This window comes from Patagioenas fasciata, chromosome 3 (assembly GCF_037038585.1).
Source record: "Patagioenas fasciata isolate bPatFas1 chromosome 3, bPatFas1.hap1, whole genome shotgun sequence".
Classification (NCBI taxonomy): Eukaryota; Metazoa; Chordata; class Aves; order Columbiformes; family Columbidae; genus Patagioenas; species Patagioenas fasciata.
In genome coordinates this window covers 68,441,818-68,585,996 of record NC_092522.1, presented here as the reverse complement: position 1 = coordinate 68,585,996, position 144,179 = coordinate 68,441,818, and the positions used below count along the sequence as shown (strand labels likewise).

Below are 144,179 nucleotides of genomic sequence, written 5' to 3'. Positions count from 1 at the left end.
TTGATGCTTTATCTGCTCTAGATATAGATTTGTACTGCAATAAAAGTGATGAGACAGGAATGAAGTCAAAATCACAGAGTTGAAGGATGGCTGTGAGCCGATGACCTCTTGCACTTTAATTGAGTGAATTCCTAGTCTCTCTTGGAGTGGCAAACTTCCTATTCGTGTCAAAGGCCCAGGATTTTTCTCGTTGCACCCAGAATATTCTTAGTCTTAGGGATGTAGTGATGTATTAGGTGTAGCATGTTTTGTTCAGTGAAGAAATGCATGTAACATGAAAATGAAAACCCTTTGAAAAATGTCCAGTTGTATCACATTCTACTTCATTCTTTTTATTTGACCTTTCCACTGAAATCTGAATGTATTTTTTAAAATTTCACAATACTTTTTATTTTCAAACTATTTTTTTTTCCTTTCTAAATCCTGAGGTATTTCAAAACAAAAAAACCCCACAAGTTAAAAATTCCAGGGTCATTTATTATATGTCAAAACAACTTAAACAATCTCAGGAAATCACTGGTGTCATCAAATATAGGATTTTATTAGACACTTTCAAGAATTATAAATGGAACCACATGTCATATTTTGAAATTCTTTTTATAATATGTACTTTGCAGTACTTACTACCAGCACTATAGTATAAAGTGTCCTTTAAATTTTATTTTTAGGAAGAGAACATTGAAGAACACTCTGTAAGAATGAAAGAAACAGCTCCTTCAAGCCCCGCAGTAGCTAATTCTCTAAATACTATCCACTGACATACAACACTAAACAAACTCAATTCCCTTTACCTTGGTTTCAGCAGTTTTGACCTTGAGAGCCATGGACACATGACGAGTGAAAGGAAATGCTGTTGCTATATTCTGGACACCAACATCAGCAGGAAGAAGCAGCTGTTTTTCACCCAAAAAAGAATTCCTATAGGTAAGTATAAGACGGAGTGAGGCAAGTTGATTGGATTAAACTGAATTGAGACAGAAGCCATCTGCGAATGAACCATAAGCCGCTGAAGAGCAGAGAGAAATCCTACTAGCTCATTTAATGTTCGTACTTTCGTAGCTGCAATCAGCCAAAGCATATCTATACTATAACTTGGATATTTAGGGACAACATTATTAATAATACTTTCTACCTTCTATTTGCTTTTTTTCAGCTTTCATTTGATCACAGTTCCTAGGGGTTATTATACCTTCCTACTTTTAATTAGTTTTAACATTTCTAAGATTAATTCTATTGACTATAGACGTGGAGTAGTACATTCTTCACAAAGCTCTTTGCTAACATTTTTCTTTTGACTATCACTTTATTACACTAAGTATAACTCACATGAAATTAGGTATAATTAGGTTAAGAAATGCCAGACTTGTGTTATGACTAGTCTCCTTTTCCTGAACCATATTTTGTTCCTTTGGCAGAATGAAATTTCTTGTGCTTTAGCGCAGATCCAACTTCTACTGAGCAGCTCCTTAATGGAATCAGATTTGACTTTTTACAGACACATCATGATTCAATATGCTGTGTTATTTGGGAAAAGGAGATCATACAAGAGAATACTTCTGAAATTGAATTAAGACGAACATTTTTTCTTTTTTGGTTTTTAACGTCTTTTTAATCATACAAAATAAATGTTACCTGCTTTAAAATATAGTCTGCACGCAGCAAACAAGAGCTTTTGCTCATGGATTTGATAGCTCTAGATTTCAGGGAAATTACTGGTAGTATTATGTGAAATTTCCTCCTGTGCAAAATGCTAGCACAAAAATCTGTACATCAGTTACATCGTATTTTGAGGACTGAAGTGATGTCAAAGGAGTAGGCTGAAACAATATTAAAAAAAAAAAAATAAAAAGAATTAATTTGCTTAAACAGTTGCAATGGTCACAAGTAGCAAATTAATGAGGAAACACTGGCTGTAGCAATTAAAAAATATTTGAAAAGAGACAAAAGGTTTCATTTAAAGAGCATTCTATCTATCCCAAAGTATCAGCAGAAAACAGCCGTGACCTAACATTAATTTGCATAAACTTTTGCAGTAAGTCAAAGTAGCAAGATAATTGAAAGAGCAATGGATGGCATTAATCTAAGATCATTATTAAACATAATAAGAGTTTACATTCACTGACTTACTTCTCCACAAAGAGTCAATTTAACCAAAGACTGAAGATAGGACCAAAGTCCTATCTTTGAATTGAATGAAATTTAATGGAAGCTATAGGCACGGATTTGTTGGGAAGACTAAGAGACTCCTCCAGTTCCTATTGCACAGTTGAAAACTTCGAACTCTCTAAGAGAAAGGATAATATTTCTGTTGCATTCTTGCTTCAAGGTTGGAAGCACCAGAATTGTGGTAACCCAGTAACAGGAGCAAATAAAAATTGGGAATGACAGAAACTGTGTGTGACCCAAAATACTGACTAAATCACTCAATAGTGAATATTAAAGGAAGAGATGTTGTGTTGCTGTTAGCAAAATGCTGAGATAACAAACCAGTGCATTTTTCTAAATGATTTCTTCAAATTCTTCTTCACTGGATCAGCTATAGGAAATATGGCAACTATTCAGCAGAGGGAGACAGAAGACAAGTTTTAATAGAGGTTAAAGCAGATGTTCTATTTTGGTTTCTACAAGCCCTACTTTTAAATACAGGTTATTTTCTGAAGCATTATGTTACAGGTTTTTATTAAGGCTATGAGGAAAAATAGTACTCCACTACTTCCGAATGCCTGGAGTTTGTGCTGGTTTGCCTTACTGAAACACCCAGGAAACAGTTACTTTGGTAGGATACTGATACTTTACCCTCACGTGTTTGAGAATAATTAATAAATACTGTTATTTGGTATTTGGCTGTATCCATGCACTTTGTTGTGACAAGTAATAGACAAGATTTAAGAGACGTTGACAAAAGCTTAAGTGCAGACAATTGAAAAATGGAGGATAATTAAAGACACCTTTTGAAAATGAAATTAAGAATACTTTTACAGGGCTGTATCTCTTTTAAGAAACTGATAATGGCACTTAATGCTACCGAGGTAATACTTGGTTCCTATCTGCTGCCTAGGCCAAAACAAAAAGTCAATTTTTAATAATGAACCTTGAGAAAATTTCTATAAAAGCTTTCCGCTAAGTTTGCTGCCTCCACTTATTACTTACAGGCTTTTTCTAGAATGTTCCACTTTAAGCCTACAATTTATGATGGTGTTGAATAGCATTGCAAAAATAATTCAAAGCAATTTGAAGAATTGTATCATAAAGCAATATTACATGAATATCTTTCATGAAAGTTAACAGGTGATTTGTGTTGCTTTTATGGTCTGCAGCACATTCTGACTAAGATGTAGGTTTAGACCCAAATCACATTTCTTATATAATTTCAAAACAACAACAACAAAGTCTTCAAATGAGGGAAATTACTAAACTCCAAGGTATGTTGATCCATTACCCTGGAATCTTTAAGAAAATGTGAAGATCAACCAAACGGATGCTATCTAGGTTGTGTGGTAAGAAATTCTTAATTAACTGAAGGGTGATGACATCAAAACGTGTGTACTCTGTCTCCATCTGCTGATAGGGAGGAACTGTACTTAAATTGTGTACAAAGATCGAAGAGCTTGGAAAAATAAACAGTGGCCACTATTTTTGTTCTTTCACTGCAGTGACTGGAAGACTCTGTCAATGCATTGAAGTGAATCTGATGAAAACGCATTTTTAAAATAAAAAAGCACTAAAACTTATTGACTTACAAGGTGTTATAACTTTAGCAAATAAAGCTTAATTGTATCCTATGAAAGACAGCACATGCAGTTTGGTGTTGATTGTGTATGTCTTGTACAGCATTACAACAGCTTGGCTCCCATATGGAAGGCACTAGAACTGTGTGAGGTCTAGGCTCTACCTCCACGAGGATTAAAGCAATTAGGTTCTTTTCTTCTTTAACCTCAGTTGCAAATAGATAAATTTTGAGAGATGCGAAATCTGAGAATTAAGTGGAAGCAGGAAAGTACTTTAAATGTATCTGTCTCTTATTGGTTCCAAGATTTGTTGGATTGCTTTTAACAATGCACTCATTCCTGATAATATCATGTGAAAGAGCTTTCAATATAATTGATTCAATAAGATGTGAATTTTAGGGACTTTGATCTCCTGAAAAGTTGTCTCCTTGAATTTCAGTGTAAAAGCTCATGAACTCTAAAATGTTCGTAGTACTAGAAGAATTCAACTCAAAAATTGGTATTTTTTTTTCTGATTTGTAAACTGCAGATCAACTGATTCTTTTAGGGATAATTAACCTCAGTGAGCTACTTGTATCTAAGGAGTTGGTTTAATTAATAGCAAAAATAGTAAACAACATCTTTTGTTTTGTTAACTGACGCTGTTGACTTTGTGAACAAGTTCAATATAAAGCTTGAAAGAATTGGCAAAGGAACCAATTTAGTAGGCTTTATTTATTCAAACTAGAAATTAATTTTATTGTTTGTGAGTGGTGTGGGATTGATAGAACTGAAAATTAAGTCTTCTGTTTATCCAGAGAGAAGCTATAACACAATTGCAGCAATGTAAACTTTCTACGCTGGTTCCACTGTATGTCTTGGAACCGAGTTTAATTGTACGTATTTTAAAAAAATCAATATTTGGCCTTTCTGCTGAAAAGCTTAACGTGCTGATTACCACAAACCTACATTTTGAAGATATTCTGGCATCTCCACTAGTGTTAGTGGGAATTTTTGATGAGTACAATGAAATCCTGAAAAAATCTCCTTACAACTAGGCCCACAAAACTGAGGAGTGGGCTGCAAAATTACCACTACTGTTAGAGGAAAATATTTCCTGCTAGATCAAGCAGTCTGACAGAGGCAAGGCTGCTGCAGCTCCATGCCCCCAGGTCCAGCCAGCAGCAAGGCTGAAATGTATTCCCAGTAAGCACACACATGAAGACCATACATATCACATATATGCATATATATACACCTGTATGCTACACAGATCACACACAGGCACACAGAGTACTCATACCAACACAGACATCCTGCTCCCCTGTCTGGCTGAGTATGTTCGAGGCCCACTAGTGAGAAGATATATTTACACACATGTACAAGGTAGGTCCCTCAAGTTGCTGGGTCAGACACTCACTCTGCCCAGTAGCAGGCCCCTGGATCCCAGTCTGCTCAGTTGCTGAGACCTGAGCATATGAGCCCCTGAGGATGCAGCTCCACTTCAGCTACTGGCCCAGACTCTCACACACAAATGCTGTTGTCCACACTTGTTCCTTTCCATATCACCTAAATCCCTCCTTTTCCAGCCTTTGGTTCCTACTCTAAACATCTCTTAATAAATACTGGGCAATGCCAAAAATGCTCTTCCCCTGCATACCATAATGCATCTCACCCCCTTAGCCTGAAAGGTGACCCAGAGAGCTGCTCCCAGTGACTCATCTTGATAGGTTTCACACCTGGGCAATGGGGCTGAGGATCTCCTGGTAAAAACCTGGAGGGAGACCTCACAAGGTGTTTGCTCCTCAGGAGGCTGTAATTAGGGTTGGTGCCTGCTACTGTGTGCCTGTGCTCCTCTGGGCTTGGGGAGATGGACCAATGGCTCTCCTTGGTGGGCCTGGGAGCAGCCCATCATGGTGATAGTTGGGTTCCACCTCCAACATTGTCTCTCTGCACTCTTTCAGGGGTGTGCAGATGGGCCACTACTACATAACCTAACAGCTACTAAGCCTAGTTTTCCAACATTTGAAAAAGAAGAAAATCTACCTGACAGGATATAATGGGTGATTTTATAATGGTTTAATATTTTATGGGATTATCTATTTTATAATTTATTTGAATATAAATTTTATATGTTAGGTGAAAGCTTAACAAAGCAACAATAAACTCTGTGTATGCCAGCACCATAGAACTGCCAGGAAAACTGCACTGGGCAGGGTGGCTGCTCACCAGGTGTCTGGGAGCCATGGCCCAGGCCTGCACCAGCCTCGCCGGTTGTGGTTGCCATCATAGGCAAGAACTTTTTCAGTCACCATTTAATTTAATGTGTGATCCTACTCCTGTGCACAAGAATGTTCCCAGTCACTGTTTGAATTTACTGGGGTAGATGTAACTGTAGCTTCTCTATGAAATGACCTAATGGTCTCATTTTTGTTCATTGCAGGCAGGTGTCCCCAGTACAGTAATACATGGGACTAATTAACTGTCCCTTTCTGGTGCTCTGAGGAGAGATACCAGGATTGATTTGGCATGGAAACTGAACTCCTTTTTCATTTGCAGAAGTGTACCTTCTGATTGAAGGGCCAATTTGAACACTGGCAAGGTAGTAGAAAGAAATTTGCACTGCCAATAGCTATCATAAATGTGTTAATATACAGCAGGAGGACTGCTGGGGGAGGACTATTGGGACACTTACACGTTCACACATTTCCCTTTGCTCTCTGAAGAGGGAGTTCAAATAAACCTGGCTCAGTGCTTTTATATTGGGTTCTTAGGATTATGCAGTAAATTATTCCACATGCCTTTTGTCCTGTTCATGGAGTATGCTTCTGCTGTTTATTGGTATTTGAGGAAAGTGATTGTTTTAAAAACAGCAAGCTTGTGAGCAAGAGATGTCTGTATAGACAAGTCAGGATAAAGTATGTCTTTTCTTATTAGACTGACAAAGTGCCACAAATTTATGGGTTTTGTTATTTGCCATCTTTAGTTTGAGCTCATCATTTTAATATGAGAAAATACAGAAATTCTAAAACTGATCTGATGTAAAATAAACCACATCCAGGGAAAATTTCCATCTACAAAATTTTCTCATTTATCTTTATTTTTCTGCTGTCATAGATACACTGCCTTTGCCTAGAAAACAAAAATGTGTGCTGTTGAAACAATCATGTTACTCACATTCTTGGCTTCAGCAGGTTTGAAAATGAGAGTAAAGATGGCACTGGGACATTGTCTATTTTCAGACCTGTCATTTCTAGAGAAAAATGTCTTCCATTGACAAGTAAAAAGGTATTTTTCCCAACTTTTTACTTCAAAAGCAATTCTGAATCTTCAAGTCAAGCATTTTAATACAGCAGACAGCTTCTGCTCTCACTTACACCTCTTGAACTTCATTATCTTCTGCTCTACCCTAATTACATATAGACAAACTCATTCACTTGACCTTGTTGACCCTGCCATTAGAACTTTAATTAACTCTTGTGGCCATGATTCGTGGCCCAGAACAGAATGCAAGTCACCTTACTGCAACTAGGTTGGCAATTTAGGCTAAAGTATATTTTCAATGAATTGAGCATTTGTCTGTGATCACTGAATAGGAGGTTGCATACAGGTGCATTCAGTAACTCAATGAAACATCTATGTATATTTATATTTTTTACTACTACACTGCAAGCAGACATACCATTAAGCTCAGAAACCTGATAAATTCTCTCATCTAAAGAATTTTTACTCAGTTTTACTGCTCACCTGACACTCGATCCAGCTGATATTTGTCAGAAAACAAACAAAAAATACTATTTATGACATCTCCAAAATGTATTTCAAGAGCTCTTTAGTACAGCTCCAGTTTAACAGAATTCATTATTAATTTTTTTTTTTTTTTTTTTTGCAGGATAATGGCTAGTGAGATCCTAATATGAATTTCAGCAGCCTAAATCTTTTTTAAATCCAGTTTTTCACATCACACTGGTCACGTTTTCAGTGTTTTGGGGATTGCCCTGTCAATCCAGGATATTCTAAAATTGGAGGACCTGTGTGTCTGTGCTCCTTTAGACTTGTAGAGATGGATCAATGACCTTTTGTCACTCTTTGGTCCCTGTCATTCAATGAGGTTAGCTACTGCTGGCTATTTGGCATGTCTTCTACACTGTCTGACATAATTTGGCTCTCAAGTGTTTCAGCTCCATAACTATGGAATTAGTTTCCAGAAGGATTTAGACATGCAGGACTCATATATTTTTACTATTTTAAAATAAGGTCTAGGGACACTGTATTCTGACACTGGTTTTAATGTTTTCTAAGCTGCTTAGGAAATCCATGGAATTACTTGTGCAGAAGGAAGAGCAGAATTCTTTGCTACTTGGAGTCTGAAGCAATGAGACATTTATCTGTATAATAATAGCATTTCCCTATTTCAGATACATTTCCTGTGTCACAGTACATACTGTAATAATACTAAAACAATGAATAGTATAGTAACAGTACTTTTAAGTACATTAAGTACTACAAGTAGATAAATGATCAGTTACTCTCGAAAACAGACGAATCAGCATTAAAAATAGGGGAAAATAAACCCAGTTATATAAGTGCATAAGTGCTATCAGACCATCCAGCACCTTTTTGCACTTCGTGAGCAGATTCTGGTAGCTGCTTTGAGTTAGGGGCTATGGCATGTGGTCGCTAGCTGTGACTACTCTTTCTAGTAGTAACTCAAAACCTCAATACGAACAGTCTGACCTGACCATGTCTGCTTTTCCCACATGAGCAGCTGCCACTCCAGTCATTGAGAGTTCTCAGGTAGGGCGACAGTTTGGCTGCATAAAAAATTTCAGTAAAAGTGTTGCTTTTAATCCCAGTCAGACTGGTAGGAGTGGGAGAGGGGTGAATTGGAAGGTGTCTGTAATCATCAGTGTTTTGTTCCATCTTCTTTCATGCAAAACGCTACAGGTGATACATATCCAGCCACACTGTACAGAAAGTATTAGTGCAATTGGAAATGTTTTTGTGTTAAGATGGTCAGCTTGAGTCAGGAAATTTTTCCTGTCTGAATGCACAATGTTGGGTATAAATGCAGTTACCCTTTGAGGCTTCAAAATAATTTTTATCTGCTAATGTGTGTTTTCATACACCTCAGGTGATTTAATACACCCTGGTATTTAAAATAACGTCTACTGTTTTAAATTCCTGTGTTCAAAATAGTTACCACTAGATGGCAAACTGATTGTATGCAGACTTCCACACAAAGGGAACGTCTCTGCTGTGTGCTAGGTGACCAGGTGAACGTATTGCATCAAATTTATCCTACTCTGATTCCTTTGAAACCATTGGAATTATACCAGAGAAACAGATGGCTCTTTAACCTTAGGTACTGAAAGCGTCCACAGTAAGTAAATATCATATTTGTTTCTGTTTGCTTCTCTAAATCAAGTCCGCTATCCTAAGCCTTTTAACTTTGCATCACACAGCAAAAATGCAAGAGTTCGGGCCCATCGTTCAATTTTAGGTACTGGGTATGTTCCACAGTACTTAAGAGATTGTGAGTGACACATACTGACAGAGACAAAAGAGACGTGAAAATCAAAATCCCCTTTGATATGTGCCTGGTTGTACAGGACCAATGTAAATGCTCCCATTTTACAGAGCCCGATCCTTCAAGTGCCACAAATATGTCATTTAGAGAGTTTTGCATCCATCAGCTCACACAGAGCCTCAGTTAGAGTCAGGCCCCCTTATGATATTATGCTTTTCTTTTCCCTCATAATATTGCAATAATGGAGGGCTTTTCTAAGTAGATGCTGCACATTTCCATTCACAAGTGCTATTTGCGGTCACTTATAAAAACACATTAACCTACTCAAGATCTTGTTTTTATCAGTTTCACCCCAGTGCACTTTACTGTTGCTATTATAATGCAAGAAGATATTTTATGATCCTACATTAAAAACAATTGGCATAGGCCTTACGTCTGATAGTACACTTTTCTATTGTGCATTGGTCAGACATCACCAGTGAAAAAGAGATCCCTTTCAAAAGCAGGAGATAGACAGAACTATCTTGTTTGCTGTATTTTTCTGTCTTACATTAGCAGATGCATATATAAAAAAATGTACACATAAATATTGTCTTTGCTGTGCCATTAACTGATGTTAGTGTCCTACTTTCATTAGTTTCTATCTGAAATCTGAGTTTTCATCCACGTTATTTTGTGACTTAGCTTGTTTGAGATTTAACAGTTCTTAAAGGCAAAGTATCAGTAGCTGTACTCTCATTTTCTTATGGAAAAAGGCTGGCAACTCTGAGTTGGGATTTACTTTTTCACTTGATTTCAGCTTACTGGTGCTATGCTATCAAAAATAAAATTGGGGTTCTGATTTGATTTCTATTGGTGTTGCAAATTGACAGTATTTAAAAATAAGCAGAAGGTTTAGGACACATGTCAGAATCTCAAGCAAGATTAATTCTTAAAAGATTTGCTCTAATCCAGTTCCTGAGAAAAAGCATAGTAGGTCCGCTGGACTGACTGAATAGGTGTCTAGTGAAGTGATGTTTATCTCCATCCTTCAGAGGCCTCAGGGATATTATAGGCAGTGTCCTTGGCATGCTTGTTAAATTAGAGCTGCGCAGTAAAGCAATCATTACAATCAGATCTCATGCACAGGGCCATTAGCTATTCACCAGCAAGAATCAGTACAGCGTTTTTCTGCCTCATGAACAATTAGCAACATGAACACAAGTTATTCCAACTTTCATGATACTCCTCTCAAGTATCAGAGATCAACCACACCTGGACATGGGATCTCACACAGAATGAATTCATGCTTTAAGGCTGTGCCAAGGATCTTTGCTTTTAGAGTCCTGCTTAATATGTCGTTCTCGTACATTTAGATTTTCACTCATTACCAGATTTGGAGGTGGAAAGAAATACCCTCCACATTAGATCTATAAAGTACTTGAGAGAATTTTTCCTTCCTCTGCAGTGTGAAGTATGCTTTATCTTAAGAGTTCACAACACCTCTTGGGCCTTCAGCTTCTGCTGTGACCTTGGGCACAGGTGCCACCCCATGTGTCCTGTTTTCTGACTGCAGCTAACGAATCTCTTACTCTTTTGGGCATTAAAACCTTATTAATCCAACTTAATAGCTTAATTTTTAATATAATACAGTAATAGACCTGGCCAAAACTAATAGTTTGTATTACATAGGAGGTAAGACTATGGGGTCTAATGGCTCCTTCTAGCTGTAGGCTGTGAAAACAAAAAATCATATCTGCCAAAAATTGCAAGTTCACCTCATTGCAATGCTGAAAACAGTGTTTTCAGGTTTTTTGGCCAAAATGCTGGACCATTGACCAACATGCAGTTATGACTTTTTCCTTGCAAAGTGGACTAACTGTGAAACTTCAGCCTCTTCATTGTTTTCTGTTTCCTTAGGTGGTAAAAGCCAGTTCTTACATCAAATTCTCTATTTTGTGGTTTAATGGGGCTCTTTTAAATTAAGTTAAATTAATGTTTAAAAAGTATTTAGTGCCTCAGATTATAATATCTCATGAACTTATTTGCAATACAAGACACTGTCTCAAAGGAAAATTACTTAGATAAAACTCCTGCAATATTTTAGATCTGTAATCCAAATGTAATAACACTCAGCCTAGAAGGCTGAAGTCATTTTTCTGTAATGGATTGTTAACTTTTCCCGTGAAAAAGGAATTTTCTTTCAAGAATACACCCTCATACACATTTAAAATAGAAAAAAATATTCCTTACTTTTGAATGACCTTTTTAGATTTTTTCTGGTTTGCTAAAAGTTTGTTAAGAAACAGAACAGGGTCTCAGGAGTTTGTTTGTTTCTCCTATAGACTTCATCTACGGAATTTAGGAGGTTTGGGCCTTCCTGTGCATCTGTCGGCAGTCTACACTTATGTAGGAGATAATATTTCCTCTACTATGAAGTTACTTGGATGTTTGGTTCAGAAGGAGGTGATATTGGACCTGCTAATGCAAGGTGTCACGAGTGTATATGTCCAAAATTAAACAAACAAAACAACAAAAGAATCCACATACTTAGCGAATGACAGGTTCTCATTTAAGTTTTCACCATTTAATACTTTGAGAAAAAAAAAAGTTAATTTTTTTCTGTGCTATCTCCATTTCTGATGTTAGTAAGTTTTTGTTTTCTTTTTTTTTTTTTTTCCTAATTATGAGATCATGAGCTGTAAACATCACTCCAGGATTCAAAGTGTCCCAAGTTTGATTTCAGCTGAAACAATCATGTTTTCCCTCGTGTAACCCTTTGCTTTCAGTCCTCTGGTCTGAGAAGTTAGAGCAAGCTGTTCCGCGGTTTGGCACTCAAATGAGTATGTAATACCTGAGTCACTAAAAGATATAAAACACTCTTCTGAGCTTCATCCTCCCACATTACTACAAAAAATGTTCCTTTTCTACCCCAGGCTTTTGGCTCTGTATCTTCCTACATTAGCTGTCATTTAATAAACTCTACTTGGGTATGAAAGAATCACAGTCTGGGTTTCCTGAATTTGAAAATAAAATGAATGCAACATTTCACACTATTGTTCCACTGGAATTAATTTGTCTACATGATATTTTACTGTAACTCCAAACTGTTCTCTGGTTTCTATCCAAAAGTGGAGATTCTATTTTTGTTACAAAGCTGAACCACGTAGGTTTTTATTCAGTAAATGCAAGATACAATGGTTTTCTCATTCCAGAACTATTGCTTTTTTCTCCTTATGTATTCAATTCAAGAACCTAGTTGACCTCTTGCATGAGATGAATCACAAGCTAACCAAAAAAGTGCCAAAAGCCCTGTAGGATTGAACTAAATGTTCAAGTTGAAACAAACAAATCCATGTAGTTTTGCATAAATGACAGAGTTGTTTATTGAGGTATTCAACTTGAAATCAGTTGTGGAATAACCAAATTAAATTACGTTTCTCTATTTGGAGGAACATCTGGACCTAAGGAATAGTTTGAGATGAAAAGCATTAACGGTTGTAGAATGGGAAAGCGAGAACTTAAAATTGAACTGTTTTGTAATATTCAGTGTCCAAGGTGCCAAGGATCTTATTTTTCAAGTCCTTATGTCTGAAGCATCTTTCCAGCAGAATTCAGCTATGACTAGCCAATGCTATTCAAGCTAGATCTCAGATCTCGGAGTGTCTCTCTGAAAATGTGTAATTAGTGACCATCTGGAAAAGTTAGATTGAAATTACTTATTTAGTATCACATAAGAACTGTCAGAGGCAAAGAAGGAACCTCATTTTCAGCGTGTCCATTCAGGTGGCTTTCCTTCTAGCAATCCACTGTGTAATGCCTTTCACACCTTCTGACTGCCAGAGCCAATGAAGCAGGAGCTTTGTAATCTACTTCAATTTATAACCTCCTGGAAACCCAGAGGAGATTTCATATAATGGGGTTCCCTGAGTAAGGTTGGGTTTCTGTAGAAGAAGTAGTTTATCATCATGCCATAACAGTGTATCATTATGTTAGTGCCCAAGGGTTCAAATTAAAGTTTCCAAAGTTGTATAAATGTTGGCATTTCCTATGTGTTAAAAGGTTGCACTTAACCTTGCATTGCACGTTTAAAATGTTGGTTTGATGTTTTGTTTGACTCTTGCTCACAGTCTTCTTTATGCCTTTTACATTCCTGTTTACTTACCTACCCAAATAATTCAGCTTCCACTGACCAAACTACCAGTTACCCTCTCATGCTGTCTAATCCCTGGTTTATCTGGTGTTCATTTTCAACCCCATTGTATGAAATCCTCATCTAAACTTTCTCTTTCCCTTCACATATTTGTCCTGGTCACTTTGCTCAATACACTTCAATATCTTCCTTTGTCCACCTTGGTTGTTTGTCAACCTATAAGTCCCTTCCACACAATCCCCCAGTCCCCACCTCCTCCATATAAATATGGCAATTCATGGTCCCACTCTCTTGCTCATCATACTTCTTTCATTTCTCCCCTATATATAATCACTAACTCCTAAATTCCACTTTTGTCCACACCTCATTCAAATTAACTTGTTTTCTTCTCTGCACTCTGTCAACAGAAAGGTCCTCAAGAGGCACTTTCTGTGGTGCTTGGCTGTAATCACAGAAGAATTGTGTCTGTGCAGTCCTGAGTAGTTCCACAGCAGACAGACTCTTCAGAGTTTTCAGCTGAATCTCTAGCAAGTCTTTTCAGAACAATTGCAAAATGTAAGATTTCAAATGTAGATAGATTTTCAAAACAACAGCGAGAATATTTCCCTAGCGTAAAACTCCTCCATTCCTGTCAAATTTCATATTTTTATTTCAACAACTAGATGGAGTAAAACTTCTAAGATAGAAACCCATGACATTTTCAACATGGGCAACATAAAACACTTTTTCTCTAACCTTGTTCTTGTAAAGGTTTATTTTATCTGTAAATTGAAAAACAAACAAGAAAATTATCAGGCTAAGGAAAAGCATCTGATATAATTTTTTCAGTCCAAAATTCATTTGGCAAGGTGATAAGCAACTAAAAAACATGTCTTGAAGTGAGAAATGTTGGGACAACTTCACTACAGAATATGCTACCAGATCCAATCATAATATCTACAGTTACAAACACTGTGTATTAATTGTCTCCAAAGGAATAACTTCCAAAGTACCAAACCTTGAAGCATCTTCAAGCTTTGTGTTTATAAAGATTAAGAGTATCAAAACAAAAACGTATGTATTAAAAATGTTCTTCCAAATACATATTACCATCCTCACAGAATTACTTAAGCCTAAAGCCCACCTGTCCAGTAGTTAGCAAAATTACAGTGTACATGGTATATAGGAAAAATATGTTATATATTCTTACATACATAATACATACTCAATAATTATTAGGTAGTACCCCTACCTGTTTTCATTTAGACTGCTACTGACTCAGCTAGCTCCAAGTTCCTTAGTAGCTATTCAGTTTCAGGCAGGTCAAACCTGAGATTTTTTCAGTTCAGCTTCTATACATAGGAATAAAAAATATTAGCATCTTGACTGAAAAAGTGAAATGTTTGCTCACCTTAAATATAAAAAATTACTAATTTTTAAGCTATTTGGCAAGACTTGGTATGACTTTAATTTTTTAACTCAAGATACCTGAACAATAGAATTCAAATTTCAAAGAAGCTAATGGCTGCCACATCAGTCGATGTTATTGTAAAATGTCCTGCGTGACACCTTTGGTGCCTTTTCCTATGTTAGCAGAGGAGAGCTGGCTGGAGGCTCACCAGGAAGAGCTCTCTGCTCAGGGTCTGCTGTGTCTAAGAGCACCAAGATTTCCTGTACCCTGCATCAGTGGACACTAAGTCTTTGTTTGTTTGTTTTTGGTTGGTTGGTTGGTTGGTTGTTGTTGCTGCTGTTGTTCTTTTTCTTGCTTGTAAAAGACCAAGTAATTCATATCCTCACAGTCAACACAGTGCGAGTCTGGACTGCCGGAGGGGCAGGAGAGATGTTCTGTTTTGTCAGGAAGCAGTGATTCTTGTCAACTGGTTTATCAGAAACTGTTTTCTTCTTTGTGACTCTGCTTGCTGGGAATAATTACTTAATAGATGATCTGCAGCCAAAAGCAGTCAAAATGTAAAATCTTTAAACAAGTTACTTACTTCCCCAACTCCAGTGAGCTATTTGTGGCCCACAGAGGTTTTCACATATGGATGATGGAGACCTCTTAAATTTGCTGTCTAAGTCTATGGAATATTTTCAGTTATGTTGGGATTGGAGTGACTGGGATAGATGAATAGGAGGTGGATGAAAGTTGCTAAGTATGGAATTAATTGCAGGTAAACTTTGAATTAGGGTAGTGAACAGTATACCCTAGTAAACTGAATCTGTCAATAGAATTCTTACTTTGCGTACAGGTCAGTTTTGGAAATGTTTCTTTTTAGAAAGTTGTAAGTTACACTTCACAAAGCCATTGAGTACAATAGGAAAGATGTATATGCTATCAGATGAATCTGTACTGTTCACTGCAGTCTGTAGAGTTGGCTACACTTAACAGTTTGATATAATTACTACTATCACTTTGTTTAGTTACTTTAATTTACATAGCTTACTTGTGGTCATATAGATTAGTCTTTCCTGATGCCAAGCATACGTAAAAGACAATTTTTTTTTTCTTAAAATTAATATTAGAGGCATTTTCAAATCCTGAAGTTTCAATGTATGAACACAAGATCCACTAAACCCATGAGGTTTTGGCTACAGAAACATTAACTTGTTTTTAGACATAAGCAACATTTTCAAAATGGTCTAAGAGGTTTTTGAGACGAGTTCTCACTGGGAATTGATGTCCCATTGAACTCTGCGGGCTTTTACGTGACCAATCACTGAGAAAGTTTAAAAGCATTTTATCTTCTAATATTTGGCTTTGCCTCATTTCAAAAAACATATATAATGACCATGCTGTTGCAATCTGACAGGGATACACAGAGAACAAGGCAGTTACATTGTTTGAGGGATTGTTGCCCTCTTATCTATAGTGTTGCCCTTATTTCAAAACTTCAGCCCTGTTATCTGATCCATGAAGCACCTGAAATATGGCCATTATTTCCTGGCATATAGGAACAATCTGATCATATGTGCTAGCTGGAGAAATCATCAATTAGTATCAGATTTGATCCACTACATATTCTACTGATCTTGTTTTACTGTTAATTTCTGCTGTTGTTTTCTTTTTTAATTTGGTCCAAGTAGGAATAGAAACAAGAAAAAATTATTGTGCAGGTTCTTCAATAACCAGTGCAAGATGACCTTGTAGTCTTGATCAGTTTTCAGATAACTGTGCTCTATATCACAGAGAATGCTTAGGTTTTGCTCTTATTGATGGAGTCAGTTGAGACATGTTTGAGTCAATGCATGCTGAAATGGAGCTGTCTTTCAGCTAAGCTCAAGTGGCAACTGGAGCCTAAGTTTGCCTCAGGTGGCTACTTTTACGCTTGTGTTAAGGCAGGGAGGCTAACCAGAGTGAAAACAAACCAACGAAAAATCAAACAAACAAAACACCAAAACCAAAGCCAAACAACAACAACACCACAAACAAACAAAGAAACCCCCAGACAAACAAAACACCATCATGGTTCTTGCCCTTTCTATGCTGTACTTGATTGATTAGATTTATGTCTTATTGGTTAAGCAACCAGATCTATGGTAGAGAACTACCCACATCCCCTCCCCCAGTTTATAAACTCTACATTAGAGCTAAAAGAAGGCAAATGCAACAAGGTTAGAAATTAGTTTTATTCTAATGCACTTTTTTCATTCATTTGTTACTTAAGGAAATATTTTAGGCTGAAATTTTCCATGCCTAACTTCTACCAACATTATGTTTTTCATCTTTTAGAATACTAAGGAGAAGAACAATCTCTTTTAGGAAAGAATTATTGCCACATTAAAAAAAAAAGTTATAGACAATAAAATTAAGAATTTAAAATAGAAATTGGTATGTAAATATTAATTACTTTTGAGTACATCATGTTCTTACTGTAAGGAAAACTAATTCTAAGTTAACTAAGTTTTAAGGATTCAAAGGTTGGCTTTGAGCACCAGTAATGGTAGCTATAGTTAAAGAAAGGTGTTCTTATTGTGCATACGTTGTTGGTTTAGGAGCAGATATTGCTTGGTAAGACTAGTCTGTGAGTATTGTGAAGTATTAAATATTCAAAATTACCATGTTATACTTCCATCTTTTAGCTTTGAGGGTAACTACAACTTAAATTATTCGGAATATACTGTGGCAGCTTGTGAATTTGCAAGCTGTGTAAGAGAGGGGTGGCAACAGGAGTTGTAAATACACATTGGTTTGAATTCCAGCAGAGCACCTACCTTGTCTGTGATACACATATGCACGTGTCTGTTTCTATAAGCATATCCTGACACATTAGTTATTACAGCAGGAGAAGCTGCATGTGCAGTAAGTTTATGTAACGTTTCCTACCCTATTCAAATCTGCAGCTGCAGATTCCCTGATGTGTGCAGAACTGTGCTCACTAGAGCCCTATTCCGATCAGTTGTAGTAACATAAACAAAACTATACAGTACTGTGGCTTATTCCGGAAATTAAAAAAATCTTAATTTTACTTAATATTTTTGTATGTAGCTGCTGCTTCTTAGACCATGTCATCTTACATTAATCTTCTGACACAAATGCAGATTATGATGCTCAGAACTAGATACCCATCTTCCCTGCAGAACGGCATTGCACCAGGAAGACAAACTGTTCATGTTTTGGCTCACATGCATGTAAACCACCATATTGCAAAGCTCCATGGATGCCTAATATGAACCAAATATTATAGAAGTCCATTTATATAGGCATTTTCTGCCTTCAGGAAATTATACAACAAATACCACTTTATTATAATGTGATCCTGTTGTTATAGATGTGGGTCAATCTATTTTTATGTGTGCTTATATAACTCAATTATTTGTTCCCAGCTGAAACTTGGCTTACATTCCATAGAGAAGAACAACACTGTTACTTGCAAAAATATTAAGTATTTTAATATAAATATTTCAATATATTCTGTATATAAATAATTATATTACTGTAATTTTACACTCTTCTTTCTTGTTCAGACATATTTAGGTAATATCTCTTTTTCACTGGACAGACGCTCAGAGCTACCTCATCCAAGACAGGTGAAGTCAGAAATATAATGAATGGAAGACATCATCATCATGTAGGAGATAGTTTTTGTCAAAAGTTCTGGACTGAGAATTGCGATTCAGATATTCACGTAGTCTAAAATGTCAGGCATGTATCTGAATTCACTGTATATAGTTAATTAAAAGCAATAAACTCTTACTGTATATGTTTGAATCCCACTCTAACATACATTTTCCACTCCATTGACTTTATAGAAAGCTTTAGCTCCAAACACAGCATGCAAAGGAGATGTCAGAAGTCAGCTGTTAATAGGTTCTAGGTGAGGTCTGTGCATGAACAGTACCCTTGTACCTCATCATCACTGTGTTTATTTCTGTAAGCAAAGTGAAGAATACGCATGGTGCTTTGAGGATGATCAAATATTTATGAAATTACTAGTTACATCCATGATGAGTAGTTTCATCCCAGATGAGTGATGAGAGGGGAAAGTAGTATCTCTTTGGAGCCAGAAAAGCCCATTGTTGGTTTTTAGTCAGCAACCTTAAAGTTCTTCTCTGCTTTCTTGGATGCTTACAGGTTTTAAATGTTCCCTGAAATTTGCCAACACCACCGAATGCAGTATTTGTGCACTGCAAATCTAAAAGTCTTTCAGTTTTAACTTTATTTCTACAGTTTGCATATTTGGAGGTTAGGTAAAATAAGGCAGATATGCTTCCCAGTACAGTACTATAATGATCATATGCTTTGTGTTCCCATGCTGCATCATCTTCTTCCTAAAATTTAACCCACAGAGAATTTTTGGTTTGCAAAGAATTCCCTGGAGGGTAAGAAGCTAGGAGGACTTGATGTGAAGTGTTACGTGAAGCTTGCCTTAGAACACATGAAAACGAACTACTTTCAGCAAAAGTGTCTCTTCTGAAGTTCAGTTCCTCTTGAACACTTAAGAGCATGCATCAGTTCTGTTATCGCTGGATACCAAAATCAAATCATGTTGAGGGAATCTGTAAATGCAAAACATGAGTAGATTCTTTCACAAACAGGCATCAGCCTGCACAGACTACTAACATATACAGTTCTGTACTCAAAATAAAAAGAATATCCTGCCTGCTTTGTTGTGGTAGCCAGGAGATTGAGTTCTCCATTAAAATGTGTTTGTCAAACGTTGAAATCTATAGCAAGCAGGTACTCCCATCTCTTACTATTGTGTGTAATTATTTTTCTAAGAATACTAGTACACACTTGTCCTTATTTTCTAGATAATAAATAAGATTTTGGCAGAATGATTTCCCAGCAGGAGGGGTTAGCTTAAAAGTCCAGAACAAAAATTCCCTTTTACTTACTGACATTTACTTACATTTACATATATCAATCCATGATAGCAGGTATGTAGCCACAATGCCCACTATTCCAGCCTAGCAACTTTAAGAGTTGCCTCCACAAAGCCTGATGACCCAGGATCGGCAACCATGGAATATGAATTTCTCTGATTCTGAATAATCCATTCATTGTTGATCCCAGAAACAGGCCCCATTAATATTCTCTTTCACACGTCAAAGAGAATGCTATTACTATGTGTCCACGTGACATAACGTCACTGGAAAAACATTATAAAGGACACACTTCTTGTTCTACAGGGGATGTTGAGTCTAACAGTGAACAGGAGATGCTTTGTCTTTTGCTTTAATTGCAGTCACTTTTGGTAGGCCTATGGGATACCTGTTCGGCTGCAATCCTAACTCTGAATCCTCAAGTAAGGAAAATCTCTTAGCAACATCCAAAAAAAGCTTTGTTCAATGTTTGCTACAGCCCAGCTGGATTTCTGTTTCCCTTCTATTGTCTTCAACCATTGGCATCAGGCTTTTGCATTAGCCACTTCAAGGAGAAATCTGTTAGCTCAGAGTAAACCTGTGTATCATTCCACATACATCAAGCATTTATTGCCTATTAGGCGCAATCTGTCTTACAGCATCAATACGTTTTTAGAACAAAATATTGGAACACACCTTTAGCTAAAAAAAGCACTAAAACTAAAGAAAGAAGAGTCTGCATGCATACCTTGAGTCATAAAATCTTACGTCTAGTAGAAGCAATATTTGGGATTTTTTCCTCTTCATCTGCTGCTGGACCAATTTATATTTTACTAGGAATGTTCACATATGGTTGTGAGTCACTGACACATGTTGCTCTAAAAAATTGTTCTCTTACTCTCCAGGGAGAACAAGTTAGAGCAAGCTCTCACCCTGCATTGTGTCTTAAGGACCTCAGATGGGACTTACTCCTCCTTTCGCTGTGCTGCCAGGCTTTGCTGTTCAATCAGACCCACAGGATGAGCAATTTATTCACTTCCAGATATTTTTTCAGCAAGTTATAGACCTAGGAATTCTATCCACAATTATTAAAATAACCCCTTTATTTGTTGCCTATTTCAACAGACTTGTTTTCCATGAGTGCAGGAAGCAACTCTTTCTCATTCAGCTTCTGTTCCCAGGAGTGATGTTTGTTCCTGTACTCATAAACCTGCCTTCTTTGTGCACATATAAAAAGACAGCCTTCGCTCTCAGAGTGACTCCCAGCTTTTGGATGACAGGTCTGGAGTATCCAGCTTGAAAGGCTTTTCAATGTAATGCTCTGTTGCAAGGCTGTTTTAATCTTACCTTTTGCTAAGAGAAATTATAGTGGACCTCACATGTAGAGTGTGCCCACACACCTTAGAAAAGCGTATGCGGCAAGAGAGCTCTATGTGAACCTTGAGAAAAGAAGGTTTAGGGGAGACCTTATCACCATATTCCAGTATTCAAAGGATGACTACAAGGAAGATGGAGACTCCCTTTTTGCAAGCAATCACATGGAAAAGACGAAGGGTAATGGGTACAAGTTAATCCTGGGGAGATTCCGATTGGACACGAGCGGAAAATTTTTCACAATAAGAACAATAAACAACTGGAATAATCTCTCCACAGGAGTGGTGGATTCCCCAACATAGAACACTTTTAAGATTCGGCTTCTTGTCTAGACCATGCTTTTGCCAAGAACGTTGGACCTAGTATTCTACAACTCTATGTCAAAAAGAGCACTGCAGTGGTTGCCCTCTTCCCACCTGTAAGCAAGACATTGCTCATTGCTACTCCTTCAAACTTCTAGTAAACTCCGTTTTTGAAGACCCAAACCTCCTGCTGTTCTAGCTTTGCCCAACACAGGTTCCCTCCTTTCTTCCCTCTTTCCTCCCTTGTCCCTTCACGCTCTGCTTGCCCCTTTCCACACCACTTGTCCTCCTCTGTGGTAAGTCTTCCCACCCTCCCACTCCCACAGGACCTTTATTTCTACCAATTTCTTTTGGCCTATCATCCATTCCAGATCACACAGTCTCTGCTTTACTTTTGTACCCCTCCCTCCCTACCATTTGAGATGATGCCCTCTCCTGTTTCCTTCAACTGATTCAAGCTTTTGCTAGTGCTTCAAGCCCTTCCCTAATGCTCAAGCCACACATCCAAGAGTCTAACTTCAATCTCGTCCTGGCTCAAGAGTCCTCATCAATATTTCCATTAGAGGTCATAATTTGTGTTCGACCCACTCTTACAAATTACTCTTTATTTTGCTTTTATGCTTCACTATTGTGGTCCAATGCTTCCCAAACTTTTCATAGGCAATATTACTCTGGATTCAGTTCTCCACTGGCAATCCAATAGGTTACACCACTGCCTTTGATTGCTTCTGGAAATCTTTGCAGTCTTGAAACTTTGATGAAGTCTTTGAAACATCCTTCTTTACGCTGTCTCAAAACTTCTAGTCTCCAGAAACAAGCTCTCCAAGACTGTACCTAGAGTGCATCCAGGTGTGTACTAGGCTGAAACCTGGCTGGAAAGCACTGCACTTTCTTCCAAGTACTCAAACTCAAGTTGCCCTCCCAGGGAAAAAGACTGTTGTGTACCCAAGTCTCACACTGTGGCCAGGACACACACTCAGATGTGGAAACTAGGAAGTATTACTAGTTCTCCAGTTTAGTATGGCAACTGAACCAACTTTGATAATTGTTCTGGGATTAGTGGGATTAGTTGCTATTTCTTCACATCTGCTGGGACATCAAGTTCCCTGTTGAGGGTAACTGGAACACCATGGATTGCAATTTGCCTGCGTTTCTTGCCAGACAAGTACACGCACCATCTCTCATCCTCAATTTCTTACAACTTTTACACTTCTACTTCCCTGGCTTAGTTTTCTGTAGTATCACATAAAATATTGGGTTTTGCCAGTGATTGCCCTCAAGCCTTCTTTCCTGTCTTCCTGGTTTGACTTGGGGAAGAATCACGTTGCAGACTGGCAACTGTCACTGGTGAGAAAGGTCACACAAGGAGCTGCACAGGTTACTAGAAGAAGGGTAATAAACTGTCACATGCAGGCTACATAAGGCCATCTTGAAGGCATCTTAGTCTGTATTTCAGAAATCAAGACCCCAGAAGTGCTAAGTAATTTGGTAAAATGTAAATTCTGATTCTCTTTTACTCAGTTTATTTTCAGATATTTGCTGAAGAGCCATTAGATCACATGATGGTATAAACCCAATATGCAAACTGAATTCATGATGTACATTTCTTTCCTCTCACCACCTTAAATGGTATTCAGGATTTGGGATTTGGAAGCCATGTATACGGATGTTCATGCGCATGCTCTCAGGAAAATAATCAGTATTTGGCTACAGCACAAATACCTATTCATCAAGTTACAAGAATACTCAGAGAGAGGCCAAATATAGCTACTCCAAAATCTGTCATTAAACATACTGCCAAAATCATATTAAATGCCATACTTACATATAGAAAACAAGTGTTCAAAATTCTCTGTCTTAAGAATACAGAGGGAAGTCTAGGGTTAAGTAAAATGGCAACAGAAGTAATGTTTAAAGAGCATATTTGATTAACATTTAATCTATTTTTACTCAATATATTTTTATTGACAAAATAGTGGGTTTATTATACATCATGAGCTGACACAATATGATTAGGGAAAGGATCGAAGAAGAAACACAGAACAGAGGATACCTTTATTAATTTCCCAGTACCTTTTACTTTAATCAAAGAGGTACCCATTTGAAACTACTGATCCAATGAACAGCTATGCTCTGGTTCAAATACTTGGTTTCAGTTCTGACTTCCAATAGATATCCTTCAAGGAGCTTTTCCACTGTGTCTTCATTTTCTGTAGGGAGCTACACTCCTATGGCTTCTACAAGTAGATTAGACAGATTAGAATATAACAGGTTTTTACAAGTTCTATGTTTCCCTTTAAGATTTTCAAAGGAAAAATGACTTTCAAAAAAGGGACTTTCAAAGTCTTTCAAGCATAAGTAAAATAACTGTGGATAACTCATAATTTGTATTCTTAGAAATGCATCTTTGTAACAGGGTATGGTACAATCTCCCCTGAAACCTCAATGTGATCTAGAGAAATAATCAGTACAGGTGAAGTGTCCTAAAGAGTTTTAAATAGTACCAAATTGTATCATTCTTTAAGTGTCTTCTGCAGAACCCAGCCTATTTAATGCTACAATAGAAAATCTAGTTATTTGGCAACTATCTGCATAAAAATACTTCAATAACATTGGGAAATAATTTTCAGAAAAGTGCTGAATGACTTCAGTTACAGTTTATTCTTTGTTTTTAACCCATAAATTTCCTCAACTAAGAGTTCACTGCTGGAAAGTAGGAATTTTCTCATCCTTTACTATTTTTTGCATCTGTGTTTTAGAAGAGTTTAAACGTATGCTATCACTAAGTATTACAATTAGGTTAATACTGTTTTCTGTAATTAGTTTTTAATGAACATATGTTCATTGATGAAAACTGCAGCCTATATGCAATGCTGTTTGAGTTGAAGAGGTGTGAGAAACATTCATCATAAAATAACTAGGTATTGAGCTCAGGCACCAATCCTGCAAACACATAGGTATGAGACCCATTTTACTGCTTAGAGAAAATATAATTAAAACACATAGATGCACTAAAGAGAGTATGGCAAAAGTCTAAGTAAAGTCACATCTAAACTGTTTGAGCATGGGCATAGTTTAAGGGAGGAGATTTGTCAAGTTTGATTCTTAAATATGTTAATATACATTCTTCAGTAAATACTCTAATGAATGGAAGCTGAAGACCGAAAATTTCTTCTGTCAGAGAAACACCACCTCTAAGCTGTACCCAGTGCAATGCTGTCCCTGCCATGGGGAAACTACTGTAACACCATATATATTCATAATAGTAAAAAGGTTGTATTTGGCCTTGTATTAATTATTCTGACTTTGTAGGTGAGCGTTTTGCCATGTATTTGTTCAATTGATTGTTAATGCTGATATTTATTCCTGGATATTTATTATTATTTATTACGATTTCTAGCAATTTGGTCCAAAGTTGTCACTATATTTGTTGAAGGAAGTATATATAATATTAAGGGAATGTTTGGCTGTTGATAATTACTGGGAATAACAAAAGATGTATCAAGGTGTAAGGGTTATTTTAAGAGATACATAATAATAAGCCAAACTATTAAAAATTCAAAATTCACTTTGCCAATTTTTGCCTTAAGGACAGAGTCACCTTAGGGAGATATTCAGTGGTCTGGAAAAATATTTCAGATTAGTACAATTATATTCTGTGTTGGTTTTACACTTTGCCTGCAACTATATGTATATATTTAAAACTATCATGTGTACAATTGACTGCAATCCTCCATGCTCCCTCTTCACCAGTCTAGTTAGGCCTTGTGTAGGTCTATTTTGCTTAACGTTCTTTTGCCTAACAGACCTCCTTGTAGGTGAAGGAAGTCTGCCCCATAAAATATCAAGGGCCTCCAGTGTTTTGCTGTTTTCTCAACAAGTGACAGAAAATAACTGCTGAAGACAGTATTTTTCGTTGTGAATACAGGGCAACGATGGAGAGAATTCAGGCAGGTGGCACATGCAAAACTACTTTTAATTTGGAAACTGTCTGGGTTTTAAATGAGACGAGGCCCATTACAAGGAACATTTCCATGCGGAATGAACCTTCTATTTCTGGAGCGCCGGGGGAGCCGGGCTCCGCTCTGCCTGGCCTCAGGCCATCCCCCCCGGGCGAGCCCTGGCTGGAAGCTGCCCCGGCCTGAGGACCTGCACGTCCATCACCGGTGCGGAACTGCCCTACCTCTGCCCCAGCCGTTTTATTTAGAGGACACTGCCAAGAACCGCAGCCAGGCTCCCCCCGCCACCCCCCAAAGCCACACCAGCACCTGGCGGGACCGCCGAGGACCAGCCCTGTATCCCCCCCCCCGCTTCCACCCCGAAAAGTGCACGGCATTATTTTTGAAAGCGCCCAAAATAGCGCGCGGCTGCTGCACAAGTCTCCTTATTATTCCTCCAGCGTCGGCCGTAAATCAGAGGAGCTGATGCACCTCCGCCGGAGCCGCTGTCGGTGGCTGTATTTTTGGTACGGGCCGCCGATCGCCGCCCGGTTGCCGGTTGCCGGCGGCTGGGGCGCAGCGGCAGCGCAGGCGGGGAGGAAGAGCAGCCGCGGCGGCGGCGGCGGCAGTTTCCCCTTTCCCCAGCCCTGGCTCCGCGGGCGCATGCTCACTTGTGCCCGCAGCCCTGGACCATATTTGTCAGGACTACTCGAGAGACGGAGAAAGAGAGAGAATTTTGGGGGGGTAAGGAGCGGCGGGTTCCGATCTAATCCGCAAGCCGTTTAGGGAGCCGCGATGGCAAAGGCTGGTGATGGGTTTTAATTTTCCCCCTAGGTGAGGATGAAAGTTAGAGAGAGCGCGAGAGATAAAGGGAGAGACGCACCTCCTCTCCCTCCCTTACGAAACGTATCTGGGGAAGGGGAGGGGGGCTTCTCCCCCACCACCTCGAGCAGAAAGGATGGAAGTTAATGCCGGGGAAAGTGGGCAAGTGACTCGCAAGTGGCTGGGGAGCGGCTGGGGCACCGGGGGTCTCACTAAATCATAAGTGTACGAGTGTGAAAGAGGAACAAAAGAAAGAGGTGCCTGATATTTCTTTTTCTCTTCCCAAACACATGAAGGGAGTACATGTATATATATATATGCGCAATGTATTTATATACATACACAGGCACGCACGCACGTATGTATATGTACATATATATATATACACGGGGAAGGGAGCTGTGGAAATGTGTTGGAGGGGGCTCTTTTTTAGGGGGGGGAGGGGGTTCCGAAGGGAGGGGGAAGGGAAGGGGAGAGACATTTTGCAGACTTGCCCCACCAATGGGCTTGTCAGTTGGCTCCATTTAATGACACTTACGGGGCACCGCCGCGCTGTTGGGAACAATGTGATGCGGGTGCAGTGGCGGGGTGGCGGGGGGGCGGGAGTGGGGGTGCATGGGTGTGCGTGTGAGCGCCGGGCAGGGAGGGAGCGGAGCGGAGGGAGGGGGTTCGCTGCCAACCGAGTTCCCCCCCCCCAAGCCCCGGTTCTTTGTTCACAGAGGCTGAAGGACGGGGAGAAGTGCGAGCTGCGAGGGGGCAATGCGCAGCGGAGAGGGGTGTGAAAAAGCCCCGGGTTTTTTGGTCGGAAGCGGTGAGCGGTGGCGGCTGCCGGGATATACCGGTTGAATGTGCCGTGGGTCTCCGTGTGCGAAGGCCTCTTCAGCGCGCAGCGGAGAGAGTTTGTATTTTCCGTCGCTCCTGCACTTCGTGTGATTGTGTGCGAGAGATATTTAAAATATAATCATCTCCCAATTTCCGCCATTTTGGGGAAAGTTTGCACACACATACACATACCACCGAAAAAAAAAAAAAGCTCCTAGCAATTTTTTTTTTTTTTTTTTTAGAGAGGCGGAAAAAAAAGTCTTTTGCTCGAGTGCTCAGTTCCTGCCTCTGTGCGGTGCGTGCGCCGCGCTCGCTGCGGCAGACATGTGAGGCGGCGGGGAACGGCCCCTGCCCGCTCCGGGGTGCGTGCGGCGGCGGGGGCCGGCGCCTGTCACCGCCGGCGGCTGCGCGGGCTGGCCTGGGGGGGGCTCCCGGAGGATGGCCCCGGGGTGCCGGCGGTGTATGTGAGTGCACATACACGTGAGTGCGTATTTCGCTGAGGGGGGGGGGGGGGTGGGGGGGCAGGGAATAGGACACGGCTTTTCTGTTAAGTTGCGCGCTCTCGCCTGAAGTGCGGCCGGGGTGGGGAACGGCCCCCGGGTACACGCCCGTCTCTCCCTCCCCGTCTGCGCAGCCGGTGCATATAACAACAGGATATAGGCACACTTGTTCTCGCTAACGTGTGTGAGGCGGTGTTTTTTTCGCCGAGGGATGCCCAGAGGACGGCTACCAGCGGCCGGGGAGCAAACCCCCGCAGTCCCCTAGGAAAAAAAGAGCTCGCTCCCCTCTTACTCCTCTGTGCTGGGGGAGGGGAGGAGGGAGGAGAAGGTAACATTTTTTAATTTTTTTTTTCTTTCCACTCGGAGACAGCCTCCTTTTCCCGGATCCCGGTCTCGGGGGAGGGTGGAGGGGGGGGGTGGGAGGAAAAAAAAAGCCAAGGACCCGGTAAACAAGCAGAGTCCCTCTCTCGTTGTGCAACTTCCTCAGGAACACTTAACACCCAGTTCCTCTCCCCCCCCGCCCGTAGCGCGCTCGCCCCCGCCGCCTCCCCCACGCCGGGGCAGAGGGGCACTCTTCCACCGCCCGATTTAATTGCCCGAGGCGAGGGGAGAGAGAAAAAGGCAAACTGAGGAGAGAAACGGAGCAACTTGAGATCCGCTTTCCGCGAGCGCTCCCTGCGAAGAGCCGATCGGGATGGGCGGGCGGGCGCTTTTGTCTCGGTGGTTCTGCCCGAGCCTGGGGAAGACGCGGACCTGAGCCCGGGTTTTCTCCAGAAAGTTTCAAGTGCAGCAAAAACACGCCGCAAAACTGGCCAAGGAGGGACCTCTGGCGGTAGGCCGCGGGCTGCCGGCTCCGGAGAGCGGCGGCCGCGCCCGCCGGGCCTCGCCGCCGCGTTCCGGCTGCCGCGCCGCTCCGCCGCGCCGGGCGGGAGGGAGGGAGGGCCGGCTCCGGGGCAGCCGCTGCCGAGGCCCGCCGGCTCCCACCCAGCCGCGCCGCCCGGGTGGGCCCGACCCCACGGCCAGCGTGGGGAGCGGCTGCGGCACGTCCCATGGCCGTGTCACTTGTCCCAGTCGAGAGCGGGGTTTGAGCCTCAGCGAGTAACGCTGCTTGGGAAGGAGGCCCCTGGAGATGCAGCAGCCTCCCCGGGCGGTGAGGATCGCAGCCTCTTCCGTTTATTTTAGTTACCTGTTCTTAATTGCATGGTGTGTTTAAGCTTTACAGTGAAAGGCAGCATGAGTTATATTTTCAGTTCTGCTCTAATGCCCCTCGTATAGCTGAGTGGCGTTGGACTGACCATTTCGCTTTTTTGTTTCTATTTGTGAATGGTCTGTCCATCGTGGGTGCTAAAAATCAAGTGTTGAGTATGAGTAAAACTCGAAATATAAAAACTTCAGTGTGTGTCTTTTTAGGAAATATTCCACATTCAGGATCGCAACACAGTTTTCTAAATATAAAAGCTGTTTAGGAAACTTGTGCTTTTTAACAAAGAAGTTTTCAGATTTCCAGAAGTTTATATGGTGAACATCTGTAAGAGGGAAGCTCCCTGTAACTAGTGGCTGAAGGTAGTAGAGTGCTTCACTTCCATCCGGGTGGTGCCAGGTACTCGTTTCTTCCTGATGAAATTTCAATGGCTTTGACTGTGGTCCAGTTGGTCTTCTCATGAACATGGTGTTCTGATGAAGGTGGCTGAAGCTATGATCTTGGATGGTTTCCGTTGTCAGTTGAGCAGTTGTAGTGAACTGTGGTCTTGCTTGTTGCGGTGGTGTATGTTTCACATTTGGTTTAAAGAGTTTTTCTAAAGTGTTTTTTAAAGTTCCAATAACTTAAGAAAGTGATGAGGTGATGGAACCTTTTCCTCTGACTTCTTCAGTTTTATTGGGCATCTGGGTATCGCCTATTCTGTGAAGAGAGATGGCTGACTTTTGTGAGCTAGTCCATTTACTCTTTTTTTTTTTTTAATACTGCTGTTTAGTAGGATGGTGGATTGTGAGTGATGCGTGTGAGGAACCAGTGATTACTTAGCACTTACAGAAGAAAGTGATAGTATGTGTTGTAGTCACAGCTTATTAGTGCTGCAGTAGTAGGACTGCTCACCACAATGAGAAATATGAGCTCTGTATGAATTGGAGAGAAGGGAAAATCTATAAATGCAGTAACCTGCCGAGTCTATTTAGGAGCTAGACAAAGGTGAATTAATTAAGGACAGTAGAGCTCATGGCAGCTGCTAAGAAGGAGCAGAAGAGGAAGGCATTAATCAGACAAAAAGAGCATCCAGACATATATTGAACTGTGGTAAGAAATAACAATTTGAAATAAGTCAGGTGATATTCAGTGTGAAGATTTGGTGTGTCACAGTTCTTCTCAAGGAGGTGTCTGCACAGAGGAGGGAGGGAGGGAGGCAGGCACAAATAAACAAAGGCAGAAGTTCTCTGTAACTTTATGTACCTGGTTCAAGGAATTAAGAGAAACTAAGAAAGGAGATTTCAAAGTTGGTGTACTCAAGTCTTACTGTCTGAGTAGGTTAAACAGCACAGACAATAACAGAAATGAAGGAGCTGTGAAAGTGTTGCAAAATAATTTTTTGGCATGAGGTACGGATTCTTTATAAACAAGATGAAAGTTGTCAGTGTTAAGATTCATTAGCTTTGGTATTGAGTGACTATTGTTATAATGTTCAGTGGATATTTGAAAATGAGGTAGTAGATAAGGGCTGTGTGGAACTGTTACCCAGTGTCTAGCAATGGTACAGCAATACTTGTGCTGGCTCTTTGATAGAGACCAGACTCAGGAGAGGACAGCATGAATCTCCTTTGGCACTGGTGCAGGCTCAGGCTTCACAGCCTTTTGTAATGCATCTGTAGACAGATTGTTTCTGCGAGGAAAAAGCTTTTAAACTGGTGTACTGGGAAGCAGGAGGAAACATACACAGTACCCCTGAAGAATCTAGCAGGCAGAAGAGTAGCAAGAAATAAGAGGAAATACAGGGACATCATCAATAGGAATTCTGGTACATTTTCTGTTACAAGTGTTAAGAGTGGCAGATAATTTTATGCTGTGGTCCCTTTGTGAATACATATATAATAAACCATATATCTCATCTTTAAAATAACTTGTTATAACCTTCACGAGCAACAGGCAAAACAGTGAGATTTACTCAAACAGCTCTTCACCACACAGAATAGAAACATGGTAGAGCTAGTGAAGTAGTTCCTAAATAGCAGAAAAATGAGATTTTGAAGGAAATGTGTAATCTGCAGGCAGTTATTTTGCTGAAACTTTTAAATAATTGACCAATTAAACGTGTACAAAACAAAGCACATATTAAAATGTGGTGGATAGCCTCAAAGCACTTCACCATTTCCTGCACTGTTCCTGTTTGTGGTTGTTTTTCTTTAAGTGAAGAATCAGGTGCAAAAAGATGAAGGCAGAAAAAGAGACAAATGTGGGGTGCACCGAGCTCAAAGAGAGGATTGAAAGAAGAAAAGCAGGGCTCACCCTGATGGGTTTACAGTCAGGTGACTTTGCCTTTACTGTCATTATGAAGCTAGCTTAATACTGAGTCTGTCTGAAATAGAGGGAGCTTATGTTGCAAGGGGTAATTCTGCTGTGTGTAGCTTTGGTGCTGTAACAAGTCAGCCCTGGTACTATTCACATTCTTACACATGAAATAAAGCTGAAGCTGAATATCTGCTTGCTCCCCTGGTGTCTAAAAGTTGGTGTGTTTGCAGACTTGTCCCCTTCTGATCCATTTTGTTTTCTTGATTTATTGTGTAGGGAAAATGTGTCCCTCTAGCCCATGGGTGCTACATCAAGCAGCCTCCTCCTTGGAAATGCCCAAAATAACCATCCACAGTATTTGGACAAAAAACTCACCTGTTGCCTTTGTTTCTGAAGTGCTGGTGTCACCTAGTTCTGTGGAGAAGAGGGACCATGGCTCAGCTCTGTAAGGATATCACCTTCCTTGGGACCTCTGTCTCTTGGACCTCACCTGTAGTGCTACTTGCTGAGACCTTCTCTGGCTCTACGTACCCAATTTTGCCTTTCCTTGAAGGAACCATTGGGTGGGGAGAGGACCAGCATGGGGCAAATCTGTTAAGTTGTCCTGTCAGGGTAGCTACAGAAATTGTTGAAAGTAAAAATAAAAATACAAAGCTATGCATAAAAAGACAAGACACACTATTGCAGAGGGGTTGTGCCAATCTGGCACTGCTGACTTGTGACTTTACTGCTGAAATCTCCTCTCTCTGCTGCCTAGTGACCTGGTACTGAGTTGGCTCTGCTGGTTAGAAATCATGTGGATGTTTTACAGGTGGCATCTTAGACTTTCAAAATTTAGGTAGGTGTCAGGTAGTTTTTAAAAGCACTGACTGAAAGAATTCTTCCATTATTACTTTTTTATGTATTCAGTGCATAACCCTATAATTATTTCAAAAACTGCTCGTAAGTTTAATTGGCATATTCTCTCCTGTTTCTTTGCTTTACATCTTTAGAGAGTCTTTCACTGCATGCAACTATCTCATTTTTAGTGCTGGTTGGTACTCTGTGAGGTACTCGTTTATTGTTGCACCAGCTGGTAAAAATGAAGGTTTTTCTAAAGGATGTGTCTAATCTTGTTTTATATGCTTACTTATTTTAATTAATTTATTGCATATGTCTAAAATAATGTTGAAATATTAACATTCAGCACACTTTTTTATAAATGTTATAGCTTATGGCTGTAAAGACTGAGATAAAGTTACATCCCTAATAGTGGATTTTGGACATGTTTGGAAGATGACTGTTCCAAGTTCGTACTATTGTGTCCTTATTTTCACATCAGATGACAATTGGTGACAGTCACAGGTACAGTTCTGTAGTTACTTTGCCTCTTACTCATCTAGTATTTTTACTACTTTTTGGAAAGTGTAGCAACAGAAATAATAGCAAATGAAATAATTATGGAATGAGTTGTATTAGTTCAAAGAACTACATTAGAGCTTTAAAAATGAAACCGAAAATGACTAGATAAGACATTCTGTAGTTTTCTTTGTTCTGTGATTTAGACGTATGTATTGTGATGCTTTCATCCTTTTTTAGTACCTCATAGCTGTAACAATTTAATTGGTCTCTATCGCCTTATTAGCATTAGTAGAGGAATATAGCCCTATCTTTCATCTGTTAAAACTCAGCAAAGCTGGAAACAGACGTTTTGTTAAATGTAATTCCTTTTGGTAAGTTCATTCCTATCTGCATTGCCCTGTGACCTTTTCATCCTCACCAAGAACGTTTCTGAAGGCTGCAGAATCTGAAAGTACAAATTATGTCTTTGATGTTGAGTTAATTTTAAAAGGAAAACCATAATAAATACCTTATCAAACAAGAGAATGTACCTTATTGTTGCTTGTTACCTGAGGAAACTTCCTTAGGTGTAAGTTAAAAATGTGGGTTTTTTTCTTGAGAGAAATGACAGAACATTTCTATGAACATTTGTTACCTTTTTTTTTTTCTTTTTTTTACTTTCACAGTTTACATCCTGCCTGAGTAAGCTAGGCTCTAAGATTATTTTTTTTCCCCGTGTCATTTTTTTTTTTTCCAACTGGCTCTGTTACAAAGCGTGTCTGTAACGAGAGTGGCACTATCCGAGATGGCAGCATCTGATGGAGCGGCTGTCCTCTGCTACTTGCTCTGTGGGGCAGCAGCCGCTGCGAGGAAACGTTTCCTCACAGCCTCCCAAGTCTCTCCCCATCTTCTATTGTGCCTTCTGTAGAAACAATTGAAACGTGTTTTCTATAATAGATAAACGCTGGAGGGTCGAGTGTCCTCTAAACAGGGTGGTAATTTAAGGTTACTTAAATGCTTCAGTTAATACGGAACACAGCTCTGTGTTTGCTTAGCCAGGCTAATCACGGGAAACTTGTTACCCCAGTGTGCTCAAACCAGTGTGTTTCACATCCTTAATGTTTCACAGCTTTCTGGATAAATCCAATTTTTCAGCTGCTCCTTAGCAGCTTGGGTCTCGTGTCCTTGAGAGAAGGCCTGCGGCTCTGCCATGGCGCTGCAGTTGGGTTTGATGGAAGCTTGCCTCAGTTGGTCTGCTGCTGTGTGGAAGGCTGGATGCTTGGTGAGCTTGAGCTCTGCAAGGTACCGTGTAGTTATACTGCAGGAGCTGCCCTGGGGACTGATGGTGGACTTTGCCTGGGAGTGATTTTGAAATATAATATCTATGACTTCAGGGAATATCTCACCTTGCACTGAGTTTCTTCAGATCTATTCAATTATTTTAGAATGAAATTTTGTACATTGATGGCATGGTTTTCACTACTTTCTCATAGAGGATTACTGAAATTAGAGATGTAGAAAATGCATTGAATCATGTAGTTCTTCTTACTTCAAACTCATCGTGCAAAATATATGAATTTTCCTCAAAGAGTCTTCTGTGAACCCTAGGTGTCATATGAAATGAAGGGAAATGGAGAAGCTTTCACCCTAAACAGTGATTACTGCCTGAGGTCCAGCTCCTGTCATCCTGTTGATATTGTGTAGTGGCTGTAGTGTAATGGAAGTACTTGTGGAGTAAGGTGTTGCTCAGAGTTTTAAAGAATTCTGCGAGAAATGAGGAAGAAAGCAAGGAGAAATACAAGGGAGTCCACACTGTGGACCCAAAACCAGACTAATATCTGTAGTAGTGGTCTTACAGTGATTGGTACAATTTTTCTGATAAGAAAATGTAAATTTGATTACTTTTCATACAACAGAGTTTAACTAGCCAAGCATTTTTTCTCCTCAGACTTTCAGTTAAAACACTTCAAGATGATCTGCATTTACTTCTGCTTGATTTGCATCTTTTTCTGTTATCTGTGAGTGAACAAATATCACTCAAGTGTGTGTTTGTTTTTTTTTTTTTTTTTTTTTTTGGTGGACATTCCAGATTACCAGAGAGTGTTAATAGGTATTTGCAGAATTTGGGAATGGGACCCAAATTAGAAATTAGATTTTGGAAAACAAGGTCAAGCACTGAGGAAGCTCTCTACCTATTTGACTTTCAAATACTGATACTTGCAGCGAAAGTTTGCAGTCTGCAGATGGGAATATGAGGCTTAGAAAGCGTTTGTTAAAAAGTTCAGAAAGCATAAATTTGAAAAGGGGTGAGCTTTTGCTAGCAGTTCACAAACCGAAGACAGAACTAATTTTGCTGCAAATTGTTTCAGCTGTTAGGCATAGCACAGAAGTTCTTGAGAAAGAAAATGAGCAAGTCAGGTTTCACATTGAACAAATAGTAAATGAGGTGCCATGCCACAGATTTAGATTGCTAGGTTTGTCAGAAGTGCAAAGGAAGAAGTTGGTGGTAGTCACAAGTGGCTGCTCGAAACATTGGCAGTTCTGTACAACTGGTACTGTGTTTGTGGCAGTGACAAGCACAGGGCCAAAGCTGGGGGTCAGTGGCAAGTGCTGTATACTTCTGTTGCTTGTGCAAATTATTTGGGATGAGCTCTTACCACGGAAGATAATGTCCAAATCCACTGTTTCCAAAGATAAATATTCTCTCTTCTCCTTTTACTTTTCTGAAACAGAGGGATCCAGTAAAATAAAGTGTGGAAAAGCCACAGTTTTCTCTGGTGTACATGTGCTTCTCTACATGTAAACAAATTTTACAAATGCAAATCAAAATGTAGTGAAACCGTATGGAAACAAACAAGCAATATTTGGGTGTCCTGAGTCAGACAATGAAAATGAAAGACAGTTTCAAATTCATTGTGAAATTTTAGTTTGAATGTGGGTGAAGCATTCACATCAGCATGTTATTGGATATTAAGGGAAAACAGTTCTATTAATCAGCACTTAATGTATTTATATAGATGTGCACTCATGTCTTGCCTTCCCCAGAACAAATGTTTTCCTTAAGTGTACTTGAGGTATGTTTTCCCTATGTCACTGTATTTGCAGTTTGAAATTTTTAATTTCTCTCTAATACAGCCTCGTTAATAAAACAGGGTATTATGTTTTAAGGTTTTCAAAAGATTTCACCTTGTTTTTATTACATTGCTGTATATTATCAGCATTGTCATCAGGTGTCCATATTGCCAGTGTGCTGAGGGGAGCATTTGATACTAATCTGTGGAGTGCAATTGAAGAAACGTCTGGTGATACAAGCATTAAACTACTTGAAGCATTTTCATATACTTTTTTTTTTTACTTTTTTTTTTCCCCAGTATATGCATCATGAATGAATCTGCCTCTAGTGGAAATGGTCAAGAGTTTGATGTATTTAGTGCTATGGACTGGAAGGATGGCATAGGTACTTTGCCAGGAAGTGACCTAAAGGTAAGACATGTAATTATTTTAATAAGCAAAGTAAAAATGTTATTATGCCAAAAAAAATGCTTTTCACAAGCTGATGTGTAGGTATCTGCTTTTATGAATAAAACATGAATCTGCAGATCTGAGTTAAGAGACTGTATCCTGTTAGCTTTTAGCTCTGGGGTTTCTTGATTCAGTTTCTGGTGCTGGCACAGACAGCCGTCATCCCCGTACAAATGCATAAATTAGCGCTGCCTCACTATATAGACAGAAGTAATCAAGTGCACGAAATCCAAAAGAAATCTCAAAAGTTAAGTGTGAATTTTCAGTCCACTTAGAGCATTGTATTACCATATCACTAAGAATCTTTATATTGTCATTTGCTCTTATGATCTCGTCTTTTTAGTTCTTTTTATTTCTAAAAATAGGGTTTTTTTGCTGTGCTTTTGTCATCTGGGTGCCTAGAAAAATGAATAAAGCAGGTGCTTCTGAACTTGGTATAGTTTAGAAATTTGAATGATATTGACATAGTACTTTTACTTGCATTTTTAATGCCAATTTTATTTACTGAAATAAATAATAACAATTTGATTTTTTTCCAAAATATTTTGTGGATGTTGTTATCTGATACTTTTTTACTGTGTCATCAGAAGGTGTTCTCTGCCACATTAGCTAAAAATACAGTTTTGATATTAAAGACTTTCTTGCTGTTATTTCCTATTGATTATAGTCAATATTTTCATGCCATTCCGTTTAGACTAACATTGATGAAGTTTTCTCATAGCTTTTTTTTTTTTTAAAGGAATCTCACAAGAAAATGTGTTGGTTTTTAAAATAACTTTTATCCCTTGGTGCCTGATACAATTTCCATTGTTGAAGAGTCAAAAAATGTTTGAAATTCAGGACATGTTGCAAGTGTGGTTTTGTGTTGTGGGTTTTGTTTTTTTTTTTTTCTTCCTTTAAAATCACAGAACCATAGAGTAGATTTGCAGAATAATTTTCTTTGGAAATGGACCTCAGAACAGCACATCTGAGCACCCCAGACCTCAAGTCAACTTAGATCAGGTAGCTCAGGGCCTTGTCCAGTATGGATCTGGTTATCTCCAGGGTTAGAGATACCACAATCTCTCTGGGCAACCTGTTTCAGGATTTGATCACCCTCATAGTGATTTTTTCTTTTTGTGGATACTTTGTTGGAATTTCCCCTTTTGCAACTTGTGTCTGTTGCCCCTTGTCCTTTTACTGTGCACAGCTGAGAAGAACCTGGCTCCATCCCCTCTGTATCTGACCATTAACTACTGGAAGACAGCAGTAAAATCTCTGCTTCTATTCTTAAGACCAAGCGAACAGTTTCACTCAATTTCATCTTGCATGTCATCTGATACAGACCCTGCTTGTTTTGGTGGACATCCACTGAACTTGCTCCAGTATGTCAGTGTCTCTCTCCTACTGGACACAGTAGTCTGCCTATGGTCTCATGTTTAAGTAGAAGGGAATAGTCAGTTCCCTCAACCTGTTGGCTGCCCTCTTGCTAAAGCAGGCCTGGTTGCTCAATGGCCGCCTTTGCTGCCAGGGCCTCTTGCTGACTCATGTTCAACTTCTAGGTCTTCTTCTGCAAAGCCGTTTTCAAATAGCCCCCAGGCTGTACTGGTGCACACAGCTGCTCTGTCCCAGCAGCAGGGCCTCGCATGTGCTTTTGTAGACCTTCATGAGATCATGTTAGCCCATTTCTTCAGTGTGTCGAGGTCTTTATGAATAGCAATGCTGCCCTGCAGTTTTTCACCCAGAGTCTCCAATTTTGTAATTTGCTTTTTGCTTCCTGTCCACATATAGAAACCTTTCCTGTTGCCTTTGGTAGTTTCTTCTCCAGTTGAGCTTTGGGTTTCCCGATTCCATCATTCTACACTACAGCAATATCACTATATACCTTCTGTCTGGAATGCTTCCCCTGTTTCACCTTCTGCATACTTCCTTTTCCATTTGAATTAAGTCAGGAGTCCCTAGTTCATTCATGTTGGCCTTCATCTGCATTTGCCTAACTTCTTGCACATTGGCACGCATCGTTCTCCTCGTGTGGAGTCCCTGGAAAGATATCCAGATTTCCTGGGCCTGTTTACCCATTAAAGCAGTCTCCTCTATGATCCTGCCAAGCAGATCTCTGAACAAGCCAAAATCTGCCTCCCCTGAAGTCCAGTGCTGCTGTTTCAGGATTTCAGTCTTCACCATGTCATGGTTGCTGCTGCCAAGGCATCAGCCTCCACATTTCTGACCAATTCTGTGTTTCTTTAAAAAGTCCAGGCTTTTGAAATTCCTTTCTCTTTTAATGAGCAACATTGTGTGAAATGCAAAAATACCATTGATATGTTTGAGGAATACAAAAGGGAACAATGCAGGAAAATATAATAATCTCATGTAAATTGTTGGTACATACGTTGTTCAGTTCCTGTTACCCTATGTAAAAAGAAACAAAACTGAAGCAAAGGTTGGGTCGTTAATTAGTAGAAGAATGGAAAAGCTTCCATACAAAGTGGGGTAAGGGAGTGGGAGGTGTAGCTGAGGATAAGGTCAAGAAATCATGCATCCCGTTCAGGAAAGCATGAGCTTCATTTTAAAGTTGTTCTTCTGTATGTGGTGGTTTTGTGGTTTTTTGTTTAGTTTTGTTTGGTTGGCTTTTTTGTTGTTGTTTTTGTGTGGTTGGTTGGTTGTTTGTTTTTAGTAGTTATTATTTTTATTTGGAAACAAATAGGTATTTGATTTTTGGACAGAGATTCTTTCTTTGTTTCTGGCATTATGGAAGACACAGAGGTGCAATGGTAATGTACCCAGGATGCTGAAAGATACAGAGCAAGCTGGCCAGGCAGCTCATTCTGGTCTTTTTAAAAAACGAACAAACAAACAAAAGCAACAAGTGACTGGGTGAAATTGAAGTGCAGCCATTCTAACACTGACCGAAGGAATAGTATTTTCTAACAATGCAGAATTAGCCTAAGGAACACACTGGACCAGAGAGCACCAATACTCAGTGGAAGACTAAGCATTCACATAGATACTGAAACAATTTGAGCTGTTAGAATATTAAGGATTTTTAAGCTTTCAAGATAATTGTAACAACTTAGTTTTAAGGGCTGCTTCTAAATACTAATGGTTAAAAGAGTGACTAATACCTTGAAACTGTAAAAGTGACCATGGAAGATATGTTATGCTCTTTGTGGAATTCTCAGAGTAGGCATTTTTATAGACATTAACATGGATGGTTTACCTGAACTGTCCTGATAACAGAGTATTTAGTACTGTGTCCTAGAGAAAATAGCCTTACATAGCTGTTACTTCTTGTGAGCTTGCATATGTCTTTCAAAAGTTATGACAGACTTGTTCCACTAACATTATCCAACCATTGTCATGTATTTACATTGAAATGCAATTGAAAAATCCAGTGAAAACAGTGTAGTAGCAAAATGCACAAAGTTTCTGTTTTTACAGACTGGTAATAGGTTAGAGTGCCTGGTTTTTCTTTTTAACTAATAAGCAATAGCTGAACTACTCATTACAGACAATGCATTGCTTACATTCTCACATTTAGTCTTTTGTCTTCATAAAACATTGGGGAAAATGAACACCCAGATTTGGTAAACTGTATTGTGTGAGGATGTTTTAAGTTAAACATATAGCAAAATGTTGAAATACTGCTTTTTAATGTAGAAATATTCGGGAGTTACCTACTTGAAGTTCTTATTTTTAGTTGTCTAAGTCATATGGCATTTGGCTTGTCTTTACTGCTTGCATGATGAAGTTGCATGCTTATTTTTACATATGCACTTTTTAAGTAATCTCTTTTCTTTTGCGCTGTATGAGTACACAGCCTTGTGAGATTGTCAGCCAAGCATATCTGAGCAACCATTCTTTTTAAGAACCACTTCATTTTTGTGAATATAAGCTCCTCTATGAATAACAGCTGGTAAAAAACTGTTTTAAGTAGTGTAATATTATTGAAACATTTACAAATAACTTTTCTCAATATTTCTTATCATTGCTTGAATTTAACTTTTCTTACAATGTAGAAGAACAGTTCCTCAGAAATAGAAAATGGCATTATTTCTTTTTGTGACAAAGTCCTATGGGTAGTTTCATTCCTACCAGACTTCACTGATATAGTCTGCACCAGGGGACACTCACTTCCCAGGCTCATCAAAAGAAGGGAGCGAGTCAGATACCAAGCCTCTGTTCTCAGCCGTGCTATGGTCTCTCACATCTACATCTGTTTCCACATTGGTGAAATGCCGAAAATGTTATTTTCCTATAATTTTGTGCAGTGTTAATTGTTAGAATTTTGTCACCCATAGTTGGAGAAGGCTGTTGAAATACATTACCATACAGATTTTGTTAAAACTCTTCAGCAGAAGTAGTCGTAAAATAGTTCATACTTCTTGAACGCTGCTTTGAGCGTGCTATGTGACAGATAAATAGTGAGTGGCTGTGGAAAACACTAGAATTTCAAATTTATACAGGGGACAGGGAGAATTAAAAATTATTCAGTATGATGCACTGAAGACTAAGAACAAAAATCTTAGCATTGTGTATTAGTTCTTTCAGGATGCTTGAATAAAACAGAAAACTCAAATTTCAGTAGAGTTTAAAATAGTTTACAAATTACAGAATGCCTTAATGTGGCAGGCTAAGTAATGTATGCTCATCTGAAAAACATCGGTGCTTACCAGTTACTCTGCATGGTGTGAATGTAAATGTGAAATACTCTTCTTTTCTCTTTTATGTTTTTAAATCTGTGTGCTGAGTGCAGGCAGTAACACCATCTCTTCAAGATTTAAATGTGCTCATTAAATTGGGAAAGCTGTAATAATTTACAGTCACTTCCTACTGCAGTGACAGAAGTTTATGAAGTACTTCATAATGAGTTTTCTAGTGCTTGTGTTTGGAAAGTGAGATGTTATATACTGCATGGACAGAATTTTGGTTGATATTTCTGGCTTGCAAATTGTGCTTGAAAAAAAAGGATGATGATAAGATTAGCCTGTAAATAAAGTTGGGCAGCTAATATCATAGGATACCAACTATAATAGTGGAACATGAATGGTGGAATAATGGTCAGTGGTGCTCGGTATTTCCAGGCACACTCTAGAGAAGGTGAGGGTGATTCAGCATGCTGTGTTTCTGGATGCATAGGTGCAGCAACTCAAGGCAGTAAAGTGCATCCTTCCACCTGCCAGTTCTGAAATTGGGTTCAAGCTTGCTTGAGGTAATAAACTTTTTGAAAACATCTTTTTTTTTTTTTTTTTTTTTTCTCACATGCTTATATGTCAGAAATACCAGTATTGTCTCAGACAGTAGCTAACTACAGTGCTTTTTTGGTGCAAAGCTGTTTCTGTCCTCACACAGTGGCACATGCTGCACTGAATCTGAGGAGGCATTTGTCTTTCAGGGGAGAGTTCCTGACAGTGTCCATGGGAAACATCAGCTACTGGGAGCTGGTTAAATCCCTTTTCCCACTGGAAGGGCGTTATTCCACAGAGAAGATAATTCCCTTCAGGGAAGCTGGTAGTGCAGGGAGGAGAAAGCAAGGCACGTTAGACTTTCTCTGACCATGTGCAAGCCCCAGCAGATGTATTATACCTAGTGACCTGGTCTTTTCCACATGGAATTAACTTTCTTCTCTTGCAATCTAATGTAATTAGTTAGCTCACACTCAGCTTCACCGCCATAGATTTCTGGCTAAAACTTTGCATTGTCCTGAAATGATTTTACCTTATTTAAAAACAGAAAGAACAAAAAGGAAGTTTCACTGTTAAAGTTGCTAAAACTTCAAAACCAAGAAATGCTGGTGTTGGGTTTGCCTTTCGATCTTTGATTGGGTTTCCTCATGTGTAGTCATGGTAGAACCTTCACTAAAGGGATCACGTGCTATTTTGCCATAGAATCTACTGCATCATTTGCTGTAAGTTGTGTTAGACTTGTAAATAACATGACAGAGGATTTCAGGAAGGAAAAGGAATAGTTTCATGATTAATGCAGGTAAATCCCACACAGGAAAGCTTAGGGCAGCACTTGCTTCTACCACAGCCTTCCTGTGTGGTGCTGAACAACTCACTGGAACCAAAACTTTGGCAGGTACCCATTCATTTTTTTATTTGTTACTTGCCTGGGTTCTCCATGAGATATTAGTGTTTGGTGTTTAGAAATATCCTGGCTGAAATAATTCAGAGCCAGGATTGCTTTGTAGGTCAACTTCTGGATCAATAAGCATCAACTTGGCAGGCCTTGACTTCTGGCTCTGTCACTGATTTATGTGTCACCTTAAGAAAGTCTGTTTAGTTGCAATTTCCTACTCAAGTGGAGATAATAAGGCAGACTGAGTTTGCAGCGGAGAGAAATCATTGAGAAGCCCTCTGGTACTAAGATAATTCTTGAGCACTCAGGACTGAAAGGGGAATTGGAAAAGCCTGAGGATTGTCTAAGAATAAAGTAGATAAACGTTGCTGCAGACAAGACTGAGGTATCAGCAGTTTGCTGGGGGAACGCCAGTCTCTCTTGCTAAAGGTCTAAGTTTTCTGGTACCGAAGCTTTCAATTCAGAAGTGATTAGAGAATGTTCCTATTACTTTTTTCCTTTTTTTTTTTTTTTAAGGCTGTAATTTGATACTCATTCTTTCCTGCTTGTGCCTGCCCAGATAGGAAAAAAACTTTCCTTTTGGATGCAGATTGACCTCTCTTCTTCATTACTTCAGGATTAGCCTATTGCAGTGTTACTACTGAAGTATCTTAAAATCAGTTGAAGATTGCTTGAAGTGTTTGACTTTCTTGCTGACAGCATCGTTCCAGTGAGAGGGGCTCTGGCCCTGCCTCTTGGTCATGATATGGAATTTAATTGCTGCTGATTATGATTTAGGGAGCCTTAAATAGCCTGGGATCCTGCTTAAGTTGTCTTTTGCCGTAGTTATCAGAGCCAGGAGTGTGCAGGCAGGATCCCTTCTCATCGCTGAAGAAAGGGAATAGCCAGGTGCAGGGGACACATTCCCCTAACCTTCTACATCCCTGAAAGAGTCAGATTTTTGTGACCAGGCAAGCATCAGGGGTTACATGCTTACTGAGGGCTTTGAAATAAGCTGGGAGTAGAGTACTCAGAAGGATGTAGAGCCTAGGCAGAGATATTGTTAGTTTTCCTTTGTAAGTGTGTGAGAACAGAGGTTTTGTTTCAGGAATTACTTCGCACTGCACTGTAACAGTAATTGCTAGAGTGCCTAAAGCTTTTTTAGATACATGCTCTTTGTTATTTTAGTGGGTTTTTTTAAAGAAAATAAACAGTCATTCTACTTTCAAACCCTGTAGAGTAAATAAGACTGGCTTTATTGCTTGAAGAAAGAGTATAAAAATACCCAACAGCTGCCTCATTTTCTGAATGCTATCCAGCCTCTGCCTGGGGCAGGGGTTCTGTGGAAAAAATAGTATGTGATCGTGCATGTAAAGACTGTATCACACACACACAGAGAAGAGGAGAATGGTTGAATGGACAAGTTCTGGCATTTACTAACTTATTCAACTTAAATATTATGTAAAAAATAGTTTGGCATGTAATGGGATGTGGTTGGACAATACAGTGTCTATAGGCAATTCCTTTGCTTTAAAGAGAGGAGCTGTAAGATACCGGAAAGGCTCTGGTTTATCTGAGCAGTCCCACTGAAATCACTGTGATCAAACCGTGATTAAAATCAAGAGCGATGACTCCTGTTTGCTAACCAGAGATCTGAGTGTAGTTTTTTGGCTTGTGTCTCTGAAGTCCCAGGTGTCGATCTTTTTGGCAGACTGCTGTATAACTCTGCTGCTTGTAAATTTAGTTATTTCGTAGACATGAAGAGTCTTTACTCAATTTACTTCTGTTTTGGATAATACAAATTTTTCTGGTTTCTTCTGAGCTAGTCCACAATTGTACTGTTGTGAGTTCAAGATGAGTTTTATTTCTGAAGTTGCTGTCAGAATGCAGCAACAATGTCTTAACTGCAGTGAACTCTTTGTCCTTATCTTGCCCAGTAGATGGTAGTGTTGGCTGTTTTTTCTAATTTATTTTAAAACTGTGCATTAAGATGCGTAATTTTAAAGCTGTGTTTTAAGGTGCACAGGTTTCTTTGTTCTTTTTTTGTCCTTTGCACTTTAGTTTTTCTTCCTTTTTCTTCCTTTTTGTCTCTGCCTTTTCTCCCAAATTATATTTTGACCTTGTAGAAAGCAATAATAGCTTTTATTCTGATTTGATCTCTCTCTCAGTACCTATAAGATCTAGTACACTTTTAAAAGGGTTCAAGTAACAGCAAATGGACATAGTCTGATATTTGTTGCTCTGAATTAGACACATGCAACATGAGAGACTTAATTTGAAACTAGATTGTATATATTTATTCCCAATAGGTTTGAGTGTCTGAGAATTAATCTGCAATATGGTAGACATTTTTCATTATTTGCAGATTTTCTTTTATCCCATGTAGTGACAAATACACTGAGTAGTTTTATAAAATGAGGAGAAAGAGAACTGAAAGCCCTCTTAACATAAAATTCCACTTGCATAAAACTACCGAGTGCCTTCCAGCCTGCATGATAAGGCAAAGAACTTCCATTAGGAATGGAAATGTCCTAAAGCCACTGGAGGAGGGACAGCAGAATTCTACCTGCAGTGTTACGCTTGGTGACATTCACTGAGAAAAGGTTAATTTCCATGGCTGAGCCCAACACATAGTGGGTAAAGGATGATGGGCTAATCAAGAAGATGGAGCGCCATTTTCATAAGAACAGACAGAGCTTGTACTTAACCTAATGAAATTAGGTCTGCAGATATATAATTCCTTCCTTCAAATGTAGACCCAGAGAGTAAGCACTCGGGTACTAGAGCCATGTAATCCGTAGGGTAACATTGAGTAAAGAACAAATGGGTATAAACTGATAATGAGTGGATGTAAATGAAGTTATAAGAAGGTTTTTCAAGAAAGAAATTCAGGAATGGACTTTCATTGGAGTCACTGGTAAGAGAAAATCTGGCCACTTCTCCATTGTAGCTGAAACATTTATGAAATACTCGGTGCAATAGTAGTGCCTGCAACAAACAAAGGCTTCATCTCAGTGACTTATGATACTTGGTGTAAATGTTAATGCAATTTTAATTTTTAAAAATATAGTAATTTTTATCCCTACAGAAGAACTTAGCATGTGGAGAGACAGAAATGGTTCAGAAAGTATTTATAAAGTTTGACTATTATATATTTAAGCCTTGATTTCCCTTGATACATTTTTTATTTGTTGAATAAATACTAAAAAGTTCCTGGGGATTAAATTAACAGTCCTGTAAGCTGAAGTCCTGATACATCAGGGCATTGTTTCCCAAGAATGTGAAAATGTATTTCAGCTCTGAGTGGAAGGAATCTCTAGTGATCTTTAGAGGGAAGCTGCTATTTAATTCCCTTTTGAACCTTGTGGAAACTGCTGAACAAGGCAGCCAAGTAAGTTCTGTGTTGTATGCTTAACCACTAACAGTTGAACTCATCCTACTAACTCAGTTTGATATATTTGTGTTGAAAGAACTACAGTAACTTGAAAATGTGTATTTTTTACCATGTTTCTCACCTGTACATGAAACTTTGGAAGTCAAATTTTCTATCCAAATGTTATATTTATTTCTGTTTATCTTACTGTGGATTTGCTCATGAAAGCTCTTGAGGTTTCATTCTCCTCTTCTTCGCCTTCTGATCTTTTAAAACCATTGGCTCCATTGGGTGGGATAGAGAGGTTTCGTAACATTTGCAAATGGGCATTTGACAAAAGTCAAGTGGATTAAATTCATACCCGACAAGCTTTATAATTTATTCTCTTTTAAACACTGAAGTGACAAAGAGTCAGGTTTCTTTGTGAGATTATTTAAAAAGCACTTGATAATGGCCTTTGTTTCCATCAGTGGAAATTTTACTGTTTGCTTTAGTGAAGACAGGTTCAAGGAAAATCCCTTCATCCAATGCAAATTTATATGTTTACTTAAGGAGTTTTGTGACTTAAAACCCAAATCTTTACATCTCAGCCCTGGGTCCATCCTCAAAACTTAGTTCAATGGCACTGGTTCCTTCCCTCTGTATTACGTGCTGCAAACTTCCAGACTGTCAACACACCTAGGGAAGTCTACGGGAGGACTGCTCTTACTAAGTTTTAGCTTGGGTCACCAAAAATAGAGGAAAAATTGTGACAGAACCTTTACCTTTAGCTTTTTTGTCGCCCGCTTTCTAAGTAGAAGAGGCTTACAAAAGTGTTCATTTTTTTCATGGACACATAAACTGCCATTAATCTAGATTCTTTTTTGTCATGCTTCCAATAGCAGACACTACTTGGCACATTGCTCTGGCAGCTTTTATCCTGTGATGGCTTTGTGCAGCACGCTGCTCTGTACATCTGTTTATCCTGTTTTTAAACAATTAACCTCCGTCACAAGTTTTTCATTGCTTTACCTCCCCAGCTAAAATCCCAGAGTATGACTTCTCAGATCTGAAGCGTTTCTCCGATCAGCTATGGAGAGCTCGGCATGCACAGTAATGCTGAAGCTGTAGGTGGGGAAGCAGTGAGTGAAAGCAGACATGTCTGCTTCAGGTTTGTGTCCCAACAGGAGCTGGAGGCCTCTGACACTGATAAAGGGGAGGCTGTGGGCAAAAACAGGAGATAAAGAGGTGAGAGGAAGCATCTGGTCTTGTCTCATCATCCTGCCCGCTAAGGCAGTAGCAAGTGGTTATTCTCCATCACTGAGCCCATCTTAGCGTGGTGGCCTGACTATTGAAGAGCTGCTTCCTCAGTGGTTCAGCTCTTCCTATCTTGTTCTCTCATCTGTCTTTCATCATTTGATGCCTGTCTGTCAGCCCTCTGAAGCCAGAAGGGCTGGTGGGTCACTTCATTAACTAGGGTGACATTCTTGCCTACCACAGGAGGCCCCAGTGGAGGAGGAATGTATACATAGTGTCAAGGCTGAACATCTGTCGGGTCATGCAGAAATATCCCAGGTATTAATTGGACTATTAAGAAATACATTTGGTCTATGGATGTTCCAGCTGATATTTTGTGAAGGTGCAGGAGAGTGTTTCCAGAAGTTAACTAGTTAATAACCTCCCTGTGACCTATTAGTCGGTGGGCTGCACCACCATGTTTTGGTCAGTGCTGGCAGCCTGCTTTCTGAGCCAGGTCTTGTGGAGTTAGAACTCCTGGAAGCAAGGAATGTTTTTCCTCTGCCATCCACCCACTGCACAGGTAGCAAAGCACCTATAGCAAAAATTAACTTAGCCAGAATAGAAACCAGGCTGGGTGCATAAGTCAGTCATAAGACATGAGGATCATCTTCTGAGTAGTAACTCCAGTGCTCTTCTTTGGGTGGAACAGTGTGAATGTCTGTCCACAAACTGGTGTATGAGCATGTGGTGTTACTGCATTTGGTTGCCTTTCGAAGCTGAACTTCTCGTCTTTCAGTCCGGATGAATTTATTGACAGTTTGTCCACACTTGTATATCTGTTGTGAGCATAGCTGATCACAAGTAAAAATCTTGGCTCCAGAAGTTATACGACTGTGTGAGGTCCTCCTCTTCGTCCTCTTCCTCCCCTCAGCGTATGATACCTGAGCTGTTCACATACCTTAGGACCTGGTAGCTCTTTGCAAATGCTGAGGGTGGGAGGACTGTGTTAGAGGAAGCACACTGTTGTGGTATGTCTGTCATGGGGCTCACCTTTGCTTTCAGTCAAAATGACTTATTTTCAGTATTATACCATAGCAGGGTCCAAAGCGAGTAGGAGTGATTGATCCTGTAGCCTCTAGAGATACAGACAAGATCAGTGTAATGCCAAACAATTATTCCCTTTCTCATTTTCCCAAGGTCAAGTTACCTGACCAAAGAAACAGAATAGAATTCATGTTACTGTCCTGAAAGAATATTTTTGCAGGTGGATGCTGGGGAGCTTTGGAAGACCCTCTCAGGCTTAACTTTTTCCTGTTGGTCTCCATTGAGGAGAGCATCTCACTGCTAGAGACCATGCAACCAGCTGGGCCTGCAAACCATGTAGTAACTGGGAAGCTGAAGTTTATTTTTGTCTGGTAGCGCTGTAATCATTACGGCATTTGGAAAACACTTTTCTGCTGGCAGTAGAGTGGATGTAACTCCCGGTGCTCCCGTGTCAGCACAGCATGTGGGGCATTGTTGAGCCTTGCTTCTGGCTGACAGTAATATCGTGTTCAGCGTGTAATTAAACAGCTCATAAACTGCCTTCAGATGTTTATTTACATTCACTTTACAGTGAAGAAGTGCTGTGTTTTTGGAGGATGCTGACATTTCTGTACTCTATGAAGTGTTTGTATGTGATGTTTGGTTCCCTTTTCCTTAACAAAAATAGTGACTGGATTGCATTATTCTGCTGATAAAGGCATACAGTTAGGAGAATCTCCCATGAATTTCTGTTACTGATTTTTTTGCTTCTTTTGTGTAAGTTAGATACTGCTCTGCTTATGGAGGTATCTGTATCAGTATATATTGCAAATTAATACTTTTAGATAACAAAATAAGTTTGTATTTTGCTTGATAGAAAAAAGAAAGGCTTGTTTCCAGTTCTTGGGGACAAGCAGAAACATATAAGACTTAGATAATATGGTGAGGGCGCTGTGTAAAAGCTATCATGGTGAATAGAAGAAGACACCATAAGAGAGTGTTAGTAAATTTTTACTATATTCTGTGCCATTTGTTTTGTTTTACAGTTTAGGGTGAATGAATTTGGGGCCCTGGAAGTGATTACAGATGAAACTGAGATGGAAAGTGTTAAAAAGGCAACTGCTACCACAACCTGGATGGTTCCAACTGCTCAAGAAGGTCAGTTAAGAGTCAGTAAATATGTGGTAGAGTGTATTTTGTTTAATGTATCAGTTTTTCTTAAGTATGGCCCCCTAAAATAAAGCAAAACAAACAGAACACAAGCAAACTTATTTGCTTTAATGCACAGAGTATCTCTGATGATTTTACTTATTTCTTGGGGTGTGAATAAGTATGAAAATAAATGCATTTTAAGTAAGAGGAAATAATCGCACTGTGAACATCCGAAATTCAGTTACAGCCACAATTTTTTCTGACAGTAATGTTTTTTAAGTTTAGAATGAGTACTTTCCTTCTATTTAACTTGTGAAGTAGTCAAGTTCTTACTTCAAATTCTTGAGAATTTTTTTGATGTTATTTTTGTTGAGTTGATTCCCCAGACTGCCCACAGACTTTACTAACTGTCTACAGTACATTTGTGACCGAAGTACTGCCCACTGTAAACTGCCCTGACATGATGCTGGCTACTGCTCAGCTGCTACTACCAGTGTCAATGCATAGAGTCTGTACTGTTGCCTTGCTCCTGCTGACTATGCTTTTTTACAGCATTAAAATTAGTGTGTGGTAACTGCTTATGTTTATCTTGAATGATAGAATTCTAGTAGTTGTACTATCTGTCTACCACATAAGGTGTTTCCTGGATTTAAAATACTGATGTAAGGAAACATGTTTTGTTTGAGGAAAGTTGGTTTATATGGTGATAAATTCTGAGAATTTTGATACGTTGACTCCAGCAATGATGGAGTAGTCTGAAAGAGAATATCACAGCTGGTTTTGTGGTTACTTAAAACTACTTAGTTTTTTTTCCTTGTTGATATTATATTTTATCAATTTTCTTTAAAAATATGCGTTCTGGAAATCCCTTGGAAAGAAGACTTTAAAATTTTGGTTTAACAATCAGCATAAGCGTGATAAGCAAAGTCAGTGAAAGTTTTCCTTTGCTACTCACCCGCAATTAAGTCTTAACTATTATGTGACTTTTGTGCATAGGTGAACCATTTACACCAGTGGGAAAGTAGTTTGGGCCTCAGCTGTGGGCTCTGAGGCTTCAGACCACAGCTACTCTGTTTTGTAGGTCTGTCTCCAAGGCAATGATAGTTATTCAAGATGCAATTGTGTGATGAGAATGGCAACAGTGTGATAGCATAGTAGCACAACAGGTTCTCTCCTTACACTGAGGGATCACTGTTACCTACAGTAAAGCATACAAATTCATCCCTTATGGTCTGGTAAACCTAAAAATATATTACTTCTGAATTAAAGGGTATTTATGGACACATAATCATACCAAATATGCATTCTAGTACTACCTTACACTGTACTCGATCAGTTTAATGCTCCCCAAAGATAAAAATATTGCTAATTTTTTCCATTGTAATAGGAAGTAGTTGTTTTAAACTGCTAATGCTGGCGTGCAAATATGGCATGTAAATCATATATTCTTCTAGTGGAGGTAGTCTTCACACGAGTTCATTTGACTCTGCTGTCAGCGACGGTACAGTGCTCAAGCAAAAGAAATAGTTTCTGACTTCAAATTTGCCTTTTGGTGGGGATGCAAAGTCAACGGCCTGCTCTAGAGGCTGAAGAACTTGACATACTTCATGCTGGCCTGTGAATGAAAGAAGCAGCATCCTCTCCTAGGCTACAGCCTCTTGTGGGGAAATTGTAGTTTAGGATGAGTAACTTAGTATTCAAAAATTTCTTTGTAACAAATTAGTGTTGTGTTTTGTTTTGTTTTTTTTTTCTTCTGGTGGACCTCATGCAGCTTGAGCAATAGTTACTGTTGTGAGAGACTGTAGATTGTAGTCAGTGATTTACTTCCACAAATAAGTTCACCTCTTGAAAGATAACTCCATCCCAAAGCTTTTTCCCAAATAACCCGATATGTAGTTAAAAAATGAGGCACATCAGCAGGAGATGAGGTAATGGGCTCCGGGCAGTGATGACTCTGGGCAGTCAGCACAGTGCTTGTCACAAAATTCACTCCTTCCATGAGCAGCCACATCAAGCAGTGTTGATGTGCTACTGATGACAGAAGCATGAGGTTGGTGGATTCCTCTCTCTAGTGTAGCAATATGAAAACCCAGCTTGCTTTGTCAGGAATACAGACCCCATACAGGCACTGACTCCCAGTTCTTCATTCTAAGAAGAGTGGCTTGACGTGTCTTTTTCTGTTTGCTTGGCAAGGCCTGCTGAGGATGGTTGGAAATGTATCACCTCTGCCTAAGTGAAGTTACTTTTTTTCATTGTGCAGCCTTTTCAGAAAAGACAGGGATCCCCACAAGGTTGAAGGAAACTGCAAAAATGGATGGACTTGTTTTCTGTGAAAACTGTTACAGCTATGGTACCATAGAAGAATTTGTTCCTGAAGGGAAATTTTGCAGCCAGAAATGTGCCCAACAAGTAAAAAACAAGTAGGTGCTATTGTAAAGCATAGAAACAAAGAATTTGGCATAAATGGAGCATAGGAGTGGTGGGATAAAAACATTACTCGTGGGGCAAAGGGAGGTATTAAGCAGCCATGTTTTGATAAGTCTCCGTCAGTTTATAGTGTTCTTTCACTGTTTTTCAGGTAAATGCATTTGGTTTTGTCTAACACTGATGATGAGGGCAGTGTTTTTTGCTCAGAGTGTGCTGTGTTCTACTGTCAGATGCAAGCAGTAAAACAGTCTATGGGATGCATGAATCACTGTCAGACTCCCACCCCGTTTCATAATCATTGGAATTAAGATAATCAGTAATGAGACGGTTGGTGTGGTATGTTATGTTAATTATAATTAAGTGCAAGAGCTGTGTTATAGATGACAGTGAGTGAAAACATGAACATACTGTAGTTTCTCAGTTCCTTTCCTTTCAGTCAGTGCAGTTCATCTCATTGTAAAAGAAGGTTTGTGTTAGTATGTCCTTTCTGTATTGCATATTACTGCATTACGGTAGTTTTTAACATCTATGATATTGTGCATTTTCCTTCATTTTTAGCTAATTGCTTTAAAATTTTCTGTTCTAATTGCTTGTTTAGCAATTTGTACAGTCACATACCAGCTTTCTCCAATTGGATTTGTCAGTCGTAACAATTGCCTTTGCTCTCCTTTCTGTAAACTGCCCTGCAGTCCTAAACATTTCACAGTTTGCTTCTCTGTGAGACTTGGTAGTACATGGGAAAAGACACACTGTTTAAAACATGCGGACTTGTTCAGCGTAAGGTGACAGCTTTCCTTTTGCAGTTGCTGTTGAGTGTCTTTCAGATTAATTCTTTTGACAGATGCAATTTCCTAGTAGTATTTCTGAGAATGTATTTTATATAATACCCTGGGACCTACAAGCACTTGACCTTCAGATTGACTTGCTTTTTACTTGTTTTATGCATATGAGAACTAAAATAAGATTGACTTTGTGTCATTGTGTCGCTGCTGTGACAGAGAACCAAAGGAGGAAAAGCCCAGCATGGAATGCAATGGGGAAGATGATTCCAAAGGCATTCGGAAAAGAAAAGCAAAGTTACCTCTCAAAGAAGAATCCAGGGATAATGGGGAGAAGAAGGAGAATCCTGATGAAACTGTTAGTATGCATCGTAAACCCATTACTTGCAAGTATTTCAGTGGGAGTTTTGCCTTATACTGCAGTGTCAGGAACTTCATCAGTCTACAAAGAGAAGTGATGGCTTCACTCTGTCATAGCCACAATAAATAGTTGATTCACTTACCAATTCAATTATGCCTCATCAGTAAATTGTAATTATCGACAACTGATAAGAGCTGTCTTTTCTCACTTTTTCCCTATATTTTTAAGAGCAGAACAAGAATAATTTAAAGGAAAAATGACACTTATGTAGACTTGCTATGTCTCCAGCATAGAAAAATAGGAATACGTATTTCCCAACACCTGTTAGTTTGTCACTCTGCACATAAGTAAAGACTGTAGACCAATAATTTATTTACAAAGGAAGTTACATTACTGTTAATAAGACAATGCTTTTCTTAGTGTCATTTGCCTTAGAAAATCATAGCTAAAGATTTGGTTTTGTTTTGTGTTGCAGTGTAATGTGTTTTGGGGCACCGTTTGGCTTTTTTCCTTTTGGATTTATTCTTCATTTTAGAATAAACTTATCACTGTACCTTTCCATAATGCTTGTTTTCCTGTAATATTTGTTTTCTTCGCAGTAGCTCTGACACTGCTGGGAGATGCACAGTTTTAAGGGAGAAGGGGAGAGCTCTGCAACTGCCAAATTGTCAAAAGGCTGAAGACACTGGAGTTGTCAGAAGCAAATTCATAGCTCTCTCTATCTTAGGCAAAAGTCAGGGAACACCTTCTTTGCCTCTGTGCATCTGCTCTCCCAAACGAGTACTTTGTTCACCTATTCAGATGCTAACAAAACTGTTAATACAGAAACAATGAAATGAATAGTATGGCAATTGTACATTTGAAAAACACAGAATAAAGCTCTGAGAGTTTTTCCTTTAAATTATTTTGCAAGTATGAACATACCAAAGATACTACTGTGTATCTGCAGCTCAGCCAGGCCCGCTGGAGGCTTCATGATCTGTCACTGGCTTAGACAAGTCTGTCTGGCTGAGTGCCAGCTGTTGAGAGTCCTCTGTCTATCATTTTCACTGTGTTTGCTGTGATTTGTAACTGATGGCTCGCTTTGTTTTTATTAGACATCCACAGGTTTGTATGCCATAGCAGAGAGCTATGTCAGTAGCCATGTAAATGAAGTGACAGGTAAACCTTGGGTATTTCCATTTTTACTGTACTAGACTTCTGAACTAATGAGATTACTGTACCTTTCTTTTAAATTTAGGAAGATAAGCCTGAAGGAAGGATCTTGAGAGTCTCACAGAGAGCCAGGAGAAAAAGAAAAGGAGAAATAACAGTTTTGAAACAAAGTAAGTTAGATTATTAAACAAAAATATCAAGTATCAATTCTTTAGTTAATATCCATCTCTTATTGTGAATTGCCGGCATTGTTTCACTGAATTTGTATTCCCTATTGAATACATTTTTTTTAATTCTATAAAAAGAGAGTGCCAGTGTTATTTATAGCAATGAAGTTTTAAGGATTGAAGAACTGAAAGAGCAAAGTGAAAACTGGGAAAAAAACCCCCATCACTTGGAGATTGATTACCTGTTGCGAAGAGCCAGTTTATATACCTCTGGCAGCGTGGAGGAGGATATAGTGAGTGTAAATGTAACTGATGCACATTTTAGGTTTTGTGGTTTTTTTCGTCCCTCTAACGAGTGCCAGTATGAAAGGGAATCAGGCGCATTGAGTTCCCAGATGTTGAAAGACATGTATTAAGCAGAAGTGAAAGTTTACTTCTGTTTCCTTGGGGATCAATTTTCTATCTACAGTTTGTGCTGGAAATAGGCACATTTATGGAACTGTTCAAGAGTAATTGCTATAATCAGTCCAAAGGGACATACACTGCATCAAGTGGCATAATAAAACATATTTTAAATGAGTGCTGTTTTTTCCAGCTATTTGTGTGATAGATACTTCCAGGAAGAATTGGAGAATCAGCATCTATTGTACCTCAGCAATAGTACGCCAAGCACAAACCTACATCTTGCCCTCCAAAGTGTTTCTTATGGTAGACTGGGAGGCATTACCAGAAGTTACTGGGCCACTAATCAGCACAGAGCTCCAAGTAGCTCTGCTGCACACCAGGCAGATGAAATACTGATTAAAGATGCAACATATAAAAGTTATGGAAGGTCCCCCACCTGAGGTAGAATTACTCCCGAAAGATAAATATTATTTCTACAGTTGTTTCCAAAGCTACAGTGATAAGCGTGTGAGATATAAGCACAAAGCTGATGCTGTATGGAAATTACTGCCGTCCACTGACAGAATGATCTGTACAGATTTCTTGTGGTGGTTTTTTTTTTTTAATTTGGGAAAATGTCAGTTCAGCACAAGAGATTTGGTATGAAAGACCAAATTATTCAAAACCGAGCATATAACTGTGTATTATTGTGCTGAGCAGCACATCTCTTAAATTAAATAGATAAAAACTGAGTAAATCACAAATAAAATGAATGTGCTTTAATAGTGTTGAGGAATTGCTGTCGTTGTGACATCTGTTATCTTTTTCTTACATTATCAGCTTTTTTCAGGGGAGTTTGGAATCACTATTGTTATGGTTTGTGTTTTACTCATAAAAATGCTTAGCCAGACTGTTACTTAAGAGGCTTATTTCTCTTGTGAGTAGCACACAGTGAGGATCAGGCCGGAATTGTGCTGCGGACTGTGTGGAATCCTCCCGGCAGCGGGAGTTTATGGTCAAAAATGCTAAAGCTCCTGTGCAGTGGCAGCATTTTAGGTGGAGATCAGTAGAGCATTGTGGAGGTGTGTGAAAGTACATACATACATGGCCAGCCTCACAAGCCATCTGTTTTTAAAGTTCTTGGCTTTTGGTAGAACAGTTACTGCCTTCTATTCAAGGCCTAAAAAGCGTTGCTCACTGATGTGACAGTAGCCAATATTAAGATGGACTGTAGCCAGTATTACAATTACTATGCAAGTGTATGAGAGTGTTCATACTATATGAACAAACCTCGAACTGGAGGTTTCTGTCATATGCTAATGATGTGATGGGGTAAGAAAGCACTGGTGACAGTTTTGATGGCTTGGAGAAATCACTGTTAAATCACTTCCTATCTACCAAAAAACATCAAACTACAAAAAGATGGAGTAGGTTAGAAACGTTCTGAATATTGTTAAAGTATTTCAACTATGACTGAAAAAACATGTCATGGTGAGTGCTATCCAGTTGAAAATGCTTTCCAGGAAAACAAATTCTCAGAAAAAAAGAAATTAAAATGTTTAACTACTTCATAATTTGAACTGATCTTTTTACACATCTGCAAATTGTATATCTTAATGGTTCTTACGAGCAAAAAGGGAAAAGGGATGGGGGCAGGACTTTTTAAGTTGTTCTTGTCACCTGAAAGAGCTTTTTGTTGTTACTGATCGAGATCTGAACTGCCAGAAACCTTTCATGTTTCTGGTGCTGTTAAACTTACAGATCTATTTCTTTTCCTGAAATAAGTCCTGAGAAATACTATTAATGCATTTAATGTAGATTTGAGATAGGTATTCTCGAAACCTGAAAGTGTTGGTTTCTGTTTTTGTTTTTTCTTGAGAAGTTAACAGCTACAGATTATTTTGCTGCTGTGTGCTTCTTTACAGCTGTACCCTCTAAAGGAAGGCAAGCATGGTGTTGGGCATCCTATCTGGAGGAAGAAAAAGCTGTTGCAGCACCTACTAAGCTTTTTAAAGAGGTATGACCTTCTGAAGTTTAAATCAGTCAACCACCTAAGATAATGAAATTTCTAGGAAATCAATTAAAAAAAAAATTGAAGATTTTGCACTTCTCTGGGAATCTACATGATTAAAATAATGCTATCCATCAGCAATCAACATAGTTGAAACATGTGAAATCAGTTATCTTTCTCTGCTCTTGTAGAGAATTCTGTAGTTATAGATTAATGCTGTCAACCAAGACTGCAGAAAGCAGATGCTTTTCCAAAATCTTCAAGCCTTTCCTTCTAATCTTTGAAGCTAAAAGTCTGGTACATACCCTTCTTTTCCATGCCATATCATTCTCTTTAAATACATTGAGAAAAGTGGTACAATGGTCATCTTTTGGCTTGTTGCTTTGATCATATTACCTGCATTTTGCAGCTCCTCCTGACATATTGTTTTACCATGTCAGATACTAGTCTGGCTTGTTGCCATTTTGACTGTCATCTGATTGGATGTCACATCATCATATCTTGCTTGTCCTTTGCTTGCTACGATAGTCTTTGTCATTTGTCATTTCAGTGCTTTCTTGTGTGCTGTTGCTCTTGCTTGGAAGCAAACTGTATGAAAATCCACAAAGCTTCCGTGCTGTTCTCTTCTCTTGCAAAACCTGGCAAAACACGTTAACATGTCTCAGCTGCTGTACTTCTGCTATGTATATCTGGTATTATTTTTTTGATAATTCTGTTCCTACTTGTAGTCTTTTTTTGTTTGTTTGTTTACTTGCTTTATACTTCAACTATTGAATCTTCTGTGCAGAGATTAGTTTTGCAGCTTACATGAGCGTGTGATGTTGACCTTTAATAGGTATTTTTAGACGTTAATGAGGTACAAAAGTAAGGAACTAGGATTACAATGAGCAGAATCTGTGGATTTGTAGGTTCAAGGACAACAATTTCCTGACCATCCTTAGATATATCCCCTGGTGCTATATACTGGTTGAAAAATTAACAAGAAAAAAATCTGGGTGAGTAGTACCTCTGTCTGGAAGACAGATTTGCAAAGTGTTGCTCTGCCTGTCTAAAATTCCATTAAATGCTGCTGTGGCACACAGGCATATACCAGCCTTTCTGAATGCTGCACATGGTGGTAAAGTCTGGAGTTACGTAATGACATACTGTTTCCTTTATTTTTCTCCACAGTGTACCTTTCTCACTCAATGCATCTTATTTAATATTTTCTTTGAAACTCTTTAGCCCCTGGGTAACTCTAGGGTTTTATTTAGTGTGCAATATTTAAAGCCTGTAGGGGAGAGAGAATTCTTAACACCACTCAGAAGTGGCCAGGTAATATTTTTCCATTTTGCAGATGGACAAGCACACCACAGCAACACTAAATTAAAAAAAAAAAAAAAACCCAACGCAAACATCGCCACCGATTTTGAATCCTTGACTTCTGTTTGGTGGTTAAATCTTGGAGTCATTTCTAGGCTGTGACTGACAAGCTGTTATTGCTCCAGTAAAACAAAATTATTGACCCTTGAATTTTTTTTTCCAATCTCCAGCTCTCCTAATGTAATCTTTTGGGTTTTGTGGATGTTCTTGCACCATACATAAATGTGTCTAATCCTTAGTCTACCATCTGCTCGTTTGCTGACTCATTATATCTTTACTCTTAATTTGTTCTTGTATGTCTCCTTAACAAAGAATCTTCAAGTGTATGTTGTGAAGATAATGTTACTAAGTTTCTCAGTTTTATCTTGGGTGATATATTAAGAATAATGCACAAAATTGAAATCTGTTAAGTGATAGTTAAGTTATTAGTCTTCTTAAATTTGCCTGTTATTTTGCTATAACAGAAACCAAAGTAAAGTTTGTGTTGCCTTAGAAATTTTAGATTTGACAATGGAAAGAACAGTGACTAATTCATGTCTTAAATTTCAGGAAATAATCTGTGTGATAATTACTTAATTTTTAGTGTATTGTTTGTAGAATTTTTTACTGTTTGTATAGTAATTTTTATTATAATAATGGAAGAATAGACAGATCTGTGACTTTTTAATTGTTTCCTTTCTTGGTAATTTTATTTGTGCTTGCTTTTACAAAATCTCAGTTACATTTTTGGCCCCTGTTCCTGAGTGTGTCACTATTTCTAGCATTTCAGTTTCCCATTGGGGATTTTTATTTGTAAGGTATTTATGATATAGATGGCATTAGCTCCAAGTCTGTGCACCAAGATGAACTTTAAAAATTTCAGTTTATTGATTTAAAAAAAAAGTGCTCTGCTTTTACATTCCTTTTGAGGTAGTATGCAAAATAATGCATAGTGTAACTTCATTAAACTTTCATTGATAATAAAAATGCTAAGTGTGGTGATGTTAGGGTGAAATAACTTTTCAAGTGCATGTTTTGTGGTCAGATACTCTGATCCCTTAACTGAGGTCTGCAAAATGATCTAACCTGTTTTCAGATAGGGACTTAGAGGTGTGGTGAGACATCTATTAGCTGGCCGTTTTAGGCTGATTTAAACTGGTCCGGTTCTCCATTTCCCTTCCCTTGACCGCATAGTCCAGCTCTTGTGCCGTGCACTGTGCTTTTTTTTCTCCTTCGTCTATCATTCAGTTGCGTCACTTCCAGCGAAAGCCACCACAGAGAGATGATTCCCTTCCAAGTCAATGAGACCTCTCTGAGTACCCTTGGTACCTTCTCTTGCCATTAACTGCAGAGCTACTGGTGGGTGGGGAGCACGTGGCTTTTAGATAGGAGCAGAAGGAAGGGGGAACATAAAAGATGCTGCTTCTGTGTTTTGTCTGTAACCATTTGAGGCATAAAAACTGTCTAGCTGTGAATTTGGTAACCTGTAGAAAACCTCCTTCAATTTTATTCAGGTTTTTTTTCTGATCTTTTCTCCAATTTCACCTTAGTATCTGCTGCTTCCTTCCTTCTTTAACAGAAAACCGGGAGCATGCTACATGAGATGCTGATGTCTTCTGACTGAAAACATCCTTTCTGCTTAGTCTTGTTTTTACTTTTGTTTTGTGGAAAGATGGTGTTCTGTGTTCATTGTAATGTGATATAAGGATGGTCATGTTCCTGTGATGCAAGAACATTCCTGGAAAATGAGCTAATTGGGACCCAACATACAAAGGAGAAAATGGCATCAAAGAGGCCATCCCTGTATACAAACAATGTTTTATATTTCTGCCTTGCAATTCATCTTTGACAGCCTAAGATGTGGAAATGAAAAGGAAAAATAGAGAATAGTTGCTGTGATTGTTACAGGAATGATGACCACCAGGTCAAAGTGTCCCTGTACAGGCTGAAAATGAAACAATTACATTGTTAAAATGTTTTATTTACAGTGAAAAAAGTTGAGGGCATATCATGCTGTCTTTTTTCCCTTGGCTAACCTTTTTGCTAATTCTTTATAATTTTCTTGAGTACTGTCAAGTTTTAAGTCATTCTACTATCAATGTATTTTTCGAACAATCATCAATTTCTCCTTTCCTGCAGTGGGTTTTTAAAAATGCAAAACTTACTTCAAAGCAATTTATTAGTTCTTTAAGAAACATGAATAATATTAATAAATAATCATTTTTCCTTTCCTTATATTCTGTATTTCTCTGATATACTTTCAGAAGTATTGAAACCATTCTTTTCCATTGCAGTATCAGTCTTTCCCATACAACAAGAACGGCTTCAAAGTAGGCATGAAGCTGGAGGGGGTGGATCCCGAGCACCAGTCGATATACTGTGTTCTGACGGTGGCCGAGGTGAGTGGAGGCTGCGAGCAGCCCTGGTGCGGGGCTGCAGGAGACACTGAACTGCGACAGCAGCAGCTGGAGGTGCTTGCTCGTCCCTAGCAGGCAGACAGAAACTGGATGTAAGAAGAAAGCTTTAAAATGAATAACACTGTATTAAATCTGCCTGACAAACACTTGACGACTGTGACGGATACCGTGCAGCAGGGACTGTTCATGTACGTTTAATGTATGCAGCTGGGGAAAACATGTTACACTAGTTGGATGATGCATGTTTTTTTCTGTAATCTTGTAGTTTATTTCTTTAAGAAAAAATAAGCAGAAAAAAACATGACAACTGATTTATAGTGGTTTTATAGAGGTTTGATAGTATTTACAGTTGCTCCATTCACCGATATAGATCACAGAATCATTTTGGTTGGAAAAGACTGTTAAGATCATCGAGTCCAACCATTAACCTAACACTGCCAAGTCCACCTCTAAACCATGTCCCAAAGAACCTCATTTACATGTCTTGTAAACCCCTCCAGGGATGGTGACTCCACCTTTTCCAGTGCCTTCCTGACATTTGTGTGTCAGTTGTGCTTCTGTTTTTTGGGCTTATGGCCTCAGAAGTTGCCTATGTTGGCACCTTCTACAAGTTGGTATACCATATATACTCAATTTGTCTTTTTGATGCAGTTTATGATGGTGTGCCGGTCAATGATTGGGTATTTCCTGTGTGCCTTGTGCTTGGCACTAAGTGATGGGTTGTTTTACTGCAGAATGACCTTAATGTCGAGAGATTTTCACTCCTGACTGCAGGGAAGTTATGGCATTTGGCACTCAGAAAGATGTGAAGAACTTCTGTACAGAGGGAGGGATTATATGTCCTGTTTTTCTGTTCCTCCTGGTGGTTAACTTGTTATTCATGGACTAATGAAGCTCTGGGGGATACCTCTGCTGACTTCTTATGTCTAATAACAGTTCTCAGTATCTCTCTGGAGAGCCTGTTGAACATAGTTATTGCTTAGTGCTCTCTTGCATATTGATTAATAGGGATAGCTTGAAAATATAATATGTGCTTTCTCCATGATCTTATCAGATGTGTTTGTGCTCTTTTGTAAGGTTTCTGTTTTATTTTGATGTTGGGTTTAACAGTTTTCAAGTATTTGAACGCTAATGGCAATATCCAGCTTTTAGTTAACTCTTTTCACCAGAAGAGGAGGCACTCAGACTGAGAATAGCTTTGCTTTTCTGTTCTCCTTTTTGCCAAATGAATTTATTCATCTGGTGTTGGCTTGAGCAGAAGTACAAGGCTGACTGAAAGCACACTGTTAAGATACATAATACTGAACAGAAGCTGTTACGTGTAGAGGAAACATCTTAAAACATAGTGTTGTATGTTGTACATTCTTGCTTTTAGGTTTGTGGTTACAGAATACGACTCCATTTTGATGGATACCCAGATTGTTACGATTTCTGGGTGAACGCTGATTCTTCTGACATTCATCCTGTTGGATGGTGTGAGAAAACAGGTCACAAGCTTCATCCACCTAAAGGTATTGTTTAGTATGAAATGTGTCTGTTTTCCATAGCTCTGAGATTTAAGACTATCTGTGCAATGCTGTAATTATTTTTTTAGAGGAAAGTTTTTTGTTCATTCAGTCAGAGTATTTGAACATGGCAAATTATACACTAACTCTAGCTGAAATCTTGAGGTTTAAATCCTAACTTTGTCATTCAGTGGAAATTCAGAGTAAACATATTTAACCATGAGAGTAATTCATAATGCATTAAGAAAGAAAGTTAAAAAACAAACCTAGACCCCAAGTGAATGCTTATTGCAAGTGAAATGCCAGTATACTGTTGACACATATGCTTAAACAGGCAGCTGACAATCCTTTAGTGGAAGGTCTTAGGACATTTCCGTTACTAGATATTGGTCACCATTATTGTATATGTGTTGACACAAAGAGTAAGCATGAAATAGAGACAGAAGAGGAATTAACAGATAGGGAGAAAAAAGGGTAAAACTACAAGGCTGAAAGCATAATTTGTATATAGCTTATGTAAATGGTATACATGTGTTGAAATATGTGTAATTTGCTTGTTTAATTATTCTATTTCAGATTATGTAACTGCTTTATTTTGGTAGATGGAGGGCATCTGCACTGAACTGTACCATGAAAAAAGAGAAATCGGCTCTCTTTTGGGGTAGGAAGGGAATATGTGGGGATGAAGAGAGCAAGTCCTGGAGACAGGAGAGTGAGAAATAAATTAATGTGATGTTTTGACATAGACAGTGTGGGTAGGATAATGTGGTTTGAAAAGGCTGCAAAATGATGAGTGTACACAGTCACAAGAATGCATTATGGAGAATTATAAATCTGTGGATGTAACTGCTGGGGTGTGGTAGGTGAGAGTAAAGCCACTGAAAGTGCACAGGCAGAGGGCCTGCCGGTGTGGGAGAGGGTGGCATTTTTGCAGCTGAGCCTTGGAGGAGTACGAAGGAGCGTGTGCTGCTCTTCTGAGCGCCCTGCGAGCCCCACCGGCTGCAGGCCCCAGTGATCTGTGCTGCTGCTCTAGTACCAGAGTTTTCACTGGATGTAGTTCTGCATAAATGGCAATTTCTTGAACATACATCAGAATTTCTCAGAAGGCTGGCCTTCACTGAAGTAATAAGTTACATGTAGCAAGTGAGCAGTCCCCAGTTATAGTGTTACCGATTTTATGACAGCATGCCTAGTAGGTTTTATATCTGTGATGGTATCATCATTTCCATCTTAAATGCCTGGTTTAGAAAACTCAAGCTTTTGTTATCAATGGATATTGCTGCTGGAAGAAAGTTACTGTCTGCCTCTGAGTCACTTTCATGAAAACTTCAGTTTCTCTTCTAGTTTTAAGTTGGCAGGAAGGTTGTTCCTTCTGTGGTGTTTTTGGTTGGTTGGTTTTTTCACCCCACTGGAGCAGTGGATCTTTTACTTAGGAAAGTCATGGAGCCTATCGGAAGTGTTGAGGGAGACAAGTTAGGAGGATGTATGATGGTAATTCTCAGGGTTCTGGTTGTCATCCTGCACAGCTATGTACTCCTACCATCCCCAAGACATATTCTTGATTTTGAATAGCATGGCTGTTCTCTGCTCTGCCCTTTGCATGGCTTGGCTCTGCCACTTCACTTCAGTGGTAAACCATTTCATCACTGATGAGGTATGGTGTGATTGCTGAAACCTGCTCTTGTACTCGTGGGACTTCTTCCATTGTCCTAGTACAAGCCAAGCTTGCACATGGGATGAAAGAGGACCAAGCAGTATGGTAGTCATGCATTCAAGGGAGGCTGAGAGCAACCAGCTGTTCATCAATTAAACATACTTCTGTTTTTTTCAAGAGGAGGGCTTTCACTACTGATGTTTTACTGATATTTATGGAGTTTTGTTATTCCAACAGGAGAGAGGTGACTTGTAGCCTGTGCCACTTGGAGGGAGGAAGATTGTAGTATAAAACTGATATCTTGCAGAGACTAATTTTTGGAACCTGGTAGAATTATGGATTTCAGTTTCTAGGCTGCCACTAGGCATTCTGCCCCTCAAGAACTGTCAGGTCCCTTGATGGCCAGAACTGTGAGGTTGGAGATCAGGGATAGAGCAGTGATTTTGTAAGAAATATTCACCAGCTTGTTTTGAAGGTGAAATTGAAACTGCGGTGAAATCTCCTGAGTTCTTGCCCAGTGCTTTATTTATATGACTATTCTTCCTCCCAGATGAAGATTAGGAACAGTTCAAATGTCAGTCCTAGGCAACTATAAAAAACTAATAATGTGCAGCTCAAGAAAGCAGAGTATTTTGCTCAGTTAATGTGAAGAAAGCTTGACATTTTGGTAAGGAAGCTCAGCCAGCCCTAAATAAAGAACGTGATTCTTCTTTGTAATACCAGATGCCCAAATAAAAGTAGAAAAGGCTTCATCAACTTTATTTTGAACTCTAGAAGCTCCTCTAAAGTGTGTTGTGCTAAACATTCTGATAATCCAAACCAGTCCTCCCTCAGACTCATTGAGTTCATGTTGGGGTAGCATTAAGAAGCAGTTTTAAAGTAGGTTTATGTTAAATTAGAGTAAACAGTTAACAGTGCGTAATATTTTCAGTTTTGAAATTGTAAGAAACAGTTCAGAACTGGATGGAAAAAACAGTTGTCAGGATCAAATTACTTGCCTGCACCTTGTGTTTCATGCCTATAATTTCTTGCCCTTCTTTTATGATCCTGATTTAGGGTATAAGGAAGAAGAATTCAGCTGGCCCTCGTACCTAAAGGCATGCAAGGCTCAAGCGGCTCCTAAATCACTGTTTGAAAACCAGAATGCAGTAAGTACTCGCTTGTTACTAATGGTGTGGAAAGTTGCTAGTATGCTCGTGTGTGGAGGAAACTCACAGCACATTTCAGTGATGGCAGACCCAAGACCTGATATTTGAGATTAAAATGGTTGCAACAAATTCAGTAACAATCTCCAGTTTAGTTCACTTCCGCAATTCTTATCCTTTAGTGTTTTACTCATCTGTTTAAACATCTGATCTGGCACATTCAGAAATGTTATATTAAATGAAGTTTAAGTCTTGTTACTTGTTCTTGCACTATAATGTTGTGGAACAAGGACAGTCTTTCCAAGAGAGTATCCAAGAGTTAAAACCAACACATTTAATTTTAGCAGCATGTTTAGGGCTTTTTTATTTCATAAACCACAAGTCTCTGTGTTTGAGCATCTCTCATGTCAACTAATTAGGCTGCTGCCACCCTGTTGGGGCAGCTAATTGGGAAGCTTAGAAATAACATGAGTATATTGATTGTGGGCACTGGGGAGATTTCTGGATTTACAGTATTTATTTTCAATTAAATGTCTTTCTCTATGTAGACAGTGATTCCATCGGGATTTCGAGTGGGGATGAAACTGGAAGCCGTAGACAAGAAGAACCCGACTTTCATTTGTGTTGCTACGGTAACAGACATGGTGGACAATCGTTTTCTGGTTCATTTTGACAACTGGGATGAGAGTTACGACTACTGGTATGATGTTTTTGTTTTGTATCCCAGTGAGACATATCAGAAATGTGTTAGCTTTAAGCAGTATTTTCTGTGATACTTTCCAGACTGTCGATACAGTTACCATACCAACTTTTGCTAGATTTGTAATCATGGCCACCAAAGTGTGTCTCAGTGGCAGACTGGAGGAATCAAAGTTTACATATCATGTTGCACATAAAAAATCTCCAGAGATTGTGCCAAGTGAGTGTTCTCATGTGCTGCTACATCTGGAGCTGTGGATTAATTTCTCATTTCAGTTACATACTGTGGTTCAGGTTGATATCTTTAGCGAAGAATATGGACCATGATAACGTGACTAATTTTACTTGGAGTTAGGTTTGCATATATTTGTAAATTGAAAGAAAGGCTGTATTTTCTCATAAGGTTCTTGAACCACTGTGTTGTTCAGACCAAACCTTAGCCATCATCTGTAAGGCATCAGGACAGTGGCAAAACCCGCTTTTAGTGTTTTGTGTACTGCTTTGCTCTGGAAATTGGGATCCTGGTATCCTGACCTGTGTCAGAGATGACCCTTCTGCATATTGTATTGTAGAGGTGCTTTGTATATCTATATGAAAAGCCAGTGGATGGAGCAGGATATACTAGAATCATAAAGATCCTGAAGGAAATTCAGGCTCTGTCTGTCACAGGGCAGATTTGTATTTGCACTTGGATCTTATTTTGGAAGATTGTTTAGATAACTTAAATTCTTTGAAGACTAAGTTACTGCAGAACAGGTGCAGAATTGTAAGCCTGCGTCTGGGGTTCAGCAGTGGCAGCTTAATTGTAGGGCTCATCCTGTGAACATAAATGAAAGGTTTCTTCATCTGTATTTGATGACTGCTGAGGCACTGTGTCAGTGAGCATGATGTAAAACTGTTATGTAACTTTAAAACTTTGTGAGTCCATCTCTTGAAAAAAATGATTGTATGGGCTACTTGACAAAATGAGCTGTAGGAGAACTAAATTTTTGAAGCAGCAGCGAACAGTGAATTCAGGAACTGAATATCAAGATAATAGGCCATATGAGTCAAAGACCAGAAAGACTGGTAATTATGTTCATGAAGAAGTACCTCGGAATATACATTTCCTCTACAAAGCAGCAAGAAACTGTGGACTGGGAAAAGGTATTCTGAATTTCCTGATATTTAAATGCTCACTAATAACAGTTATGCCTTTAATGAATCATTAAAACAGCAGTTAGGTGAAGCTTTTATGGCAAACACAATGCAATGTAACCTGTAGTTTGTTCAGAGGTAGCATAGGTATCTCTCTATGATATTGCACTGTGTGTAGCAGACATACACTGCGTTTCAGGCTTGTTAATATTCCCATGTCAACAGGAAGTTTGTCCACCAGTCCTCTCAGAAGAGGGAAAAGCTGTTTCTAAGTACCTAACCAGGCATTAGATTTTTGCAGTTGTAGTATTTTGAAGTGGGTTTTCTGAATTTCATATGTAGAATACATGAAATAATATCTTCTTAAAGGATAAGGGAAAATGGAACTAAAAAATGTACAGGTGTTTGAGAGATCACTTGAGCTGTACTTATTCTGAAGCCAAGCTGAAGATTTGTTCTTTTGGTGAAACTGTAAAATACCTTCCTGGAAGAAACAAGGAAATGTTGCTGGGAATACTCTGCGTGAGAATTCGATTCTGAGTGGCACGGCCTACCTCTCTGCATTACTGGGACAGAGAATAGGAGTGAACAGAGGAGGAAGGAAAGAACATGGGAGAAAAGAACAGCAAATTAAAATCGCAGTGGAATGACCAGCCAAAAGAGAGCCTGAAAATGCATCCTGAATGCATCCCACTTACATTTTTAATTTTAGATACCAGGTTTGTAGATTCCTTAAAATATCTTAGGTGCAGAAGTTTCACATCTACCAACTGGTGTTTGTAACTAAAATGGAAAAGTTGTCTTGAGATTATCCAGAGTGGAGCCTCACAGTTTCCATGTGTCTATGTAGAAGTTTTAATCTCACAATTATAGTGAAGGAAAAATTATGTATTTGTTTTATGTAGTTGATTATTATAAACATATTACAAACAAGAATGGGTATTTTTTTCTGTATACCTCTTATGTTCTAGTTTGGGTAGATTGAACTTTCATCGAGTACAAAAATTCTTTCCTCTTTTGGATAACTAAAAGACAGTTGACTGATTTTACTGAAATTCAAGCAACAGAAATCTATTAGCATTGCCTAAGCTTTTTTAGGCTTCCTGACTTTTTCCTGAGGGTTAGAAAATAACTTAGCAGTTGAGAATAAGAATGCTGTCTAGAAATAGTCATTACTACAGCACTTTAATGCGTGGCATTGATACTTTCAGTGTATTATAAATCCCATTAAATTGTCCTTTGGCAGTGGCTTTTGGAGGGAAGAAAAGTGAACAAAATTGACAAATTTAAGACTTTCCTTCAGGAAGGACAATTTTGACCTACATGACACAAATCATCATCAGGTCCTTTCCATCTATCCCATCTTTTTTTATGAAACAAATAATACTTCTTGGAGAGCCAAAGACATTCCCTCTGAGTGGAATTTCCAAATTTACTTACGGTTTTCTAAATCTGGTAATATAATTTGGGAATCTTTGGGTATGTCTGAACTATGAATTAACTGCAGGTCCACACTGGACTTCAGTTCTCCATTGTCTTGCATCTGTTCTGATTAAACACAGATTTATATCACCTCACCTTCCTAATTTTTTGTGACCAAACCCAAACACAGCCAGAGCTTGCCCAGGAGGTGAAGCTGTGCTAACTCATTGCTGCTTGCGCACAGGAGAGATGGAGCGATGGCCATGCTGGGTCAGGGGGCCCTTCCCTGCCCTTGTCCTTGTTTTGGGCTGAACTTCTCCTGCAGACAAGGCACTACGGTCAACTTTTGACATCAGCTTACCTGGAGTGTTGAGAAAATACGATGTCCCATGCTTCACTCACCATTCTGTTCCTGTCTGTCTTGCCTAGAAAAAATGATTTCTAAAGTGCCTTGTGAAGAGAAATTGGCTTTTGATTTTTCTGAACTGTTTTCTGATCTGTACGAGTTTTGGAACAGGCTGGATTTTGGTGTGAGACTAAGAGGCCAGTTCTGCTCTTCACCAGCATTTGCTGCTTTGCTAACAGCCAAGTCCTTAAAAGTTGTGCTCTGCTTGCTTAATTTCTGAGATAATTAATTTTGCTTCAATCTCTTTTTGAAAGGAACAGTCTTTTTGGAGGGTTTGTATTATGTCAAAAAGAAGATAAAACAGTCTTAAAGAATCATGAGTCACAGGGTGTGCTTTAAACTATTTAGATGGATAATGGACTGTTATCTGACCCTAAAGCTCTGAAATTTCATTAAAATCATGATGTAGCTGTCTGATAAGACTTTAAATAGAAAATTGAGTAATCTGGCTTGCTATACCACCTCTGGGCACATACTGTAACCTCATGGGCCACATTTTGGGAGGCCCTGACCCAAAATAATGCCAGTCATCAATTATGAAGCATTCTTCACTTAGGCACTAGATGGGGCTGCAGGATGTTGTTGTGTTGGTTTGGTTTGGTTTGGTTTTTTTTTAATTCTTTTTTAATACACCGTTAGATGACTGACATCTCACGATCAAGAAGTTGTAGAAGTAGCATTCTTGAGTGCATATGATTATATATGAGTATAATGCATGTGCGTATGAGTGGTTTTGGATAGATAAGTTTTTCATTACAGATTGGATCTATATTTAATAAAATGAAAATCAAAATACCAAAAGGTTTGTTTCCGCAGAAGGGAAAACGAGGAATTATTTCAAAACATTAAAAACTGTATAGCACATACAGCTTATTTTAAGGACAATACGGTTTACTAAATAAAAACTCTGTACAGATCTTCAGGTGGAGACCCATTTGGGAAAATATTTTTCTGAAAGAATTGAATATTCATTTTTTTAACAGCAAGCATTATCATCCATCTCTCTTGATCTGAATTTAGTGGCCTGTATATGTGAAACAGATTTTTGGGAAAAATTAAACAGGACAGTGTGAAAATGACCAGTAGAAAAATACTGAGTCTTCTTCCACGTCTGAGTTTCCCACTGGGCCGTGCTGTGCTGCCGTGATTTGAGGTCTGTTGAGCTGCCCATGTGTTCCTTTCCTGCAGAGGGGTGAACACACCAGGGGCTCACATTGTCACCTGCCCTCAGCTTTCCTTACTGCTGAACTTCTTCCTGGCCTTTTGCATCATGTAGCTGTTCCTGCTTTGCCATCTTTTCTGAGATGTGGTTAAGCTATCCATAACTCAGTGGAGCTACCACTCATTCTGCCCTCTGCGTGGTTCTGTTCGGGGTTCAGGTGGCACATTCTTCTGCTTCAGCTTGCTGAGTTAGCTTCAGTTTCCAATGTGGATAATAGATGTCTTTCTGTCTGCATGCTCTTATGCAACAGAAAGAATGGATTACAAGTGGCACGAATTATGAGTGTTGGTCTCTTCTACCAAGTAACAAGTGATAGGATGAGAGGAAATGGCCTCCAGTTGTGCCAGGAGAGGTTTAGATTGGATATTAGGAAACATTTCTTCACTGAAAGGGTTGTCAGGCATTGGAACAGGCTACCCAGGGAAGTGGTGGAGTCACCATCCTTGGAGGCATTTAAAAGATGTGTAGATGTGGTGCTTAGCACATAGTTTAGAGGTGGACTTGGCAGTGCTAGATTAACAAGGTTGGGCTTGATGATCTTAAGGTCTTTTCCAACCTAAATAACACTCCTAAATGTCACTGCTGCACTGCTTGGTGGAATGTGGTGTTGCTCCAATGTGGTCCAGGGGCATGTAGGTTTGGAGGTGCAAAATTCTTCAACTCCTGCTGGTGCTGGTAACTTTTTTTGGCCTAGCAAGCATCCTTACAATTCATGGATCATCATGTTTTATGAAGTGCATGAGCCGGGTGATCTGCCTTCTCTTTTGGAACAAAGGCAATAAAAAGCTGTGGGACGTTGCAAATTGATTGTGAAAAGTCAGAGTAGCCTTTAGCATTCCAGCTGACAAGTCTTGGGCTTAGAGTGATAGACTATTGTTGTTTTTCCAAACTAGATAATATGTCCATGAAATAACACACATTAAAGCATAATAGCTTTACTTTAAATTGTCTGTGACTTTTACTGATCTCTACTTTTTTATTGTTAAATGGACTGTTAGAAACTAAAAGGCTGTGTGAAATCAGTAGGTAGAAATGTACTGTGTGACCTGGTTTTACTGGAACAGGCATTTTGTTGGTTTTTTTCTTTTTCTTCCTGAGGCCACCATGGTTACAGAAGTTTCTTATAGACTTATCTGTAATGACTGGGTTTTCTTTTAAAGCAAATAAAAATGTTGTGGATGTTTTATAGTGCTATTTTGCAGTGCTGTGGTGTGGAGCACTAGTTGCTCTGTGTTCCATGTTTGCTTCCATTGCTGCAATATAAGAACAACTTCTAGGAGTACCTCTTTCGTTGTGACATACCTTGGTCACTTGATGCTTCTTGAATATTCAAAACCAGAATTGTGTGCAGTGGCATTTACTTCTCAGAATTTTATAAAAATATGTGTTCGTACTATGCTTGAAAAAACAAAACAGGACAAACACATTTAGAAGGTTTGTCCTAATAAGTGTTTTTATATGTCTGCCACGTTATTTTAAGTATAATACTGATAATACCATAGTGACTTGTAAGATGGATCTTGTTCCCAAATTTAACTCAGGAGAGGATATGGCTTTCTAGTGCAGAAGGATACCTCGTTTATGTAAAATTCTTCCATGTAAAACTCCAACTTGAGAACTATAGGAGAAGAGCTGCCTCCCTTGCGCATTAGCTTCACAGTTACTGTAAAGAGAAAGGAAGAGAACATAGGGAGCATGAAGCATTCACCTTTTGTCTTCTTTGTTTATGGCAGAGCATTTCTAGGGTCAGATGCTGTGTTATAACATTGAAAAATTATCACAAAAGTCCTTTTGCTTCCTATTATTAATGGCAACTTCAGTGAATTAGAAAGTACCTGGTGTGATACCGTAAATACTAAATACATACAGTATAGCTTTATATATTGTAATAGGACAAAAGGTTGGTATTCTTGAAGTGAGTTGAACCCTTGGCTATTGTCAGGACCATTACAGAGTCTATCAAAGGTAGTTTTATCTGCTAGAAATTGATCTGTTTGGCATCATTACAAAGAAATACTAGCAGAGCTCTTTCATACATAAAGCCACAAGATAATTGTAGTGGGTTGACCAATATTTTTTGTCATTGGTGTTTGACTCTTTTTAGGTGCAAGGCTGGAGAAGTGCTTGTTGTGAAGCAGTGCTGCTGAGGCACCCAACCTGCATTTCTGTTGTTGAAGTACTTCCATACTGAATTTTAAAGTAATATAAAATCACATTTTAGATTTAAAAAATATACTACTGTTATTCTGTGTATTCTTTTATGCAGCACGGGTTCAAAACTGCAATGTGACTGTAGCCCAGGGTTAAGTCTACAGTGTTCTCTCTGCTGTTTCCTTTTGTAGTCCTTAAAACATGTTTGTGTTCAAGGTTTGTAGGCCCAGCATTTTGATCTAAGCCTGAAGACTTCAGGGTGTCTGCTAATTTACCTTCAACTTCTTTTTCTGTCAAGCACAGTTCATTGCACCCTCTTAGGTATTACAGATTATGAACATGCAATATTTTTTAAAAAATATAAATTAGTACTGCTAATTAAGGGAACTTAATTAGTGTGAACTTCCCACATGCTACTACTTTCTGGGTAGAGGCAGATAATGACTATTTATAACAATCAGGGAGGCAGACCTGCTGTTCAGGTATTTTGCATTAGTAACTCTGGGGCTGAGGGGAAAGGGAGGGAATACATGTTAATCTCCAGCCTGACGGTTGATACATGGACTTCAAAGAGGTATTAAATAGAAACTGGATCAAAATGGGTGTTTCAGTGTTTTGTGCCATGATTATTGTATGTGAAGTACATGTCTTCATGCATGGATGCTCTCTGCTTGTCTTCTTTTCATGATGCACTGGTGAGACCGCATCTTGAATCCTGTGTTCAGTTTTGGGTCCCTCATCATAAGAAAGACATTGAGGTGCTGTAGAGAGTTTAGAGGAGGACGGTAAAGCTGGTGAGGAGCCTGGAGCACAAGTCTGATGAGGAGTGATTGAGGGAACTGGGGCTATTTAGCCTGGAGAAAAAGAGGCTGAGGGGAGACCTTATCGCTGCCTACAACTACCTGAAAGGAGGTTGCAGCATAAAGGGGGTTGGTCTCTTCTACCAAGTAGCAAGTGATAGGACAGAGGAAATAGCTTCAAGTTGCACCAAGGGAGGTTGAGATTGGACATTAGGAAAAAATTATCCACAGAAAGGCTTGTCAGGCATTGGAACAGGCTGCCCAGGGAGGTGGTAGAGTCACCATCCCTGGAGTTATTTAGACATGGTTCCTAGGGACATGATTTAGTACTAGAGTTAAGTGATGGTCAGACTTGATGATCCTGAGGGTCTCTTCCAACCGAAACAATTAGAAAAAAAAAAAGCGCAGTATTGGGAAAGCAGCATTTCTTCAGCAGGAGGGAGAGAATGTGTTTCTATCCAGACTACCACTGGCTACTTCAGCTTTGTTTTTTGATCCCTCCCAGTTGAATGAGGAATGAAGGCCTCAACTACTTTGGCTTACTCAGGCTGCAGATTGTTGGCCTTGGTGGGTCCTTGGAGTAAGGCACTGGGCTTGTGGCCATTGGAGAGATGGAAACACTGATGGGATTCTCCAAGAGGGAGGGCACGTAGCTGGAAATGTGTATTGTCAGCTACTGAAGCACCTTCAGGTTAGGAAACAGTGGAAGAGAGAGCTACTGCACTGAAATATTTGATTTATCTAACTAAAGAATAAGTTCAGTGGAACAGGCTCTTGAGACAAGTGAGGTCCCTAAGGACAGACCTACATAGAAGTTACATGGTTACCCTGTTTCTCCAAAAATAAGACCTGCCCCAAAAATAAGGATGGTCGAAGTATAAGCTCTACTTTCCAAAATTAAGCCCTACTTACAGTTCATAAAAAAAGTCAATTTAAATAGTGTCCAGGCAACTATACATGTAAAAAAGTAAGCATCTTTTGGAGCAAAAATTAATATAAGACACTGTCTTATTTTTGAGGAAACAGGGTATATATGAGTTTCCAGCCAAATGGAGACAAACAGTGTGTTTGCATAGAGTAGCTCAGTACCATGAGGCGTAGTGCTAGCTTTTTGTGTCAGTGTGATGTTCCTTATTCACCCTGGCTACATAAGTGCTGTCTGCTTCTTCAAAAAGCACTGTTAATTCTTAAGCCAACTCAAAAACAATAATTAAATATCCATGCAGAGATAGGAATGGTACATATTTAATAACAGAGTCTGATGGCTTTTTACATTTCTTGTAGGTCAGTCTGAATTTTTGGCTTTCCTAATAATACTGAGTAATGATATAATAATTATAGCATGTAGTACATACATTATATAATATATATAGTATATGTTATATTGTACATAATGTATTATGTTATGAAATAATATAATGATATGTAATAAAATTATATGGTTCTACATATAATAGTTAAATAATACTGAATGTTTAAACAGTTTTTTTCTCATCTGCTTTTATATCAGTTATGGTTTTGCAGTGGGGGGGAGGGGTTTTTTGTATTGCTAAAATAATTAGATAGCCAGCATCCACTGCTGCGTTCTTCTAAGCACAATGTAACTGAACCAGTGAGCACAGTGAGTGATCTCTCTTGCCTTGCTTCAGACAGATGCCAGCACATGTCAAGTGTAGCTCACCCTGCCTCCGTTAGTCTTCTGTGGTTCTTGTGGCATGCCACAGGCAACAGCATTAGTGCAAAATTTGATGCGCATTACAGAAAATATGGGAAGTTGTTAGTCCTTTGAGTAGGAGAGTTTGATCAGCTTTTTTAGAGCAATTTGCATTCTTGGATCACTGATCAGTTCTAGATTATTTCAGGCAGTTTGGGGCCTAAAATGCTATTTTGTTCTTTTTGTGCTGACAGTTTTTCTCAGATGTCATTTGCTTTTGTGCTGCTGGGTTATAACAGCATGTTTGTAGCTCAGAATCTGGTTTTCAGTTTTTACTTGTTACTGACAGTGCATTGCAGTTAGACATGATTTTCTGATCTGCCCCCAGGTGCAACTTGGATTGTTAATCAAGGTCTTTAAGCTTTTGGTTTAATGTTTTGGTCTTGGCATTGCAAAGCCCCATCTGTGTTCTTGCAACCAGCCAACATATTTCTACCAAGAGTCTCTATGTGTCAGGTTTTCGGCTCCAGCATTATAGCTTCTCAATGGAGATCTGCCACTGACTTAAAGGACTTGATTTTTTGGTCTTCCAGTGAAATTGTAAATAAAACCTTATGCTTGTTTAGGTGATAACAAGTCTTTCTTAAACGTGTTCATATCTTGAGTTGTGTTTGCAGTTTAGGTGGGAGTTGAAGGTGTCATAGGTTATTTGGAATTCGTTAAATATTTTTTGTGTGTCTTTTCTAAGCATAATAGGATGTTTGAAGGACTGCATTATTAATCTCCTTTTTTCTCCCCCTCCTCCAGGTGTGAGGCAGCTAGCCCACATATTCATCCTGTTGGATGGTGTAAAGAACATAAAAGAACTCTCATCACCCCACCAGGTTTGTGTCTTATCACACATCTGGAAAATTTAAGGAGGTTCTAGTCAGCTAGCAGCATTAAAACTTACAATAAGCTTATTGTAATTTTTCTTTCTGCAATTAGGAATTGGTATTTCAGGAGTTCTAATTTTTTTTACAGAACATGATATATTGAAAGTAGAAGTACAGTATGTTAAGTATGTGCATATATGCTGCTTTAGTAAAGAGACATCTGTCCACTAAAGATACCCCTTAGCATCTGAACAAGTTTGTATTTTTGGATGAATGTATTCACTTATTTTAAGACTCACATTGCGAAAATGCTGATGGAACAAATTCCAGGTGTGTGAGATTGTTGCATAAGAACATCTTCACATGAACTACACATGCAAGATAATGGTTCATGAGAAAATTGCCTTACATGATCAAGGAATCAAACTTGTAAGGGTTCTTTGGAAGGGAGGAAAACACAATGAGAGAGAGACAATACAGAAGAATGAAAGTGTATTTGTTAGTATGAAATATAAGACTGTCACTGTTTTTCAGGACAGTTGTGTATAGCTGGATAATCTACATGCCCTGTTGCATAAAGTGCCATCCGTGGTCTAAGAACATGCAGAATATCAACTGGTTAAAAACAATTTTGACAGGAATTGTAATAACCAGTAGGCTTGAAAAGTCATAAGCAATCCATCTGGTGGGAGGTTAATTAAAGCCTCTCATTCAGTAAAATCCCTTTTGAAACAAATCTACTTTGGTTCCGTTCTGTTCTAGATTATGAATCAAAGTGTTTAAACTTCAAGTTAAACTTCTAGTCCAGCATGAAGGTGGACAGGCACTGACTTTAAGAGCAAAGCTCTCTCTGTTTTTCTTGCATGAAGTGCAAACGTGACACTTTCTGAGAAAGACAACATCTTCTTTGATGATGTCTGTAAATTATTCTTGTAGTAAATATCCAGGCTATTTGTTTAGAAATTTAGTTAAATTCACTTAAAGAATAGCAAGTAGTCAGGTGTGATTTACTGTGGTAGAAAGTTACCACTGATTAGATTGTGTTTGCTAGTAAATTACTGTTTATAAAATACAGGATTAGGCTTATAATACTTGAATGAATTTCTTGACTTAAGTGGACAGATTTTTCCAGTTGACATATTCTCATATCCAAAGCAATTGTGACTTTTTTCTTCTAGCTACTCAGTGTTGTGTGTGAGAAGATTGTTGGGTTTTTTAACCTACATGGTGAATGTGTCAAAGACAATTTAGGATAGCCTTTCTTGTAATCGTTTTATAAATCTGAAGCATAAATGAGAACAGAATTTTAGTAGTGTTGGGCATTGTGTAAATTAGACATTAGTTTTACTGTTTGCACTGTTATGTTTAATTTATCTCATATTTTTTCTGTGACAGATTATCCACATGCTAAGCATTTTTCTTGGGAGAAGTATTTGGAAGAAACCAGTTCATTACCTGCACCTGCACGGGCTTTTAAAGTGGTGAGAAAATGCTTATATTTTTTGCATGCCATTAAGTGCATATGATTAATTAGTTTGAGAATACATATCTGGTGTTCCCATGATTCTAGATGTATCTAGTTAATTAGTTGTATAATAGATGGTTTATTTTTATGCAAGTTTGCAGTTCACTGTTAGAAATCAGGTAATTATTATAAATCACTATTACTTTATTATTTTAATCATTATAAATGGGATTAAATGCAACAAAATATTACTAATTAATGTAATTTGCTATGGGAAATTACTGCCTGGTTATTAGAACTAATGAGATAGAAATATATATGTTCAAAATATGTTATGATGACTCAGTAGCTATCTGTACATTTTAAAGGGTGCAATAAATACAGTGAGAATGTAAAAATGGTTGTAGGGAGTTAGTCTGGTTGCCCATCTAGTCCATTGTCTCTGACAGTAGCCAAGAGAGAGTTTGTATTTAATACCCTTTGGTGGAATGTTATTTTTATCGCGAGCTTGTAGCTACGGCATGGGGGCAGCATCCACAGGCAGCTCCCCAGCTCAGCTGTGGTGTTTTGGGCAGCATCCTTTTATTTCAGCTTTGCACTTGCTGATTTCTTTCGGTGACACACATCTTTCTTGAGCTCTTATGATTTCGGTGATGAAAGTGGACCTGGAGAAAGGGTTGCAGTTAGGAGCCAGTATCAGATAGCTGGGAGCTCACAGCCCCTTGTCTCAGAGCACGCTGGAGCTGATTTGCCTCAGCTTTGCAGATTAGGGTCACTAATTCTGAATAACACTTTGCTAAGAGATGGATTAATGAAAGCAGAAATGTGGTGCTTATAGCAGTTCCCTGGGGTTAGTTGATCACCAGAGTTTATTACTGATCTGCTGTTTATCACCCCAAGGTACAGGGTGTTTCAAGAAGATGGAACTCCTTTGAAATCATGATATATTTGTTATTGGGTTCATCTCCTTGAAACACTGTGTACCTCTAGCTTAATCATGTGTCTCAATCTTACATTCTCAGCAAGAGTACTCGGAGCAAGAATTGGGAAGGTATTTGGTTGTATCTGAGACCTGTATCTGTACCCTTGGCAAAACAGTGGAGGACTGTGACCTTTACTACATTGAGCTAAAAGCAAACATTTTCTTTTTCTCATGGTGCATCCATGTTCGAATTTCTCCCCCAGCACGTGGGGTTTGGCAGTGGGAGTGCCCCACCGGTGGCCCACAGGGTCAGCTGGCTGTGTCTGCATTGGGAAACTGGAGAGGACATGCCACAAGTGCACAGGCACGCACAGCCTTAAACTGGGAGACTAGCAGCTGGCACAGCTCAGCACTGTTACAGAAACCATACTAGCAGATTGCTCCTGGGGATGGTGTGGGTTCCAAAAAGTCACACAGACAAGTCTGTCTGGCTTTGAAGATGGAGGGGAAGGAATCATAGAATCACAGAGTGGTTTTGGTTGGAAGGGACCTTCAAAGGTTATCTAGTCCAACCCCGTTGCAATGATCAGGGACATCTTCAAGTAGATCAGGTTGCTCAAAGCCCCTTCCAGACTGGCCTTGAATGTTTCCAGTAATGGGGCTTCAACCACCTCTCTGGGCAACCTGTGCCAGTGTTTCACCACCTTCACTGTAAAAAATTTCTTCCTCATGTCTAGCATGAATCTTCCTTCTGTTAGTTTAAAACCATTACGTCTTGTCCTATCACAGCAGGCCCTGCTACAATGTCTGTCCCCAAGGAGAGTGTGACTGCATGGGAGTCAGTGCATCTCTGCCTTTTGGTTTCACAGCCAGAGAAAATCCCCTCATTGCTTTCTGTACTAATATAATGGTAACCCTATTGATACTAATTGGGATAAATAAGAAAGCAGATTTAATGGGAATAAAATGCTGGTTATGTTGGAGTTTGAGTGAGTCATCCTGAGACAGTCATAGTTTTTTATATTGTATTGTTGGAGAAAATAGAGTTCTTAAGCTACAGCTGAGGAAAAAATACTGATGTTCTGGAAAGTCTTAAGAGGGACAGACATGTTATTTTCCTAGATATCTGAAATAAAAAGCCTAACATGTCTTGCATGTATCTTGCTTTAAAACAGAAATAACTTTTGCTTTAGATTTCATAGCTGTAGAAGGCAAAGATAAAATCTGATACTCCTAACACAGACATCTTTTTACCAAAATAGCAACACAAAACAGGTATTTTGTCCTGTTCGTTCTGAGTGAATATTTACTGTTATGCCATGTTGTGTTTTCAGTAGAAGACTGAAAAATAAGTGTTTGATCCACAAAGCAAAAACTCATACTAAAATATACAAGTATGCTTTCTCTAGAAAATTTCATAGATATTTCAGGCTGCTGGTATGTAATACTGAATTGAAACTGTTGGTCAAAATCTCTGGGAAAACTTCTCTAGATAATTTAGGGACAAACAACAAAACCAACCAACCAAACAAAAAGACTGAAAGAACCAAACCAAATGAAAAACCAAAACAACTCCCACAAACCCCAAACAACGGATTTGAAATAAAGCTTCCTACTTTCTTGCTTGGAAGGATTCGATTGAGAACCTGAAATTCCAAAACAGTTACTTTGTTTCTCTAGTTTAGCAGCACTGGTTTGAATGACCTTTTTATACTTGGATTTGTTGGGGGAGGTCAGCAGGTTTGAGAAAATGAAAGCAGAAAGTTTGCTGTGGATTTTGTATATTTTACAGTTGTGTGAGATTTTTGAGGTTTTCTTCTGTTTCACATAATATTGTTCTTCTTTTCTAGAAACCTTCACATGGCTTTCAGAAAAACATGAAACTTGAAGTGGTTGACAAGAGAAATCCAGTATTTATTAGAGTAGCAACTATTGTAGATACTGATGACTACAGAATAAAAGTAAGTCCCTCTGTATTACTATGCTATCCTGCTTGAGTGACTGATGAGTGCTTCGTGGAACCAAAATCCTATACTTGTAAAATTAAGCACACGAAGAAATCAGTTACTTTGCTGTGTCCTGCTAAGCTTTTGCTGATTAATATGCATATAATTCTTTTGGAAGGGGTCGTTCTATTATCCTCTTAGTTAAAATTCGCTGACGTAGGTAATTAGAGAGCAGAGTTGAGTATGTTCGAAAATTGCTTTGGGAATAGTTGGTATAAACCAGTTGTATATTCTATCAAGAAATGTGATGATTTAATATCAAGTGTCACAGAGCTGCTGTGGTATTTGTATTAGGGCCCAGAAAATATTTGGCCTAGGTTAATTGAATCTGTCTCTACAAACTTCCAGGGAGAGGAGAGAGATACAAGGGAGATATGAAACAAGAACCGTGATCTCTTGTGCCTTGTCAAGGAATTCCGCAATTCTGAAGTTTATATTAATTATGGATTTTAGATTGCATTAATTAGTAATGTATTTTTAAGAAATTCCAGTTTTCCAGAAGTTGTATACTTGAAGTATTTTTCTTTTATTTTATGAAACCAGGTTACTCTCTGAAGCCCGTAACCATTAGAAGGGCAGGCATATTCCAGAGATCCAGTTAGATGGATATGAAGGATATTTGTGTTTGCAGGTGTACAGATTTATTAGGCATGCATGGTATTTCAAGCCGAAATGCAGCTGACATTTCATTCTGAATTAACTGGTGGTAGGAAGTTGTGAGAGACAATATCTTCACATTTACAACGTTTTCTATCTAAACTTTAAGTTTGTCATGCAAAAAAAAACCAAAACAAAACACCACTAAACAGAAAACCCCTTTCATGTCTAATATATTAAAATATCAGGATTTGTAGCTTCTAGGGTGATAATTTGCCTCTGTAGTATATGTTGAAAGAGCTGTCTTGGTATGTATCTGTGTATGTGCATCCACATGCATGCATGAGAGATCTAAGCTATTTACTAGTACAGAGGTCAAATAAGATTTGAAGATACTTAGCTTTCACCTAAAAGCATTTGTAGCAATACTGGTGGTTTTCTGGGAAGTCACATACTTCGTTTTCTCTTGAGTTTCAGCTCCTTATCCTGTATAGTCTGATTTTAGTAAAATTGTTACCAGTATGTTGGGAATTTGGGTTTTTTTTTAATGGATAAATGCCATTTTTTAGGCCTTGGCTTACTGCTCTGCTATTTTTAAATCTCGTTCAAACAGGAAATTAGAAAATATTTGGATCATTTATTTATTTATTTATTTGAGAAAAAAGGCAGGAATTCATGCTTAATTGAAGTATTAATGTGAGAACTAAGCTTGGCTGCTTTATTCCTGACATTTGAGCCTGATGATGCAAGACATAGTAAACAACCACATTACACCTCTCTCGGAGTATATCTGGATCCAGATCTAATGTACATATCTTTTCTGTGTAACATTGGTGGTTGCCTTAAAGTGACTTCTCTAATGGACATTTTCAGAGATTACTTAAGGAAACTTATATAATTTTTCTGATCTAAAATGTATTGTTCTCCTTTTTTTATTTTAGGTACATTTTGATGGCTGGGATAGTATTTATGATTATTGGACTGATGTAGATAGCCCTGATATCCATCCTGCGGGCTGGTGTACAAAAACCGGACACCCTCTTCAGCCCCCACCTAGTAAGAGAAATCACATTATAATGTAATTATTTTAAAGGCACGTGTACTGTGCTATGTTCTTCCATGCCAGTGCCATGCAAGGAGGAATAGCAACTAGGATATGCAAAATAATGTAAATGTGACATTTAGTGTAAAATCAACGGTCAGTAATTAATCACTTTTTAGTAGATAGCTTTGTTGTTGAGAGTCTTACTGTAGTGGAAATACCATGTTTCTCTGTATGTGTAAGAACCCCAGGCAAAACCTGAAAATAAGGATGTAAGATCCCTGCCCTCCCAAAGCCAGTGGTTGCGCTGCTGTGACACTGTGTAGGGATAAGGTATCGCTCTTAAAATCTTATGTCCACATCCTCTTGAAGGTTAGTGTGCTTTTTGGCTCGTAGGAGACTGCACTGAGAAGGCACTCCTTGCAAATGCTGTGGCAAACCCTCAAAACCAGCTAACTTCCTTTTCTTCAGCTGAGCAAAGAGAGGTTAATGGTGCCCATGTTGAAGAGAAAGCTAACAGAAGCATTCTACCAATAATAATACTGTATTTACCAGCTTGCCCTCTCTAGGGATTTTGTTTTACTTGTTCAAGTGAGAGGTCTGTCATAAATGGGACTGAAGGTTGCAGGGAGAAGAGGCTTTGTGGTAAGGATATCCCGACCTGTGCCGTTGTGCTTCTGGGTAATGATAATAAAAACACTTTAGCCAAAGGTTGAACAGATGATTTTGAAGCAAGTGGTCTTCTCTGGGATTGTTTTATATTGCAGCTGTGAGGTATGGTTTGCACAAGTGCTGAGTGTTCACAGCTGTAACTGAGATCAGAAAGAGTTGTGCTTGGAAAATAAGAAATGCTGAGCAATGCTAAGTACTCTGAAAAAATTAAATGTAAAATAACTGGGAGAAGGCACACACAGACTGAGTGAATGTGTTACCTGAAAATCACTGTACCTCAGCTCATCATCTCTAAAGTGTCAAGAAGAAATGTTTCCTGTCAAGAGCGTGATGGGAGTGTATTCATTAGCTTTCTGAGCACTCCAGTGGTACAGTGATGACTGCCTGTTAGGAACTTAATCATTCTGCCTTCAAAGCATAGTCTGAATAGAGTGCCGTAAATGCTGAAGCACAAAGTGAATAATAAGGAGAGGATAGGGTGCTGCATATCTTCATAATTAGAGATGTGCATCCCGTGTACTGAACGAAATAGCAGGCTGGTGGGAAAAAGTAGTGGTCACATAAGTAAAAATTGTATCGTATGGCAAAAGAGCTGAATAAGGTTGTGACATTTCTGTTACCTGAGACTGGAAAAAAAAAAAAGAAAAAAATCTTAGCCTAGGTGGGGGTATAAAATACCTAATTTCAATTTGTTGGAGGCATTGAAAGAAACAAAATACAGCTGTCCATCACATACCACAACACATCAGCTCCTCTAGGTGGTGCTGTAGGAGGCACTGTTCATTTTTTCTAGCGCGGGAGTGTCAAACTCATTTTTGCTGGCGGCCGCATCAGCCTTGCAGTTGCCTTCAAAGGGCCAAATGTAATTTTAGGACTGTATAAATGTAATTACTCCACTAACTTGTAATAAGCATCAAAAATAAAGTTCTCTTTTCTCTCATCCATTAGAGCATTTTAAAGCCTATAAAAGTCTTTGGACTTCAGTGTAGTCATAGTGTTGTAACATTAGCATAGGTGGAACGTTGTTAAAAATGCTTTTGGACTGTTCTAATGATACCTCATAATTCTCATTCTTTCGTTATCCACCTACGAGCAAGAATCTATCTTTCATGTAGGAGAATGTATTTAAATAGACCTTTTTATGTCAGCATTGTTATATGTAGGGGGAGATACAAGTTCATGTACTCATCAAGTAAAAGCAGTGGTGGCGAGACAGTGCATGTTTGCAGATGTGCAGGAGCTGTTCTCAGTTCCATGTACTGGAGTAGATCTGTCTCTTGCTTGCTATGAAACTATGGGTTATATACTATGTTTGCTTGAGCATCAAAGATAGTTTTGACAGCTACATGCTTTCATGTCTCTGCAGGCATCATTGTTACAGGTTGATGAAAATCAGATAGACACATAAGTTCAGATAAGTAAAATGCCAAAAATCTCCCGATAACTTGTGCTTCTTAGTACTATTTTCAGCCTTTGTTTTTGCATCTCATTAATTTGACCTAAAAATGGAGGAGGTCAGTACCCAGTATGAACCCTGTCTTTGGAATAGCAGGGTAACATACTTTGTCTGTGCTCTTGCAACTACAGGTAGTTAATAGGGGAGAAATTTAAAGTCATACTGTTCCTCCAAGTTTTTCCTTCTTTATATAGATACAGCTCTCCTGTAGAGATTTACTCACGGAATAAAATAATTTCTCCAGTGGATTAGCTTGTTTGAATCTCCATCATGCTTTTACGAATTCATTTTAAAGTACTTTAAAATTAGATTTTGTTTACTTATTTCTTCTTCATGTTTACTGTGATACTCTGGTATTCCTGCATGTTTGTTTGACTCTTAAAGATTAGATAAATTTTTTGAAATCTCTTATTTAATTTCCCCTGACATGCAGGTCCCTTGGAATTGGTGGAAGCTTTAGAGCATGGAGGTTGTCCCACAGCAGGATGTAAAGGAGTTGGACACATTAAAAGAGCAAGACATATTGGCCATCATAGGTATGTGCTATTAAACTAATTTTATTCTTTCAATTTGTGATGTGTTCACATAGTTTTTGGTTTTTTAATTGCTGTTCACAAGAAAACAGATCCAAGCTGGAAAAAAAAAATGAAATCTTGTATACCTCAGTATGCAACGATGTCAGTTGCCATGGTGAGCATGCTGAAATAAACATTAGCAATCTCTAACTTCATTTCACCAGGGTGTGCTGAGATAAGATTTGTCAAACATCATTTTTTGTCACAATTGACAGATCCAGCTGCTCTGTATTTGGTTCCTATGAGGATTCCTCAGCTTTCTGGTCAGATTGAAAATGTTACAGACAGATAGGTATAAAGCAATAACTTTTGAGCCTTTTGAGATACAAGGCCACTAATTTTATTATGGCTTGGATGTTTTTGTTCTGCTTGGTTGGTGGAGGTGAGGATTTGCTTGTTGACTTGGAAAAATACTAAAAAGGAAATTCCAATTGATGTATTCCCGAATGACAGCCTGAACAACTTGCTGTTTGTACGTCGTGTTTCTAAAGATGCTTTTGTTAGTACTTAGGAGGTCGCCATCCTTCAGTTAGCATACGGTAACCTACTGCATTCATATTCTTAGTCCACATGTAAATGTGAAGTAAACTAGACTTACTTGCCTAAAAAGTTTCCTGGCTGCTTAGATGAAACCTATTTTATTTCATAGTCCAGTAGACTGAATCTTTTATGATTTATTAATGCACCTGATCTGTAAGGCAATAACTTTGAATTTAGAGTATTATCTTTCTTATCATGTGCTGTCTCAGTTACTTAGAATCAGGTGAATATACCCATTCTCAGAAACAATAAGTGAATGTTTGAGAAAAGTTTTTAATTTATTATCTCTCTAAATAAACGTTGGCACTAAATCTTCTACTGCTTCACAGAGCAGGGATGAGTAAGAGCTACATGTCTAGTTAGTTCATGTAACCTTTGCTTTTGTAACTATATTTTCCATGGTATTTGAAGTTGTTATACTTACTCATCCTGAATATCAATAGAAGAAATAAACTCATGGCAATCTATTGTGTTTTATTTTTACTATGATCTTAGCAGTCCTGTTATTTGCACATCAAGTGATAGTTCTATGGAATAAAAATGTAACAGAAGAGAGATTTGTTATTTATCTGGAGTCTGCAGCCTGGAGGGTCTGGGTCACCCCAAAAATTCTCATGTTGTACCATCACTTTTTTCCTGAATTAACCAAGACATTTTGAAATTGGTATAATTATCCACGTGAGGTAGCAGTCGCTTGGCTCTTTTATCTTCGCAACCTTTGAATGTATTTAACCGTGCTTATCTTTTTTTTTCATGATGAGGTACGATGTCTGTCTGCAGCATAAATGCCTGTGTGCAGAAAAGATGATAATTTAAAATGCTAAGTAGTTCTGAAATAATTTTGAGAGCTTGTTCCTAAGGAACCAGATGAAAGCCTTGGTGATTAATTATGTACTGGGGTTAAAGCATTTACTTTTTGGAAAAGTTGATGATAATAAGGACTTGGTATCTATCACCAGTTGATGTAGGGTTTTCTGCTGTGCAGTTGAAACTGAGACTGATGTGCAGGTTGGAGCATTATGCAGATCACCTGTGTTTTTATGATTGTGAATTGTATGCTGTCTGATGTTTAATACATACAATGATTTTCAAGCTCAAGCAGCAATGCAAAGCGGCCAGTTGTAAACAGGTCATTAGCATTTTGGGTCAACTCTCCGGGAATAAAGATTTTTACCAGAAACTTCACAAGCGTTATGTCTCAGTTGAATTGTATGTGTCACAGAGGAGGCTTTGTTGTAAGAGAACTGCAGCAGAGAAATGCAGGAAACCTCAGCTCAGCAGGATGTCACATCTGATTGTTCAGTGTCTGCTGAAGTAATTCTCATCTGGTTTTGATAGCAGTCTGAAGTTTAATTTTATCTTTTATGTAAGGTCATTGGCCCTAGCCAGATCTGCTATAAACTACTCTTGAGTCAGGTTTAGACTGTTGAAGCAGCTTTCTCCTAAAAAAGAATGCTTTGATGATAAACATTGTAAATTGTGAAAGAGAATATTTGTATCACTTGTTTCCAGAGTAGTTAAAAATAGAAGTAAAGATGTCACTTAACAAAAATCCAGCAGAAAAAGAATACATCCCCTAGATGTTGTCAGGACCCTTTTGCTGAAGTTTCTTACTAATCGCACATCACTACTAGGCAGATGTGGTCATTCAAACATACACTACCGTAGATCCATCAGTTAGGCAGTCTATTTGTTTAACCCATCAGGGAATATTGTTTGAGCAAATCTGCCATACAACCTCTTCCCCTGGCAGTGATGAGGAGCTGGGGTTGGTAACATTTTCAACCAGTACAGCTAAACCAGGAGACTTCTCTGTAGCTTCTCACGAGTTTGCGAAATATTCAAAACAGTCATAAAGACTAATAATCTATATTTGAAAATACCTTAGCATTAACTTTATTTTACCAAACAGAGTAGCCTACTCCTCTTCTTCAGGTTAAGCGAGAATTCTGCTTATATTTTCTTCTGATGTTACGTGTAGCTGAGGCTGATTAATCCGGTTGGCCTCTGTACTTCAGAACCTTTGCATACTGCTAGAAGACAGGACCATCTCCAGTAGTCTGGAGAATACTAAGGTCCATGATCACCCATCAACAGCCCAGTTTATCCTACTACCCTTGAACTTCAGAGAAAAATAGATGAATGTGTAATCCTACCTAGAGATACATCTTGAGAGTGATAGAAGAGCAGCTGCAAAATAACCATGGCTGATAATGTAAAACCTCTGTTGTCTTGAAAATCCCAGGTCTGTGATCCCAGGAATTCTTCAGAATGGTATACAAGTAGTAGTAATTAGTGTGTGTGTTTTCCCTTATTGGTCTTTCCTGATTTGGTAAAAACAGCAGCTTATTTTAATGCTCAGTTTTTCGTCAGCCTGTGCAAGATTCTGGAAACAGTGGCTCCTTTTCCTCAGAAAAACATGTTATGGACATGGGTATTGCCAACCACTCTGCTGCCATTTCAATAGGATGCCAAGCGTGCAGCAGAAAGCTCATTGCTGTGCTATGTTGATCGTTCAGCATTTAGAGGTGGCTGATTGCTCTCGTGTGCGGGGAAGTCGAGTGGTGTTAATGTGAATATTTGTTTACTGAAACGTGGGTTGAGCCTGCTGAAGCAGCTCAGATGATAATTAAGTATCTTCGTGTTGGACCGGTTTCAAAGCTGTGCAGCAGTGCTGGAGGGTGCACAGCCCTGTCAGATGTAGAGTAGAGGTTTCAGATTGGGTACCTGCTGCTGCTTCTGCTTCTTGCTGTGCTCCCTGTGCCTCTGACAGACTGTGGTACCCCCAAGTCAAGGACATCTCAGCATTTTGGAAATTGGCTTCTGAACTTCTGCTGTTTTCAAAGTGGTGTGCTAAGGCAAACTCCAAGCCAGAGCAGAAATTCAGGTTTAAGTTGACAGAAGAGTTAAAAAATCCTAAAATAACCTAAACATCAAGACTTCTGAGGCCTTGAGATTAATTATCTTCAAAACTTACCATCCTGTATCAATTAAGTACTTTTGTTATGTAGGAATAACAAGGTTGATTTTGATTTTTTTTTTTTTTTTTTTTTTTTTAAATTCTTTGTAGCAGACAAGTTAAACTGAACCAAAGGCTGGAGGGATTGAGATTCAGGAGGATTTACTGATTGATCTGAAGCCATGTGACTCATACACAGGTTCATTCATGCCATGTTTTGTTGAAACAAAGCTACTGGTGGAAACCTTGAGGGTTCTTTTTGTTGCCTCAAGTAATAGTAACATCAAAGGACCGTCAAGGACTTTTTAAAAAAAATATACAAGAACTGGAATGATAAATTACAAAGAAAAACTCAATCTAGCTTTGTAAAGTATTGTTAGTGTTATAGCTATTTTTGACTGAAATTGTCATTCTGCTTCTGGTTTTCCAGAAAATATTAAAGGAAGAGGCAGTAAATGGGCAAGTTCTAATGAAGGACTGAATTTTGAGGCTTTTTCTGGTTTTTTAATTTAAAACATGTTAACGGTGTTGGCCATCAGAAGACCTGCTGGAGGTGAAATTGTAATGTCACATTTCATTGCGGTGTAAGGCTTACTTAATAATACACAACTGAAGTTAAATACCACATTGGTAGTGTTTGGACTGCTTAAAAACACTAAGCCTCAAAACACCCCTGTGAGCATAGGAAGCCAAAAGAAGATTACATGCTTTGCCTTATAGCAGTGGCAGAACTGAGATGAACCAATATGTTCCCGAGTTTCTGATAACTGTATTTCATCACAGTGGTAGGAATTTGTCACAGCAAGAACTTAAATCCCAATAGCATTGGCTCCTTAAAGACTTTTTCTGAACAGAAGCCTGTATCTTTCATCTTGTAGTTCATTTGAAAAGGAAAAAAGACATCATTGTGATAGATGCAGCAATATAAAGAACTGAGAATATAAAATAACTGTCCCTCTTTTATTCTCTGTCTTTCAGTTGCTGTTTTTTTGTTCTTTTAAGATGTCTGGCAGTGGCTAGTCGTAAGACAGACAAAACCAGTAGGTTGAAAAATAAATATAAGTAGAGGTAGATAGAGAAATCTGAAAGAAAATGCCAAATTCTGCATTAGGAATTTGAAATAAAAGTTAAATGCTCCAAGTTGAATTTTTCTTCATATATTCTGTTCCATGTCTTTAAAAGATTTTCATTAACAAGAAATACCCTGTTTCAACTCTAGCACTTCAGAGTCCAACCACCCATTTGCTCTATCTATTGTCCTATGTAAGCTTCTGATGTGAAGGTTCTTATGGAAAAAAAACTTAAATGCCTGTGTCTCAGAGGAGATTCAAATTCAGGATAGCTATACAAGGAATAATAATTTTAAAAAATGTGGATACTGTCTTCCTTCCAAATGAACCAACTGACAAAATTAGCCATGCTGTTGGATGCCTGTGTCAGTAACCCCAGCAAGGAATGACTGATGTAGCCTGAAGGAATTTTCGCCTTTTATGCTAGTACTGAGGGAAATATTAATTTCCACCAACTTCATGTTGGTAGGACCAAAATTAGATTACTGGTATTGGTCCAGTCTTGTGATAGAAGTTGATTCATACACACTGTGGATCCAGAGCTTCATCAGTAAAGAAAAAGGAGCCCTGCTCTAGCAGGTGGGTTGGACTAGATGATCTCCAGAGGTCCCTTCCAAGCCCAACCATTCTGTGAATCTCTAATATATGGCATATTTTGAATAAAAGGCCTTTTTAAATTCTGTGCTTTGTTAAACAAACATGAGAATGAAATCTGTTGGTTTTCTGTTTAGATTTTGTAATTTGGATGTGGCAGGATATATGGCCGACAAGGCAGACTTGTTTATATTAGACAGTTGAGTTTGGAAATCATGCATGTAACAATCAGTGAAACAAATACAACATTGTAGTAGTTTATGAAAAGGCAGATAGTTATATTCTTGAAAAGAAGATAAATAAAATCTCAGGACACGGGTTTTTTACATTTTACCATTGTAGAGGTCCTTGTAATAATACAAGTGAGTAGGAAAGCATAATTTTAGGTTATAGTTAGTGTTGTGGTTCATGAACTACAAATAGAGCATAATGTTTAGTACAGCCTCTCCTATATCTTAAATAGAGACTTGAAAACTGGGCATGTTATTATTCACTGTTGTGTCATATATATACCTTTCAGAATTTGGAATATTATTTTTGAAGTGTGAGTAACTCATAGCCTGACTAATCAGTTGAACGTTGCATTACGTTCTTCTAAAGACAAAATCCTAGTTCAGCCCAGTGTGATTTGTGTTGCTGTTCTTCCCTTTCCCACCTCTTGTGGGAGGTATGACTTTCACATTTCTTAGAGTAATATTTACGAGTCATTACCAAAGCACAGCGTCAAGTTCTTTCCTTCTGTAATTGGAGTGTAGTGAAATTGCAAGTGTTGTATGATAGGAAAGACTTTGCAAATATCTTAGTCTTTCAATGGAATATCACAAAACGGTGTTTGCAAAGACAGGGCATTCACTGCAGTGAGAGGATGTGTAGCATTTCTCAGACTGTGCCCTTGCAATGCAGCTTCTGTGTGGACATTACATAGTAGAAATACCCTCCTTTCCAGGAAAAAAATAACCATGGAAATATGATTTTGCTTGGAGAAAGGTGGATATAGTGAAGGCACTCTGTATATTATAAATAAAAAGCATATAGAGGTATGAGAGAGCAGGCTAGATATTTATCTAGCAACTTTCTAGACTGTGTGCTGTAATATAAATTAACACAATTTGTGTTACATAAGTGCTGTCAAAAGGTAATCTGAAAAACATTCAGGTTGAGGTTTTTAATCAGTGGATTTATTGACATTTTCAAGTATGACCACTTATTGCATGTTTTTCTATTCTTCTTTATACTAATAGTGATTGCATCTGCTCCTAGAAAACTGGTCTCTGATGTCAGTAAAGTTTCTGGCAATAATGAGGCATTTCTCTTCTTCAACTTCTAGTGCAGTCACCTGCCCGTATTCGGAGATGAACTTGAACAAGGAAAGCCTCTTACCTGACCGGCTGAGCGGGGAGATGCCTGCAGCCAGTCCTGTCCCCAGGAACAGAAAAATGGAAGCAAGCGAAAGATCCACCTCTCCTGTAATCAAGTAATTACAATGAAGCAATGTCTGTGACTAACAGCAGTACTTGATTTCCGTGTTCCTCAATATAGTTTGTAGTTGTGTAATGGCTGAATGGTTTCAGAAAGGTCTGTCTATTTATCTGCATTCTTCATTTACAGTGAAGAAATGGTTTCATCAGTGCTTATCGAAAAGGTCACTGAGCTGTCAAAGACTGATTTGACTGTGTATGATTTAACAAGAGTTCGGTTTAATCTTCAGTTTAACTGTCTTAGTAAAGTGGTTAATTGGAATTTAAAATGGATATTTTGCCAGTTGGTTTCACTTAAGAAAATTATTCATTTCTGTTTCTTTTGTTTGCTGGGGTGGCCTTATTGACATGACTGTAAATTCATATTGCTCTTTGAAGAATAGCCACTATAAATTCTGTTGCTCTTGTGGGAGTCAAACTACTGGAGTGAGTTTTGCAAAGATGATGCTGAAATCTGTGGCTGAAGCTTCTAGCAGGAGCACCAGGAAGAAACAAAGGGATGTGATACCAAGATGAAGATTTTCAGATTATGATTTCCTAGTAGAAATTGTGGTCACCAACTCCTGTGCTTATTGTGGGCTGTGGGGATACACAGAGAATGTAAGAAGGAAAGTAAGAGACACTTTCCATTCTTTTCAAGGACTTCATTAATGTAAATGTGAAAATGTGAATGTTCATAGTGAAGATTGCCAGTTCCCACTGTAATGACCATGTATTTTCAATAGACAGTATTTTAAATTACATTGTCAGAGACAGTTTCAATTTATACTTTGAAAACCAAAATATTCACCTCTCAAAGAGCGCTGCTTGGTTCGATTGTTCTTATAAGTGTAGAATTGCACAAATCTGAACTGACTTAATTGCTGTCTGACGGGTAGCTTAGGTATTGTCCCAGTGAAACCACTAACAGTTTAAGTGGTGGTCTCTGTGGCAGGAACTACCAGGAAAACTGCTGCTTTTTTCACTGTGCCAATTAAGACACTGCATAACATTTTTCAAGGGTCCTGACTGGATAGCGATGTATCACGGAAGAGAGAGAAGGTATAGGAGTAAAATGATACTTCACAGTTTTCTTGTGTTACAAGTACTTGAAGTGGATAGCTTATTATCAAAAAGAATACTAGGCAGATTGCTGGAACGTTTTACCTTTGATTTCATGGAGAAGAGAGTTCTGTGTTGTGATTTTTAAAAACACAGTTTTGTTGTTGGCAAGTAAGAAACTGCTGTTTCTTGAAACAAACAAATGAAACCTTTGTATTTCTTCAATTACACTAATGACTCTTTACCCATAGAAAAAATAAGTTGAACAACAACTCAGCTGCTTTCAGTTTTAAACATTGTGTTAATTTGTTTTAAACAGTGACAGAAAATGCCCCAGCCCTGGTCACGTAGCTATGAAATCTTCAGCTCATAATCGACCGTCTGGGAAAACTGTATCAGAAACAACTGAGCAAGAGGATCCAGATAGTACCTCTCCTTGCAAGAAGCTCGTGTTATGTGATGTGAAAGAAAAGAAGGCACCTGGGTAACTATCAGTTCCTTTCAAAGTATGAGTCGTTTGGAGACAGTTTAAAATGCAGCTTACCAGGCAATGCAGTACAGCAATGTGTCTGTGGAACTCCTGGAAGCAATGGGAAAGGAGATGGAAGTTCTTCATCTGTCTTTATACTAGAAATAGGTGGGAAGGGAGTGTCACAGTGTATTTAAGAAATCAGAAATACATATCAGAAAGGAGAGGAAAAGTACTACAAGACAGATATATTATTGGGGGTTGAGATTCTTCTTTCTTATGTCTGTGTACAAATATGATATTGTATATGTACAAATATTATCTTTGTGAAGACCTAAAATAACTTATATGTGTGCTATCTGTTCACTGTATTCAGTCGTTTCATTCAGAGAATGACAGCCTCGTGCCAACTTTGAACTACCCAGAGGCTTTGCAGTTTGCATTTGAATTGTTGGAATACACTGATGACTATCTGCATTTTATCATCCAGCCTTCCACAGTCTTTATGTATCCAGCATAGTCAGAGAGGACTTCGTTGGTTGTATAAACTTTCTTTGAAAAAGGCATGAATAATAGCATTCACAACATTAGGTATATATGAACTGCTGGAGTTATGAAATATTGAGCATCTGGTTATTGCAATACCCAGTGGATCTTTTTAGATGTTTATTCAAAGTACACATGCATAATTGAATACATAGATACTTGTGTGCTCTTTAGCTGCTGAGCTCATAGTATGGATTTGATTATGTTTGACTTAAGTACAGTTGTGTGTGCCTTCGTACTGCAGGTAATCTTTTGTTTCATAGAAGTCCTTGATTGAGGAGCCCGCCACATATGAAGCCAACCATGACATTTATTTTGTTATGTTAAATCTAAGTGGCACTCAGCTCATTTCCAGTTCTACTAACTCCTTTTTCCCTTTTCCCTTCTAGTAAGAGGTACCTGTGCATACAAACAGTTACACTAGAAAACTTTGGTTTGCAAAATATTTATATAAAAACTGCAGTCTGTCCCTCTGGAATGTTCCTGAGATTAAAATTAAAGATAAAAATTACATGCCTACATCATATTCAATTTTAATTTGAAAGAAATTTCACTACCTTCACAGTAGCGAAAGAAGTTCACTCTAACAGGAATTCAGTTCTGGAAGTATTTACAACTAAGGAAGCTGAACACCCAGGGTTGGAAATCGAAATGGTACTACATTTTAAAAGAATTTATCTTCCAACTCCTTCCCCAAAACTTTAAATTCCTAATACAACCTTGTATTTAACTAGTGAGATAGAATTTCTAGATCTATGTAGCTGTGAAAATCATCCTCAAGAAAACAGGAATATACATGTTTCCTCACACGTTTTGGTGATCTCTCTTCCTCATGTCAAATTACAGTAATCATTTCCTTTGGGTTTGGAATTAATTGCACTACTTCGCAGAATCTTACTTTAGAAGTTTTCTGTGTTTGTGAAGGTCAGGAAAATAATTTTAAAGTAAATAAATGCAGGTGGTGTTTCGGAGGAAGATACTGTGGAGAAGTCCTTTGTAGCACAAGAAGGCATGCCTGCTGTATGCATTCCACTGGCATTGCTTGTCATACCATTACTATTTGTGTCCCACCAAAGGCTGGACTTTCCAGTTTGTGTTCATTTTGCACCATCGATAATGTTTTAAATAGATTTCTGTTGATGTCAGTGAACTTACCGCTCCTAGCTGATTTGTTCCCAAATGCTTACTTGTATCTAAGAGTATAAATAGTATTTAGTATATAAAATGTATCTAGTAGTGTAAATGTAAACAATGGAATTAAACAAGTCTGGTTTTCTGTGGATTTGTGTTTTCAGGTTTGCTAATCTTTATAATAACGTACTAGCTTTAGTATGACTTTGTATCTGTGTTTGGGACATTTGTAAAGGGATTCTTGTTGACTGCTTGTCTGGTAGATAGAAAAATGTGAGTTCATGTTGTGGATTTTCTTGTAGTCTTGACTTTAAGATCATTCTGTCTGATTCCTATTCTTAGAAAATGTTCATTATGTACTTAGTATCTCTGAGAGATCTGCATCTATGGTGGTTTAATAAGAACTGGCCAAAGTGTTCTCAGGTTCTTAAAAGCTGAAGGAAATAAATACATGTATAATGTCAGCAAGTTCATAAGCAGCTTCATTTCTTTAAGAAACCAGGCTGGAAATACCTTCTGAAGGCAGAGTTTGAAAAGGAACTTCCCAGGGTCTGAGTTTAACATGCAAATACACCCACCACCCCCCTCTGAGAAGTTCTCTTTATTTCCATCTCTCTTGCCCCATTTTTCTCTATAGAGGGGAGGTGTTCCCTCTTTGCAAATGTTTGGGCTGGCAAAGCTGTGGGAGCAGACACAGTCAGCAGGCAAGGAGTGGCTCTTCTGGCTGATAATTAATGCAAAAATAGGAAGAATACAGATATTTTCAGTAGAATCATTAACAGCTGCACAACAGTATGTCAGTATAGTACAGGACTTGGCGTGGGGTGGAGAGGAAGGTTGGGCAGAGGAAAAAGAGCAGCTGTTGTTTAGGACAGCTCCTGAAAATGTGCTGCATAACCAGTAAGGCTTTGTAGGAGATGCAGCTATATATATGTTCTTCACTTCTCCCATATTCTGCAATGCATCCTTTACCTTCATTTGTATACTTTCCATTTTTAGTTCTGAGGTGTGTTGATACAATTTACGTAATCTTAGTTTGCACTAATCTTGAGCTTTCATTGCAAAATTCATGTCAGTAGTCATGCCATCTGTGTAAGTCAGAAATTTGATCGTCCCTTTTTTATTTTATGATGATACAGCATCCTTTATGTGGGAATCCTGGAGTGTTAATAGCATTGTTAGCAAGAGATGTCATCATGCTTAGTGATTTTTATGATGTATTAATAAAAAATGAACATCTTATTTTCCTCAGTGGAGTACTACAAACAAAGGACTCCATAAAGAACAAAGAGTGTGAAGAAGAGGAGACAGAAAATAAGCTGCTCATTTCAAATGAAATTAAAGGTAAATTGACAGTACTTCATTTTTTATATTAAAATCTGCAGCTATTCCTTAATATTCTTCATGAAACTGCGTTGCAACTTATTTTCCACATGTCCAAAAATTTTTTGGCAGTAACACTTTTAACACTGTGGTTCTTTTTCTTGTAATCATCAAAGGCTTTGCCAAGATCTTTATCACTGTTGGGAAGATGCGTGCAAAATGAATACTGGTATAAAAGGTTTCATTTCAAGAATGTTTTTCCACTGACTTTTAAAAATAGGTGATTAAGCCAGTCTGAGTTCTGAAGGTACAATGTTCACTAACTGCTTCTGAAGCATATTGAAAGAATGTTAAAGATGCAGAGTTTAGCATTTACACATTACAGGCATAATGCAAAGGTAAGGTGACTTACGCAGCCCAGTCTCAGTCTGTTGTACAGTCTGATACTTTCCAGTAGCCCATATACAGAATGGACCCTTTCTCTTTCATGCGAGTTACAGAGGGATGGCTAAAGTTTTTGCTCTGTTGCAAAACTGAAGACACTCTAGTAGAGGGCGACCAAGATGATGGCGTCGTTTAAGGACTTGACAAATGAAGAAGAGTTGAAGGAATTAATTTTGTTTAGCCTAAAAAAGGGAGGCTTGGAGAAATCTAGTCATAGTACTCCAGTAAATCAAAGATAGTTACAGAGAAGCTGAAGGTACCTTCTTCAAAATATGCAGTGATGGGACAAGAGGCAAGGGACACAGGTTGCTTCAGGAGAAATTGTGTCTGAACATGAGGGAGAAGGTTCACCATCAGAACAATTGGAACAGGCTGCCAAGAGAAGAGGTGGAATCTCTCTTGCTGGCACTGAGACCTTGGCTTGACAGAGCCCTGGATGACCTAGTCTAATGCCATGCTCTTAACAGAAGGTTGCACCATTCAGTCTCCAAAGGTCCCTACCAACACGGACATTTCTTTGGTTCAGTGATTCTGTATGGTTACATGTACTGCTCTGTCAAAACTCTGGGCTGTTCACTGATCCAGCTGGACAGATTGAGGTAGCTGTTCATGATGCATTTTTATCCTCCTTGTTTAGAAAGAATACAGCACAAAACCAGAACATCACAGGCTCACATTTGATTACTATTTTGGGTGTGTGAAACTTCAGACTATTTCGTTGCTGGACTGAGTCAGTGTGTTGTTTCAGTGCAGCTTTTGCTGCAATAGTTTTGTTAACTTGTGCACGTTCAATGAGAAGCTACTTGTTTTAATTCTGTAATTTAATCCTTACATTTGTAGGCTTTTCTTCAGCAATTTGTTGTGCAATACAAAATTTGTAAGGCTTCTGTCAAAAATCTTGAGACTTGAGTAACTCTGGTTCTCCAAGGGCTACATTGCTTACCTTTTAAGGGAGCTCATCTTTGTAAACCCCAGAAATTCTTCGAGACTAGTAGACCATTGCGTAAAAGTAAAATTAAGTTATTGTTTTCTTCTTAATTATTAACATCTGATACATTTTTTTTATCTTAAAACATAATTGGTCTGCTGGCACTTTTCAGATAGATCTAAGAGGCACTCAGAAGAGCGTGTGAAGTATGAAAGAATCCATCTATTACAAGAGCTGTGCAAAAGGAGTACAAAATCCAGGTTGTTACAGTGTTTTGAAACATGATGTAGTTCAGAATTCTGGAGAAAAATGAAGCATGAAAAGAAGAACCTTTCTAAAGCAGATGAAAGAGAATTTTTGGTCATTTAAAGTGTTACAACAGAATGGAAACATACTGTTTTGATGTTGACTTTGCATTTTATAACACAATACAAAAAAATTAAAATCAAATAATTGGAACATTTAAAATTGTCTGCAAATCTTTTTTTTTTTTTTTTTTTTTTCCCCCCTAAGAAAACTGGCCTGATTTTGTGCAGCATTTTGAGTTTGGCAGAATTGACTATTTGGATAAAGTCTCACCAACAAGCTTTGCTTACTAGGATACATTTCTGTATAGAGTCTTGCGTAATTAGATTTACAAAACTAGAACACTTTCCTACAGCATTGTTAAAGAAAGTTGTCCTTTTCACCTTCCGTCTTAAGACATAATTTTGTGCCTTTTCTGTTTAAATGTGCCATAGTACTTAACCTTTAGGATGAAAATGGATCATAGAGTTCTTGCCATCACAGTCATGGAAAACTCAAGCTGAAATAATTACAGTTGTGCAAGCTTTTGTGAACTGCAACTACTGGTACTTGTGCTTGTTGCCCTATTTTCTTCTACGTGTCACATCAGTATTATTATTATTATTCAGCCTACTTTTGCCATACTCACTTGGCCAGTTCTCCGCTGATACTTTATAAAATGTGTATTGCTATCTTTCCTTTTTTGGAGAAGGGTTATTTGAAGCTGAAGAACTCCACTGAAATCGTGGCCACTTCATACTGGCTTTCTTTATGGACACACATTGTATGTTTAAAAACCTGGTACATGCTAGGAGCTAGAACATATGCAGGAGGGAATGAACAGTGTTAATGGTCTCTCGTTAACGACAGCGCTTACCATTTAGCTGCTTCAAAACATTAGGTTATATTTTGTTGGAAGATAGCTTGTTAAGAAGATAGGGGTGAATTAAGGAGAATATGGTTCCAGGGGAAAGGTGACAAGGTGGCATTGAGTATGATAAGGAATGCAGGGGCAGGTGATCTGATGCTGAAGCAAAATGTCACCAGAGAACAGTGGTCAGTGTTAAAAGTGAGAACTTTCTGCATCTGGCTCTGCTATCTAATGTGGAGCTGGCAAGCAGATTTTCTTTCTTCGCTTATGTGGTTTAAGGAGCTCATTGTGGCTCTGTGGTGAAAGTAGCTAACCCATGTTGCACGTCAAGTTACTGTTCTCCTAAATGTCCAAACTGAGACATAAATTGGAGTACATCATATGTTTTCTCTCGCCCACAAACACAGATTGCCTCTCCATGGGAAGCAGGGCTTGCAGAGCGAGGAATACCAAAGCATGAGGACAGGGAGAACTTTTATATGTCTGGAATTATAGACATAGATTGTAGCCAAAACACTGTGCTTTGCACTGTCTTTTGCAATAAGTTACCCACGCTAATCCAAAACGTCCTTTTGTCAGGGATGTGGTTATACCTGCCTGCAGGATCAGAGACTTGGTTTTTGCCTTTTCCTCCATCTAGTTGGGTAAACTGGCACTTTACATACTCCTTTTGTGGTGTTCATCTTACCTGTGAGGCAGATACAACACAAGGTGGGAAGCAGGGACATTTTTGCCCACATCCTCGGAGGCATTAAGCACTCAATTCCCTTCCATGTCAGTAACTAGAGTTCTTCAATGGGAATAGGTGGAGTACAAGGTTTGGTGTTACACAGTGTCACATTAATGAACTTATTTTCTGTTAACCTCATTCATAACCAGCTGACTTGTGTTTGCTTGAAATTTTCCAAAAAAATACAGCATGGACAGATACCCAGGATAGATCACTTTTTTTTCACCTGGAATTTAGTATTTGACACAGCTGTAAACTGTTGAAAATGGAGACTTGTGTGATACATAGGTAACCTTAGCTATCATTTGTGCTGCTCACTGCGTGTGTGCCTGTATGCTCTTACGTAAGCATGTTTAAGCATTTGCAAAAATAAAGTGCAATTTGCTTAGAATTTCCTTCACACATTACTGTTGCCTGCCATTTCTGTTACAGTATCTATGTATTACATGTTTTGCAAATGGAGAACAAAATAAAGCTAAGTACTTACATTTTCAACTCTTAAGAGGCCTTTTTTAGAAAGAGAAATCATGAGGTAAGCATGGAGAAGGTATTCAAGGGAACAATGAGAAAGATACTATATTTGGTAAAATAGGCTTTACATTCAGCATACTTGCTACCTTATAAGACTTTCCATTCTCACTGAGATTTTTACTAGTAGTAGAAGCTCTAAGGAACATTTGAAGAACAGCAGTGAAATGTAAACAGACATTTAGGGAACTCACTTCCAAGAGTATGATGTTAGGAAAAAATTAAGGAGTCTGTTTAAAAATTTAATCAGTAAGCTGACAATACTGACTAAATGCCTTAAGAGTCAACTTCTGAACAATGAACATTGGTATAAAATGAGGATAAGTCTTGTAGTTAGCAAAAGTTTAAGCTGGAGGAGCAGAACAACACAAGTAAATGTAATCACATCGTGTATTGGCCACATTATATATTCCAGACCAGTCCCACTGTGCTGACAAGAATCTATAATAGGAATTTGTGCCCTGGTTGTTGGGCAGGAATGTAGGAAAACTAGAACAGTAAGGATTGGCAGAACTGTGAATAATAGCAACTTCCCAAAAATGGAAATAGAACGGAGCTGTAATAGAAGTGAATGCTCCAAACAAAGATAGCCCAGGGATTTGGGAGTGATTGCGTCAAGCCATGTTAGTGAGGAATATTAGGCTTAGGTTCTTTGTTAGCTATTTTGTTCAGGAATGAATTCCAGAGGTTTTCCACAATTTTACTTGGTATTTGGGACGCATTCAGGCCTGAGTTCATAGCAGGCATGTTGCTTTTGCATTTGCAGTGGATCTAAAAGAATGTAGATGTCTGATGCAGTTTGACATCATTTGAGGTATGCCTCTTCCCTCTTTCCTCCTACACACATCTGCAACTACTGCTGCTCTCCAGACAGCAGCAGCCCCAGCAGCAGGTGGCTGAAGCTGCCCTCCCACTGGTACATTACCTATGAGGCCAGTGGGATGGGAGCTTATTCTTTCCATTATGTATAAGTGAAATAAAAAGAGGACTGACCTTGCAGAAACATCCCATAGCAGCACGGAGGAGTTAAATGTTATTTTCCAAATAAAACATTCGGTTGAAGTGGGAGGAGGGAATTTGCAGACATTTGTGTTTTTTCCTCAGAAGAACTGAAAAACATTTTGTTGTGGATGAGACATAGATGTTGTGTGGGCTGGAACCATACAACTGATTCACTTGGAATTTTAAAGCAGTGCTGTGCTGCTTTTGATGAAGTTATAACAGCTCAACCCTGCAATTAAGTTTGTTCTTGTGCTACTATACAGCTATTAAATGTGGATGTGATTTATTGTATCAAAATATTTAAAATTATTTGCCCTGTGGTGTGGTATGCCAGCAGTTGTGTTGGCATAGAATTGTGTTGTCTTGGAAGAGATTATTTCCATGTAAGAGTAGTTATATTTATATAGAACCAATATAATAACAGGCATACTAGTGGAACACCAGTCGTGGTACTTCTCTAATTCTGGTGTAAGCAAAGCTATAGCTTGTGGAGGGAGGCCCGTATGTGTCAACAGAAATGAACGTGTTTTTACTGTGGCTGATCTCATCACTGACTGAGAAATTTAATGCTTGTTTATTGCTTCCTGTTGTTAAAGATGTTGAAGAACCCAACACGCAGAGGCTTCTTTCTCAACCAGTTATTGTGTCTTCCAAGTTGCAAATCCCTGGCCTACCCCTGCGCTGGGAACAGCAGAGCAAACTCCTTCCCAGTGTAGCTGGGATCCCAGCCAGTAAAGTTTCCAAGTGGAGTACAGATGAGGTAGGTTTCCCCTGTATCTTCTGCCTCACTGCCTCTGCCCTTGAAGTCTTGGTTGATTCAGAGCTTTACATTAACCTCATTAATTAACTATTGTGCATTAGTACTCAGGATTAGAGTCAGCCAGACCTAATTTTACAGATCCCCAAAATGCTTCTCAGCTGCCACCCAGCCCCAGAAGCAGTAAGTGTTAAGTCATATCTGTACAAATAGATAAATGTATATCTATACATATATACCCACAGGGTTTCAAAAGGGAAAGAAAAGTGCTAAATGTATGGCTCAGCAGATCAGGTGCTTAAGCTCTATGCTAATAACATCTAGCATGCACAGAAATAATTTGAAGGAATGGTTTAGGGGTCAGCATGGACCAAGGAAGTACTCCTGATGCATAGTTTGGATGTGGCACACTGTTTTGGAGGATGAGAATATAGTACAGAGAGGAACTGTGTGGATATGGTCAGGCCCTGACACCTGATTTCAAGATTAGAGCCCTGTCACTGTTCAAGTATGTAATAAAGCTTGGACGGACAGGGTCTAGGCCCTGCTTCACTTTTAGGGGTACCTATGATGTAAGGCAGTTTTCTGCAGCTGGGATGGTCAGCTCTCCTCTAATCAGAGAAGAAAGAAGCATGAAACTTGAAAAAGAATTTGCTAATCCCTGTGCTATAAAGAATAAAGAAGAGGAAAGCAGCAGCCATTCTGATTTGTGAGAAGTGGTTCACTGAGAGAAGGTTAATGGTTCTGAATCTTCATGGCTAGAATAACCTGAGTAATTTTGAGGGAGTAGCCATGTCCCACTCTTAGATGTCCTGTGGACAAGAGTGGCACATGCTCTTTTAGCTTGCAGATTTTGTGAATCCTGTCCATAAACAACCAGCTGCAGGGTGCCATGAACTTACAGGAGAAGGTGGAACACTTAATATAAGGCTTTACAAACAACATCTAAAAAACTTTGCCTTAATGATTGTCAGCCTTTAAGACTATTTTGAGAAAACACTGGTCTTACTAAATCTTTTGTTGTATACTTTGGTGGCAGGTCTCTGAATTTATACGGAGTTTACCAGGATGTGAAGAGCACGGCAAGGTGTTTAAAGATGAGGTGGGTGAATTTTGTTTCAAAAAGATACAGAACACAAAGCTTGGTGGAAAGATAAATTTTACGTCATCATTAAAAATGCATATAAAGTAGTGGGATGAAGTGTATGTTTAAAGTCACACACAAATTAGATTGGTTTGCAGGTCATGGAGGGGGATGGAAGTAAAGAAGATAAAAGTAGCTAAGTGTCTGTCAGATCTCTCATGTTTTTCTGGCCTTGGTAACTGCAATTACTTAGAACTGGTGACAGAAGAGGAGGAACTCTGTGGTTTACTACTGTTCTCAATCTGGTCTGAGAAGTCTGTAAGTATGTTACTTTGGTTCTGCAGGGTTAATAAGTAAAATAAAGCAGAACAGTGGTTTAAGATAACCACCCCTTAAAACTCTTTGCATCTTGTGTGATCACACTTGGCTCTTGATGCTCTTCCTCCTGATATAGGCAGTTTATGAATGTGATTTGAGTGAGTGGGAAGAGAGAGGATCTGAAGGCTTCTGATGAGGTTTGAAGGAGTGTGTACTCACTGTGTGAGCATTTCTGGCTTGCATTTCTGCTATCTGAGAAGATTGTTGTGCCAAAGTTGTCATTAGGAACTGATAGGGCTTTTAGGTACTGTAAGCCTTTATGAGCTAGGTTGGTTTATTCTTTGCGGCTCAGAGGTTTGTTACTCCTGTTAATGCTTAGTTTCAAGGCTGTTTGATCGCAGATTGGTAGAGTGAATAGTTCAGGTGCTTATCCCAGCCAGACCACCTGAATGGGCAGAGTCTGATACTGTAATATACCAGGTCAGCCAGCCTTTCAAGTAAAGAATAATTGTGGTACTTAGACTTGAGAAGGCACCTCCTGAGGAAAATGCATACAGATGGCGCTGCTAATCTCCTACCACAAAAGTTTTCAGACTGTGTGTAATGACTATTATAGTTGCATATCAAAGGACTGACAGGCTGAATCTCTGGGTATTTTTCACTTGCCTAGATGTTAGGCATTTTACAGTTGCAGGAGATATGCAGGCCTAGATCATCCCCTGTGTCTTCTTAGGGTGTCTCACCAATGGGTTTTAACATCAATAAAAGCTGGCATATTGCTCATCAAGTCAGCAGATGGAGAGTGCCACGGAAATGGATGAATCCTAAGTGCTTTCATTCTCAGAGGTGTAAGAAAATTCTGTTAAAGATGTTGAAGAACCCAACATGCAGAGGCTTCTTTCTCAACCAGTTATTGTGTCTTCAAAGTTGCAAATCCCTGGCCTACCTCTTTAGGATTCAGCCTCTCAGTCTTTGTGAGTAGTAGATTAAACCTCTCTCAGTGAGGCTAACCACCAAGGACTGGCTGGCATCAGTAGGTCTTTCAGTAGGTGGAAGGTGCTGGTTCAAACTTCTGGTGTGGAAATGAACCCTCATCCTGCTTATATTAAGATGTTGCAAAAAGCTGGTCACCCCCACATTCCCACACTCCTGGTTCTGAGCCCACCCAGCCTGGCTTTGTGTATGAAATGAGTAGAAAGTCATTTGTGGTAAGTGCGTGATGCTTTTCTCATTGCCACGTTTCTTGCCTTACAGTGCTGGGGTGTACCTTGCAGGCTTCCTTTGCAGCATATCTGATTCAGAAAGCTTGTCTTCTAGTCTTACAGAAACTTAACTACACTATTTTTATCTCAAATTAGTATCTCTAATCCTAAGCAGTGCTCTTGGTTTGACCACAGTTGGCTTTTAGGCCTAGCTGTGCTGCATATGTTACGCTGAAAACTTGGAACAGATACCTGAGTGACCTGAAGTTTACACAAGAAGTGCTGGCCCTATTGGAGCCCTTGGAAGTCAGGGCCTTGCCTTGTGGCTCTTCACGTTCAGGTTTAGCACTCCTGCTGACAGAGCAGTTTACTTAAAGGAAAACACTCACGTGTAATGTTTATTAAAATGGCAACACCACAAGGCTAGCAGAAAAAAAAAAATAAATCCGTGTTTTCAAAAGTTGTGTTTGTGTCTAAGAGGCAGTTTTATATAGCCTAGGCCCTGTTTACGTCTGGGACCAAATTCATTTTGCTATTGAATGAACAGGGGGCTGCCTGAAGGGGTTTCCAGTTCTTCAGCTGGAGGGGGAAATCCAGAAGCTTTCTTATGAACCCTTGCATAAAAAGAGTAACTAAGATGTTACAGAGCATTACTTTCCTGCAGCACGGTTGAATTCTACTTTTTACCCATTTTACTTTTCAATAGCTTTTGCCTTACACTGTCAGTATGAAAATAAGAACTGGTTAGCTGAAAATTAGCCAAACAATTGTTTTCAAGCAGAAGGATCATCATCATCCTGTTCTTTGGGACTAGCTGATCTGTCTAAAAGGTTGAAATCAAAGCTATCCTGAAAGCGTTAGAAAGTGGTGTGTATTCAGTTATTCCTTTACACTGCCTAAAACTGCCAGGAGTTTTCATGTTTCTGAAACATCTGTACTGCTGCGCTGTCAGACCTATTAATAGCTTTGTGTGTTTTTTCTTTTAAAGCAAATTGATGGAGAAGCATTTCTGCTAATGACCCAATCGGACATAGTCAAAATAATGAGCATTAAACTGGGACCAGCCCTTAAAATCTTTAATTCCATTCTGATGTTCAAAGCTGCAGAGAAAAACTCACACAATGAACTTTGAAGATAATGTGTACAAGCCAGCTTTCTCCACTGGAGCTCATGTTTTATTCAAAGCACAAAGACTCGCCAGAACTGTTGAGCAGGGACTCTCGGAAAGGAAGAAATGTGCATTCAGCACTGCTGGACTATTTATATTCTTCTGGAGCCAGTACACATCTGAATCCTTCTGGGAAGTGTTCAAGCTTTTGAGAAGGTGCTGTGTAACAACCGAGTCAGCTAGTCTTATTTACCAAACTAATGGCGCTAATTCTCCGTGGATGGTTAGGATCCCTAACTTTCTCTGGACATCATGAAAACCTTCATTAATTATTTATGCTGTATTATATAAGGGAACGTTAATATTTTCTAAGAATTCTTGAATTCTCCTTCATGTACCCATTTTACTTTTCAGAAGCTTTTACTTCATACTATCAAAATAAAAACTGATTAGCCAAAAATTAGGCTACAGGTAGCCAGATAAGACTGTTATGGCTAAATGTATTTGTGCCATAGTTTAAAAATGAAACACTTAATGTTACATATGTGACACTTTATGCTACAGCATATAACTTTACAGATTATAAAACTGTCCGTTTGCTTGTAACAAAACAAACCTTGTTGGGGTTGAAATTACAATGCTTTTTTAATAACTGAATGTTTTTACTTTTGCACGATTACAAAAATGTTATGTGAGTTTTTCCACCAGCATCTTTAATGTACCTTACCAAAAGATCAGAATAGAGAAGGCTGCAACTGAAAAATAAAGGTTGACTTCATGGAAGGCTTTTTCTTTTTGCTGCACAATAGAGCCCCAGCCACGGGAGCCTGCTACAGTCCTTCTGCACATGAAGGAAAACACATGCAGTTTGAGGTCAGGATATTAGAAAAAATAAAATATATTGAGTCCTATCTGCACATGCCAGTCTCCAGTATAGTTACCACGACAGTGGAGAAAAACAGTGTGCTCTAAAGCTAGGACTGCTACTCTGGCTTCATATTCAACATAGGTTTATTTTCCCAATGGTGGGAGAATTATTTCACCCACCATTTCCTAGTTGGAAAGTCTGATTTGTAAATGAATAAGGCACTGGGGGAAAGACAAAGCTCAGAGGAAAAGGATATGTAATCGCATATGGTGCATTGGGATATCCTAGGTGCAAAATGCATGAGTGTCACCAGGTCATTAGCAGGGCTGCGGTTGCCACCAGCAGGTGCTCAGGTGAGGCAACCTTCTTTCTTGGAGGATTATTATCATGAATTGTCAGGGAAAGTCATTACACTTGGTATATATATATATATATGTAAGATGTAAACCAGATGCACTTTGAATGGGAGAAAGCCTAGCTACCTGTATACTGAGGACTGTTGCAGAATGTCACTTTTACAAGTACAGAGTTGGATCAGGATTTTTGGCAGCCCTCTTCTTAGAGCTGCGGTGGGCCATTGCTCAGCTCAGCCTCTAAATCTGAGAACAAACAGAGCATTTCTGTTGCACAGAGCTGGGAGAATTTCACATCTTCCCACTGATTTTGCTAGGCTGTTCTTTGGCTGGAGTTCCTTAGGATTTCAAGAAGTCTCTGTGCCCTTCCAGATCATGTAGGTGACTGGTGTCTGCCATAATATGAGGTGAAACAGGGTCAGTATGAAGTAAGTTGCATTGCTCTATTAATTTCCTTCCATAGCCTTGCGTAAATAATATTTTTACATTTTGTTCAATATTTGTACATTCAAATTGCACTCTTATTGTACTACAATACAAATAAAACCTGAACTGGAGCTGTCTGTTACATTTGTGTGTGCCCAGGATTCTCAGATGAATCCAGCTGTTCCCCAGGGTGGTGTGGAATAATTCCTCACTGTGGCTCAATGTGGCCATGAGTTTAAAAGACCGATTTGGCTACTGCTCTCTGCCCTCTCTCTGAACACTTATGCCTCAGGCCCACAGGCCACCTGCTGTCACAATTGGAATCCCCATTTATGGACCTGGATTTTGTCACTGACAGGAGCTGAAATTGCCTGTGCAGATCAGTAAAATGTCAAATTCTTCTGTTTTCTTTCCTTCTGTCATTTCATGTAGTTTCTTTTTCCTCACCCTCTGTATCTGTCTTGTGTGCCAGCCCTCTAGCCTGCAGTGAGAACCAGTGAAGAGATTTCCATCTCCACAGATACTATTTGGGGATGTTAGTAGCTGCCTGAATTTTGATATACCTCCTTACAAAGTACTGTGGTTTAGGAAATGTATTAATTAATACTGTTTACAAGATGTAGAATAAACCTCACTTAGATGATGCAGAGCCCAATTTTTTCTTCATACAGCTGTCACTCAGTGAGGACATGCATAATCCTTACTTTTGTATCCCATGTGATGGGGTACCAGGGTGTAGCCGCTTCTCTTGCAAAAACTACACCCAGCAAATTCACTCGGAAACTAAAAACACTCAGGAGACACACTGGATCTTTAAACCAGCAGTTGGTATTGGTTTTGTATTTTGTGTCAGAGGTAGCCCAGTTGTTACACAGGTAAAGATTGTTCCCTGATCTGCATGGGAGTGACATGAAAAAATCCCAAGACTTCAGCAAAAGAGTCTGTCCATTAACTGCAGTGGTCACCCTTCCTTCTGCAGGGTCTTATGCTGTAACCTCTGCATTAGAGTCAGCCCTGCCCAGCCAGGCTTTAACAAAACAACTGTGCCCTTCCAAGCTACGTGTGAGTGTTTAAAGAATCGTGCTGACCACCAACACTGCTTTGGCGACATGGGCCGTTCTAGAACTGGTGGAAGACTGATCTCTTTAGTAGAATGCAGGGTTTTAAGAAAGAGACATTTTTATTTCTAATATAATGGGTGTTGTTTGCTATCTGCTGCTACTGTCCATTACTAGGTGCGCACTGTCAGGCAGTAATCCCTAGGATTTCCAGACATGCAGGATTTAAGAGGAACGTGTTGAGGAGGAGGCTGTGGAGAGAGGTGGGGGCCTCCACTCTATGTGGGCAGATAGGACGGTCACCATGTAGAGAAGGCTGATTTGTTCTGGGGAACAAGTTCAGAAAGCAAATGAGGAGTCCTCTCCCCTTCCCCAAAGCTGTAGTTACAAATGCACGTGGCAGCATCCCAGGTAAGTCATTCTTGCTGCTTTGAGAGCTCATCTCAGAATCCCTATATAGCAAATTCAGGATTAATGTTTAAAAATAAATAAATAAATAACAAACAAAAATCCCCACGTTTCATGCGTGGAGAAAATCGTGAAAATTCATCATCCTGCAAATTATAAATCAGGTCCACCATTTTAAAACACAAAGATTATTACAGTACGCTTTCAGTGACCATAATATAATGAAATTATGGTAACAAGTAGATCTTCAGTTTGTGCCACTTCAAAATATGAAATGTAGTAGCATCTGAAGCGGTGAAGTGCTCACGTTAACTCTCAAGTGTGGTTTTTTTTAATTCTGACAGTCAAAAGGCTACCCAAATCTTTTAAATGTTCCATATGGAAAAATAATACACAACACATGCAGTAATCTAGAAAAATTTATTGCTTCTAATGTCTCTAGACTGCTCTAGAATTTCCATTTAAAATAAATGCTTAGGTGTATAATTTTTAAAAAAGTAGCCAGTACCATTTAAAAAAGGGCATTATTAAACACAACAGAGTTATAAATATACATATACTTCCATCAGAGAGAATGGCACTGATTTATTTTCACAACAAAGGGATTTATTCTGACAAAATGTCGAATACTCCTGAGGGGAACGCTGTGTGCTCCATCAAATACTGGGATACTTGGGTACCTCCAGACCTCTGTTTAGCTGGGTGGGCAGGGATACCGGGCTCCTCACCTCAAAGACCAGGGACTCCAGGAAACTGAGTGTCCTGTGGATTCTCTTGGGGCACGGGATATCGAACACGTGAAATGAAGCCACCAGCGCTGCCAGGGCCATGGTGCAGTCATCGAGCTGGGCAAGCTCTTCTCTTTCTATGTACAGCGCAAACTTGCATGAATTCACATTGAAGAGATTTTTTACTTCCAACACTGGTGTCGCCACCTTCACCTAAGTTAAAAATGGAGTATTTCAAATGATGCCACAGCATCACTTCGATGAACAGGTCAGAGAAGTAAGTAAGCATAATACCACTGCTTTGAATTTAGCTAGTATTTCTATGAATATTTGCCTTCTACCCAAAAGGCAGGCTAATGTCATCCTTTTCCAGGAACTAAGCTGAGCCACCAACAGGCCAAGTGATGCACCTGGGCTGCTCATAGAAGGAAGAGAGACCAAGACTGCTAGAGTTTTGTCTCCTACCTCCTCGTTCACTGCAGCAAACAGACTGGAATCATCTCCAAAGACAACTGGCAGGAGCAAACATGCAGCAGTCATTTTCATATCTGTCAAAGGCAAGGATTTCTGCTAAATTTCAAATTAAAACGTCCTGGAAAAGCAAATTGCAGCCTATGAAACTGAACAGCTCAGCAGTGGAACCGTTGTTCAGTGCATTTTGAAGAGTAGTTTGTGCCACAGTAAAGGTTTATGGGCCTCAGGTGGCAATGGGCAGTAGTATTAAAATCATTCATGACACTCTACTACTCAGTTTTATGATTAAGTTTTTCTCACATTAAGCAAGTTTCACTTTTGTTTGCTTCTAGTGGAGTTTGTGAGCTGAGTAACCCTCCTGCCCCCACCACCCATGCCGAGACTTCTCTCTCCCCAGTAAATCAGATATCTCTGGGGAGCTCTGTTGCCAGAAGACTCCACTTTGAAGGCTGCAGTACAAGCTGGTGCTGCTGAACCTCCTGGGATGTGGTACCCGCTGCCCCTCCAGTTCAGCTATTAATCACTGTAACATCTTTTTCGGAGGTCAGAGTTCTGGTGGTGTGTGTTTCACTAAACTGTTCTGTCAGGCATTTATTATCTAGGTTTCAGGTCAGGTTCTCTGTAAGAAAAACCAGGAAAGTAACGGCATTGGGACTTTTACTAAAGTATGAGTTAAAATTTTTCTGGGCATATTGTGTAAGCATAGGGGAAATTACTTACTCGTGTTGTTAAGGTTAAAGGAAGGAAAACCCACTATGTTAAGCTAGTCTGCTTACTTCTTTAAGAAACTGAGAGAAACTGCTCTAGGAAACATTCATACTGTGTCACCTTTCATGTGACATTCTGGCATTGTGCCTGTTTGATAGAAAACGACAATCAAAGGAACACTTCTCACAGAGCTAAACCCAGACATAGGCATCTACAGCTGCAGTTTGGGAAGAATAAAGATTATGAGTAATTCCTTCAGTGTTTTGTCCCTGCAGAACTGCACTCCTAGACTTCTCAGACTGGAAGAAGTTGAGTGGCAGCAGATGCTTTCTCCCTCCCAGCCACGGACCCAAACACATCAGGGTACCTGCATCTCTTTGCATGACTGTGGTCCTGCTTTCCAGAGGTACCAGTTTGCACACTTTTTCCTGCAGTTTCTCTCTGCAGAGACCAGGTACTTGAAATACAGGTAGCAGTAACTACTTTTCCCATTATTTCACTGGGATAAAGACTCAACTGCAGAAACAGTACCTCTCTTTCTAAAGGAAGTTGTCTTTTTTTTTTTTTTTATGGGACTGTTTCTCTTTCTAAACCATAAAATTAGTTTTCCGCATATATTTTTAGAAAATAAGAAAAACTCTTTCACATATCGAGAAATACATAATTCTGCTCATCTTATTTTAAGGCACTTACTAACTTTATCAAACCTGATATCTTATTCAATAGGAAAAATAAAGTGTCAATACCTGACAGACTTAATCGTCCTACTAAGTTATTAGCTTTTACTCTTAATGCTTCCCCATCACTATATATTTTTCAAGCAACTGTGACATTTTAAAATGTTTTTGCAGTAAAATTAGAGCTAGTTTAGTTACGTAAGTAAGAAAATTAGCTACAACAAAACTCTGATATTCAGAGCATAGAAGATTTGTACTGACATTTCAGAATGTCTTCCTCTGTGTGCCGCTTCAGATTTTCTTGCAGCATAATGTTAATTGGATTATTCCTCACCACATACAAAGATAATATGTTTTCTGAATAAATCTCCAAAATCTCAACTGTTTTCTTATAAATGTCCATGTGTGTGAGAAGCTGGAACTCCCTAAAAAGCTAAAAGAAAAAGATAAATTTGATATTACTGCAATCCTCAAAACCCAAACTGAAAACAACACATGAGGTGCACACTTTGAAGACAGGATAAGACTAGCTCAATAAAATAAGATTATAAACTGGAGGGGGTGGTTTCATTTCTTTTCAAAGCAGGGAAGAAATATACCAAGTAACACCAAAATACTTCAGAAAACCCACTGGTGTTGCGAGTGGCATGTTGAGCACAGCACTGGTGAATCTTTTAAAGTGGAGTTGCCGGCAGAAATACAAATGATATTAAACAGAACAATGTTGATGGATACTTCACTGGAAACATCCACTAAAATAGGTGCCTATGTTTGTATCACATCTATAACATAGATGTCACTATTAAAAATAGTTCTGTTACCTGGTAAGGACATCTTAAGAAAGGAAATAGACTAAGAATGTCTTTTAAAGGTGCCTTATCGCTGATCATCTTCCTCCGTATTTCTATTGTCACATTCATTCTGTTTTCCACTTCTTTCCAGTTCCTCTGAGTTTTCATATATTCTTGCTGAAGCCACTTAGTGTGTACATGCATTGCACTACCTTCAAGATGAACAGATTCTTCCTATCAAGAAATGAAGGACAGAACTGTAGCAATCAGCAAGTCTTTTTGTCTGATGTGGCTCCTGATTTCAGTGTAGTCAAGCTCAGCAGAAAATACCTGTAGTGTGGTTTCAGTACCAGCTCTGGGAACTCATCCTCATATTCTAATAGTTATATTAAGATCTGTTTTCGCATAATACTATAGCTATCAGTGAAGACTCCCGAGCTCAAATTACATATTTGAGGATATTCATGAAATTCATATGCTTGTGTCTGGTTTGCCTAATTGTGGTTTACTGGAAATTAGTAGGCAGTTCTAATAATGACTCAGTGTTTAGCAATATTAGCTCTGTATTACCAAGAGAAATAGTATTTTCTTCTTACTCATACAGGTCCTAAAAGCAGGACAACTAACTTTCACACATATGCAGCTGATGTATTTACCCCCAAGGAAACCAGCTGAACTAAGAAAACTCTTAATGGAAAGTATTATTCGAGCATTTTGACTGTTATTGTTTTCAAAGAGTTATTTTGTACCTGAAGATAGTTAACAGTCTTACTCAAAATTATTGTTGTTGTCCCTGCTGTAATTCTAAGCCAGTAATTACAAAGAACAGGAGCAGCTCTCCAAAGCAGTACCTCTGTGGCAGTAGCCTGAGGATGCAGTGAATTTGTCCATTGAAACAAGCTGACGCAACACAGAGGTGCACTTGTAGTAAGTACAGTTACCACTCTCCGGCTGCATTTACACTGGATTTTCCTGTACATAGTGTCACTGATGCAGCTATGATCTATGTCAGTGGTATCCTGTGAGTCAACATCAGAGTGAGTTGAGACACTTCATCCTGTTCCTAACATTTAGGACACAGAGCTGCAGAACATATAACATCCAAAACTGCTTTGCAGTGCTCTGTATGTGTACTTACACTTTCCAGTTTAATTAACATCCTTTTTTAAATAGTGCATGTAGTATTTCAAGAATGGTTGCACGAGGTACACGATTAAAAACTCTCTCTCTCCTACTATTATATCCATGGATTTCAATGGCCATCAGTATCACCGAAGAAAGTGAGCCCTGTATGCAGGGCAATTATCTACTGTGATCCCTGCAGATACTGCCGTGGCCCTGGCTGTGTTAGGACAGTCTGCGCTCTCTCTAATAGAGGATTTTAGTCTTAATTGTATTACAACAGTAATGTTTGTTTGTGTCCAGCTTGAGGAGGCATTCCTCTCCTGCTCCTCACTGCACAGCAACAGAGGTGGTGGGTCGGCTGATTTAGTTTCATACCCTCTTCTATCTGGCTGGGAGGGATGCTGGGAAAAATATAGAGTAAGGATGACTGTGTAACAGTACCTGCTCTGAGTTCTGTCAAGATTCCACTGAACTGGGGTTATGTCTTTATATATAATAGCCTTCAGTAGATTTTTCTTTCTTCCATTACTTCTCTCAGTCACTTTTCCAACACTCATAAAATTGTGCCTTCCACAGCATCCTGCATTAATTTCAGCAGTTTTTAACTATGCTGTTGGAAGAAATGCCACCTTCTTTTCCTTTTCTCCTACTGCTTCTGCCTTCTAATTATTGTATTGGATTCAATACCTATTCACCATCTCCTTGCCACTGTAGTTTTATAGATATGCTGTATTCTGTCCTCAGCCACCACTTTTCCAGCCAAGACTGTCCTAGGCTGTTTAATCATTCCAGAAACAAAAGCTGGTCCATATTTTCAATTATCCTTGTTATTGTCTTTGCATATTTTCACAGTAAAACTTCGAATACTAGTTCTGCTGCTGGGTCACAAGTGCATACAATGGAATAATGCACTAGCTTTTGTTTCTTTCTTAAGTAATTTTGAGCATTCAAAATACTTTTTTTGGACTGCTGCTTATTATTGTGCCAAGTTTTCTTACATGTAATACAAAAATATTGTTAGTGAAAGGTAGTAAGTTCAGAGCCCATCACTGTACATGGTGTTAGGAGAGAGTTTTCTCCTTGTGCCTTTAGATCTATCACTATTGAATTTTATCTGCTGGTTTTTTGCTCTATCACTCAGTAGCGTGGAGTCCTTCTGCAGTTCTTCAGTCAGTCTTTGTCTTTAGTATCCTTAGTAGCATCACCAAACGTGACCCACCAACTATTCTTGTATTTCCACATCATTTAGAAATATATTGAACTGCATAAACTAAGTATTAATAATCTTTTCCACTGTAAAAACCAACTATTTCTGCCTAGCCATCTTTATTTTATCTTTTGACTGTTCATCTATGCAAGGACCTTCCTGCTTATCCCCTCAGATTATATCCCCTAAGAGACTTTGAAAGGCATTTGGCGAAAACTCTTCTGAAGGTAAACTGTATCAGCTGGATTTCCAATGTCCTCAGGGTTCCTGAATACTTCAAAGAACTAATTAATTTATGAATAATTACTTCTGTTTATAGAAACTTTCTTGATTCCTTCCCAATGTGTCCATGTCTTGGGTGTGCATTACAGTTCTTGCCAATCTGGTCAGTAAAGACAGCAGCTTTCTGAGTCAATATGTTCCCTAGTGCTCTCCTGAAACTCTAGAAACTGGCATCACATCAGCTACCTCTGATTTTCTAGTATCATATTTTATGAGAGAAATTGGACATCACAATGAGAAAATTACCTATTTTATCCTTGGACACCTCTGAAAATTTTCCACAAATGTCATCTGATCTTGGGAATGTTTTACTGCTCACCTCAGTGTATTATTCCATAATCTCTTTACTGACGCACTGATCTGAGACAGATGCCCTGACATTGCCTAGGAAGAGTGGTCCCAGTAATACGATTGCCTGACCTCCTTGTCTGAAAAGCCTTGCAAAGTTTGCCTGGTTTTTTTGGTATGGCCTTATATTCTGCAAGCACTCCTGCACCTGGAGAGGGTACCCCAAGCACTCCTGTCCCTTAGCAGCCTCAGGCTTCCTGCCTTTATAACCAGGGCAGAAAAAGCAGGAAACCACAAAAGCAATTCTGAGTAAATCTCCAGTGGATTGCTCACAGTCATTAGAGTCCTATTTAGCTACTCACATGTCACCTGCAATCTCCCTGCGTCAGTGTTTGGTATTTCCTGGTGTTTCATTTGTCTTGGTTACTGACTGTGAATACCATTCTAGTAATCCACACATCCCCATGGATTCAGCTGTTCCTTAACCTGTTAACTTGCACTAAGTTGGATGGATTTATGTCCCACTTCAGCATGACCTCTGCAAAAAACAAGCGTTGATCCATTTTTGTCAGCCTCAAGATACTTGTGCTTTCTCACACATACACACACAAACTACTGGCTTCTCCTGTGGCTCTGCTTCCAAGGCTCCTGACCGTAGAGGAGGAACTTCTTTGGCCACCTGATGTGGAGCACAGTGGCTCATTTCCAGGGGGGCCACCACCTTCAGTGTCTTACTTACAGCGGCAGGAAAGCAAAGCAAACTCCGCTTAGTGCGCTGTAACCACAGACAAACTGACAGGGTTGGTTGGAAACAAACACCAAGGAGAATAAGTTGTGACCTTTACTACAGCTAATCTCCATCCCCCTTGTCAAGACAAACACCACTCAAGTTGATGGACTTTCCATGTAGTCAGCTCTGTCCTTGAGAGCTAGTTTAGCTAATGACATTATTCAATTAGCAAAATGAGACCAATTGTCATTTTTGTAAGCATCAATGGCAAGTTACCAATAGAAATACAGCAGCGGCATAAGGAAGAGTTGCTATCATACTTACCTATTAGGGAAAAAAATGTGACGGAAGGACAAACTTCATTGTGTAAATCATCCATTACATATGAGTAGCACAAGCAAAGGTCAGCGTCAGAATTAGTTCTCTTGCAGACTTCAGATTGCTTAGAGGAATCACTGTCTGTAAGCTTTTCACCTTTTTAAGCTGCGCTTCTAGGCTGGAGAAAGGTGCTTGTAGTTCTGAACTTCAAGCTCTTTAACATAGCTTGTTTAAACTAGTAGCCTATGTAATGGATACACGTGCCCAGCCACAAAACACATCTTAAAATTTCAGTCAAATAATAGAACTCCAGAAATGTACCAAGTCTCTGGTAGCATCATTTAGATACCAATTAATGACAGTTATCTACTGGCCTTAGTAGCCACTGCTGTTCCAGAGTTTACTTCTCATTAACTGAAGACCAGCGGAAACATAACAAAGTATTTGAGGATGAGCAATGGTAAGTATGATGTAAAACACTTGGGCCGTTGTAAAACTATGCTGCTTGCAATGAAAGAGTAAACAAATACTGAGTTCTAGAGTTGACATTAGTGACCGGAGTTGCTATGATTTTGGGGACTCCTTATCTATACACAATAGCTTTAATACAGCAGCAGCTCTGTGCCTTTTATATCTAATAACTTCATTTCATTTTGTCTCTGAGTGGTTTCATTCCTGCTAGGTAATACAAACAATATACGACAGGATATAGTGCTATGTAAATATGGATTAGTGACAATTGACTGGATAGATTCACTGCATCATTGCATATTTTTAATTCTGACTGCAAGTGGTACACATTTATTCATCAAGAGCAGAGCCAAACAATTGGACCTTACTGGTACATTAGGTCGAATAGCAATACCTGTCTTTAGCAGAACCAGTGTGGAATTAAAGAATAGTGAATTTAAATGTTTGTGGATGAGTAGCTCTTTTCAGTCAACCTAGCTGAAAATCTAAAGGGCAAAAGCATTCTGATTTATGTTGTTCATTATTTCTAAGTATAGTGTCATTCAAATAAAATCTGAAGGTTTTTGATAGAGCAGGAAAGTTTGACAACACTTGAATTTTACACAAATGATTTCTGACCTCAAGATTTATTAGATTCTAACATCAAAAGAAGTTTTTGCTTTTATGAAAAAATTACAAAATACCACGCTTGTAGCATAACATGTTCTGTGTATAACTTGCTCTATAACTCCGTTTCCATTATCTTCAGGCCTTCTTCCTATTTTTCAAATTTGCCTTTTTCGTAGTAAAGTGCAATAAATGAGTATTAACTCAGCCACACCTAAATGCAGGATTCACTTAGAATGTTTTAATTTTCTCCTTTTAGCTTTTAGTTTGCAAACAGGTTGATTTTTAAGGTAAGTAGGAAAGTAACTAATAAGTGGGTTTCTTTTGAGGGAAAGAAGTTACCTCAGTGGGACACCATTTTACAAGGTATTTTAAATTTTATTGGAGAATGAGTTCAAATGTGATTTTAAAACTATTTAACTTCAAGATTGCAGGTGTGAACAGGAAGAATCTGAGTTTGGAAAGCTGGTTACTATCTATCAGCCTATCATGTGCTAATTTAGGGAAGATTCTGGATCCTCTCCACTTTAACCATTAAAGCAAGAAAGCTAGCAACAGCACAGCAATGTTCCAGTACAATTGTGACAATAAACCTCAGTTATTTTAATATAGTGCAGAAAAGCAATCCTATCTAGACTGATCTCCTATTTTAACATCTGAAGAAAAGAAACCAAAAGGAGCAGATCAGCATATGCGCAGGAGAGAACTAAAAAATAGCCTTTTGATATAAGGAATTCCTCATTCTTGAGGCCACCCAAACTCCTCTGACCAGATTTTCAGTTGTCACCAGTAACAATCATTTTCCTTGCAGTGATACAGAAAATTTTAATTGGCCATCTCTATTTTCGTATATATAGAATTTTGTCTTATTTGACAATGTACATACTTAATTTTAAACAAAGAATTTATTTTTAAATAATAAAAGTTTGATTTTAAAAACCCCAGTCTTTCTGGAGCAAACAAGAATTTACCTCAATGCCTTTAAAAAACAAGCTGCCTTTTTGTCACAAGCTCCTGAGAAATACTGCAGAAGAGAGAAAAAGGTCAAAAGGATGCAGAAACGATTAGATTAGGATGCTCACATTAAAGCAGGAAAACATACATGTATAAAAGAACTAGAATCCAAATGTCTCATAACTCCCATTTCCTGAAGCAAGAGGATAGGTAGCCATTTGGTCGTAGACAGGTGTTTAAATAAAGCCCCAATTCCTTAATGTCCTTTGGGTGGATTTTGAGTTTTCCCAAGATACACCTAGAGATTATATTACCACGTTCTTGTAAAAAGCCTCGGCTAGTGGGACATTTTTATTAGTCATTGCCACAGCCAGGGAAGTAAAGCTGCTACACCTCTTTGTGGGGAAGAAGAGAACAATTTACATCTCTGTGCTGTTTAGGATACAGGAAAAATAAGAGAAAGAAAGTAAAAGTTTTTCAGGGAGACTCAGAATCCTTTTGCCTCCTTCCAGTATAACTCTCTATTTGGTTACAACATTAAGGCTAGCAGAAAATACCTATGACTTTAGAAAAGGAGGAACATAATTCCTTCTTCAATTTCTAAAGTAAACAAGGAATGACAAGTGATGGCTTTTGGCAATGAAGTTAAGAGCAGTGATTCTGAATTTACAGACACACAGCCCACTACAGTTACACCTTCTCTACCGAAAAATGAAGTCGAGCGTGCAGTCCCTACAGGATCGCTGCAAAGCCCTTCTCAACTACCTGATGTGACAAACAAGACCCATAATTGCCCTTTCCAAGCATTAGCGGATAAAATATGGCTAACTCTTAATGCATGCACAAAACCAGGAGCCTGTCATTTCTCCTTTAGCACATTCAAGACAGTTTATTATTTTGCACCCAAAGCAAAGGTTTCTTTCTTCACACATTCTGCAAACCTTTCAACTAAAGCAGGCAAAAAGAGGGAAGTGTTTATTCCTGCATACATTAATCAAAAGAGGATAAACAGAAATTTTTGAAGCTTCTGGAAAAAAAAAAAAAAAGCCCAAAACATGCATCTGCTTTTTGGGTAGAAAACTACAGCTACCTTCGAACACAAGGGCTATTTATGCAGAAATACATCCAGTAAGTCACTCTTGCTGCCCTAAAGACACTGTCTGGTAAACAGAAGGATGGACATATGTGAACCAAAGTCAAATATCTGCTTATACATCTTTTTAATCGCATTCCTACAATTGTTTAAATTTTATCACATTTTAATTGCAGCACTGAAGGAAGTGCAAGGCACATTGGCAAAGCATAACTGGAACCTTAATGTATCTATGAAAGTGTATAAATTAATTAGTATGCTTCAAACACTGGACAGTGATAGCTCTCTGAATTATCTTACTAAAGGGAAGTACGACAACTGCATGCATACATTTATAAACATTTCTGTGTATACCACACATCAACTCAAACAGCGTTTATATAACAAAGTGCAACGTAACAGTAGGGTATGGCCATTTGCTACCAGCTCAAATATCACTTTGCTTCTTTTTTGTACAGAGGTTTCAGCTCTTGGACATAAGCCTTTGTTTTTCTTCACTCTAACCAGAGGTATATAACCTAAACCAGAATGGGTATATTGAATTTAGAAAAAAAGACAGAATTCCATGTCCAACTGACAACAACTGTGCAAGGCCTCCAGTATCAGGTTCAGCTCCACTGTTGATACTTAGTTCTCCAGGATGAAAAAAAAAAAAAAAAGCTAAAAGGTCTGGCTTTAGGACAAACTGTATACAAAATAAGTTTAAATAAGGTGAAATCACTTGATTCTCTCCTTTACCGGCTAGTGGCCTTCCTGTCAACAGAGGAGTGATAAGACACAGAACTCAGTTGAGCACCAAAAAAAAAAAGTCTTACCTCTACCTGCACCTGGATGTCATCAGGCTTATTTTCAGCAGATGGAGATTTCCTGGTCTGTCCTCGCCTGTGTCCAAACTTGCATTTGTTCCTCAGGACTTGCTCATCATCTTCAATGGGTCTCCGCACATATTTGAAACGATCTTTAAGGGCCCGTTTCCATAGCAGCTGCACAGGGAAAAAATCTGTTATTACCAGTATCTCTTGTCCTATTTGTAAAGCAGGTCGATTCGTTTTATCTACCATTGTTTTATAAAAAATTGTTTGCTGCTAAGCAGAAAAAGACTTGCAGGGTGGCATCAGCACACTGGTGCCTCCCAGACTGAAGGAAACCCAATCATCTCTGGAATATGACTCTATGGCAATTAATCAGAAGGGCTACTGGCATTGGTGTGGTTTGTTAAGGATGACAGTAATCGAACCTAAGGGTTGGGTTTATCCAGTTTAACCAGGGCTGTCAGTGAAACTACAGTTTGCTTTCCTTTTCTTAGCTCTACTTTTGGATGCTCAGTTGATGACGTCAGGTCATGAAACTATACGGTGAAGTGGCTCAGCTTACTGATGCCACAGAGCGGGTTATTTTTCTCCTACCTCTGAATAGTCATGCAATTGCATGATTATTATATCTAACACAAGGGAACAGGAAAGAGGCAGTGGGGCACTCCTTTTTGCAGGAAGCCTACAGTTAAACTGGATCAACTGTATTATTAACCTGAACTCACAATCGCTGAATTAAAAGGATCATTTAAGTAGGTCTTATTGTTGGTGAGACTCCTCAAAGCATGTGAATTGCAACTTAAAGGCAGTTTTGCATTACAAGGGGATACAGTCCCTATTTAATGGAGACACTCACCACTCCTTGGCAGTCAGACTTCATCATGCAACCTTATGCACAGACAGCTGTTTACCTGCGGTCCCAGGCTGGGTGTCACATGGCAGGACCCAGCCGTGCTAACTACTGACTGACACAAGGGGAAACAATTACTACACCGAGGCTGCTAAACATGTCTGCAGTCAAACCCTGCAGTTGTGAATACTGAAAATGTTTTGTCAGATCCTCAAAAACAACTGCTTATTTCAGTTACTGAGGGTCTGCAACAGTCAGAGGGAACAAAAATTAGTCAGAAAAGTGACAGTAAATGACATGACATGGCAAGAGAGTTTCAAATAGCTGTTACCGCATTTTCTAAAATTGACTCCAATATGATACTCACTTAAAATTATACTCAAGCCTGTACTTACTGACCTTTAAAAACACGATACAAAACAGAAGAATGATTACCACAAATTTCTTACCAAAATGATGTCCTTTATTAGTCATGGTTGTATGACTTTAAGGCTTCACTTTGGTGTAAACCAAAATTCAGTAAAAGTAGGGTAAATAGTACAGTATCTTGCTTTGCAGTGAGTCTGACATGCCTGCCATTCTCATCCATGGGACGTGGGTGGGAAGGTCTCTTAAAATATGGCGGTGAAGGCACCATGACCTTGCCTTTATCCTGCTGAAAATACTGCTCTCATCTCCCTAGGGTAGTAGCTGACCTACGGGTCCTCAATCCTAGAAGCAAGACCTCCATGAACGGCAATAAAAGAGAGCGGAAGAGCTATGAGAATACAGCTCCTGTTGCATCTACCTCTGCTCTCCTTGGGCAGACCTGGGCTGGCCAGGGTAGGTGTGCCCTTAACGGTGGGACACTTTCTGCCACCCTACTACAGGCTTTTACAGAAGTACCCTCTCCCTGCCAGTCACATGTGAACATCCAAAAGCTGGAAAGAAGAAGACCCATCTGCATTTCTAGAACGTAAACTTCAGACTTTCAGGATTCTGCCAGAACAGAAGTTATGTTTTCACCAACCTAAACATTACGATTAGAAATAGAGGACAACTGGTCATCCAATCTTGTCCCAAGGCGCATTTACAGCCTCAATTTGAGCGTTATACCCCAGCACTGTTTTCACAAGCAGTAACATGACTGCATGCCTTTAAAAGCCCAGTTGATATCGGCCTGAACCATTAGGATTCTTAAATATGTTTACAATGCTGGCCATATGCGTTTACATCTTGTTGTAAATACTCCAACGTTATATGCCTAGCCAAATTTATCTGAAACTTTGCTGTTTTAAGGCTGTTAAGAAACATGCAAACAAAAACCTTAGCTCAATGCTTCTCTGATGTGCTCAACAGATGCTAAAACATTAGCAGCTGACAATTTAAATATCCCCTTAGTTGAGTTTTGCACAGTTTATTTCTTTTGAAAACCTTTGTTTGGCTAGAAGACATTTTCGCTTATTCTTCTACATGAGAGAATATGCTGATGCCTATACAGAGCTTTAAATATCCCTCAAAGTTCAAAACAGTCAGCTGTTTCAACCTCCTGTCCCCAGATAAATTAAGAGTTTTAACTAAATCTACTTCTGCAATAGGATTCTCATAAGCTTAGCCAAGTCCCTTCTCACATACCTATTACATGAATGAGACTGAGCACGCACATTTATGCGGTTTCCCTAGTGGGTAATGCATCTTCTAAAAGGTATGCTTTTATTACCATTTTTGAGCTGATAACTTTATTTTCTATTAATTCTGCCCCCTTCCCCACCCCCAACAGGAAAAGAAGAAGGAGGAAAAAATAAAAGACAAAAAAAAAGCTAAACCACTCCAGAAAGGTTTAAAATGCTTGTAAGGGAGCAGAAGGATTACTCTGTGTCTATCTGACATAGGAGAGAAAGGATTACACGCAGATTAAAAGCAGTAATTTCCTAGTGAATAATCATTTTGTGCGCAGCGGTTACATAAGTCAGGCATGTCAGCGTGGGGATCCCGGGTGTCACCGGCATCCCAGCACTACTCGGCAACCTCGAGCTCGAGGGAGATGCTTACGCAAAACCCACTGGCAAGCACTGCAATGCCAGAGACCCCTCTTCTCCTTCCTCATCCCTAGTTGTCTGGAAATCATACAACTTCCAGTTGCTGGCTGAAATGAAATAAGGGCAGTGAGTCTTTCCAAATGGATGGTTGTAAGCCTCGTAAAAGGAATAGATACAAGTAGAATAGTATCTTACAAATGGTCAAGAAACAGTGTCATGCCAATTTTCTTTTGATTGCTGTGACTGTAACCTTGGCTTTTTCTATATAACCTATTTCTTCGTAGCTAACAACAAATGTTGCATTGGTTACACTATATATCAGAAATCTAATAATCTACTTCATTTTTAAATGTAGAATAATTTTTAAAATGTCACATGTGTTACCTTAGGATAACATCGTTCTTTAAGTAGAAGAAAACATCATGGGAAAAATTTCTTACATAAAAACTTTAAAGCACTGCTTTTCCAAAGCCAATCTTGCAACAGGGTTGCATGAAATTGATTTCATTCCATGTGCTCCGCAGACCTCTTGAGTCTTGCTTTTACTATAAAATGATTTTTTTAGAAAATTTATTTAGGATTTCAGATAATTTTTTCTTAATTCCTGCTTCTACTGTGACCTAGTAAATAACCTTATTTTGAAATATATAGTATGTAAGTAGCTTATTCATAACCTTATTTTAAACTTATTCATTTAGGATCACTATAATCATCCATTAGATATCTTTTTCAAGGGCCAAAAGCACAGAATTGTATTTTTTCTCTACTACAAAATTAAATAAGAAACCTTTTAACCAAGAAAATTGAATTATAGATAATCTACTAATAAATCTTGAAATGCTAAACTCTTAATGACCTCTCATTGCAACAGTATATTGAAAATACTAGACTATGTTTCTACATAATGCACACATTGTTTTAATTAGTTTTTTAAAATACTTGTTAAAAATAGTTTGGAGTTGTAAACAAAAAATGTTCATATTTTAGAAAAAAAAAAAAAAAAAAGAACATAAACCAACCATCCACAACAACAAAACAAGCACACAAACCAACCCAAAAATGGAACATTCAAAGTTTTGCAAGTAATTTTTTCCTGTCATGAAAATACTGGTATGGATTTAGGTGCTTTTAAGTTTGTCGGGTTTGTTTTTGTTTTTGTTTGTGTATGTGTGTGGGGGGGGGGATTGTTTTGTTGTTGTTACTGTTGTTCCTCTGTGTTTTCCAGCAGATCTTTCCTCTTTCCAGTTTTCCAAGCCATTTTATTCCCATGAAAATGTTGCAACAAAAGTGCTGACATTTCCAGTGCAAAGTTTCTCCAAGTTTTTCATAACATCAAGTTTTTTACTTTATGATTTTCTGTTCTTGGTCAGAAGAAAAAGCTAATTCTGGAATGTCAAGGTCTCTCATGGGATGAACTTTCCCTTTTCTCAGCCAGAAAGCCCCAGGGGCTGCACCTGCTCACCCACAGCACCCACAGACAGTGTACGCTGGCTGTGGAAGAACCCCAAACAGTTTCCACTGCATCCTTCCTGCAGCCAAGACACATTGATTCCTGGTGAAGGGCTCCAAACCGTAAGTTAAAAATAAAATCACACCACAGACAGGCCTTCTCAGCGCATCGCATTAAGAACTACTGCAGCCTTCTGCAGAGCCCAGCAGACGCTGTGGTTGCCCCTCCACCCCAAAGTATAAGCAATTGCTTTCCTTTTAAGCATGAATTTAGAGTTCAACTGTAGCTAGGAATCGAGATGAACCACAGCAATAAATAAATAGTGATAAATTAATGGCATTAACAATACAGTAAGACAGAGCATTTTTTTGTGACAGAAAGGAGAACACCCGATAGCAGAAGTGAGCTCCAGCAAACCAAAGGGAACGCAAGACAGCACTCCAAACTATGTTCAGCCCTTTTGATTTTTGAAATCCATGAAACTAGTTCTTTTTCCTGTAACTTTGTCAAGAAATTAGGAAGTCCAAATACTTGAAAACACGTTTGCTGGTATTCTAAATACACTCAAATATCTTTATTAATCTACTGCTCCTCAAAATCTATATTCTCAGAGGCCTGCACAGCTCAATTACCATGTTTGATGTGTCTCTTCCTCTGGCCTCACAAGACACCAAAAGGAGGGGGTCACCTATCAGGCACAGACACCTGCGCACAAATGGTCACCCAAGGCTCCCTTTGAAGTCCACGGAAAGAAACAAGAATTTCCACAATGCTACTTCTCTCTTTCTAAGGTAGACACCAAAAAAACATTATGTGAACTGCATCTCCAGAAGTTTAATAACTAATGTAACTTGCATTTTTGCTTAAAATACTACCCTGATGTTACAGTTTTCTATACTTAGCTATCAGTCCCCAAATAAAGAGCTTTCTGCTTTACTTCAGAATTATTCTATTTATGATAGTTTTCTTAAATACTTTCAATTTACTACTCAAAAATTGTAATAGCAACTATTTAATTATAGTATTAACAGATAAACAATCTTAAGGTGTTCAAAACCTCTCAATAAGTAATATTTTATATCTTACAAGGCCTGTGATTCATTACTTTTAGATAGCTTGAGACAAATTTAGAAGAAGAGCCTACAAAAACTTCACCTTTTTTGAGCTGCTGAAGAATTTTTTTTCTGAGAAACATGAAAGAACATTGGTTAGCCCATTTTTTTCTTGTTGTTAATTTCTTTCTTAAAGGTATATGAAGTCAGTTTTACTGCAAGGATCATTATAAATAGCTCTGCATATGTTAGGTTTGATTTAAGCTGCTGCTGTTGTAACACACAACTACCTCAGATCAAGAAAAAGCCTTTATGATCGTGAAGGAAGAACAGAACGTCTAACAGTAGGACCAATAAAAATAGTAATTCATTCTCCCTCCCTCCCTCCTCCAAACTTAAGTGTGCAGACATACATCTTCAGTGTATTTTTCCTGTCTCAACCCAGGCAACGGAGAGCGGCTGGCTCAGAAGTGATAGACTAGCAATATCCCAAACTGAAAATTCCAGCTTCCTCGCTTCCTTATGGTGCTTTCTGCCAGATATGCTTTCTAGTAAGCATGAGAGAAATATCAAAAGATAAAGAACAACTCTTGAAGTCTCTGCCCCGTCACATAATGTCTGCCAGCACCAGTCCCAGGATGGATCTGAGGAGCGATAAGCCATTTCCCAGAGAATGGAGTTATAAGCAGTTTCACTCAGTCTATGGTCCTGCTGTGATTAAAGCCCTTTGGAAACCTAGCTTAAGAATCTCTGTTTAAAAACAGTTTTTAAAAGTTAAAGGCTGTAAAAAGGTCTTTGGACCTGATCCAAATATCATTCCAGCTCCCCTTCACAAGGATAGGACGGATGATGCTGTAGCGTTACCCAGGACCCTGGCTGGGGACCTTTACTGGGATGTGATTCTGTGATTCTGTTCAGAGAGGAATTCTCATTGAAAAGAAGGGTGGACCATCACGCTCTGATCCTTCTGTTCCCTCTCTCCTTTCTGAGTTGTTTACTTTCTGTAGTCCTTTCCCTCCTACAATGCCTGGGCTCAGGGTAAACTAGAATAGCCACCTAGCCACCCCCTTAATCCTCTTTTTTATAATTCTCAAAATTATTTCGCTTTCTGACTTAACTGTATGAGATATGTATTTATATACATTTAAAGCTAACAATCTCCACCGAGTCTCACAAACTGTTACAAGATGCTATAAAAGTATCACATGGCAAAGCATTGATGTGAAGTCAAAAGGTGAACACTGTCCTCTGAGATCACAGATATGTATTCTGGGTCACAAGAGTGAAAAAAGCCATAGTTCAAATTTATGTCATCTCCTTCCACTGCTTTCTGTTATGTTCCCACTGAGATCTCAACCACTGGTTTTAAATAACTTTAAAACAATTAGGCCCAGATTCCCAAAATACCTGAACCAGTAACATTACTACATGCTGTAGCTAGATACCTAACACACAAGGGATTGTTGTGCATGGCAAGGGTATCAGTCATGTTAATTCTCATATAGACTATTTTCTAAAAGCTTGTTTTCTTTGTTTTTAAAAACAAAAGTAAATCACATCTTGTAGATTCTTACTTTGAGGGAAATCAATCCAGAAGGAAACTACCCAACAAGCAACCAGGGACTTCACATACAGGCCTGCATGATCTCACAGAGGCTTTGAAGAACAGCTGTAACTGGATTAATTTTTAACTAATATAATGAAATAAGAATGTGATTTGCCAAATGTGTCAGAGTGAAGCTTACAGCTCTGAATAGAACCAGTATTTAAGAAATTGATACTGATTTCCTCTGAACTGGCTTACTTTCTTGTGATTCATTATGTGGGCAAAAAAAGACAGTGCTATTTAGAATACTTACGAAGCCATTCCCATCTTCATCAAGGAACGGGTATGCCTGCAGCAGAGCATTGACAACACTATTATATTGCTGGCTGTTTGGATACCTATGCAAACAAGATGGAGATGCAGAAGAATAGTTGTTATTCTAGGCAGTATTAGATGCTGTCTGGACTCTGTACTGATATACATTAAACTGACTATTTCTCAGACTATTGATTCCCCTCCAAATAACAAAGGGAAGAGCTTTAAGTTTTGCATGAAATCTTCCTGTTGGCTTCAACAGGTTTCAGGCCCTTAGCCCCCTCTATTTAAGCAAGAATATTAAAGACAATGGCTTTACATCCATTTGAAAACATGCTTCTGCAGCCAATAGGTAATGCCCCCAAATAAATATAACAATATTTACTCACAGTGATCCTTCTAGGTATTTTGTCATGTCTGCTTGTAAAAATTCGATAATCCTTATTCTCATACTGTGATCAGGGCATTTCTTTTCTGCTAATGTGCACTTGACATCATAAGGGAAGTCTGGCAAAGCATAAGAACTTGTCCACTGCGACATCTTGTATCTGGCAAAAAATGATTTCAGATTTTTCCTGTAATAGAAAATATTATATCACAAGCACATCATTCTATGGCAATGCAGGTAAGAAGGAAATAAAAATACAAGCAAAAACTCAACATAAAGGAAAGTTATTGCTATAGAAATTCAAGGCTTGCTCTCTTGGTTTCTATGTAGAGAACACCTACAAAAGCTGCAGTCAAAACACATGAGGTTAAAACCAGATGTTAAATGTGAAATGTTATAATCAGCAGACACTAGAAGGCGGTCACTAACTGAAAGCAGAAGGCAGAGTAGCAAGTCACTGAGCAAAATATCTTTATCTGTTATCATTTATAATGGGTTTCCTACCAATTCTGCTAAGTAAGGCAAACAGCTTAATAGAAAACAAACAAACAAACGAATAAACAACTATACAGCACATTAGCTAAGACTGTTCTCCCCTCCCAAAGGGGAAAGCAGTGAAGGGATGAAGGCAGTTGCCATCAGCACAATGGCTGGAAACAAAGTAGACACAGCCTGCCGCACCCAAAAGAAGAAAGCCATCAGCCCTGTTTACAAATGGCAAAGCCCAGGTGGCATCAGCCTGAGACAGGATATCACCGCTGGCTACCCAAGTGCTTCCTGCCTGCAAAGACCCTGCCAAACCTTAATTCTGAGGGAACACGAGAAAAAGTAGAGATAAAGTGACCTGAAAGTCAATCAAGAGCCACCTAAAAGTAAGAATGGTTCTGACAGCCCTAGACAGCTTCCCAGTCACAGAAATCCAGACCAAATGAAGAAATTTCAAATGAGAGGTGCCAACTAGAGACTCCTGTTATGTATGTTTGCTTAAAATTGCAGAGAGCAATTTGGAAACAACTAGCAGACTTTTAAAATAATTTTTAGAATAAAATGCTGTCATTATAGATAACACATGTAGATGCTTACCTGGCATAAATATACAGGTATCTATACCTAAATTAATCATCTGCAGTCCCTATATAGTCACTGAGGAGACATAAACACTTCTGGAGGATGACAGAACAACCAGAAGACATCTAAATCAGACCGGATGTTCTCTCACATCTATTTCTCTCCACTAATTATGAAGGAAATTAAGATAGTATTACAGTTGTTGAAATCTATACCGTATATGTCTGAAGTTAAGAATCCCTCACTTGAATGTACGTGAAAGCTCCCACACAAAGACTTGTGGCTGGACCAGGCATGTTCCAGTGTCCTTTCCAAGCTGCACTAACTTTTGAGTCTATGCAAGTTATGGAGGAAAATACTACTAGACTTCAGTCCAGGCAACATACACAGGTTTTCACTCCTGAAGGTCTCTGTGGTAGCCTATAAACAAGAACTAGGTATATAAGTAAGAGCCTTGAAGAGTTTTAGCAAGGTCTTCATTGGAAGGTTTTGCCATCCAGCTTCTTTCAAATAAGGATGTTAAAACCAACCAAACAAACAAAAAAAAAAAAATACCCCCCCCCAAAAAGCTCGGTACAAAACATATGGCAGCCAGTATCTTTAGGCTGACAAAATCAACTACAATAGACAGCTATATACCTGGCAAGCAGATCATCTGGGGCCCTTACAGCCAGTTACAGGCTCAATACCTTCTGGAGAAGATTAGCCTGTAACTCTCAACCTCATTGACCTGATTATGCTGCCACACCATCTTTCAATGTGGTTATTAGCTTGGAGGTGAACAAAAGCTCTACAGCTGTGAAATGGCCGCACCAACCCCAACACTACTGCAAATTACAATGCAGTGCTGAAACAAAAAATAATCTGGGTACTATCATCTGATCCTCATGTGAACAATAGTAGCAGTATTCACAGTACTACCATTTCCCCGTGCCAAAGAGGTACAAAATGGGCAAGGCTGCTGTCTCTCCAACCATACCAGATTTTATGGGACAGAGATGGTTAAGAGCAGATGCAAACTGAAGTGAACTTCTTTAAGTACTTTTCAGTCCCAAAAGAATGAAAAGCTATGTGAGAAGTGGCAACTTATCCACATTGACATATTAATGTCCTTTTTGGTGATAAATTAATACACAAATGGGAAAAACAAACAAACCAACCCAAATAAACCCAGATTCTGAAATCGCTTGGAAATCCCTCCTAAGCAAATAAAGGTTAGATGTTCAATGTAGCATCAATAAGGAGCAGCCTGTAAGTTTGAATCCTGTACTTTCACCAAATTTACTGATGTAAAGTGATGTAGCAGACAGGCTGCAAGTTACTACATCGTATTTTCAACATGCTATCATTCAAGCTCAAAAATGGAAAGAAGTTTAAAACTTACAGTAATTTGTTTCTGAGCAGCACTGACACTCCTGTTGTTGCTAATAACCAGTGAAGCTGAATTGCCATTTCAAAAAGTGGCAAGGTTTAGCAGGTTCAGTTCAGACAAACTGAACTATGCTCAGTTACTTGAAGAAAATAAGTTCTTCTTGCAGGTGGGATGGCTGACAGCCAGGGAGGCATGGTAACTCTCCCCTCCGCCAGTCCCTTCACAGTTGCCAGTACAACAAAAATACTCTAAACTCCATTTATCTTTGGTCTTCCCCATCATAAAATACTTCCTTGCTGTGCAAACAAGATCCAAAAATTCTTTTAGTCTCCACAGTGCAAGAGATTAAATATTTTACTAGCTTTTGCTGGAATTGTCGCTGTTGGGCAGTTGTGTTAAATATGTGCAGTAATATCTTACAATGAAATACAAGTTTGTTTGAAATGAGACACAACTACACACTAAACTTTATCTCTACAAAGGCTCACATACAATATTGTTTAACTAAAAGAACAGTTCAGTTAAACTGTATGTGCACTGGGATTTATGCGTATAGCCAAGACCTTCCTTGATTGTGGAGAACAGCTTTACAGTTGAAGATTTAGGTACAAACATACATAACCTGTTTCTAACCATCCCTATCTGGTCTTCTAGCTAACCTGAGACAGTGATAAGATCAAAATCCCCAAATGCAAATTACTACATCTTTTATTTTCTCTCTGTTCTTGAGACATTTGATGCTGCAGCTCAATCAATCTAATGACTATCTATCTCCTGCCAAATGTCAGTCTCCTCTCCCCCTGCTGTCACCTGTCTCTACCGCTTTCTGGTATGATGAGTTACTTCAAGTAGCTACAGTGACGGAATTCTTAATTTTTGTCCTTGCTTAGTTTTCTCACAGTTTAGGTCCCCAAAATGGCTCCCCAGTAGGTGAGATAAATACCAGCACAGATGAAGCAAGATGGTTTCTGCATGTTTATCTGCAATATGGAACCACATCCTAAGAAGCATCTTCTCAGTAAGGACACAGCTAGTCACACAGCTTTAGACCACCCCACTGCTGTAAATGACCACTTTACTTACTGTACTAATGCACAGCACTGTTTCACATAGCTATTTCTTTCTTTGGCTCCATTATAACTGTGCACTGCTCACACACAGCATGTGAGACATACAACTATAACATCATTTTGGGAGGAGCCATTTGTCTCCTTCAGCTGGCAAAAAACCCAAACAAAAAAACCCCACCCCCTTCAACCCCACCTATTTGAATTATATAACCCCTGGCATCCCTAATCACAGGGAGTATCTTGTTTTATTGCCAAAAAGCAAAGACTTTCACACTTGCAGTGTCATTCAGGCCATTTGATGAAGTTTTTAGACTGCACTGGAGAGAAGAGTGCTGAGTGAACACAGAGTTATGGTCTCCAAACTCAGTGTCATATGCAACCTCACACAGAGATGACTGAATTACCTGTAACAAGTCAGTAAAAATTATCTTGCCATCAATATGGACAGCTCAATCTAGATAGCTGTGCAAAGTGCAGTAGAGACCTAGAAACAAGTTAAAATACTAGATCATAAAAAGACTGTCATTTTTAAGCTTCTTGAGCCTGCTGGTAAGAAGGATCAGTTTCCTGACCTGTTTAGTTCATTCAGGAAAAAAAAAAACGTGGCTTAAAGACCAGCTGAACACATGCATAAACAGGCTGTGTGCCACAAGATTTTCTTATTGTCTGCTTCACTAAAGTCCATGAGTCTACGACACCCATTGCTACATCTTGTATCAGCTCAGGTCCCAGTTAGTCAGAGGACATCACACTTGAGCAGAACTTTGCTGTCCTCAGTGGGTTCCCATGTTCAGTACACCCAGATAAAACTCAGTACATGGATGGAGTTTCACCAGATTCTCATTTTTCACAGGTGAAGGTCTAGTGTTTCACATGTTTACACCACACACCAGCAAGAGACTCCTGTCTGAAGATTTGTAGGCTGAAAAAAAGTCCATGTCTACAAAGTCAAGGAAGAAAGAGAAAACTAGGAATCAGAGATGTGAAGGAAATGAAAAGTCTGCAGCTGTAGAAAATATTTCATTTCCCTAAAACATTTACAATATGCTTTCAATTTTATGACAGTATTTAAGGTTGTAAAGGCTATTTACATCAGAAGGAAGAAATAATGACAGATGATGAAATATCAAAGGAAACTCTTTTTTCCCCCTCTCAATAGCAGAATAAAATAGGGCTCTCTTTTTCTATTCGCAGTTCTGAGATCTGTACCTGAAAGATTCTCGTGCCTTTCTCTTCATGTGCTTCACTGCTGCTTCCTACCTGCCAGCACAATTGCACAGTTTCCCGGTTATTTGCTAGAGCCTGAGATTTGCAGTCTACCTAGTGCTTGATGATGTCTTTTACCTTTTCAGTTCCCACTAAACGCAGGGGCAGGTATCCTTTAGAACCAGAAGCTCCCCACAGCATTGTCAGCTTCAGCAAGGCTAGGACATGGGGACTCATAGACATACCATATCCCAGAGCAGCTCCTCTTTCAGCTTTTCCTGCAGTAGCCTTGCTGTGGAAATCATCATATTCAATACGAGCAAAAAGTTACAGACAAAATTAACCAGCTTTGAAAAAAGTTTGTGAAATGCAGACACAACCTTCTTCTAGAGTGAGTCAAGATATTCTGACAGTTTCCATTCTGAGGAGCTTCATTACGTGAGTAAACGTTCTGCACTTCTTTCTCATGCAAGGAGAGCAGCAGTGGGTTACATATGAGGGGGAAAAAGTGCTCCCTGGGGAACGTGACTGATAGAACAGCCAGATAAACCAGGCCATTTTAAAGAAACAGGGTTTATTTGCATTCAGCAAATAAATGCAATAAAAATAAATAAATAAATAAATAAATAAATAAATAAATAAATAAATAAATAAATAAATTTGCATTTCTTCTTTTTAAAGCACAAGCGTGTTTCTGATAAAACACATTAAACACAGATCAACAATACTGATGTATGGGTAACGGGGGAGCAAAGGAAGGAGCTCTATAAAGATCATTAACAGAATAACGTGCCAAAACTAAAACACACTTCAGATACAGCTACCCAGTAGTCAGCACCGCTGCCTGCAGTCCGACTCAATGTGATGCAAGACTGCCCTGGCTGAGGAGATGTACAGCACCATGAATGTGGTTCCATGCTCTGCTCATCTACAGTCCCTATCGGGACGTGTTACCCATTCAAATGTGACATTTATGACCAGTCTTGAGAGGGTTTGCAGCAGGCAAACCGGCTCCACTGAGGAAATGGGTGGTTTGCAACCATGCAGCCCAGCACGACCATCTGGGAGACAGGAGCCAAGTTTATTTTCAAATAAATCTTCCAATTCATTACCCTTGCTATCAGCCCAAATTTATGTGGGCACCAGCACCAATATGCTGCCAATGATGGCAATGGAAATATTGGTATATTAACATTTAGCAGGCCCAGGTTTAGTTGAACCGTGACCACATCTTCCAAATTTGCAGCAAATAGAGAAGTTCAAGGCTGACCAGAAGATCTGTTTTTCTGCTTGTGCACATAAGCCTGCCCTGAGCAAATTACTTCAAGGCGTTTAGACAGTAAATCTGTTACACAACATTCAAGAGCTACAGAACATGTTTTTATAGAAAGAATAAATGTACAAATAAACCTGTATCGGGACATCACTCTTGAAGGAAAACAGCTGGACCATCACATTGGAAACTGTGAAAAAGGGATACATTAGGGATGTCATCTGATAAACAAACACCTTGAGGAAAGGCAGACAGAACATATAAACCCACCAATAAAAGGTTGGTTTTTCACAGCAGTATCAGATGTTTACAAGTAATGACAGCCTCTGTCTTAGCAACAAGATAAACACCAGGCTACCAGGAGCCAACAAACTGCTGGTAGTCTGATACAGAGAAGTAGGTATAGGGGAAATGTATTTATTGAATTGTCCTCTGTAGCGATCTTATTGTCATCACACAAAAGCACTGCTTCAAGATTAATCTCCTTGGGAGATTAACAAAAAGACTGGCTGTGTCTACTCCTGTAGCTGCTAGCAAAAAGTTATTCCACTGAGGTAACCTAAAAACCTCATCTGGTTATCTGTATGCACAATTTCAATGCAAGAAAAGTGAAATTATACAATTGTGGCAGCCACTTACTCTTTGTTTTTGTTATTAAACAATCTTCTTTGATATTTTTGTAATATTTAGTACTACAGTAGAGTGTATTAAACACAGTTGTTAGGACTATCTACACAGGAAACAGACTGAGAAACTTAAAGCCAGTTCACCAGCACTGATAATCCATAAAAGCACCACAAATTAATTTCAAGCAAAACCATGCCAGTTTTTGAAGCTGTAGTTGCATGGGTCTTTTACAGGAAAAACAAAACAAACCATACACACACACACAAACTAAACCAAACAAACCCACACAAACCAAACCAAACAAACCCACAATCCACAAAACTTTAAGTTCTTCTTTCTCAGATTGGATGAAATGAACGAGGAGACAAAGACTACAAGTATAACCCTGGCCAAATATCGATCATTTGAACTGTACGTTTATACCAGCCCCACTGAACTAAAGTAACCACTGGCAGAACTGACTCTAGCAGTGCTTATATGAATGGCTCTGCCACCAAGTAAGTGGGTGAGGTGGGAACACCCACTAAGGAAGAGTGGGTCATCGTTGTTCTTAGCTGCTCTTTCAAATCTGGCCTGGCTGAGAAATGGGAACCTACCCTCCTTCTTACCTAGAGTAAGACTGCCCAGAGTGTGTTATTTGCAGAACCACCTCCCTTTATTACCACAGCTTCCCTTTCCCCGTTACTTCAGATGAGAGACTAGGGGAGAGAAACAAAGGCACAGACTTTAAACATTCCAAATTAAAAGCAATGGAAAAAAAAAAAAAAAGTAATAGTTGATCTAACAGAAATATCCATTAACATTATGCCAAAATACAAAAAACAGCCACCATTAATCTGATGGGAAAACTCACTTTTCACCATGGCACATAAATCCATAGGCTGGAACTTGAGTGAAAAACAAATCAACCAACCAACCCAGCTTTCGAAGCAAGTATGTTAGCAGAATAAACGCAGGGCTTGCTTTTATACTCAAGGCTTAGCATCTATCATAACATTATAGTCAAAGCAGCTTTTTCTTTTCCCATAATCAAATTTCTAAAACAAACATCTTGTTAAACCCTTCACAACCTGCTTACAGGTGGCATAATGCCCTCAAGCATATAAAACATTAAAATTTTCCATCATTTATTGAAAATGCAGCAAGTGCAGTAGGGATATGAAGGCAGGAAGAAAAGGAAAAAGCAAAAGTCAAACCTAAACTCTACAATACCACAGTTATCAGTGTGGGTCAAGTCACGGATGTATCTGAACAGCAGCATTCACCTCTAAAAATAGTATTTAGCTTGGGATGAACCTAGTGCAGCAGTTAATGGGTACAAGGGCTGCTCACTTCCAACCTCAGTCTTAGTCGATTAAAACAGCTGCTTCTGAGAAAGACAACTGTCAGCTTCTCATCTGACCTTTAAAAAGAAGCCCTCATAAAATTTACTCATGTCTTCAGGACTACAAACCATCACAGCTCCATTGACTTTCAGGACATCTACTACTTCATGAAGAAGGGGCATTGCCATTTACAGCAGCAGACTTCTCTTCTGCTTCTCTGCCCCAAGGCAAAGTGGTACTGCATTTTTTTGCAGTCCCTTTTCCTTAACAGGTCATCGTGGTCCTTTAAAAACTCCATACTGACAATATTTGCTGAGAGCATTTCCTAAAGCCAGTCTATTCTGGTTTAAGCTGATTCACACAACCCATTTAAAACTCTTCACACAGCACAAGGCAAATTACTCATCATTAATTAAAACTAAGCATCCTTTAGAAGCACAGGCTAAAACTCATCATTGAAAGATCATATTAATGGTTTATTACAAGGGTTTAAGTGGCTTGGGTTTGTTTTTTTGGTAACAATGCTGACAGGATGTTTGGGTTTGGAGTTATTGTTTTATTCTCCTGAAACTCATAGCGGGATTTTATTTCAAAAGCAATAACTGTGTGACACACTAAGCTCTCTCCTCTGTTCCCAGACAGCTTTATCCCTAACTCCTTGTTACTTTTTCAAAGTGATGAAATAGACATTTTTGCAAGAAGACCTCAGCTTGTATCAGAATGGTGAAGCCATTAGTCATATCTATGGGGGAGAATGATCACAGGCAGAGAAATTATAGCAGGAGGGAATAAAGGGAGATGATGATAAGCAGATAAATCTTCACAAACAAGAAAACAGTTGCTTTGAAAAAGGAATAGAACTCTCTTCCAACACCAATTGCCCATCTCAAAGGAGAAAAGCATGTGTAGGAGAATTAAAAAAAAAAAAAAAAAAAAGGGAAAAATAACCCCAGCACCTCATCTTGTCTCCAGTTTTTAGGAAGACTCATTTTAATACTCAAGAAAATGAACGTGCAAATAGAATCAGCATGCCTGCTTTCCCAAGCACTTTATTTAAGATGCCTCAAGCACACAGTTATTTTATACCCATATTCCACCCTGTAATGATTAATTTACCAGATCTCTGTTGAAAACACATCTGTAAAAGAGGATTTTTAAAAGCTAGACAAATAAAGACAAACCTGTAACCTGCCCTCTGCATGAAGTAATATATGAGATAGCGAGCAAAGACTGAGGGTGGAGGGCAGAAAAATCACCGTTAGAATATTTCATTCAGTCAAATCCTAATAAATTTCTGCTCCTGCTGTTTTCTAAATCTACCTGGATATACCTGAACCTGTCCTCCAATAATTAGGATAAGTTTTTATAAAGTATCTGTTTAACCTTAACAAAGCAAAAAGAAGTGTTTATGTCATTTTCAAAAGGTAAGGAAAATTTAATAAATGCATTATAAACTCACTTTTGCTTTAGCACTCTGTGATCAATTAGTCCTTCTTCATTTTCAGGTGAGCATGGATACTTCTGCTCCACAGGACCAGAAGAATTGAACATTTGTCTGTCAGTGGCCCTGAAAGAAAAAAAAGAAAGAAGAAAAAAGAAAAAAGGAATTTTCACTGTCAGGTTTTGTGCAGCTTATAGAAAAGAGGTATTTTAGGGTTCTAAAATATCAGTGGCCATAATAGAAAGGGGAAGAATTACATATTGAATAGTCATGATTTTACATGATGCTAATGTCTCTTATCTCTCAGATCAATTATCAAAATGCGGAAAACTGTAAACAATACTGCCTAGTGGTATTCTAATTACTACACTGTCACAAAACTCACAAAAATAAACCTTCTCAGGGTTGCAGGGTAACTGCCATCTTCATAGCCTGGCATCTCCTAATCTCTGGGAATAACTAATCACTACAATATGCAAGGACTGGCTTGAAAGAGTGATTTACACAGTATTATAAGGCAGTTTCTATTCAACTAGAACCTTGAACAGCTGTTTTTGCTGGAGTTCAAGTCCATCTTGAACCTTCAAGTCAGATTTGCATTATTCCTAACACTCGAGAAGATCCTGAGTGCCCGCTGTTCCTGGTTAGTTGCTCCAACTAACACCAAAAACTCCAGACACCCACTTTTCTTTGTGCCAGTTCAAACCACTGCTTTCCATTTAACCTTCAGAAACCACTCTTCCTCCTCATTTTCCTCTTATTTCCTCATCTTTTGCTGGTAGAAGCCAACATCAACTGTCTTATCCTGCGTTGGGGAAAGGGTGAGCTAAGACAGGGGCTACTGTTACGCTGCGAAGAACTCACAGCAGTCATCAACCAATTTTTTTGGGAGAGGGGACCTCATTTCCTTTCTGAACCTCATCTCTTCAGAACCTCTGAGCTTCAAAGATACTTTATAGTTCCAGCCTCAGCTGCACTCACACATGAAAGGCTATAATTGGAAGTGACATTTATGTTTGCCAGGTTTATAAAGGGGCGTTTCCCCTTTTCATGAATCAATACTTTTCAGCTGTTCAGTTAAAAAAAAAAAAAAGAAAATCCAGTATGTTCTGCTGTGTGTGACTCCTAGAAACAATCAATCTCTGAATTGGAAAGCATCTTGATATCTACCTGGTAACACCTATGTGTGAGCTCTTCATGCGCACATAAACACAGTTTCTACTGCGTATGACGCAGAATGCTTCCACTTTACCAGCAACAGACACAGGACACTATTTCCATGTTGTAATCAAAATACATTCAATCTCCTTTCTCAAGCCCAATACTTCTACAAAAAAGTATTCACCTACCATACTCAAAACTCCATGTCCAATCTAGGAGTTTATTTCTGTTTCTAGCACAGAAGTGAGCTGAGCACCATTCACACACAGTTAGAGGACATGCTAAGGACACCAGGATAAAGAGTTGGCCAGCCAGAAGTGCAACAACAAGCACTGGGGATAACATTCATGTGAGGAATATGACATGGTAATACTGCTGACAGCTCTTGGAAGCTCCACCAGTTTCAGCTGACCCAGAAGGAGACTGCTGTGGTGCTGCTTTCTCCCCTGACCTGAGCAATGTCTTCTCCACCCTGGTTCTGGTTCTGGCAGAGTGAGCTAGTGCTGGCACTGGCCTGACTGACAAATACATCTGCAAAAACAAAAAGGTGTTTGATTTTCACGTGGGCTCAAGCACCAGAGGAGAAGGGCTAGGCACACACAGACTCAGTTTTCACAGTTGTCCCCAGCCACTGTGGACCCACACACTCAGCTACAGATGCTACTGACTGTGAACCTTAGTGCAGTGACGGTGAATCTTAGTGCGGCAACTTTGCTCATGTGACCAAGACTGCAATTCAGCCTAACATCACTGAGCAACAGAGGGAACATGGGTTCAATTCACTTATATTGTGCATCTATTAATTTTTGGGTTTGATACATTGTGTTCTTCTGTGTCAAAGCAGCTTACAAAAAAATAAAACACACAAAAATCCCCAAAATAACAAAAAAAAAACCCTGCCCCCCAAAAAGACACCCAAAACAACTAAACAAACCCCCAAACAAACAGAACAAACAACAAACCACATTACTCCAAAACAGTGTCTCGTACACTTTATTCTAGTCACGAGTTTTTGAATTAGGTCAGAAGAAATTATTCTTACAAGATTCTGTTCAAGTTGTACAAAACAGACAAAACAACTATAGCTCTAAGACAAGCACTCCAGGGTTAAAAAATGAGAGTAACAGCTCCCTGCATATGAGGAGACAGCTTTTAATTCTACAATAAAATAGTATTTTTACTGTTCCTACATCATTCTGTTTCCATCATTCTGTACCTCAAACTGCGTAGAATACCCTGATTTTTTACTCATGCTAAAATATATGACTGAATGCATTTCTTAAATATGCTTGAGTTTTAGTCTGTGGTTCATGACTCAGACACAGAAGATGTTTCAGAAAGAGCAGTTTGTTTACCTGACTTCCCTGTAAATAGAGAAATAGCAGCTTCTTATTTACCAGGCAAAAAGGCTAGGTAAGGAAATATTTTACGGTAAATTATATTCACTAATATTTGAGATCTTCAGCATTTGATAATTTTTTTTGAGTCTGCAGAACTTCAAAGAAAAATTGTGTCCTTACACTACTGCAACTGCATGCTTTTTGTGAGATATTAAGGCCTGACTTGCAGAACATGAGAAGTGCACAGGGAACGGTCACATCTGCGATTTAGTCTAGCCAAAAATCCCTGACAAAGTCAAGGGTGAAATTTAAATATCCAAAGCAGCATTGAAAGTGCCCTAAGCATAAGAACATGTCTTCTTCTGAAGCCCCCTGCTGAAATCACTTTCTATCTACTGCACTTTGGGTGAAGCACAGGGCCCACATACAGTAGTCCTCCTCACAGCAGACATCTGTTCTACGTTCAGAGAGGGAGCTTCCTATAAATTGAGACAGGACCCTGGTGCAGACAACAGAGACTGGCTGTGATTGCATAATTCAGGTCTATGATAAATCACACAGGCAGTGACATTGCCTTCTTCCTGCACCCCACTTCCCTCCAGCAATGCAGGACCATTTACCCAAGGGGTTTTATAAATACTTCCACAAGGACAAGAGGATGTATCTACATAAACAGTTTAGTTTTGCTCATGAGTGCACTTTGGTTGGAAATAACCAAATCATCACCATTTACCCATATACCATGCTTTGTTTTGCACTGTGGTATCATCTCAGAATGGACAATCTGGACTCCTTTTGGATGATAGCAGATGTTACAGAGAATGTTTTATAGATCTACTCCTACTGGGCTACCACTGTGTACTAATGCAAGATTAGTGCTAGTCTTTTCCTTCAAAAAAAGAGCATTTTGGATCCATGGTAAGCCATTCTCTACTGCCAGGATTCTTAGGCTTAGAAGAGACCACTCTGAGAGCTCAGGATGTCTCTGCTCAGCCGAGACATCCGCAAAAATAATCCTGCAAGATTTACAACATATCAGAATGGAGGGGAGGGATGTGAGGGAATCCAACCAACCAACACCAAAATCCCCAACCAACCCACACCAAAACATCCAACCAAATAAAAAAACAATGCACAAATAACCTCTGCTCACCTCCAAAGAAATCCTAAGCGAACAAACAAACAAAAACTCTGCTCAACGAAAAGCCAGAACGTGATCAATGAAGACAATCTCTGTGGAATTTATTTTCTAAAAATCTATCTAGGTACACACAGTAGGGTAATTAAATGCTTACATCTAGATTAAATTAAGAGCTTCCTTTGAGAGACTGAACTTAAATACATCTGTGACAAAAACACCATCACTGCCCAAATCATGATTTACTGCATGGTTTGCAAACATTTAAAAGTTCTTCAAAAGCTTAATATCACAAATGCAGAAAATTTTAACTATAGTAGGAGTTCGATGATGCTTAATCCAAATGAAAACTAGGTCCTAGAACCGGAAGTGAAGGGCAGTTTAAATTAATGGTGTTGTTCAGAAATGTTGATGATACTCTGCGAAAACACAAGGTAATAACCTAGTTTGCATTTGATGTGTTGTTAGTGGTATTCAAAGTATAAAAAACAGTTACAGCCGTAGAGCTGATAAACACCAGTTTTAAAATGGTATGAAAATAATACAACTATACCCAGACAGACGTTTTCTGTACCATATGTGCACTCACCCACTGACTACTTCAGGACATTTTGGAGAAGCTGTTTCACAACAACACGTAAGGGATTCTAGCCTATTTTTCTGTTGCTGGTATTTATTAATCAGGTCCATCAGTACTGCTTGGTGCCCAATCTTCTTCACCAGCTGCTGTACCATACGATCATTAAGAGCCAGAAGAGCTGCTCCACTTACTTCTTCTTCTGCAGATTGAAGAGGATTAAAGAAATACTGTTAAATAGCTACAGTTACAGTAATATCCTATATGCCTAGAAACATGAGGATGGAGTACAGGTCAAAGGCAAGAATGCTTTCTACTACTAACAGTTCTCTTCAACTGCTAAAAAGATGATATTTTAGCTATTGTCCTTTCTCAAGCAGCACAAGGAGTTTTAGTCACTGTCCAGAAACCTTCCCCTGACAAAAAGTCACGTCTGAAACATACAGAATCAGTGAGCTGCCTGTTTTAGTGCTTTAAATCAGGCCTTGCTTAGACCACGTAAGACTGCTATTTTGTTAATGAAGAAAAGCAAGCCTTTTAGGAGAGCACACAAGAAGTAGCCGGTTCACACAACAGTTTCTCATGTGCTCTTTTGTAGAGTGTTTATATGTTCAGACACAAAATGTTTACACACTACAGTTGCAGTATTTCAAAAGATTTATACAATATAAAATAGGCCCTGCCAAGCCCGTTAAACTGCCAGCTCTGTTTCAAGAAGTTGTATCTATTTATATACAGACTCAATCTCACCCCCCAGCATTTCTCAGAAACTTCATAATAAATCTGCACACTTACCTTGATTTATCAGATCTATATTAGCTCTTGCCATAATAAATTTCTATAAAAGTCTAAAGTTAGCATATATGTACATGCCCCAAAACAAGGTAGACAGTGACTAATTAAAAGCATAGAAAAAATACTGAAGAAGCCTCACACAAACAACAACAAAAAAAGCTTACCACGAAATTTAGGAACTAATTCTCCTAAATTTCTCTGTCTCAACCAGCTGCAGACTTGTTCAACCGACCAACTTTCCATCTTCAGGTGTTGCAATGCTAAATTTTGCTGTGAAATGAAAAGATAGGATATTTTCAATTCAACATTTTGTAGGAAAATATGCACTTAGCAAATAGTGTTACATTTACATGTTCCAAATAAAAATAGAGTGAAACAATCCAACTAATGCCTGTTGCAAGTGACAATTTCCTTGGATCCCTCTCTTCACCTCCTCTCCCTTTCCTGCTTTTCTCTGCTCTAAGAGACAGCCTCATTCCTTATAAAACATGACCTGTTCCAGTACCATTAACACCCAGGTTTCCACACAGAGAAGAAAAAAGGCGTGAAATTCACCACCACCACGCTCATCAGGAAATGGCTGACATTTTACAAAAATAAAATAAAATTAAAAAAAAAATAAAAGAAAGAAAAAAAAACACAACCCAAACCAGACACCATCAGATAAGAGTCTATCACACGTGTGTTTATAGTAAATCAAGCACCTTAACCCTTTCTGCACCACCAAGCAGGTACTCAAGTAAATACTTAACCCTGAATTACCAACAGTCAGGGGCGATAAAGCTCCTGCAAAATGGGAGGAGGAGACTGCTCCCCGCCCTGTTATTTGCCAGTCCCAATCTTCAGGCTCCAGCCCTCCCTGGGAAGAGGCAGCGGCCGCCCTGGGAAGGGGGGCCGCCGGGAGCCGGTCCCGGAGGCGGACAGCGACGCCCGGGTGAATCAGTCGCGGGGGGCACAGCGCGTACCACAATCAACAGCAACCTTCTCAAGAGAAGATCACTTGTAGAGATAAAGCTTGTCCTCTGCCAGCTCCTTGTCAGCAGGAAACTCTCAGAGTGATTTTCCTATTTACGTGTTTTACCTCTACTACATAAAGGAGTATCAAGTGCTTCTTGGCTGTGCTTGCAATCCATAGCGAGGGACGTTAGAGGAAATTATTCCAGTAAATTATTCGGATTAGAATCCGAGTGTCTGGCACTGCTGACCAAACATTATCTTACCTAAAATACATCCACAAAGATACCCTGAGCCTGCAGCAAACTCCAGGCTACCATGAGGATTCACCCACGTAAATCTCAGCAGCATCTGTTCCACTGCACTACAAAAAAAAAGGGTGCTTCATCCTTGAATAAAAACATTTCTGTTTTCAACCTTCAACAGCAGATACCTTCAAAATAGCTGCACTTCAGCTTATGCTCTTGTGCCAGTAGACTTCAGCAACTTTAAAGGGTTAAGTTTGAGAGGAATGTCTGAATTACATGAGTGGATTTAACTTGAGATGACAACAGTAGCCATACAAATCCTCCCCCAGGCTAAGCAGCAATAACAGGGTGTGAAAAGTCATTATTTGTTGAGAACTCTGGTGTAAATTAAAAATCACACCTTCCTGTCACACTTCTTACTTCCTTGCAAAGAGTAAGGCAAAAAAAAAGGCTCCAAAAACTTGAAAGATAAAACTGAATGCAAAGCAGAAAGATACTTGCCTTATCAACCAAGCAGTGTTAAAAGTAGAGATACATTAAAATGATGGAAAGGTCACTGCTTCATCCTCTAAGAAGACTAGCATCCTAGAACAGTCCTGCTGAAGCAGACAGACAGGTATCAGCGTTTCAAAAAGTGTCAAGCAAAATACAGCCATGCACAACAACAGGGCACATTTAGCCCTTTGAGGCTGACACTGCAGCAAAATGTCCACTTCCACATGGAAATGCAGGCTGTGTGCTTTAGGGGGGAAGGAATTGATGGCAGTTTAGAGGCTGTTTTAGAAAAATCAGATTACATGTATTAAATGATTCTCAAAAGTTATTTCACTTACTTGTGTATACTATAGATAAAGGAGCTGGGAAAAGAGCTCACCAGTCTTCTAGCAGTATTACAGAGGCAACAAGAAAGACTGAGCATGGATTCTGATATTTGCTTTCGGTAATAATTCTGTTCATTACCATAACATCAAAAGGCTATCCAGTAAATGGTTCCCTGTGCTCAGTGTTGCAAAAAAATGTGAGTACTCATATTTTTCAATGAACTGTAAAAAGCCAGAACAAGAAAAAAAATCAACAATGGCAACATTTTAAAGACAGGGAGTATTGTAGCAATTTTCAGCACATCTTCAAGTCAAATTCAGAACAGTTCTAAGTGAGTGATCCCAGTCGGTTAATAAATACAGCCAATCACTGACCCGGTTTCTTCAAACACCTAGGGTGAATGTCTATCTAGCATTAGGGCTTAACCAGCCCTGGTTAATGACATTAGGTAATAAAATTAGTGAAAGTTAATTTGCCCTAGGATGAGTCAAGACAACACTTACTTTTACTGTAAAATCTCTCAAGACCAAAGGATACAAACCTTGGGTTTTAATCAGATCAAGATAGAGACCTATCTATGGTACTGAATTCTGCTGGTTACACAATAGTGAGAGTTGAGGTTCCTGAACAGCACGCCTGTGCTGGCAGATCCGTACTGTACCTGCACTAATTTACCAAGCAGCTTGTTTTACAAGAAGATATAATGAGTTACCATCAACTTGAAGTGACACTTCTGAATGAATAAATCTATATGCCAAAACATTTTAGAGAGGAAAAGTGAGTTGTTATATCTACTTTATATGTTGACATGTGAGAGAGTCTGTGGCATCACAGACTACAAATACAACAGCCTTTAACAGGCCTGTATGTGGATGTCACGGAGTTTGGAATTAAGGTTAATTTTAGTACATTTTAGTGCAAGAGTGAGGAATGTGATGCATGCACATCTACACATCACAGCAATGTGGCGCATTTTGTACGAGGCTAGGTCACGAAGTTGAAAGTGTGATGAGTAGGAGTTGGTGCATACCAAAGATATAAGCAAAGTATCCCATGTGCATTTATTTGATGCTATCATATATTGTTTTCAACTTTCAATGCATTACAAAGAGTTTACTTTTTTTTTCTGTCCGCTTATCACCAACTTACTTTAAAAATAATTAAAAACATATTAAAGCAAATTTATAGAAGGCAAAACATGACATCTTGTATCCAGTGCTGAGTTATAATGAAGAGAACATCAGTTGTCCACAAACCTTTTCAAAAACATGTAGGGAAATACTCTAAGAGAGCACTTCTGCCTGCCTCCCCCCAAGAAAATGCCAACAACTTATTGCTGACGTTTATCAGGCACATACTAGCACAAAGCATTGTACTGAATGCTCACAGAGATGGCTGAAAGAAGCAATGTGAGGGGAGGGAAAGAAAATTTGAATACCAATGTAGGAGCAAATCTCAAAGTGCACATTTCAGTTCAAATTTCTATGTTGTTGTAGAATAAGATACATGCAGCTCGAAGATCAGGAGACATACAAACGTACAGCAGATGTAAGAGAAAACCCCTATCATCTAAGAGTAAGGCTATATAAGAAGATTTAGGGAAGAAAACATGCGCAACCATTACTCAGATGTAGATAAAGAAGAACAAGCCAGCCTTTCTAAACCTTGATGAGAGTTAAGGGGATTAACAAGGGTTCTGAGCATGCCCATCTATTGCGCTTATCAAGCAGACAAATTCCTCTGCTGCAGGGATTAACTCTGAAGAATGTTATTAAAAATCAACTCTTTCCTTAATACATGTGCTTCTGATTAAATATGCTGTTTCTACTATCAAAGTTTCTACTATATGGTACTGGAAAAATGAGCTGTCCTACCTCAGCAACAAGATTCAACCCAAGTACCAAGTACTTCTCTATGTTACAGCTAGACATGTTATTTGGTAATTTGAAAGGAAGAAAATAAAGTTAATTTGTCTGTGTTTAAAAGTGATTTAATAGTCATGCAGATGAGACTCTGTCCTTGCTATCATTGGCAAGATTGTGCAAGCCATGAAATAAATAATACATTTAGCTATAGAAGAAAATGCCTTTATTTCAAAGGCAAATTAAAAATACAAGGCTACTGAACACTGAGAACAGGAAAAAAAGAAAAAAAAAACCCACACACAAACAAACAAACAAACAAAAAGCCCACACCGAAACAAACAAAGATTAAAAATTCATGAATCACAAAAATGAAGCCGCTCATGTCACAAAGAAAGCAATCAGACTGAAGGTCTTCCATACAACACAGCGACTTCTTCAGAAAACTAAAGAAAAAAGAAATTTTTTCTTGTAAATGATCTCACATTCGCTTTTTT

At 38.9% G+C, this 144,179-nt stretch overlaps 3 protein-coding genes across 10 annotated transcripts in view; 1 reads left to right on the top strand and 2 right to left on the bottom strand.

Annotated features, from left to right (window-relative positions):
* TMEM244 (transmembrane protein 244) overlaps positions 1–824 on the bottom strand; it is an 11,525-nt gene extending 10,701 nt beyond the window's left edge. Inside the window, exon 1 of the mRNA XM_065833213.2 lies at positions 792–824. Coding sequence (XP_065689285.1) covers positions 792–824 — 33 coding nt within the window. The remainder of the gene's footprint in view (positions 1–791) is intronic.
* A 25,111-nt stretch (positions 825–25,935) lies between these two features.
* On the top strand, positions 25,936–105,185 carry L3MBTL3 (L3MBTL histone methyl-lysine binding protein 3). Of its 8 annotated transcripts, none has more exons than XM_065834162.2 (22): positions 25,936–26,009; positions 35,600–35,711; positions 48,447–48,558; positions 50,813–50,972; positions 51,978–52,116; positions 53,360–53,444; positions 55,751–55,842; positions 59,472–59,576; positions 60,970–61,105; positions 63,810–63,901; positions 64,447–64,598; positions 74,197–74,273; positions 75,660–75,745; positions 78,502–78,612; positions 80,196–80,310; positions 82,858–82,960; positions 89,490–89,636; positions 91,001–91,165; positions 94,080–94,171; positions 99,535–99,698; positions 100,735–100,797; positions 103,288–105,185. In XM_065834162.2, exons 2-22 carry the CDS (start codon positions 35,610–35,612, stop codon positions 103,429–103,431), a joined length of 2,442 nt encoding a protein of 813 aa, XP_065690234.1. In that variant the 5' UTR covers positions 25,936–26,009; positions 35,600–35,609; the 3' UTR covers positions 103,432–105,185. The 8 variants fall into 8 exon arrangements, with proteins under 8 accessions (XP_065690234.1, XP_065690237.1, XP_065690232.1 ...); XM_065834165.2 differs by lacking the exon at positions 25,936–26,009 and adding an exon at positions 26,149–26,344; XM_065834160.2 differs by lacking the exon at positions 25,936–26,009 and adding an exon at positions 27,256–27,373.
* Positions 105,186–106,926: 1,741 nt separating this feature from the next.
* On the bottom strand, positions 106,927–140,782 carry SAMD3 (sterile alpha motif domain containing 3). The gene is made up of 11 exons (XM_065835489.2): positions 140,501–140,782; positions 139,961–140,066; positions 139,014–139,203; positions 134,804–134,911; positions 125,405–125,590; positions 125,014–125,098; positions 117,788–117,955; positions 109,929–110,132; positions 109,369–109,540; positions 107,714–107,796; positions 106,927–107,461 (listed from the first exon to the last, which is right to left on the bottom strand). The coding sequence occupies exons 2-11, from the start codon at positions 140,037–140,039 to the stop codon at positions 107,177–107,179; spliced, it is 1,560 nt and encodes a 519-aa protein (XP_065691561.2). The 5' UTR covers positions 140,040–140,066; positions 140,501–140,782; the 3' UTR covers positions 106,927–107,176.
* Positions 140,783–144,179: the final 3,397 nt, after the last annotated feature.

What these genes read in the sequence shown, in the direction of transcription:
- SAMD3 (XM_065835489.2), bottom strand. Translation starts at nt 140,039, where the DNA reads ATGGAAAGTTGGTCGGTTGAACAAGTCTGCAGCTGGTTGAGACAGAGA. An exon ending in CACAGAGTGCTAAAGCAAAA is followed by an intron (nt 125,591 to 134,803) that starts GTGAGTTTATAA and finishes TTTCTATTACAG; the next exon opens with GAAAAATCTGAAATCATTTT. An exon ending in TCTTAAGATGTCCTTACCAG is followed by an intron (nt 109,541 to 109,928) that starts GTAACAGAACTA and finishes TTTTTCTTTTAG; the next exon opens with CTTTTTAGGGAGTTCCAGCT.
- L3MBTL3 (XM_071806562.1), top strand. Translation starts at nt 33,439, where the DNA reads ATGGCGCTGCAGTTGGGTTTGATGGAAGCTTGCCTCAGTTGGTCTGCT. An exon ending in GATGAGAGTTACGACTACTG is followed by an intron (nt 64,599 to 74,196) that starts GTATGATGTTTT and finishes CCCCTCCTCCAG; the next exon opens with GTGTGAGGCAGCTAGCCCAC. An exon ending in CATTTCAAATGAAATTAAAG is followed by an intron (nt 94,172 to 99,534) that starts GTAAATTGACAG and finishes CTGTTGTTAAAG; the next exon opens with ATGTTGAAGAACCCAACACG.